Source organism: Heptranchias perlo, unplaced genomic scaffold (assembly GCF_035084215.1).
Source record: "Heptranchias perlo isolate sHepPer1 unplaced genomic scaffold, sHepPer1.hap1 HAP1_SCAFFOLD_43, whole genome shotgun sequence".
Lineage (NCBI taxonomy): Eukaryota > Metazoa > Chordata > Chondrichthyes > Hexanchiformes > Hexanchidae > Heptranchias > Heptranchias perlo.
In genome coordinates, this window is record NW_027139442.1 from 10,985,005 (window position 1) to 11,107,684 (window position 122,680).

A 122,680-nucleotide genomic window follows, 5' to 3' on the forward strand; every position below is an offset into this window, starting at 1 on the left:
GGTTACATAACAGAAGGACAGTCAGAAGGCATTTTGTTGAGGTCAATCAAAGCGACCCACTGATGCGGTGAAGTGCTGCATATACTTTATTTGCTATTGACAGCTACAGTTAAGTCGAACTGATTTAATTGGTGAAGCCGATAATACCGATTGGTTTGTGAGTTTATTGGTGTGAAATGAAGCAGTTTATCGATTGGGATCAGCGTCATCTTAACAAATGTTTCCTGTGTCCGAATATTGAAAGATTGATGAGACATGTGGCAGAAACACGAATATCTAGTCCAGATTTTAAGGGTGAACTATTATTACACCTCGGGGTTACACTATTACATTGTTAGATATTGGATAGAGCAGAAACAATTATATCACGTTCAGATTATCAGGGGGGAACTATTGTTACATCCTTGTGTTGCACTGTCGTATTGATTGATATTGGACAGTGCAGAAACATATATACACTGTTCAGATTATAATGGAAATTATTGTCACATCCCTGGTTTACACTGTCCTATTTTTAGAAAGGGCAGCCCAGAAACACGAATATCGAGTTCAGTTTAGAACGGGAACCATTGATGCATCCCTGGGGTACAGTGTTGTATCGATAGACACGGGGCAGTGAATAAACATGAATATTCAGTTCAGATTATCCAGGAAATATTGTCAGAACCTTGGGTTACACTATCGTATTATTAGATATTGGGCAATGCAGGCACATGAATATCCAGTTCCGATTAGAAGGGGGAACAATTGTTAGATCCTTCGGTTACAGTATCGTATTATTAGATATTGGACAGTGAAGAAACAGTTCAGATGCGAAGGGGGAACTTTAGTTATATCCTTGAGTTACAGTACCGTATTGTTAGATAAGGGGCAGCACATCGGCCTCTCGGATCATTCAAGCAATTCAAAACGTATTCCATGGCAATTACCTTTATCTTCTTCTATTTCAAATACGAATTCGATTTTCTCTGAAACGAGGCAATGGTAAAAGTTGCAATTGTCTCTTTTCTGCCTTTTCCATTCCTTTTGGTGAAACGTTTCATGCTCCAAAAAATCTCTGCGTGAAGAATTTACATTTAAACTCTTCCATGATGAGCTGAATTGATGTACATGGGGAAGATGGGTATCGAGGGATATGGGCCAAGTGCAGGCAATTGGGACTAGCTTAGTGGTATAAACTGGGCGACATGGACATGTTGGGCCGAAGGGCCTGTTTCCATGTTGTAACTTCTATGATTCTTCTATGATTCTATGACCCCTTGTCACTGATCCTCACAACCAGAGGATACAGTAATTCTCTATTACTCTATCACTGATCCTCACAACCAGAGGATGCAGTAATTCTCTATTACTCTATCACTGTTCCTCACAACCAGAGGATACAGTAATTCTGTATTACTCCGTCACTGATCGTCACAACCAGAGGATACAGTCATTCTCTATTACTCCGTCACTGATCGTCACAACCAGAGGGTACAGTAATTCTCTATTACTCCGTCACTGATCGTCACAACCAGAGGATACAGTAATTCTCTATTACTCCGTCACTGATCGTCACAACCAGAGGATACAGTAATTCTCTATTACTCCGTCACTGATCGTCACAACCAGAGGGTACAGTAATTCTCTATTACTCCGTCACTGATCCTCACAACTAGAGGATACAGTAATTCTCCATTACTCCATCACTGATCCTCACAACCAGAGGGTACAGTAACTCTCTATTAGTCTATCAAACACCTTCATATTTAAAATTTACGTCTCCTGCCTATTTCTGTGGAAATAATCCCGGCATTTCAAATCTTTCCTTATGTAGATTCCCTTCCCGGGCCTCATTCGAGAGAATCTACATTGTGCTCTTTGTGGGTTTAATGTTGTTTCTATAAAGGGGCGTCGAAACTGCAGTCTGTCCGCTGGAACTACCGGCTTTAACCAATGAAAATAAATACTTAAGCTTCATCCTAGTTTTCAGCCCGATAGAGCGGTAAAACGGGATATAAACAAAGAGAAAAAAAGACAAATAACTAATAAACATTCATCCTATTCACTGTAACTGGTCTCATCTTAGATAGAGGACTTCCTAAAGGCTACCCCCGAAGTCCATCTGCCCCACTTTTGGCAGCCGTGCCTACAGCCATATCCACGCTCCAGAATGCCCTCTATTTGAATGTGATGTCTGTAGATAAACCGAGTTATGTTGCTCAAACAAAACAGTGTTCATGAGTAGTTGCCAATGTTCATTTATCTCAACAAGTCCACCTATTATATAAATCTCTTTCTGGGACACGAATATTAGCCCAGAAATTATTTTTGCTCATACAATGGACAACTAACGAACACATTCAATGAAAGTCAACAACTTGCATTCACAGACCGCCTTTACTGTAATAAAAATTCCAAAGGGGCTTCACGGAAGAGTGGGTAAAAACGGGCACTAAAGAAATAAGAAGATATCAGGACGACTGGCGGAAACCTTGGTCAATGAGTGGGTTTAAGCAGAGTGTAAAAGGAGGAGAAGCAAATGGAGGGACGGAGGGGACAAGGTTGGTTTTCGAGAGTAAAATTTAGATGTCTGAGGAACGGCCACCAATGGTGGGATGAAGAGAGCGGAGGATGGTAAAATATAACAATAACTACTTCTATTTATAAAGTGGATTTAACATAGATAAATATCCTAAGCGGATTTACTGAGGTATAATCAGATAACAATGGACCCCCAGCCATAGAAGGAGATTTTAAGGGGATGACAAAAGCATGAAGCAAGAGGTGGCTTTCATGGAGGGTCTGAAAGAAGGAATGAACTTGCCTTTATATAGCGCCTTGAAATATCTCAGGACGTCCCAAAACGCTTTCCAATCAGTGAAGCACAAATCGAAGTGCAGCGACTGTGGTAGTGCAGGAAAATGTCTCCTGCCAATTTGCACATAGCAATCTCCCACAAACTGCAGTGAGATAAATGACCACAAAATCGGTATTAGCAATGTTGGTTGAGGGATAAACATTGCCCAGGGCATCAGGGAGAACTCCCCTGCTGTTTTGCGAATATTGCCGTGGGATTTTTTACACCTCCCCCAGAGGGCAGATTGGCCCTCAGCTTAACGTGTGCTATGAAAGTCGGCACCTCCGACAGTACAGTTCACCCTCAGTACTGCACTGCAGTGTCAGCCTGGATTATGTGTTCAAGTCTCTGAGGTGACACTTGAACTCAACACTTTCTAATTCAGAAGCTGAGACTGCTACCTCAGAGCTGCGGCTGACGCCTGAAAGGGGGAAAGGGAGATGGAGGTGCATTGGAAGGGAATTCTGAAGCGTGGATATGGCTGACTGCATGGCTATCAAAAGTAGCGCAAATGGACTGAGGAGGCACAAGCGGCCAGAGTGCTTGGCAGGGGCTTCAGGGCCGGAGGGGGTTACAGGGATATCGAGGGGTGAGGCCCTGGTGGAATTAAATGTAAGAAAGAAAAAAACTAAACTACAGGTTTTGGATACTGGAAGCCACTGCAGGTCAATAAGGGCTTGGGTGATTGGTGAGGGACTCAACAATCAAAAAGAAAGGGGTGAGGATGGACCATGTCAAGGATGTGGAGATTGTGGGCTCAAAGATCATGATTTCCCAATTCTTAACTGGATGAAATCGTGGCTAAACTTAAACAATATCGCTCGGACAACACAAAGACATTGGAAGGTTGAAGAGAGGCGGTGGTTTTGTCAGCGTACAGCTGAAAGCTGGTCCATGTCTGCGGACAATGTCACCAAAGGGAAACATGTAAATGAGGAAGAGGAGGGAGCCAAGGATTGAACCTTTAGAGACAGCAGAAATAAAGGTGATAGGGTGGGAAGAGAATCTTCTCCTGGCTATGATCAGATAGTTGAGTGGAACCAAGCGAGGGTAGTCCAACCGAAAGAGGCCAGTGATCGATGATTGAGGAGGTAGGTGTGGAGGAAAGGCCGGAGATGGGGAGGGGAGGGGAGGGCCATGGAGGGATTTTCAAACCGGGATGAACAATTTAAATATTAGGTGATGGGGAACTGGGAGTCAGTGAGGGTCAATGAGTCCGGCCAGGACCTGGTGCTGGTTGGAAGGTCGAGGATGAGTGGCCGGCCAGGAGTGCATTGGAGGAATGGAGTCTGGAGGTGACAGAGGCATTGATGAGGGTTTCAATGACAATGGGCTGAGGAAGGAATGGAGGCTGGTGAGGGAAGCAAGGGCCCTTTGTGGTGGAGGTCAAATCGGTCCATGAGCTCAGCTCCGGGTTACAGCGGGTCAGTTTTACTGGAGCCGTCAACTTCTGTAAAATAAACGGGGAAACATCTGCAGTAAAATAACGGAGAGTGGAATGGCAATGAGGCTCATTCAGTGTCCGACCCCTAATATCACCCACAGATATTTATCGGCTGCCATTGACTGTTCCCGTGTCAGATAATCAAAATTCATATTGTAAGTGGGAAACTGCAGGAACAGAGTGAACCGGGTCTGCTTGTGTCCGTGGATTCAGTGTACACACGGAGAATTCGGTTAAATTTATAAATGAATCGGCAGGAGTGAACAGGGTCAATACAATTATATGAAAACTGTAAATGAAGGCGCTCATTGTTGTTGGACCAGTCCTTTCTGAGCACAGCTTTTAACTTTATTCCTGAGAGAGGTCTCATTAAGACAAGGTTCTGACCTTTGAGATGTTTGTGATATATCCACGTCATTATTTACATTGGAGACAAAGCCGCTGATGTAATGTGTTTGTTCAGGTGACTGTAAATAATAACAATGATCAGGGGTATAACCGTGTCAGTGGAGATTTATCCCCGATATAAATCAGGGCTGGTTGCAATGCTTCAGCTCGGAGTCCCTACTCGAGCTGCGGTTTTCAGATCAACAGAAGTCACTGCTTCTCACAGAAATGGGGTATTCAGTAATGTTTCAGATAGAACGCGTTTACTATCCCGTTATTTCAGCCATTGGAGTTCCTGGTAAGCCGTTAACTCATCTGTGAATACTATTAATCGGTGTTAACTCTGCTGCTGTACTTGGCTAATTAGTTTTACTGCCATATGTTTTACTCAGCCGCATGTTCTGTTCTACCAGTTGGATGATGGATTGTCGACATTTTCGGTCTTGTAGAGCTGCATTATATCTGTAATGAACTTTGTATATTTAACCCTTCCATTGTTAATGGATTATTCACTGTACTGAATGTATTGGAATCAGGTGTCTGGGCGAAGAGCTGGTATCAGACAATCAGGAGCTGTTAACAGTTTCATGTTGTGCAACCAACCTGTCCTGGAATATTTTTTCATCAATGCGTTTTCAGTGATTGATCATGAGACAGCTCACGGTCTCATTGTTACAAGGAGGCAGCGCAATGTCCTCCCTCCACAATAACATGGTTCAGTGTAACTGGGATTTCAATGTATTTATTGATTATCACTGTTATGAACGATTATTTCATTATGTGTGGATCGGATGCAGCTCCAGAGGTCTGGTTACTGAACTGAGTTTGCTGCTGATTCTTTCACATCTCATTCTCTGCTTTACAGTGGATGAATTCACTGTAAAATGCAATATTTTGTGGTTATGTTGTGTCAATTTGCAACTTACCTGTCGGAATCAGGAGCCCTTCGATTCATCTGTCGATTTTCAGTTGCAGCGGTGATGTTGGTGTTTTGTTAATTGAACAATGCCGCCATCTAACGCTGTACTTTGTAATTACAGGAGAAGGAATTTCAATTATTGTGAGGTGTGTCTGGAAGAGGCATTCGATTCTGGTTTATCCATGCATTGTAAATGAAGCGAACAGTGTAGGGTGAACAGGTGGAGGCTTGGATGATCTGTAGAAACATTAAACTGTTCACAGAGGCTTCAACATTTAAGAAACTGACACTGAGAATAGGATCGATGCAACACGGGGCTGGTGAAGAGAAAGCAGGCGCAGGATGTTAGGATTTACTCGGATGTGAAAAGGGTCATTGAGAAAGAGAGTAGAGACAGCGCGGAGAGATAGAGAGGAGCGATAGGGAACGCGACTGAGAAGGAAAACGAGACGGAGACTGCAGGAGGAACGCGAGAAGAGAGAGAGGGAGAGAGGAAGGTTGTGGTGTGAATAATTCATTGGAATGAAATGCTGAAACTTTCAGTACAATTAGGAAGAGGAAATGAGACTTGAAGGTGTTATTAGGATGTTGTCAGATTGTGAGAGTTTTATTGTACTTTCACTGGGTGTGTTTATCACTATCAGGTCCGCAGTCTGTTTATGTGAATGTTCCTTTTATTTATTTATTGACTGAAAATATAAACATAATTGAAGTGTGTTGAAAGAATAGACTCAGTCATTTCGTGATGGTAATGAATTATTCGGATATTGTATTTGAAAAGCTATGTGTCAGCTTAATTTATTAAAGTACGAGGTTGATTAATCGATACATATTAATTTAATTGTAATTGAATGTACAAAGTAAATTTATTGAACACATTTCATACCCAACACAGGATATCAAACTTCAATAACCACAGAAATGAAATTTTGAATTTATTAATTGTTACTGTGATTTATAAATTTGATTTTCTCGAACAACCTCCTACAGTCACTCCATTGTGAATCCCAGACTCTCCTTCCATTGCATTGAATCCTCTGCCTCCTCATCCGTTGTTTCAGTTTATCCGCTTTCCCAAACCATCTGCTCCTGAATCCCCGCCAGCTCATACATATCCTTTTGGTTTCTCCCTCCCAATCTCACAGATTGACTTGGCCTCCAGCTGCCTCTTCCAATCCGATCCGAAGCCTCAATCTCATCGCCGTGGAACTCGATCTTTCCCGTTTTGTGCCGGCCCCTGTCGGCTCTCTTAATCGAGAGCAACAAATCCAGCAGCATCTCCCCCTGTCCCCTCACCTTCCCTGCCCTCGCTCACTGTCCCGTCCATCTGGAGCCCAAAACAGGATTTAATCCGTTGCATTCCAGCTCAGTAACACGCCTTATCCCGTCCCCACCGGCACTGCGCCCTCACTTGGCCCTTCCAGTAGATCCGGTGCTCACTTTATTCACTTTCTGTATCAATTTCCCAATTCATTATTGATAATTGTGTTTGAAAACATTTCTCTGCTCGAAAGCGCTGCTCAGGTCAGTGAATCAGTTGCCAACGTTTGATGGAGCAACAAAGCTGGTAATTTCACCCAAGATCCTGTCAATCTGCTGCTTTGGCTCCAGGTCTTATCTGCAATTTCTCTGCTTCCTTTTCTCTCTCTTACAGTTAACTTGGTGGCGATTGTGATCCTGTCCCGAGGGAAGTGCGGACTCTCCAAATGTATCACTCGCTACCTTATGGGAATGGCGGCGGCCGATCTCCTGGTCGTTATCACTGATGTCATAATGTGGCGCATGGTTGACATTTATTTCCCAGTTTCATTCTTGACCATTACCCCCGTGTGCCGTCTCATTGCCATCCTGAGATTTGCAGCCATAGCGGCCTCTGTCTGGTTCACAGTGGTTTTCACCTTTGATCGATTTGTGGCCATTTGTTGTCAGAAGCTGAAAACAAAATATTGCACCGAGAAAACGGCGGCTGTTGTTATCGGGGTGGTGAGTGCGCTGAGCTGTTTACTAAACATTCCCTGGTACTTTGTATTTGACCCGGAATATATAATGGACAATGTACCCCGGGGTTGTGTCTGGAAACTGAGCCTTTTCACTTCATCCGCATGGGCAGCGTTTGACTTGTTTAGTCTTGTGTTAATGCCTTGTTTCCCATTCATTCTGATTTTGCTGTTCAATGTTCTCACCGCCAGGCACATTTTAGTGGCCAGTCGAGTCCGTCGGGGATTTCGGGGTCGCAACGATGGGGAGAATCACAAAGATCCAGAGATGGAGAACCGAAGGAAATCCATCATTTTACTCTTCAGTATATCAGGCAGTTTTATATTGTTATGGAGCACAGAAGTTATTTATGTTATCTCTCTGTACATAATAAATGCCGAGTACTATACGAAGAGTGACATTGAGTCAGCCGGATTCATGCTTCAACTTCTCAGTTCCTGCACCAACACGTGTATTTATGCTGTGACCCAGACTAAATTCAGAGATGATCTGAAGAACGGGTTGAAATATCCACTAAATATAATTGTTACATTAGTGAAATCATAGAAACATGTGAAGAACTTTCATCCGAAATTAAATAAAAAGTCAATTCGAGTAGATTTTCACGTTTGGCGGTGGCGTAAGACGCGCGGTAACGGATCGGGTGCCTATTATTCAGCGCTTCTGATTTTACTATCCATTGACATCAATGAGTTCACGAAAGTAACTGATAACAATCCAATACCTCAGATAAATTTGGAAATACCAGACAGGAATTATATTTCACCCAACAAATGAGATGTTGTGAAATGATACAAAATGTGATTTTAACATGAAATGGTTTGCTGTTATTCGTCTGGAAATAATATGATTTCAATATTCAATGTTTATTCCTGAAATGAATAAAATCAAATCCTCCTTTTCGATTGATGATTATTTCCTATCACACACACTGCCCGGTGGGATGGACTGAGGGTGAGCTGTCAGGGTCTGACATCGTCCTGTTCATTGGAATTTTTGTTTTGACCAGAACAGATTATTAATGAACCAACACCCGGACCGTTACTAACTGGTGAAATATTAATGTAATTTCAAACTCCAGTGGGAAGTTCCGGAGATCGTTTCCTCTCTGAGCTGCTGTGCAACAATGTTTACTCACTGCAAGCAGTTTAATTGGACATGAGGCTAGGTCTGGTTACACAGATCTATAATGAAACCTTCTGATACATTTCTGAGACGATTGGGGGCCAGGAGATTTCGTACGGCCGTAGCAGGCCAAGGGAAAACTCTCCTGCTCCTCCTTGCCCCACAAAATATAAGTTAAAAAGAAACTTCTCAGAGTTCTGGACCACTCAATGCCCATCGAAAGGGCGGCTCCCCCACCCACTTGTACCCAATATTAAATGATGTTCCGTGTACGTCATAATGTTCTGATTTACATAATACACGTGGCCTGACTGGAAACCGGTAGCTGTTGCTCCGGCCGCTCTTCTCAGGACCTTACCCACGATGGCGGAGGCAGGAACACCAGCGCGAATTGGGCGGAAAGTGACCTGACATCATTAATTAGCCACGACCACCCTATTTCCGCCAGGCGTGCCAAAACTTTCCTGACACGTGGAGAGAAATTTTCACCATCGCTGAGGGCTGAACTGGTAGAGGGGATCACCCACCCCTTATAGAACCGTTCCGATTTTAATTTCTACTCCATCAGGAAATTAACCCCTACGTCTCTGACCCCAAGGTTCGACAGGTGTTTGAACGACATTCAGACAGTGTTTGCCAAACACTAACAACGAATGTGGTCGAATTGATGCACGTATTCAGGTAAAGCTGATAACCCCCCTCCATAGAGACAGGATCCCTATGCGATGGAGTCGAAGAGGGGTTCAACCCCCAGCAGCTGTGGGACACACAGAAGCGAGGTGCGGCTTCCACAAAGGATGTATGGGGAAATGCCACTGTGTAAGACCATTTCACCTTCTATTGTGCATCATGTCTTAGAAAATATATACTGTGTGCTGAATTGTTAAAATTGAATCGTAGTGTGAACGATCTGTATTGCATTCTTTTGAATTGTAATTGTGACATTTACACTGAACAGTGTGTATCCATAAATTTTATGAAATCAACTATATTTTGAAATACAAAAAAAATGTTCCATTCTCACCGTCTCTCTTGTTATTGGACAGTGAAGAGAGTAAATACGGACAGATTGTAAAGATGTGGGGAGTAATACAAAGAGCATCTATGGGGACTGTAGAGGAGCTAAGGGGTTTTGGTGTCCAGGTACATCAACCAATAAAAGTCTGTTATTTTTGGATGGCAAAGAGTGGAAAGCACATGTACCAAAAATAACATTCAAGATCCCAATTTCCGTCATATCCCAAGTAATAGAAAGATATGCTGATGGGCTTAGATGAAGAAAGGTGACAGGAGGCTTATATAGAGCATAAACCCCGTCATGGACCTTCTGTACATTCTATGTAATTCTATTGCTGACACCAGGTGATGAATAGGAGAATTTTCTTAATGGTGAGAAATTGGAGACGGTAGAGGAGCAAAGGGGCTTCGGTGTCTAGGTCCAGCAATCACTAAAAACTAGTGCACATGTCCCAGAAATAATTTTAAATTTCTAGGCTGTCATATTCCAAGGTATCACTATCAGGTATTTAGCCAACTCTCGGGAACTTGCGGATATAATCAGGCCCCACTGCCTCCCATGCTGGTCCATTCCATACACCCAGCACCCTCTCCATTAAAAAAGTTACATTCAAGCATTATGCTCAGCCTGTGCCCGAGGTAGGGAAGGCGAATAGTGGCAGTAGGACCGAGACCATCAGACTTACGTGAGTTTAGACGGTTCTGTTTTTCATTCTGATTATTGTATTTGCAGTTTTTTCCTTTTTTTGCACATTTCTATTTTTGTTTCATTCTTGCACATTTTGCATTTTACATAAGTTCTCCAAACCCTGTGCGCAGTGAGGGCTGAATCCTGGCCCTTTGATTGACAGCTCCCAACTGCCCCGCCACTCCTCCCATCACGTGACACGCGGCCGCGTCTCTTCCCTTTGTGCGCTGACGTCACGACGCGTACGTGCCGATCGGCCCGAGGGACGCCGCGCATCCGCGGCGCCGTCCCAGTGTCGCGTTCCCATGGCAACATACCGGCGCCGGGAGGATGATGATGGTGGGCGAGGGGCGGTGGGGGCGGGTAAGGCCGAAAGAGGGAGGGCCCGTACCCGGGAGTGGCCTGAGAGAGGAGTGCGGTGGGAGGGGGTCGGTGGTGGAGACGGGGGGTGTTACTCGGGGCCTCCTGCGGACCCCGTGAATCTCCACTCTGGCAGCGACCGGTGTCGAGCTGCGCACGGGGCGGAGACACTCTGCCGCCTTCCAGTCAAACGGGCAGTGGTTCGGAGCCCAAAAGTGAGCGAGAATCAAACAACATAGAAAGAGGCCGCTCGGCCCATCGCGCCCGTGCCGGCCCTGTGAAAGAGCGATTGATTAGTCCCACTCCCCTGCTTTTTCCCCACAGTCCCGCAAATTTCCCCCCTTCAAGGACTGACCCGATTCCCTTTTGAAAGTTATTATTGAATCTGCTCCCACCGCCCTTTTCGGCAGTGAATTCAAGATCAGATCAACTCGCAGCCTAAAAACATTCTCCTCATCTCCCTCTGGCTCTTTTCTCAATTCCTTTCAATCTATGTCCTCTGGTTACCGAACCTCCCTACAGTTTCTCCCCATCGACTCCATTAAAACTCCTCCTCATTTTGAACACCTCGATTCAATCTCCCCTAAAATGTCTCTGCTCTCAGGAGAACAATCCCAGCTTCTCCATTCTCTCCACGTAACTGAATTCCTTCATTCCCGGTACCCTTCTGCTAAATTTTCCCTGAACTTCCACCTTCCAACCAGCACCAGGTCCTGCTCGGCCTCACTGACCCTCGCTGACTCCCAGTTATCGATCGTCTAATGTTTAAAATGTTCATCCTTGGGTTTAAATCCCTCCTTGGCCCACCCCTCCCCATCTCCACCCGATCCTCCACACCTACAAGAAACCCACCTGTGACCACCTCATTCATCGATCATTGGCCTCTTTTGGTGGGACTACCCTGGCTTGGTTCCACTCACCAATCTGATCATAACCAGGAGAAGCTTCTCTCCCCACCCAATTACCGTTTATCTGATGTCTCTTAAGGTTCAATCCTTGGCTCCCTCCTCTTCCTCATCGACATGATGCCCTCTGGTGACATTGTCCGCAGACATGGACCAACTTTCAGATGGTCGCTGACAAAACCACTGCCTCTCTTCATCCTTCCAATGCATGTGTTTTGTCTGAGCGACATTCTGTTTTAGTTGAGTCACAATTTCAGTCCAGATTAAAATTGGGAAGTCATGAACTTTGGCAACACAGTCTCCACAACCTGGCCGCAGAGTCCATCCCCACGCTTCTCTTTTTGATTGGAGAGTCTCTCACCAATCACCCAAGTCCTTACTGATCTGCTTTGGCTTCCAGTCTCCTAAGCCGGTAGTTTATTTTTATTCTTTCTTACATTTAAATCCACCACACCTATTTCTGTAAACTCCTGCCGTCCAAGAGCCCCTGCCAAGCACAACGCTCCTCCAAATCGAGCCGTTTGTGCAACTGCAGTCCATTTGCTCCACTTTTGACAGCCGTGCCTTCTGCCACATCCACGCTCCAGAATTCCCTCCTTAAGGCTCTCACACTTCCCTCTCCCCCTTTCAGGTGTCGGACGTGGTTAGAATGTTCTGAGTTCAAATTCCACTCCAGAGACTTGAACTCGTGATCCAAGCTGATATTGCAGTGCAGTCCTGAGGGAGCGGTGTACTGTCGGAGTTGCCTACATGCACAGGACACGTTACACCGAGGGCCTATCTGCCCTCTCAAGTACATGTAAAATATCTCACAGCAATATTCGAAAAAGAGCATTGCAATTCTCCCCAGTGTCCTCGGCAACATTTATCCCTCAACCAACATTACTAAAAACGATTACCTGGTCATTTATCTCATTGCAGTTTGTATGAGCTTGTTGTGTGCAAATTGGCTGGTACCTTTCCGACATTACCACAGTGACTACAATTTAAATTGCACTTCTTTGCTTTAAAGTATTTTGGGGCGTCCTGAGGTCTTGAAAGGCGCTATATAAAGGCAAGTTCTTTCCTTCTTTCAGACCTTCCATGAAAGCCATCTCTTGCTTTATGATTTTGTCATCCCTCCGAATATCTCCTTCATTAGCCGGGGGTCCATTTTTTCCTAATTATACCTCAGTAAATGGGTTTACGATATTTATCTGTGTTAAATGCGCTATATAAATACAAGTAGTTATTCTTATATTGTACCATCCTCCAATCTCTTCATCCCACCATTGGTGGCCATTCCTTCAGACATCTAAATTCTACTCTCGAAAAGCAACCTTATCACCTCCTCTCCCCGTTTGCTTCTCCTCCTTTTACACCCTCCTTAAACCCACTCGTTGACCAAGGTTTTCGCCAGTCCTCCTGGTATCTTATTAATTTCGTGCTCGATTTTACCCACTCCTCTTTGAAACCCCTTCGGAATGTCTGGTACATTAAAGGCGGTCTGTGAATGCGAGTTGTTGTTGACTTTCATTGGAATGTGTTCATTCGTTGTCCACTGTATGAACAAAAGTAATTTCTGGGCTAATATTCTTGTACCACAAATAGATTTATACAATAGACGGAGCTGTTGAGATAAATTAACTACTCGTGGAGACTGTTTTTTCGAACAACATAACTCCGATTATCTAAGGACATCGCATTGAAAATGAGGGCATTCTGGAGCTTGGATATGGGTGAAGGCACGGCTTCCAAAAATGGGGCAAATGGACAGTGGAGGCCGACTTTAGTGAGCCCTCTGTCTAAGATGAGACCAGCTACAGAGACCAGGGTGAAGATTTATTCGTTATTTGTCTTCTTTCTCTTTGATAACAAACCGTGTTGCTGCTCTCTGGGGCTGATGACAAGGATGTAGCTTCATTATATTTTCTCTTTGGTTAAACCCGGTATGTCCAGAGTATAATGAGCAGATTGAACACCCCAGAGTAGAAACAACATTAAACCCATAGAGAGCACAACGTAGATTCTCTCAAATGAGGCCAGACAAGGGAAACTGTCTGTGGACGGATTTGTTACTCGATTATTTCCACGGATATACAGCAGAGGAGACTAAAATTTTAAATCATGAAGTTTGACAGAGTCATGTGGAAGGTTTGTTAGTGCGGTCGGGGATGATTTAAACTAACTTGGAGGGGGGGTGGGGCGGGGGGGTGGTGGCTGTGGTGGGAAACTGAGAGGAGATTCAGAAAGGAGAGTAACAAAGATAGAAATGGAAGGCAGAAAAGTAGCAAGTGAAATTGGAAGGCAGCGGAAACAAAGGCCAGCAGCAAATAAGGTCAAAATAGGAAAAAATGTTGAAAATGCAAAATTAAAGGCATTTTATCTGAATGCACGCAGCATTCACAACAAGGTAGATGAATTGACCGCACAACTAGAAGGAAATGGGTATGATCTAATTGCCATGAAGGAGACGTGGCTGCAGGATGACCAAGGCTGGGAACTGAATATTCAAGGATTTTCGACCTTTAGGAACGACAGGCAAAAAGGAAAAGGAGGTGCGATAGCGCTGTTAATAAAGGATGAGATCAGTACGATAGTGCTGATGGCACAGAGGGTCAAGATGTAGAATCAGTTTTGGTGGAGCTAAGAAGCACCAAGGGTCAGATCACATTGGTGGGAGTTGTTTCTCGGCCACCGAAAAGTTGTGGTAATGTAGAGCAGGGTATAAAGCAGCACCTTGGAAACACATGTAACAAGGGTAATACAGTAATGCTGGGGGACTTTAATCTACATATAGATTAGGTAAACCAAATTAGCACTAATAATTTGGAGGACGAATTCCTGGAATATATATGAGATGGTTTTCGAAATCAGTATTTTGAGGAACAAACTAGGGAATAGACTATTTTAGATCTAGTATTGTTGAATGAGAAATGGTTAATCAATAATCTTGTTGTAAAGGAGACCTTAGGGAAAAGTAACCATAATATGAGAGAATTCTTCGTTAAGTTTGAAAGTGATGTCGTTCAATCAAAAACTAGGGTCTTAAATCTAAACAAATGAATCTACGAAGCTATGAGGCGCAAGTGGGATGTGGTTGATTGTGGAACTACATTAAAAGGTATGACAGCAGACAGGCATTTAATGAATTAATGCATAATTTGCAACCTTCACTCCATCATAATGTCAGAAATGGGGTTGTTCGCTGATGATTGTTCAGTCTTTAGTTCCATTCGCAACCCCTCAGATAATGAAGCAGTCCGTGCCCGCATGCAACAAGATCTGTACAACATCCAGGCTTGGGCTCACAAGTGGCAAGTAACATTCGCGCCAGACAAGTGCCAGGCAATGACCATCTCCAAAAAGAGATATTCTAAACACCTCGACTTGACATTCAAAGGCATTAACATCGCCGAAACCCCCAGCATCAACATCCTGGGGGTCACCATTGACCAAAAACTTTATGGACCAGCCACATTATTACTGTGGCTACAATAGCAGGTCAGAGACTGGTATTCTGCGGCGAGTGACTCACTTCCTGTCTCCCAAAGCCTTTCAACCATCTACGATGCACAAGTCTGGAGGGTGATGGAATACTCTCCACTTGCCTGGATGAGTGCAGCTCCAAAAACACTCAAGAAGTTCGACACTACCCAGGACAAAGCAGCCCGCTTGATTGGCACCCCATCCACCACCATAAACATTCACTCCCTTCACCACCGGCGCCACGTGGCTGCAGTGTGTATCATCCACAGGATGCAATGCAACAGCTCGCCAAGGAGTCTTCAAGAGCACCTCCCAAACCCGTGACCTCTACCACCTAGAAGGACAAGGGGAGCAGGCACATGGGAACAACACCACCTGCGCGTTCCCCTCCAAGTCACACACCATCCAGACTTAGAAATATATCGCGGTTCCTTCATCGTCACTTTGTGAAATTCGTGAAATTCCCTACCTAACAGCACTGTGGCAGAACCCTCACCGCACGGACTGCAGCGGTTTAAGAAGGCGGCTCACCACCACCTTCTCAAGGACAATTATGGATGGGCAATAATTGCTGGCCTTGCCAGCGACGTCCACATCCCACGAACGAATACAAAAATCAATTATATATTACTTTAAGGCACATAAAACCCAACAGGAAAAGTGGTCAACTGTAGCTAACAAGGGAAATTAAATGTAAGGAATCTTACAACACCAGGATATAGTCCAACAAATTTATTTTAAAATCACAAGCTTTCGGAGATTATCCCCTTCGTCAGATGAATGAGCCTGGTGTTGTAAGATTCCTTACATTTGTCCACCCCAGTCCATCACCGGCATCTCCACATTAAGCGAAATTAAAGGTAGTAATAAATCAAAGAAAGAGGCACATCAAGTTGCCAGAAAAAGCAGTAAGCCTGTGGATTGGGAACATTTTGGAATTGAGCAAAGGAGGACTAAGAAATTGATAAAGAAAGGGAAAATAGAATATGAGAGTAAACTAGTGAGAAATATAAAAACGGACTGTAAAAGCATCTATAGGAATGGAAAAAAACAAAAGACTGGCGAAGGCAAATTTGGTTCCCTTACAGACAGAGACGGGATAATTTATAATGGGGAAGATGGAAATGGCAGAGAAATTAAACAAATATTTTGTGCCTGTCTTCACGGAAGATGACACAAAAAAACCTCCCAGAAATACTGGAGAACCAAGGGTCTGGCGAGACTGAGGAACTGAAAGAAATTAGTATTAGTAAAAAAATACTACAGAAATTAACGGGACAGAAAGTTGAGAAATCCCACGGACCTGATGATCTACATCCCAGGACTTTGAAAGAGGTGGCTATAGAAATAGTGGATGCATTGGTTTTCACCTTCCAAAAATTCTATGGATTTTGGAACGGTTCCTGCAGATTGGAGGGTAGCAAATGTATCCCCACTATTTAAGAAAGGATAGAAATAGAAAACAGGGAACTACAGAGCTGTTAGCCTGACATCACTATTAGGGAAATGCTGGAAGCTATTATAAAGGATGCAATAACCGGGCACGTCGAAAATAATAATCTGATTTTGCAGAGTTATCATGGATTTATGAAGGGGAAATCATGTTTGACAAAACTAATGGAGTTCTTTGAGGATGTAAATATTAGAATAGATAAGGGGGAACCAGTGGATGTGGTGTATTTGGATTTTCAGAGTGCTTTCGATAAAATCCCACACAGGAGGATGGTGAAAAATTTAAAGCACATTGAATTGGGGTTGATATACTGGCGTGGATTGAGAATTGGTTAAAAGACAGAGATCAGAGTGTAGGAATAAAGGGGTCTTTTTCAGGTTGGCAGGCTGTGACTAGTGGGGTACTGCAGGGATCGGTGCTTGGGCTCCAGCTATTCACAATCTGTATCAAAGATTTGGATGAGAGGACCAAATGTATTATTTCCAAGTTTGCTGATGATGCAAAACGAGGTGGGAATGTGAGTTGTGAGGAGCATGCAAAGAAGCTTGAAGGGGATATAGACAGGCTAAGTGAGTGGGAAGAACATGGCAGATCGAATATAATGTGAAAAAATCTGACGTTATCCTCTTTGGAAGTAAGAACAGAAATGCAGAGCATTTTTAAATGTAGTGAGTTTGGCAAATGTTTATGTTCAAAAGAACTTTGGTGTCATTGTACATGAGTCACTGAAAGCTAACTTGAAGGTGAAGCAAGCAATTACAAAGGGAAATGGTATGTTGGCCTTTATTATAACAGAATTTGAGTACAGGGGTAAAGATGTCTTACTGCAATTATATAGGGCCTTGGTGAGACCGCACCTGGATTATTGTGTACAATTTTGTTCTACTTATCTAAGAATTGATATACTTGCCATAAAGGGAGTGCAACGAAGGTTCACCAGACTGATTCCTGGGATGGCGGGATTGTCGTTTAAGGAGAAATTGATTTGATGAAGTATCTGTTCTATGGAGTTGAGAAGAATGAGTGGTGATCTCATTGAAATTTGCAAAAATTCTTCCAGGGCTCGACAGGGTAGATGCAGGGAGGATGTTTGCCTGGCTGGGGAGTCTAGAACCATGGGTCACAGTTTCAGAATAAAGGGTAGGCCATTTCGGACTGAGATGAGGAGAAATTTCTTCATCAGAGGTTGGTGACTCTTTCGATTTCTCTACCCCAGAGGGCTGTGGAGGCTCCGTCATTTATTACATTCAAAACAGAGATTGATAGATTTCTAGATTTTAAAAGCATCAAGTGATATGGGGACGGTGCAGGAAAATGGCGTTGAGGTAGAAGATCAACCATGGTCTTTTTGAATGACGGAGCAGGCTCGAGTGGCCGGATGGCCTACGCCTGCTACTACTTCTTATGTTCTTATGTAAATGAGAAATACTATATCCCCTGGTTGTGAGAATCAGCGAAAGAGTAATAGAGAATTATAGTCTGCCCTCGTTGTGAGGATCAGTGAAAAAGTAATAGAGAATTACTGCATCCTCTGGCTGTGAGGATCAGTGATGGAATAATAGAGAATTACTGTGTCCTCTGGTTGTGAGAATCATTGATAGAGTAATAGAGAATTACTGTATCCCCTGGTTGTGAGGATCAGTGATAGATTAATAGAGAATTATAGTATCATCTGGTTGTGAGGATCAGTGATGGAGTAACAGAGAATTACTGTATCCTCTGGCTGTGAGGATCAGTGCTAGATTAATAGAGAATTATAGTATCATCTGGTTGTGAGGATCAGTCATAGAGTAATAGAGAATTACTGTATCCCCTGGTTGTGAGGATCAGTGATAGATAATAGAGAATTACTGTATCCTCTGGTTGTGACGAACATTGATAGAGTAATAGAGAATTACCTTATTCTCTGGTAGTGAGGATCAGTGACACGGGATCATTAATTCCAAATCATCATGAAAAATTTGATTTGAGGTTGGGATAAGATCAGCCATGATCTTGTTGAATGGCGGAGCAGGCTCGAGGGGCCGATTGGCCTACTCCTGCTCATATTTCTTATGCTCTTATGTTAGTTTAAGTGTAAACTCTTCTCGTAGAGAAATGCTGGAAACTAATCGAGGGGTTCGGGTGGTTTTTATATCGATAAACGGATACCAAGGAGTGCGATATCGACTGGAATCTAATCCAAGGGTTCCCGTTGTTTACATGTGGAATAACGGATATCCAGGAGTAGGTTACAGATTGGAATTTCATCAAGGGGTTCGGGTGTTTTTTTTATATATAATCGGATACCCAGAAGTGAGTTACAGACTGGATTCTAATCAAGGGGTTCGGGTGGTTTATAGATAAAATAATGGATACCCACGAGTGAGTTACAGACTGGAATCTAATCAAGGGGTTCGGGAGGTTTTTAAATAGTATAACGGACACACGGGAGTGAGTAACATACAGGATGGATTTCAATGTAGGCAAGTGTGAGGTCATCCACTTTGGACCCAAAAACGATAGATCAAAATACTTTCTAAATGGTGAAATTCTCGAAACAGTGATGGTCCAAAGAAACTGAGGGGTCAATGTACCTCGTTTATTAAAATGTAATGGACAGGTACAGAAAATAATCAAAATGATTAATGGAATGCTGGCCTTTGTATCTAGAAGACTAGAATACAAGGTGGTAGATGTTATGCTGCAGCTATTCAATGCAGTTGTTGGACCATACATGGAATACTGTGTTTAGTTTTGGGGACTGCACCATCTGAATGATTTATTGGCCTTGGAGGGAGAGCAGCACACATTTACTGGAATGATACCTGCACTCCAAGGGTTAAATTACAAGGATAGATTACACAGACTGGGGCTGGATTCACTTGAAATTAGAAGCTTAAGGGATGATTTGGTCGAAGTTTTCAAAATATTAAGGGGAACTGATAGGGTAGCTGGAGAGAAACTATTTCCGCTGTTTGGGGAGTCCAGGACCAGGGGACATAGCCTCATAATTAGAGCCAGGACTTTCAGGAGTGAAGTTAGGAAACATTTCCACATGCAAATAGTGGTAGCAACTTGGAACTCTCTTCTGCCAACGGCAGTTGATGCTAGCTCAATTGTGAATTTTAAATCTGAGATTGATAGATTTTTGTTAACCAAGGGTATGAAGGGATATGGGGCTAAGGCAGGTTTATGGAGTTAGGTCACAGATCAGTAATCATCTTATTGAATGGCGGAACAGGCTGGAGGGACTAAATGCCACTGCCACTCGCTATCTCCTGTGATGCGTCACTTTCTCCTGCAGGAAATCGGGGCGTGTGTCGGTGAGTGTCCTGCTCTTTGGGTGCAGTACCTGTCATGGTTGAATAGCTGCCAGTGTCTGTGACCTGTGAGTTGTGGGTGTGCGGCTTGCAACAGTTGTAATGTGCGAGGGTGAGATGAAGCATCTAATTGGAACAGTTGAGTATTGATTGGAAGAGTTTGTTGGGATGTGGGTGATGAGGATTGTAGTGTGTGGAGCAGTGGATACGGCTTGTGGTGCAGTTGGTAGGAGACGCCACTTGACATTTGACCTCACTCACCTTGATCACTCGTGTCAAAGCATTGAACTTCTTCCTGCACTGCAACCATGTATGTGGTGCTCTGCTCTTGGCATGACCTCGTCCGCTACGGCCTCCCCCTGCCTCTTGATCTATGTCTGGAGGTCCTCTTGCTCCCCTACGGATATAGGATGCCCTTCCTTCTGTTCACCTCTTGCACCAAGGCCTGTCGTGCATCAGCAGAGAACCTTGGTGCACGCACTCTCGCAGGCCCTGCACAAACTCATATCGGCAGATTGGTGAGGTCTGCTGTGCTGATTGGAGGATGTGGGATTTAGTAGTGCGCAACCTCTATTCAATGTTTTAACCTAAATCAACAGTTTATAAACATAGGGACGAGATCTGCAATTGTGTTTTACGTGTGCAACGTCTGATCCGGGTTCAGAACCCCTCCGGACCCGTACCTTTTTGTTTTCAGATAAGAGGTGCAGGCTGCTTTTAAGAAGTGGGAACAACTCACCCGAGATTCCCCAGGCCCTTGCTTATCAAAAGTGCAGCAAAGGAAGAAAATGTAGAGACGAACTCAGCCGGGGCTGCACGCTGCGCATCAAACAGATAAATGATCTTGCAGCACCAATCTAACGTGCTGGCTGCGTCGGTACCACCGGGCTTTGAATAATCGCGCACTGCCATACCCGCGCCCGGATTCGGTGGTTAACCAATTTAACCCCCCAGGAATCCCATTGGACTTCTGAGTTATCTCATTAATGTACGGAGAAATCACTCCAGGTCACGCTCCTGTTTTGCGTCTCGCCCATGTCCAAGCTCACCCCCAGAATATCTTCGATAGAAGTGGGTTAAAATTGGTCTTCGGCAGTAACATTCATTGCGAATCGCAGCCCATTTTACATCGCTCCCCATTTTCATTTGCCCACAGGATACATTCCTACCACGTGCTGTGAATGTAACGTTGCCTTAAAGAACCGAATGTACAAAATATGCGAAACCTCAAATTTCTTTAGCTTAAATCGTGCATTATCAACAAAACTTTGTCTGTATTATTGCCATCTCTACATTGTCCCCTTAATTTATGAAGGAGACGCATCACTGAGCTCAGACGCTGTTTGCCCGCGAACAGTTTGATGCAGAAGGTGTGAGCACGAACCCTGATCGTGTCCTCAGCGGACATCCACCAATCAACACTTTACAACGGGGCCACGAGGTAACGGTCAGCAGCAGGCACTCTCTCTCTCTCTGCCTTAATCGCTCACCTTTCCTGAAAATTAAGACCAGTTGCACTCCCTCACCGCTACCCATTGAGAATTCAGGACAAGGAAATGACTGCTCCTATAGCTTTCCAATCGAAAGGGCTCCACAACAAACCACGAGTTGCTTTTATTCACTGAGCTTCGGGGGATTGGACACCGCCGGGCTCAGTCACACTCTCCCGCTTCCATTTGCCCACTCAGTTGCATCACAGACCGGGAATCCAATAATTTTCTCATAAAATTATTTAACAACTTACTAAACAGAAGGATAACAGCGACTTGATCCATTTTCCAACAGGAACTACCTTGAGATTGAGAACTGTAACGAATGGCGACTGAATCACTTGATCCACCTCGCAGCAGGCGGACCCTGGAAATGTTTAAAGCAGTGAGGCTGTGAGAAAGTGAGTTGGTCGCCACAATTAAAGCAACAGCTCTGAGTTTTGTACAACCTGGAACATCGCATGGATTGGAAAGTTGCAAGGGTCATGACAACCTTTGAATATTCTACCGTGATCACAGGCTGAACGGAGCTAGAATGGACCCACGTCAACACCGTAAATCATTTATGCTTGATTAAAAATGTAACTCTTGTCATGGTCAGGAACTCTAGTGCTATGAAAGGACCTTTTCCCACTTCAGGTTCTCCTGCCAGCGCCCAAACATCAGGCCCCGCACAGCAAAATGCAACAGTAATGTTCCTCAACCCAAACCCTATTTCCCAAGAATGCCATTCTGTGGGCTCTTTCAATGAGATACTGTTGTCAATTCTCTGTCCCCGCCGATTAAAAAAAAAAACTGGATCATGCAAAATCGGTAGCACTTTAGTTACCCGGAAGTCCGGTATAATGAACGTACCATGGGTTTGTTCAATCTGACACCGAGTTGTTTCACAGTTGTTTCAAATGATCTGAATTCCACGCTCTTTAATTCGGCCATGGATGTGTGAGCTAATCGCCGCATTCAGGAGACGCTTCTGGTTGTGCAGCGTTCGAATTAGGTTAAATTCATTTGGATGAGAAGCAGGTGTTCTTTTGTGGGAAAATTAAAGCTTCTCGAGATAATAAGGAAATTTCGATAAACAGATGTCCTTTGTTGAAGAAATCGAAGCTAAATTACAGCTCAGTCGAGAGAGTCGAGGAATGTGGGAGTGGCTCCAGGGTTCCCTTGAGCAGAGATAATCAATAATGACATTGGCAAGAGTTAATTATAAATGTGGCTGAGCGAGTCTCATTGTTTTATAACAAACGTGGGGAAAAGGAGCTCCAACACAACACATCTGCTCTCAAGGTCAATTGCAGAGATAAACAAATACAATTTTCTAGACATATTCTAAACAGCTCACTGGGTGTATCAACTGAAAAGACACTCTGTAAAGGTTTGAGAAATAAACCTGCACTAAATTCACGAATAATGCAATGCGTGTTATTTGTTAGTGATGAGAATATGAGCTCTATTCATCTGCAGTGAATACGTATTAATAGTTGTTACAATTGTTCAACTATTTTGGCGATAAGATAGCGATTGGATACATCGCTAAATCAAACTACACAGAAAGCCTCAGCCTTGAAAGTAACTGACCGATTCCACTCCTAATCATCAGTTGAAACATACTGCTCTTCGTTTTCCATTGACAGATTTCATCTTATGACTCAATACAAATATTCCCCGTTTGTGAAGACGCTTATTTAAAGAGATTACATCATATGTAGACGGGTGGCGGTTGTGCAAATTATGTTGAACCCAGTTAGTTGAAGGAATGTGGTAGAATCAACCGAAACATGACTGTCTATCAAAACTGCAACATCGACAGAACATTCAGCATTACAGAGAAGTGACGTTGGATCTGCCCGTCACAGCCTTTCGTTTCAGAACATAACTCGTGTCAGAAATGCAAAATTCTGCTCCAGCTTTTCATATTGGAATAGGAAACAACAACAACTTGTATTTATGTATCACCTTGAACGGAGGAAAACGCCCCAAGACACGTCACAGGTGCGTAATTAGACAAACATTCGCGCAGAGCAATTGTCGGAGATATTAGGACGGGTGACTAAAAACTTGGCCAAAGAGGTAGTTTTTCAGGAGGTTCTTGAAGGAGCAGAGTGAGGTGGAGACACGGAGATGTTTCCCAATGGAATTCCAGAGCTTCGGCCCCAGATCGCTAAAGACACGGCTGCCAATGGTGGGTCGAAGGGAGAAGGAGATTCACGAAAGGGGAGATTTATTGGACGTTTGTGCTGCTGGAGGAGATTACAGGGTGAGGGAGGGCTTGGCGATGGAGGGATGTGTGGTGCTGGAGGAGATTACAGGGTAAGGGTGGGCTTGGCTATGGAGGGATTTGGAACATGAGGAAGAGAATTTCAAAATCGAAGCGTTGGTGGACCGGGAGAAACTGTAGGTCAAGAAAGACACAGAGGTGATGATGGGTTAGGATACGGACCACAGAGGTTTGGGTGCATTAGTGTGCATGGTCGTTATTTTGCAAACAAGAATTAAAATAAAACTAATTTGGAGGAAATACCCTGCAGTGGTTGTATTCAGCGTGAGTTATCCAGCACGCCACCCGCTTTAACACGTGTGGAAGGATCAATAATACGGAAAATGAGGAGGACTTTGAATATGAGACAATTCAAGGAAATCACTAATAATTAGTTGATGAACTCGTGTGAACAAAACCGAATAAAAGAGGCTGGAATCCAAATAATTGTTATCAACTGTAAACCAACTCAATATCAGAGCTGAATTAAAAATACCCGGGTCCATCCATTATACCAGACTTTCATGTAACTGAACTGTTACCAGGTTATGAATGTTACAATTTACTTCATAATGGAATGGAACATAAATCTGACAACAAACTCGGCGCGAACAGCATCTCACTGAGAGCGCACAGGACGGCTGTTTTGTGAAATTGAATAACAATAGGGGGCGCTCTTCCGAGGTTTGTGCTTGGCACTTTTCGCATTTTGATTTGCTGCTCATGAAGTTTGAGTGCTTGATGATTGCACTGAGTGCCTGAAGTGGGAAAACATCCTTTCCCAGCACTGGAGTTCCTGGCAATGACGAAAGCGGAATTTCGAACCAAACGCAAATTATTTAGGCTGTTGACATGGTTACACAGTCCATTCGAGCCCCTTCGTCCTGTGATCACCGTATAATATTCAAACTTTACCATTTTGGAAACTTGTAACGTTGCAATCCATAATTTATTCTGTGTTGTACAAATCTCAGTGTTGTTGCTTTAACTGTGGGAACACCTCACTTCCTCCCAGCCTCTGTTTCCATTCTCATTCGGTAAATACTTCCGGGTTCCTCCTCCTGCGAGTCGGAGCAAGTGACTCAGTCGCTGTTCCTTCCAGTTCTCAAGTCTCAAAGTAGCTCTTCTTAGAAAATGGATGGAGCCGCCTTTTTATTGCTGTTTGGTGAGTCGTGAAACAATTTTATACCAAAAGTACAGGATTCACGGACTGTGATGCAGCTGAGTGGTCAAATGTAAGCGGGAGAGTGGGACTGAGCCTGGCGGTGTCCGATCTCCTGGAGCTCAGTGTGTTAAAGCAACTCATAGTTTCATGTGGAGCCGATTATATTGGAAAGCTATGGGATCGGTTACTTGTTTGTGATGCATTGTCAGTGGGTAACGGTGAGACTGTACAACTGGGATTATTTTTCGGGAAAGTTGGACGATTTGGGGCGGAGAGAGATGCAGAGAGAGTGGCCTTTGATGATGGTTACCTCCTGGCCCCGTTGTAAAGTGTTGATTAGTGGATTTTCGCTGAGGACGCCATCAGGTTCCGTGTTCACACCTTCTGGAGTCAAACTGTTCGAGGACAAGCATCGTCTGAGCTCAGACATGAATAGTGTCCAACATGCGGGGGGTAAAACCGATAAGCGCTGCCCTTAGAACCATGTTACAGGGTGAATCGCCTCCTTCACAAAAGAAAGGGGAAAGATTGGAGCAATGGAAATAAAACACCCAGGTTTTTTTTCCTGATCATGCGAGAGTTAAGTTAATGAGGTTTGAGGTTTCGCATATTTTGTACTGTCGTCTCTATAACGCAATGTTAAATTAGCAGCACGGTGCCGGAATGTATCCTGTGCGAAAAAGAAAATTGGGCGAGGTGTAAAAGTGGCTGTGGTTTGCTATGAGCCCGTTTTGACAAAGACTGATATCACCCCAGTTCTATCGACGACATTTTTTGGGCGACATTGGATATAGGTGGGGTCGCAAAACAAGCGGGATTGCCTCGGTCGCCTGTTAGACGCTCCTCCAGATACTCAGTTCGATGAAAACTGAAAACGTCTTTCGAAGTGTGGCAGAACTATCGCGCAACAGAGCGTGAGTTCCCCCTACATTAATGACACAATTCTGCTCAACTTCCAGTTGCAAAATGAATGGAGAAATGAAATAGTATGGGTGGAGATAAGAAATGACAAGGGGCAAAAAACACTGGTGACAGTAGTTTAGGCCCCATAACAGTAGTTATAATGTTGGACAGATTATTGATCAAGAAATATTAGGGCCTTGTACGAAAGCTAATGCAATAATCGTGGAGATTTTAATCTTCATATAGACTGGGGGAAACAAATTGGCAAAGGTAGTTTGGAAGATGAGTTCATGGAATACATTCCAGACAGTTTCCGAGAACAATATGTTGTGGAACCAAGCAGGGAAAAGGCTGTTTTAGGTCTCGTCTTGTGTAATCAGACAGGCTTAATTAATAATCTCATTGTAAAGGATCCTCTGAGGAAGAGTGATCATATGATCCAATTTCACAATGAGTTCGAGAGCGAGGTACTTAAGATGAAATCTAGAATCTTAAACTTAAACAAAGCCAATTATATAGGAATGAGGGTCGAGTTGGCGAAGGGAGACTGGGAAATTCGATTAAAAGATATGACAATACATAAGCAATGGCGCACATTTAAATAAATAGTTCATAATTCTCAATAAATATACATTCCAATGAGAAATTAAAACTCACGGGAAAAGTGATCCATCCGTGGCGAACTAAAAAAGTTAAGGATAGTATTAGATTAAAAGAAGAGGCCTGTAGTGTTACCATGAAGAGCAGAAAGCCTGAGGATTGGAAGGGTTTCGGAAACTAGCAAACGATGACCAACAAATTGATAAAGAGGGAGAACAAATAATGTGAGAGTAAACTAGCACGAAATATAAAAACAGATTTTAAGATCTTCTACAAGTATGTACAAAGGAAGAGAGTAGCGAAAGTAAACATGGGTCCCTTAGAGGCTGAGACAGCAGATATTATAATGGGGAATAAGGAAACGTCAGAGACGTTAAACGTATATTTTGTATCTGTCTTCACAGCAGACGACAAATAAACATACCAGAAATAATGGTGAACCAAGGGTCTAATGAGAGTGAGGAAGTTAAAATCACTAAGATTAGTAAAGAAAAAAGTACAGGAGAAATTAATTGGACTAAAAGCCGACAAATCTCCTGGACCTGATGGCCTGCATCCTAGCGTTCTAAAAGAGTTGGCTGCAGAGATAGTGGATGCATTGGTTGTGATCTTCCAAAATTCCCTCGATCCTGGAATGGTCCCAGTGGATTGGAAGGTAGAAAATTTAACCCCGCTATTCAAGAAGGGATGGAGAGATAAAAACAGGGAACTACAGGCCAGTTAACCTGAGTCGCCGAGGTAATGGTGGGATCCAATATTAAGGATGTGGTAACAGGGCACTTAGAAAATCATAATATAATTATGCAGACTCAACATGGTTTTATGAAAGGGAAATCGTGTTTCACAAATCTATTGGAGTTTTTTTGAAGATGTACCAAGCAGGTTAGCGAAAGGGGAACCAGTGTATGCAGTATATTTGGATTTCCAAAAGGCATTCGATAAGGTGCCACACGAAAGGTTGTTACACAAGATAAGGGCTTGTGGGGTTGGGCATTAGCATGGGTAGAGAATTGGACAAAGGACAGAAAACAGAGAGTAGGAATAAGCGGGTCATTTTCAGGTTGACAGGCTGTTACTGGTGGGGTCCCGGAAGAATCAGTGCTGGGGCCTCAGTTATTGAAAATCTATATTAATGACTTAGATGAAGGGACCGAGTGTAATGTAACCAAATTTGTTGATGATACAAATGTAGATGGGAAAATAAGCTGTGAGGAGGACACAAAGAGTCTGAAAAACGGATATAGACGGTTTAAGTGAGTGAGCAAGAAGTTAGTAAATGGAGTATAATGTGGGGAAATGTGAGGCTAATCACTTTGGTTTGAAGAATAAAAAAACAGAATATTTTTAAATGGTGAGAATCTATTAAATGTTGGTATTCAGAGGTATTTGGATGTCCTTGTACACAAAACACAAAGGTAACGTACAGGTACAACAAGCAATTTGAAAGTCAAATTGTACATTAGCTTTTATTGTATGGGGTAGTAGTACAAGAGTAAGGAAGTCTTGCTACAATTGTGCGGGCTTTGGTGAGACCGCACCTGGAGTACTGTGTACAGTTTTGGTTTCCTTAGAGGCGGTGTATCAAAAGTTCACGAGATTGATTCCTGGGATGAGAAGGCTGTCCTATGAGGAGAGATAGAGGAAAATAAGCCTATACTCTCTGGAGGTCAGAAAAATGAGAGGTGATCTCATTGAAACATATAGGATTCTGAGAGGGCTTGACAGGATCGATGCTGAGAGGCCGACTCCTGCTCCTATTTTCTATGTTTCTATGTTTCTCGGCTGTTTTCCCAGGCTGGAGTTTCCAGAACTGGGGATATAGTCTTTCAATAAGGTATCGGCCATTTAGGGCTGAGATGAGAAGTTTCTTCACTCAGAGGGTTGTGAATCTTTAGAATTCTCTACCCTAGAGAGCTGTGGATGATCAGTCGTTGAATATGTTCAAGGCTGTGATCGATAGATTTTTGGACTCTCGGCGAATCAAGGGATATGGAGATCGGGTGGGAAAGTGGAGTTGAGATCAAAGATGAGCCATGATCTTACTGAATGGCGGAGCAGGCTCGAGGGGCCGTATGGCCTGCTCCTGCTCCGACTTCTTTTGTTCTTATGGGTTACCTACTTTCCACATCAACAGCCCGACGGGGCCTTTGGTAAATGTTTAATTGGGAAAGCGGGACCTCCGGCAACGTGACACTCCTTCAGGACTTCATTTAGCGTCTGCCGACATTATCAGTTCAACACCTGGAGCGGGAGATGAACAAAAAAGGTCCAGAATACCACCAACTCAATTGTACTGAGACATCCGCATAAACCAATGCACGAAAGTCAATCTGCATAATCTAAAGGCGTTACTGTTCATATAATTGATTCATATTTTCTCCTTTTAGTGATTCATGGGGCTTGGCGGAGCTATTCTCACGGTTAGTGTCGACGTTTTTCCTCTGACGTAATAAAATTGGACAGCTAATGTTCGACATTGCGAAATTACTGAGTCCGTTGATTGTTGTAACCAATCGTGCTGTGATATTGGTAGCGGTAATGTCGGTCGGCATCTCAGCAGCTGTCATTCCGAAGGCATCGTGGGATAATGTCCTTGTTTTCTGACCGTTCCCACATAACTTTTCTCTGGTGTAAGTTACAAAACCGCACCCCACTCCAGGTGGACCCGGACCAATGCTCTATAGAATGTTAACATTACTTCTTTAGATCTACTCTATATTTCGCTTTGTTTGCAACAAAAATCCCATCATTTGGCACAAGTCAGACATTGGTTGGTTGAGTTGAAGCATCAATCTATCATTAACCCCAGAACTCTTTCCATCGTGTGGTCTGAATTTCCTTCGTGAGGATTTCCCGCTCCTCGCCATTAACCCAAAGCATCACTATGCCTCGGCCTTCTCCCTCGTCTTCTATGGTCCCAGGCTTTAATACACTGAACATCCCCGCAGCCGTCCTTTGTACCTCTCTTTGTAATCTCCAAAGGGCCCATCAAAGGCCCTTATGAGCAGCAACAGGAACAGCCCCATCCCCTCTGTGGCTGAACTTCCCATCCAGTGGGACTGCTGACGCCTAATCTCACCAGCCTCCTTCCCGCCCCAATCAAATCGCACCCCCCCCCCTGCCCCCACCGCCCCCCCCCCTACCCCCCCCCCCCCCACCGGGCCCTAGGCTCCTCATTTCCTTCCAGAAGGACGGACCACTCAATAACAAGACCCTTACCATCGGTTTGGAATATTGCCGGATTAAGTTGACCTCATGGATTTTACTGAGACTTGGCTCACAATGGCGGCGCCTTGATCCTTAATGAAGCCTCCCACCTGCATGTACATTCCACCATCTACCCACGAACAACAACTTGCATTGACATAGCGCCTTTAAAGTAGCAAAGCGACCCAAGCCGCTTCACTGGAGCGATTATCAGACAACAGATGACACAAATCTATCTTAGTGGATATTCGGACATTCGCAATCCCTCAAATAATGAAGTAGTAGGAGCCCGCATGCAGCAAGACCTGGACAACATCCAGGCTTGGGATCATAAGTGGCAAGTAACATTCGCGCCAGATAAGTGCCAGGCAATGAACATCTCCAACAAGAGAGATTCTAACCAAATCCACTTGACATTCAACGGCATTACCATCGCCGAATCCCGCACCAACAACATTCTGGCGGTCACCATTGACCAGAAACTAAACTGGACCAGCCAAATTAGTAGTGTAGCTACAAGAGCAGGTCAGAGGCTGTGCATTGTGTGACGAGTGACTCACCTTCTGACTCCCCAATGACTTTCCACCATCTACAAGGCACAAGTCAGGAGTATGATGGCGTAGTCTCCACTTGCCTGGATGAGTGCAGCTCCAACAACACTCAAGGAGCTCGACACCATCCAGGACAAAGCAACCCGCTTGACTGGCACCCCATCCACCACCCTAAACATTCACTCCCTTCACCACCGGCTCACTGGGGCTGCAGTGTGTACCATCCACAGGATGCACTGCAGCAACTCGCCAAGGCTTCTTCGCCAGCACCTCCCAAACCCGCGAGCTCTACACCCAGAAGGACAAGAGCAGCAGGCACTTGAGAACAACACCACCTGCACGTTCTCCTCCAAGTCACAAACCATCCCGACTTGGAAATATATCGCCGTTCCTTCATCGTCGCTGGGTCAAAATCGTGGAACTCCCTTCCTAACAGGCCTGTGGGAGAAACTTCACCACACGCACTGCAGCGGTTTAAGAAGGCTGCTCACCACCACCTTCTCAAGGGCAATTAGGGATGGGCAATAAATGCGGGCCTCGCCAGCGACGCCCACATCCCGGGAACGAATAAATAAAAAGGTGATCAGGCCCTTGGTCAAATAGGTAGGTTTTAAAGTGCACCTTAAAAGCGGGAGAGAGGTTGAGAGGTGGAGTGGCTTATTGAGGAAATGTCACAGCTCAGGACCTCGACAGGTTGAGGCACGGCCGCCAATGGTGGGCATAAAGATAACAGGAATGCACAAGATGCCAGAATTGGAGTAATGCAGATTTAGCGGAAGGTTGTAGGGCTGGACGAGGTTACAGAGACAGGGAGGAGCAAAGCCATGGAGAAATTTGATCACAAGGAAGAAAATTTTAAATTGGAAGCGTTGCTGAACTGGGAGTCAATGCAGGTCAGTGAGCATAGGAGGTTATGGGTGAAGGTGCCTTGGTGCGAGTTGGGAGGATACGGGCAGCAGAGTTTTGGATGAGCTCAAGTTTATGGAGGTTGGAAAGTGGGAGGCCGGCCGAGAGAGCATTGGAATGGTCAAGTCTGGAGGTAACAAAGGCATGAACCGTCGTGGTACCAGTGTAGACACGGAGGGCTGAATCACACACCCCTGTTCCTATATTCCAACGTTCCTAACCCTGAAATCTCCCCTGTTACAAAGAAAACCACCCCAATGTTTGAACAGACAGAAAGCCAGAACCGGACGGTTGTCAGTCACACTGCCCATCGCAGGGGATTAGCATGTATTGTATATATCCGTAGCGTGCCAGAAAAGAAATAATAGGGATTAATGTTCATCTTCATAATGTCTGTAATTCTATTAAAGTGTATTGAAAGTAAAAGGCTTTGTTTCAGATCCTCCGGTGACTCCAAGAATTGCATTGGACCAACATTCCGGCGTGTATATAAGAGGAGAGCCGGTCACTCTAACATGTACCAGTCTCGGGGATTATAGCGGTGGCCCGTTCACCTTCCACAGAAACGGCCAGTTATTGATCCGTACACATCAAGATCAGAGATTTCATTGGCTCCGCATCGATCACATCACAGATGGAGACAGAGGATCGTACACTTGCCGGGATATGGAAAATATTTCAGGAAGAGAGGTGCAATCACAGCCAAGCAACGCTGTTGAAATAACTGTAACAGGTAAATGATGTGTGCCTTCCATTTCCATCAAGTTAACAATTATTTGTTTGAAGTAATGAATCGCCAATGCTGTTGGTAAACAGCCAATGCCCTCCGATTCTGGATACCCAGTCCTCAAAAGCAACATTTTGATCTTGGAATAGAAAATTCTGAATCAGAACGGTGTCACCAATTAAAAAGCAGAATGATTAGATAGTTGCAAAAAGTGCCTTGGGAAGTGCGGGTTATAAAATGTACCGACACGGCAGTTTGCTGTAATGTGGATTTAACTCACTCTCACTTCTTGTGCAAGCTTGCAGGAAATGCTTACATTCCACCAAGCTCTTGTGTCCGGGAGCTGAAGAGGAAAATCCTCTGGGTGATACAAGCATTAGTGATGGCTCACCATCACTGAAAGGGTCTAATTTTAACTTCGGGCGATGGTGCAAAATGAGCGTCATTGAACTTTCCGCCTTATTAACCCTCCCATTGGCTTCAGAGGCAATGAAAATGACGCGATTAAATCGATATGACCTCATTTTAACCAGTGCCCAAATTTAAAATTGCCCCCAAAATGTTTCTCCTGAATTTACTTCTGTGACACAGGTGGCAGTGTCCTTGTTACAACACAGATTCCTCATCAGTGACACAGGTGGCAAGTGCCCTTGTTACAAAATAGATTCTTCTGCAGTGAGTATAAAAGTTCTCCTCGTCAATCATTAACGAAGATCACAGTATCAATAAATCTTCCGCTCAAATAACTGAATAGAAGATTAATGTTTCATGTGAAATATCAAAGGGCATAGATTAGCCGAGAAAATAAATTTAAGGATGGACTGCGGCTAATTTTAACTTGTGGTGATGGAGTAAAACGGATGATATCGGATCCGCCCCCATTATACACCCCGTCTGGTTTTAATTTCTTTGACGTAAGTGGATAGAAAATGGAGCGAGGTGTAAAACTGGCGGTCGATCCGATATCGCCCGTTTTAATAACCGGCCGCCCATCCGATATCGCCCGTTTTAATACCGGCAGCTAATCCGTGATCGCCCGTTTTAATAACCGGCCACCCATCCGATATCGCCCGTTTTAATAACCGGCCGCCCATCCGATATCGCTCGTTTTAATACAGGCAGCTGATCCGTTATAGCCCGTTTCTTTTTCTCAAGCCTGTGATACCATTTCATATACTGAGGAGCGATATTGTACAATGAATGGAAGACGCTCCGGCCAGTCCAAATTTAAAGCCAATACTTGATTTTGGAATTTTTATCCGCAGTTGATTCTGTTTTTTCTTTGGCATTTCTGTTTGATTCTCCTGATCAGGTAACAAATTCCACTTTTGTTGAATCTCAGCTCCTGACGCAAACACTTACCTTCAAAACAGCCGAACCATAATGAGTTCCCAATCTGCCACTGCACAAGGAAACGCCACACAACCATTTGTCATTGATTTTTCTCTTTATTTTACCACAGATCCGCTGCCATCACCAGGGATATCTCTTGATCAATGGACTGGGATGTATTTAGAAGGGGAGACGGTCACCATTAACTGCATCGTTGCCAGTAAATATCAGAGTAAAACCTTTATATTTTACCGTAATATGGAGCCGCTGCCCTCTAGTCAAATCTCCATAAAGGACAATATTGGAACATTCACGGCAACCAGTAGAAACCAAGGAGGGCGGTACCAATGTCAATATGGATACTTCATATCTGGAAGGTGGATAGAATCCCCACACAGCGTGGCTGTGTTGGTCACTATTGCAGGTGAGTGGTGGGGCTCAGAGATTGTTAATATGTCTGTTCAAGTTCTTTGTATTATGAAAAAATCATACTTCATTCACTGGAACAAAATGGAACGTATACTATTAGGAGAGAGGAAAATAACAATACATTTTAGTCTCAATGCTCAACTCTTGACACGATCCCTGTGAACATGAGCTCCGAATTGCCCCGCTGGGCATCTACTGCCAGTAAAAACATTAGTAGAGATAACGGTGTGAAATTCATCTCGAGCGGTAGTGGAAAGCTGGCAATAGAAAATTAATGGCAAAGGAGATTCAGCGGGCTGTGAAATGTTTGGCCTTGTTTCCACCTGGCAGTGTATGTTAGAATTTGCACTTTAACACAGTAATGAGGGAATGCTGCATTCTGGAGGTGAATCTTCCCTTCAGTCCTTCACATCTCCCCATCCCCACCCACCACGAGAGACACGATGAGATGAGATGCATTGTGGGACAACCTACACTACATTGCATTGGTTCAAGATGAAGGCCCACCAGTACCTTCTCAAAACTGTTCCCATCAACACTTAACTCATTCATTTGAAATGCGAATCTCCAGGGTTTAGCGGAGATGTTCACTCTTTTTAATCGAGTTTGCACCTCGGTTAATTTAGCAGGAATGGGAAGTTTTACATCAACGCATTTTCCTTGTTCCACTCCTATCTCTCAGTGGAATTTCAAGTTTAAACCTGATTTTGGGAAGAGAATCCCCGTCTGATTTCATTTTGGTCTCTTTTTCGTTTGATTCCGCTAATAAAATCATCAATTGCCAATTTGTGGACTCTCAGCCCTTGATGTAAACACTTCAATTCAACACAGTGCAATCGACGAGTTACCAACCTTCCGCTACATGAAAATCCAAAGATCCATTTCTCATTGTTCTTGCCATTTATTTTCCCATAGATTCAGTAACAACTCCAAGGATATCTCTTGATCAACAGACTGGGGTGTATTTAAAAGCAGAGACGGTCATTATTACCTGTACCGTGAACAGAGAGTATCGAGGTGGAAAATTCTACTTTTACAGAAATAATCGACGGCTTTACTCTGATCGAATCTTCACAAAGAACAACATTGGAACATTCCCGGTCACCAATAGAAATCAAGGAGGCCGGTACGAATGCCAATATGAAACCTTCATCAAAACAAGGCGGTTATGGTCCCAGCTCAGCGAGGCTGTGAAGATCACCATAACAGGTGGGTGAAGGGGAACAGAGATTGGTAATATGTCTGTTCAAAGTTCTTCATATTTTTTAAAAAGCCATACTTGTTCAAACATAACAGTGTTTAATATTCACAGCGAGGTCCTCTGCGCACAGGTCTTTACATGGTCTCTGTAATAATGGGCATGAAACACACAGACTGCCAGAGAAAACATTAAGAGACAAGAATACTCTTTGACCCCGACGTTAACATATCCAAGTGTGGCGTAAATATGTCATAGGAGGAATCGCAAAAGGAATGATAAGGTATCAGCAGTCCATTACACACACTGACCTATTCAGCAGTCCATTATATACTCCGCCCGATTCAGCAGTCCATTATATACTCCACCCGATTCAATAGTCCATTGGACACTCCACCCGATTCAATAGTCCATTATACATTCTAACCGATTCAGCAGTCCATTTTACATTCTACCCGATTCAGCAGTCCATTTTACATTCTACCCGATTCAACAGTCCATTTTACACTCCGCCCGATTCAGCAGTCCAATATACACTCCGCCCGATTCAGCAGTCCAATATACACTCCGCCCGATTCTGAAGTCTATTAAATACACTGCCAGATTCAGCAGTCCAAAATAGACTCCACTCGATTCATTATCTGAAGGGTTGCGAATGGAACTGAACACTGTGCAATCATCAGGGAACATCCCCATTACTGACGTTATGATGGAAGGAAGGTCATTGATGAAGCTACTGAAGATAGTTGGGCCTCGGATACTGCCCTGTGGAACTCCTGCAGCAATATCCTGTGGCTAAGATGATTGGCCTCTAATGACCATTATCATCTTCCTTTGTGCCAGGCATGACTCCAGTCACTGGTGAGTTTTCCCCCTGATTCCCATTTACTTCAATTTGACTAGGGCTCCTTGGTGCCACACTCGGTCAAATGCTGCCTTGATGTCAAGGGCAGTCACTCTCACCTCACCTCTTGAATTCAGCCCTTTTGTCCATGTTTGGACCAAGGCTGTAATGTGGTCTGGAGCCGAGTGGTCCTGGCAGAACCCATACTGAGCTTCGGTAAGCAGGTTATTGGTGAGTAATTGCCGCTTGATAGCACTGTCGACGACATCATCCATCACTTTGCTGATGATTGAGAGGAGGCTGATGGGGTAATTGGCCGGATTGGATTTGTCCATTTCGTGGACAGAACATACCTTTTCGACATTGCCGGGTGGATGCCAGTGTTGTAGCTGTACTGGAACAGTTTGACTCGAAGCTCAGCTACTTCTGGGGCACAAGACTTCAGCACGACAGCCGGGATGTTGTCGGGGCCCATCGCCTTTGTTGAAGCCAGTGCACTCAGCCGTTTCTTGATGCAAGGTGGAGTGAATAGAATTGGCTTCTGTGATGAAGTGGATATCGGGAGGATGCCGAGATGGATCATCCTCTGGGCACTTCTGGCTGAAGATGGTTGCAAACGCTTCAGCCTTGTCTTTTGCTCTCACGTGCTGGGCTCTTCCATCATTGAGGATGGGGATGTTGACAGAGCCTCCTCCTCCCATTAGTTGTTTAATTTTCCACCACCATTCACGACTGGATGTGGCAGGACTGCAGAGTTTTGCTCTCATCCGTTGGTTGGCACCATATTCAGGTCGATTGCCGTCAATGGGACTGCATATCAGGCGGGGCGTATAACGGGCGGCCAATGCTCACAGCACAAGTTGACAAGTGGAGGGCAATTTTAATCTGATATGACGGGATGCATAGAGGCGGGATGGAGTCGGCCGCCTGTTGCACACTCCGCTCGATGTTGCCCTCCACTGATTTTAACAGAGTACCTTGTCAAGCAGTTTATAAAATGGGCACCGTTTCAACCGTGCTTATTGGGCAAAACGTGTTCCCTTTATCTCAGTCCGGATTGAAAACTGCCTTCCGGAGGTAAATGTCCCTTTCAACCCTCGGTATGAGAGATCCAATGAGGCGTGATGTGAACGCAAGACTGTCTCACACAGTAAATGCAGAATGTGTAATATTATTACGCGATTATGTTCCTGATTTCCAATTTTACCTCCTATATGACTGAACTGACAGAGTGCAAAGTTTAATACCACAATGAAAGCATCTTTAATGCCAGGCTTTTAACCCCAACATGTGCAGCGTCAAAATCACAAGGCCCCTCCTTGTCACATTAACGATTTCTCAGTCAGATAACCGGAACTGCGTGCCGGTATTTTCACAACGGTCATGTTATTTGGAATGCGTTAACTCAATGACATTGTGGTTTTTCATATCTCAAAATGGATTGCATTTCGGCAGCACCTCCCAAATGCTCGTCCTTCGCCACCGGGAAGGACAAGGGCAGAAGGTGCAGGAAAACACTATCACCTGCATGTTCCCCTCCAGGTCAAACACCATCCTGACTGGGACCTATGTCGCCGGTCATTCATGTTCGCTGAGTCAAAATCGTGGAACTCCTGAGGTAACAAGGCCCACCATTACCTTCACAAGGGGAACGAGAGGTGGCCAATAAATCCGGCCTTTTCAGGGATGCCCACATCCCGAAGAATTGCTTGAAACAGCAATTTAGAGATCCCCAGAAATTAACTCTTTTCTTTTAAAATCGAGGTTCCACTGGCTAACGGAGACATTGGTGCAGATCTTGACTTTGTGCGACAGTACAAAATGATAACGAATCTCTCCACATTTTTATTTAAATTGAACTCGAATCGGGAGACATGTCAATGGGCTGTCGACTCGCAATCATCCATTTTACATCATCACAACAAATCAAAATCTATCCCATTCGCACTCGTTTTAAACCGGTTTGTGCCTCACCTAAATTAGCAGAAACGGAAATTTCAAATCAATGCCTTTTCCTTGTTCCGCTCGTATCCAAGGGGACAATTTCAAGGGTGAAATCTGATTTCGGTAAAAGACCCTCCGCTGATTTATTTTCTTTCACACTTCAGTTTGATTTCACTAATGAAATAACGAATTCACTATTTGTGGAAATTCATTCCCCGACTCCCTTCAACTCGCTATTCAGTCACCAAACTTCCACTTTATATGCAGATCCACAATTGAATTTCTAATTGTTCTTTCCATTGATTTTATCACAGATCCGCTAACAAAGCCAGGGATATCTCTTAATCAACCGACTGGGGTGTATTTAGAAGGAGAGACTGTCGCTATTACCTGCATAGTGAAAGGAGAATATCGCAGTCAAATCTATTTTTACAGAGATAATCAACCACTGTCCTCTCGTCAACTCTTCACAAAGGACAATATTGGTACATTGCTGGTTACCAATACAAACCAAGGAGGCCAGTACCAATGCCAATATGGAACCTTCATCAAAAAAAGGTGGTTAGAATCCCAGCTCAGTGAAGATGTGACGGTCACTATTGAAGGTGAGTGACGGGGAAGAGAGATGGTTAATATGTCTATTCAGCGCACTTGTTATTTATTTTTTTAAAGTTGATTCAATGTAAAATTGTTCAATATTCACAGAGAGTCTCTGAACTCAGCTCTTGACAAGATCTCTGTAACAATGGGTCCTGAACACATAGGCTGACCGTTTAATACCTGCGAAAGAATTAATAGAGACAAGCATCCACTTTGAGCCGTCTGTTAATATATCCAAGTGTGGGGGTGAAATTTGTGCTCATCCAGCACAGGATGTCGGAAAAGCAGTGTGACAAATAAGATAGAGTGGAGGGGTCGAGAGATGTGGTGGTGAGGTGGAGCTGGGTGTCGTCAGTGTACCTGTGGAACCCGACGTTGTGCTTTTTGTATGATGTCACGAAGGGGCAGCATGTAGATGATAAGTAGGAGGGGGCCAAGAATAGATCCACGAGGGACTCTATAAATACCGGTGCGGGAGCGGGAAGATAACCCATTGCAGGTGATTCTCTGGCTATGACTGGAGAGATAAGAATGGAACTAGGCGAGCATAGTGCCACCCAGCTAGGCGTCGGAGGAAAGGCCTTGGAGGAGGATGTTGTGGTCAAATGTGTCAACAGCTGCAGGCAGGTCGAGAAGGATGAGGGGGATAGTTTACCATCGTCACAGTCACATAGGATGTAACTTGTGACATTGATAATGGCCGTGACAGTAATGTGGCAGGGGTGGAAACCTGATTGGAGGGATGCAAACATTGCGTTGCAGGAAAGATGGACACGGATTTGAGAGGCGACAACGAGTTCGAACAAAGTGGACAGAAAAGGGAGCTTGGAGATGGGACGGTACTTTGCAAGGATAGATGGGTCATGGGTGTTTTTTGAGAAGGTGTGTGATGACGGCAGATTTAAAGTGGAGGGGGACAATAGCTGAGGAGAGGGAACCTTTAACAATACCAGCTAACGTGTGGGCCAGAAAGAGAAGTTGGCTGTTCGGCGATTCAGTGGGAATAGGGCCGAGGGAGCAAGAGTTGGGTCTCATAGTCAAGGTGAGCGTGGAGAGGGCATGAGGGGAGATAAGTGAGAAACTCGAGAAAGATGCGAGTTCAGGTTTAGGGCAGTGGGCAAACTTAGGGGAAATTTGATTTTGTGGGCTAGCGGAAAGGAGGGAAGCGGCAGAGGCAGCTGAACAGATGGTCTCCATTTTAGCGACAATGACGTCCATGTGCTCCTCACACCTTTCGTTGGAGGTGGGGGGTGGGGGGAGAGGGATTTAAGAGCACAGTTTGCAGTGAAGAGAAGCCGGGTTTAACTTTGCATTCAGGATGATGCTGGAATTGTGAATAGTTTTGGCAGAGGAAACCAGGGCCCGATACAATTTTTTGTGGTCCAGCCATTACTGGCGATGAATGGCTAAACCAGTTGCACGCCATAAATTTTCATGTCTTTGTCCCTTGGACTTAAGGGAGCGGAGATGAGTGCCTGACCAGGGGGACGACCAGGTTTAGAGAGAATGTTTTCAATGGGGGCAAGGGAATCAAAGGGGGAGGTGAGGGTGTGAATGAGCTGATCGGGAGCTGCACAAATGTTGTGGTGAATGGAGGGCCAAAGGATAGACAGCTGCGAATTTGAAAGTGCCGTTGTAAGTGACTTGGGGAAGGGTATTTTCAGGGGGAGACACCGAATGAAGCGTGTTTGGGAGGAATAAGTGAGATGTGGGTGGAGAGGGATATCAGGAAGTGGTCAGCGATGGCCTTATCCACAATTGACATGATGGGAGTCGAGGGGCCACTTGAAATGTCAAGGCCTAGGCCGTAGCCGTGTTTATGGGTTGGGGTGTTTATATGGAGGAAGAGTTTAAGGGAGGATGGGAGGACAGGGAACTCAGACGAGAGGGAGCTTGATGAGTTGAGATGGAGATTGAAAACTCAGAGTCTCTGATCCCATTCACTGTTGCCAATAAGATTTGCATATCGCCAAAATTAGAATAAATGGGAATCACAAAAACCCACTTTCCTTGTTCCTCTGGTATCCCTGAGTGCAAATTCTGGGCTAAATACTGAATATGGAAGTAGAACTCCTGGCTGAATTCTTTCATTTCCCAATTCTGCTGATTGCAGTAATGAAATCGCGAATTCCCCACTTGTGGAATTTGAATCCCGGATGAAAACATCTTTTTTCAATACAGAGCAATCTTTTTTGAGTTATCAAACTTCCACGGTACATGAAGCTCCACGATTCCATTTCTAATTGTGCTTTCATTTTATTTCACCAAAGAACGGTTAGCACCGCCAGGGATTTCTCTTGATCAATCGACTGGGGTGTATTTAGAAGGAGAGACTGTCGCTATTACCTGCATAGTGAAAGGAGAATATCGCAGTCAAATCTACTTTTACAGAGATAATCAACTACTTTCCTCTCGTCAACTCTTCACAAAGGACAATATTGGTACATTGCTGGTTCCCAATACAAACCAAGGAGGCCAGTACCAATGCCAATATGGAACCTTCATCAAAAAAAGGTGGTTAGAATCCCAGCTCAGTGAAGATGTGACGGTCACTATTGAAGGTGAGTGACGGGGAAGAGAGATGGTTAATATGTCTATTCAGCGCACTTGTTATTTATTTTTTTAAAGTTGATTCAATGTAAAATTGTTCAATATTCACAGAGAGTCTCTGAACTCAGCTCTTGACAAAATCTCTGTAACAATGGGTCCTGAACACATAGGCTGACCGTTTAATACCTGCGAAAGAATTAATAGAGACAAGCATCCACTTTGAGCCGTCTGTTAATATATCCAAGTGTGGGGGTGAAATTTGTGCTCATCCAGCACAGGATGTCGGTAAAGCAGTGTGACAAATCAAATAGAGTGGAGGGGTCGAGAGATGTGGTGGTGAGGTGGAGCTGGGTGTCGTCAGTGTACCTGTAGAACCCGACGTTGTGCTTTTTGTATGATGTCACGAAGGGGCAGCATGTAGATGATAAGTAGGAGGGGGCCAAGAATAGATCCACGAGGGACTCTATAAATACCGGTGCGGGAGCGGGAAGATAACCCATTGCAGGTGATTCTCTGGCTATGACTGGAGAGATAAGAATGGAACTAGGCGAGCATAGTGCCACCCAGCTAGGCGTCGGAGGAAAGGCCTTGGAGGAGGATGTTGTGGTCAAATGTGTCAACAGCTGCAGGCAGGTCGAGAAGGATGAGGGGGATAGTTTACCATCGTCACAGTCACATAGGATGTAACTTGTGACTTTGATAATGGCCGTGACAGTAATGTGGCAGGGGTGGAAACCTGATTGGAGGGATGCAAACATTGCGTTGCAGGAAAGATGGACACGGATTTGAGAGGCGACAACGAGTTCGAACAAATTGGACAGAAAAGGGAGCTTGGAGATGGGACGGTACTTTGCAAGGACAGATGGGTCAAGGGTGTTTTTTGCGAAGGTGTGTGATGACGGCAGATTTAAAGTGGAGGGGGACAATAGCTGAGGAGAGGGAACCGTTAACAATACCAGCTAACGTGAGGGCCAGAAAGAGAAGTTGGCTGTTCGGCGATTCAGTGGGAATCGGGCCGAGGGAGCAAGAGTTGGGTCTCATAGTCAAGGTGAGCGTGGAGAGGGCATGAGGGGAGATAAGTGAGAAACTCGAGAAAGATGCGAGTTCAGGTTTAGGGCAGTGGGCAAACTTAGGGGAAATTTGATTTTGTGGGCTAGCGGAAAGGAGGGAAGCGGCAGAGGCAGCTGAACAGATGGTCTCCATTTTAGCGACAATGACGTCCATGTGCTCCTCACACCTTTCGTTGGAGGTGGGGAGTGGGGGGAGAGGGATTTAAGAGCACAGTTTGCAGTGAAGAGAAGCCGGGGTTAACTTTGCATTCAGGATGATCCTGGAATTGTGAATAGTTTTGGCAGAGGAAACCAGGGCCCGATACAATTTTTTGTGGTCCAGCCATTCCTGGCGATGAATGGCTAAACCAGTTGCACGCCATAAATTTTCATGTCTTTGTCCCTTGGACTTAAGGGAGCGGAGATGAGGGCCTGACCAGGGGGACGACCAGGTTTAGAGAGAATGTTTTCAATGGGGGCAAGGTAATCAAAGGGGGAGGTGAGGGTGTGAATGAGCTGATCGGGAGCTGCACAAATGTTGTGGTAAATGGAGGGCCAAAGGATAGACAGCTGCGAATTTGAAAGTGCCGTTGTAAGTGACTTGGGGAAGGGTATTTTCAGGGGGAGACACAGAATGAAGCGTGTTTGGGAGGAGTAAGTTAGATGTGGGTGGAGAGGGATATCAGGAAGTGGTCAGCGATGGCCTTATCCACAATTGACATGATGGGAGTCGAGGGGCCACTTGAAATGTCAAGGCCTAGGCCGTAGCCGTGTTTATGGGTTGGGGTGTTTATATGGAGGAAGAGTTTAAGGGACGATGGGAGGGCAGTGAACTCAGACGAGAGGGAGCTTGATGAGTTGAGATGGAGATTGAAAACTCCGAGTCTCTGATCCCATTCACTGTTGCCAATAAGATTTGCATATCGCCAAAATTAGAATAAATTGGAATCACAAAAACCCACTTTCCTTGTTCCTCTGGTATCCCTGAGTGCAAATTCTGGGCTAAATACTGAATATGGAAGTAGAACTCCTGGCTGAATTCTTTCATTTCCCAATTCTGCTGATTGCAGTAATGAAATCGCGAATTCCCCACTTGTGGAATTTGAATCCCGGATGAAAACATCTTTTTTCAATACAGAGCAATCTTTTTTGAGTTATCAAACTTCCACGGTACATGAAGCTCCACGATTCCATTTGTAATTGTTCTTTCATTTTATTTCACCAAAGAACGGTTAGCACCGCCAGGGATTTCTCTTGATCAATCGACTGGGGTGTATTTAGAAGGAGAGACAGTCACCATTACCTGCCCCGTGAATAGAAAGTACCGTGGGAATATTTACTATTACCGAGAAAATCAACTGCTGTCCTCTCGTCAAATCTTCACAAAAGACAACATTGGAACATTCACGGTTACCGGGACAAACCAAGGAGGACGGTACCAATGCAAATATGGAACCAACGTTAAAAAAAGGAGATTCTGGTCCCAGCTCAGCGATACTGTGACGGTCACTATAACGGGTGAGTGAAGGGGGACAGAGATCGTTAATGAGGGGAAAAAAAATCATCATGAGCGCTCGCTCAAAATAGGCGGCATCGCATTGGGGACTGGCCCAAGGTGACACTGAGGTTTTTTTTGTGCAACCCATAAAGGCGGGAAACAGGCGGGGTCGGGTCAGCCACCCGTTTTGCACTCAGCCCGATTTTAACCTCCAATGACTTTAATAGAGCATAAAGTTCTGCAGGGTGTAAAATGGACGACTGACTGAAACTGTACCGTAACCGTTTAAAATTGCCTCATTTAACGCCGTACTGAGCGAATCCTGCATTCCAGAGTCGGATCTTCATTTCAGTTGTTGGTCCGACACACCCAATAGGATGCAGTGTCAACGTGAAACCTTCATAAAGGGTGAATTCAGACTGTGTGATACTTTTACACATCTATCTTCCTGATTCCGAATTTTACCCTTATATATCTGAAGCAGCAGATTGTACTCCACAATGGCAGTACATCGCCTGGCTTTTAACTCCACCGAGTGTAGCGTCGCCTCATGAGGAACCGCCAGACTGGATGGCCTTTTCACATTACAAATTTCTCTATCAGATACCAAAACTGTTTGCCTAGATATTCAAAATGATGCCGTAATGCAGAATCATTTAATTTAATTACAATGTGGTTTCCGTATCTCTCACTGGATTGTATTTTGACAGCACCTCCTAAACTTGCGACCTCCGCCACCTAGAAGGACAAGGGAAACAGGTGCATGGGAACACCGTCGTCTGCAAGTTCCCCTCCAAGTCACACACCATCCAGACTTGGACCTGCAGTACGGTTCCTTCATAGTCATTGTGTCAAAATCCTGGAACTCACCATCTAACAGTGCTGTGGGAGCACCTTCACCACAGGAACTGCAGTGGTTCAAGAAGGCGGCTCGCCATCGCCTTCTCAAGCGGAACTAATGATGGGAAATACAATGTGGCCTTTCTCGCGATTCACGCACCCCAATACATGAGAACAAAACTGATGCCACCAACACATAATTCACTAACTTAAAATGCGAATCTCCATGGTTCAGAGGAGATCTTCACTTTTTAATCGTGTTAGTACCCAGTCTAAATTAGCAGAAATCTGAATGTCCTTGTTTCGTTCGTGTTGCAAAGAACAATACCAGTGTTAAACCTGAGTTTGTAAATAGAACCCCCAGCTGATTGCCTTTTAGTCGCATTTCCATTGGATTCCTCAAATTAAATCACCGGTTCCCATTTCGTGGAATCTCAGTCCCCGATGTAAACACTTAGAATCATAGAATCATAGAAGTTTACAACATGGAAACAGGCCCTTCGGCCCAACATGTCCATGTAGCCCAGTTGATACCAATAAGCTAGTCCCAATTGCCTGCACTTGGCCCATATCCCTCAATACCCATCTTACCCATGTAACTGTCCAAATGCTTTTTAAAAGACAAAATTGTACCCGCCTCTACTACTGCATCTGGCAGCTCGTTCCAGACACTCACCACCCTTTGAGTGAAAAAATTGCCCCTCTGGAACCTTTTGCATCTCGCCTCTCTCACCTTAAATCGATGTCCCTTCGTTATGGACTCACCTGCCTTTGGGAAAAGAATTTGACTATCTACCTTATCTATGCCCCTCATGCCCCACTTCCCTTCAACACAGCGCAATCGTTAATGAGTTCCCAACCTTCCACCACACATGGAAATCCACAGATCAATTTCTCATTGTTATTTCCATTTATTTTACCGCAGGCCCGCTAACACCACCAAGAATTTCTCTTAATCGATCAACTGGGGTGTATTTAGATGGAGAGACGGTCACCATTACCTGCACAGTGACCGGGGAATATCGCGGTAAAATTTACTTTTACAGAGACAATCAACTGCTGTCCTCTCATGAACTTTTCACAAAGAACAACACTGGAACATTCACGGTTACCGGTGCAAACCAAGAAGGGCGGTACCAATGCAAATATGGAACTTCCGTCAAAAGAAGGCGATTAAAATCGGAGCTCAGCGAGGCTGTGACGGTCACTATACCGGGTTAGTGAATTGGAACAGAGATTCTTCAGATCTATTTAACGCCCTTTGAATTTGTCCAAAATCACCCTGGTTTTAATGTAGCAGTGATTAATATTCACAGAGGGTCTCTGCGCTCAGCTCTTGTCTGGGTCTCTTCAACAATGTGTCCTGAACACACAGGTTAACTGTTTACTGTCAGAGAAGCATTCACTTTGACCCCGATGGTAATGTATATCCAAGTGAGGAGTAAAATTAGTCTCATTAATAGAGACCTGCATTCACTGTGACCCCGATGATAATGTATATCCCAGTGAGGAGTAAAATTAGTCTCATTAATAGAGACCTGCATTCACTGTGACCCCGATGTTAATATATATCCGAGTGTGAGGTGAAATTTGCCTTATTAATAGAGACGAGCATTCACTGTAACCCCTATGTTAATATATCCCAGTGAGAGGTGCAATATTTCTCAGGCAGGAGTGCAAAACGGCCCCATTTTGCAACCCATTGAAGTGAGTGGAAAGGAAAATTGGCGGAGCGTAAAATGGGCGGCCCATTTACTGTAACTCCAATCATTGTCTAACCAATAGTCCGGGGCGCAAAATAGAAGGATAATACTTTTAGATAGCGCCTTTGCCTTCAGCAGAATGTGGAGAAGCATTTCACAGCCGGTGAAGTTTTGTCACTGTTGATATCTCGGCAAACGTGGTAACCAGTTAGCACGAACAGCATTGAGAGAATGATCAGTTCATACATTTTGATGGTTTCAGTTGAGGGCTGAATGTTGGCCAGAAAAGCTTTCACTCCCGGCTAAATGAGCAGGCGTTGCCTCGGAGGCCATGCAAGTGGGAGCGGGGAGCGAAAAGGGATGTGGTCGTGATGGGAGATGGTATAGTCGGGGATAGATATTGTTTTCTTCAACCGTGACCGGGAGTCCTGAAGGCTGTGTTGCCTGCCCGGTGCCAAGTTTAAGGGCATCTTCTCCCTGCTGGAGAAGAACTTGGAGGAGAAGGGTGAGGATCTCATTGTCGTGGTGCACGTAGGAACCAACGGCATCGGGAGAACGAGGAATGAGGTTCTGCTGAGTGAGTTTGAGGAGCAGAACCTCAAAGGCAATATTCTCTTCATTACCACCTGAGCCATACGCAAATTGACATAGGGACAAAGAGATTAGATGCTTAAATGCGTGGCTGGAAGAGTGGTGTGGGAAGCAGTGTTTTCAATTCATGGGACACTGGCACTGGTAGAGGGGAAAGAGGGAGATGTTCCGTTGGGATGGACTCCACTTAAATCGGGCTGGGACAATTTTCCTGGCAACTCGAATAACTAGGGCAATAGATAGGGCTTTAAAGTAATGTGAAGTGGGGGAGAGGGGTTCAGGTAAGGGTAAATGTATCAGTCTAAAGAGAAAAGTCAAGGCTATAGAGCAGAGTAGCGATTTTTGTAAAAACAAGCAGAGTGTGTCAGGGAGGAAAAGAGAGATTCACAAAGGTAATAGAGCATTAGTGACGAAGGTCACATCAGGGAAAAAAGTAAAATGTTAAAATTAAAGGTGCTATATCTGAATGCATGAAGCATTCGGAACAAGATAGATGAATTAATGGCACAAATAGAGATAAATAGGTTTGATCCAAAAGTCATTACTGAGATGTGCTTACAGGGTTTACAAAAGATAGGCAAAATGTGAAAGCAGGAGGGGATGGAGTTGGGGGGCGGTGGCAGTGGTTGGCCCAGGCAATAAAGGATGAGATAAAGGCAGTGGTGAGAAACGATCTTCGGTCAGAAAATCAGTAAGTAGAATCAGTCTGGATGGGGCTAAGAAATAACAAGCGGCAGAAAACACTTGTGGGAGAAGTTCATAGCCACCGCCCCCGCCCCCCCCCCCCCAAACAATAGTTAGAGTGTTGGACAGAATATAAATCAGGAAAGTAGTGGAGCATGTAACAAGGCCAATGCAATAATCGTGGGGGAGTTTAATCGTCATATAGTCTCGACAAATCAAGTGGAAAAATGAAGTTTGGAAGATGAGTTCATGGAATGGATTCGAGACAGTTTTCTCGATCAATACGCCAAGGAACTAAGTCGAGGACAGGTTACTTTAGATCTAGCGGTTTTTTTATTCGTTCATTTGATGTGTGCGGCGTTGGCAAGGCCAGCATTTATTGTCCATCCCTAATTGCCCTTGAGAAGGTGGTGGTGAGCCGCCATCTTGAACCGCTTCAGTCCGTGTGGTGAAGGTTCTTCCACGGTGCTGTTCGGTAGGGAGTTCCAGGATTTTGACCCAGCGACGATGAAGGAACGGCGATATATTTACAAGCCGTGTTGGCGTGTGACTTGGAGGAGAACGTGCAGGTGGTGTTGTTCCCATGTGCCTGCTGCTCTTGCCATTCCAGGTTATAGAGGTCACGAGTTTGCGAGGTGCTGTGGAAGAAGCCTTCGCGAGTTGCTGCTGTGCATCCTGTGGATGGTACACACTGCAGCCACGGTGCGTCGGTGGTGAAGGGAATGAATATTTAGGGTGGTGGATGGGGTGCCATTCAAGCGGGCTGCTTTGTCCTGGATGGTGTCGAGCTTCTTGAGTGTCGTTGGAGCTGCACTCATCCAGGTAAGTGGAGGGTATTCCATCACACTCCTGACTTGTGCCTTATAGATTGCATAAGAAGACAGGTTTAAGTAACAATCTTATAGTTAGGATCATAATATGATGGAATTTTGTGTGGATTTTGAGAATGATGTAGTTAAGTCGGAAACTAGTGTCTAAAATTTAAACAAGGCCAATTATGAAGGTATGAGGGGCAAGTTGGATAAGGTAGATTGGAAAATTGGTTAAAAGATATGATGGTAATAAGCAATGGTGAGCATTTAAAGAAATAATTCGTAATTCTCCACATTATATTGAGGAATAAAAATCAACTGGAAAAGGTAACCAACCGTGGCTAACGAGAGAGTTTCAGGATAGTGTTAGATTTTTAAAAAGAGGCTTAAAATGTTGCCAGAAAGATTAGTAAGCCTGAGGTTTGGGACGGTTTTAGAAATCAGCAAAGAATGACCAAGAAATTAATAAAGAGTGAGAAAATTGAATGTGAGAGCAAGCAAGCAAGAAATATAAAAAACAGATTTTAAGAGCTTTTAGAAATATTTAAAAAGGAAGCGATTAGCGAAAGTAAACGTGTGTCCCCTTGAGGCAGAGAAAGGAGAAATTATAACGGGGAATAAGGAAATAGCAAAGACGTTAAACAAATATGTTGTATCTGCCTTCAGAGCAGAAGACACAAAAACATATCGGAAACAATGTGGAACCAAGGGGCTAATGAGAGTGGGGAACTTAAAGTAATTAAGATTAGTAAAGAAAAAGTGCTGGAGAAATTAATGGTAATAAAATCTGACAAATCTCCAAGACCTGTTGGCCCATATCCTGGAGTTTCAAAAGAGGTGGCTCCTGGGATAGTGGGTGCACTGGTTTGGTTCATCCAGGATTCCCCAGAATCCAGAACGGTCCCCGTGGATTAGAAGGCAGCAAATGTTATTCAAGAAAGGAGGGAAGGTAGAAAACACGGAACTGCAGGCCTATTAGCTTGACATCAGTAGTCGGGAAAATGCTCACATCTCTTATTAATGCCGTACTAACAGGGCACTTAGAGAATCATAATGTGATTAACCGGAATCAACACGGTTTTATGAAATCATAGAATCATAGAATCATAGAAGTTACAACATGGAAACAGGCCCTTCGGCTCAACATGTCCATGTCGCCAAGTTTATACCACTAAGCTAGTCCCAATTTCCTGCACTTGGGCATATCCCTCTATACCCATCTTACCCATGTAACTGTCCAAATGCTTTGTAAAAGACAAAATTGTACTCGCCTCCACTACTGCCTCTGGCAGCTCGTTCCTTGACATTCACCACCCTTTGAGTGAAAAAATTGCCCCTCTGGACCCTTTTGTATCTCTCACCTCTCACCTTAAATGTGTGCCCCCTCGTTATAGACTCCCCTACCTTTGGGAAAAGATTTTGACTATCTACCTTATCTATGCCCCTCATTACTTTATAGACTTCTATAAGATCACCCCTTAATCTCCTACTCTCCAGGGAAAAAAGTCCCAGTCCGTCTAACCTCTCCCTATAAGTCAAACCATCAAGTTCCGGTAGCATCCTTGTAAATCTTTTCTGCACTCTTTCTAGTTTAATGATATCCTTTCTATAATAGTGTGACCAGAACTGTACACAGTACTCCAAGTGTGGACTCACCAATGCCCTGTACAACTTCAACAAGACATCCCAACTCCTGCATTCAATGTTCTGACCAATGAAACCAAGCATGCCGAATGCCTGCTTCACCACTCTATCCACCTGTTACTCCACTTTCAAGGAGCTATGAACCTGTACTCCGAGATCTCTTTGTTCTATAACTCGCCCCAACGCCCTACCATTAACGGAGTAGGTCCTGGCCAGATTCGATCTACCAAAATGCATCACCTCACATTTTTCTAAATTAAACTCCATCTGCCATTCATCGGCCCACTGGCCCAATTTATCAAGATCCCGTTGCAATCCCAGATAACCTTCTTCACTGTCCACAATGCCACCAATCTTGGTGTTATCTGCAAACTTACTAACCATGCCTCCTAAATTCTCATCCAAATCATTAATATAAATAACAAATAACAGCGGACCCAGCACCGATCCCTGAGGCACACCGCTGGATACAGGCCTCCAGTTTGAAAAACAACCCTCTGCAACCACACTCTGTCTTCTGTCGTCAAGCCAATTTTGTATCCAATTGGCTACCTCACCTTGGATCCAATGAGATTTAACCTTAGCTAACAACCTAACATGCGGTACCTTCTCAAAGGCTTTGCTGAAGTCCATGTATACCACGTCTTTTGCACAGCCCTCATCTATCTTCTTGGTGACCCCTTCAAAAAACTCAATCAAATTCGTGAGACATGATTTTCCTCTCACAAAACCATGCTGACTGTTCCTAATTAGTCCCTGCCTCTCCAAATGCCTGTAGATCCTGTCCCTCAGAATAACCTCCAAAAACTTACCCACTACAGATGTCAGGCTCACCGGTCTGCAGTTCCCAGGCTTTTCCCTGCCGCCCTTCTTAAACAAGGGCACAACATTTGCTGCCCTCCAATCTTCAGGCACCTCACCTGTAGCGGTGGATGATTAACATATCTCTGCTAGGGGACCCGCAATTTCCTCCCTAACCTCCCATAACATCCTGGGATACATTTCATCAGGTCCCGGAGAGTTATCTACCTTGATGCGCGTTTAGACTTCCAGCACCTCCCTCTCTATAAAATGTACACTCCTCAAGACATCACTATTTATTTCCCAAAGTTCCCTAACATCCATGCCTTTCTCAACCGTAAATACCGATGTGAAATATTCATTCAGGATCTCACCCATCTCTTGTGGTTCCGCAAGGGAAATCATGTTTAACAATCTCCTGGTTATTTGAGGGCGTAACTAGCAAGGTACATGAAGGGAACCAGTGGATTCAGGATATTTGGATTTTCAAAAAGCCTACGATGAGATGCCAGATAAATGGTTGTTACACAAGATTAAGGCTCATGGGATTGGGAGTAACATATGCATGGACTGAGGATTGGATAACGGACAGGAAACAGAGATTAGGAATAAAAGATTCATTTTCCGGTTGGCATGCCACATGTATCTAGTGGGATGCCACAAGGATCAATGCGAGGGACTCATTTCTTACACCCTGTAAGTGGTGGAGAGGCTTTGGGGAATCAGGAGGTGAGTCACTCGCCGCAGAGTACGCAGCCTCTGATCTGCTCTCGTCGCCATAGCATCTATGTTGCTGGCCCAGTTGAGTGTCTGGTAAATGTCGATCCCAAAGACGTTGATGGTCGGGGATTCGGCAAAGGTAATCGGGTGGAATGTTAAAGAGATGGTTGATCCGCTCTTGTTGGAGCTCTTGTGCCATATTTTTATTGCGAAAATCTCCACAATCGAAAAAAAATCAGTGAATGAAAGTTGTCTGTTTTACAAAAGTCCTTTCTGCTCACCCACTACTCCCCGTTGTTCGTTTATTGAACAGTGCCTGAGACAACTGCCAGGGTACTCGGATACTGAATATGAAGCTTACCCAAGTGTTGAAAAGTTGGTTAACCTCATCCATGAAATGTTCAGCCGCAGGACTGGCCGCAATGTGTGGAGTTTGGTGGCATTACTCTGGACTGTTGTACCCAGTTGTCTGACAGTTTGTTGCATTGAAATCGATCGTCACTGCTTGTTCCTTTCGAATTACAGGTCTATCCAAACCAAATATATCAGTGGATTCTAGTCTTGTTGTGAAGGGTGCAAACGTCACCTTTATCTGTACAAACCCCCGGGACCTTCCTGGCTTCACATTTCACTTGTAAAGATTCGGAGAAGCGAATTACTCGGATATCCAAACTGCTGCTGCACGGAACAATTCTGTCAACTTCACCATCACGATGATGGATCACGCCGATGGAGGAAAATACACCTGTCTCTATAAAGGGGATGTGAGGGGAAGGCTGCTCACGTCGGCTCAGAGTGACCCTGTACATATAACTGTAAAAGGTGAGTGAGATTCACACTGTGACTCTGTTCATCCGACCACAGGAAAAAAAGTGTTTGTTTTTCATTTTTAATCTGCTTCAGGTGTTGCATTTAACGCTTAAAATGGCGTGTAAATTACCCCCAAAAGGCCCTCTAACGCTTATTTCATTAAATATTCGCTATTTATCATGTTACTGAAGAAGGAACTAAAGCACCAACGTTCATTGGTTTTATTTCTCTCATTCCGATGAACAGTTTAATTCTCTAGTTGTGTTCTGTAGTGCCTTACCGATCATGTAATAGTCCAGGTTCACTCCCAGGCAAGCTGAGAAAAGAATAACGTCCACGCTACGATCTGTAACAAAAGGTAATTTAACCTTGTAAGATAAAGACAAACAAACTGCAGATGCTGCAAACATACAGTACGTCAGTCAGCGTCTGTGGAGAGAGCAGGTGAGTTCTGACCAAGGTCAGCGCCTGAAACGTCACCTCATATGTTCTCTCCGCAGTTTTGCAGGTTTGACCAATTGATTTACTAGAATGATTCCAGGGATGAGTGACCTTAGTTACTTGGATAACTGGGGTTGTTCTCCTTCGTTCAGAGACGGTTGCGAGAATATTTGATACAGGTATTCAAAATCATGAAGGGTCTAGGCAGAGTTGATGGACAGAAACTGTTCCCTTTGGCGGAAGGGTCAAAATCCAGAGGACATAAATTTAAGGTTATTGGCAAAAGAAACAAAGGTGACATGAGGAAAAACTTTTTCACACAGCGATTGTTTGGGATCTGGAATGCACTGCCCGAAGGGGTGGTGGAGGCAGATTCAATCATGGCCGTCAAAAGGGAACTGGATAAGTACATGAAAGGAAAAAGAAATGCAGTGCTGCTGGGGTAGGGCGGGGGAGTGGGACTAGCTGGATTGCTCTTGCATAGAGCCAGCACGGATTCGATGGGTCGAATGGCCTCTTTCCGTGCTGTAATCTTTCTAATATTCTATGATTCGATGATCATTTCAAAGTTTACAGAATTAAACTTATTAATTTCCATCCCACCAGTGTTTATTTTTGTTGTTAGCTGGAAATAATTAAATACTTACCTGTTCACAGTTCCAGTTATTATCGAAGGAAGGAATCAATGAATAAATCAGGCAATTAATTAATCGAGCAATGAAAATTGAGCGTTGAGCAGTGTCACGTTTTCCAGGTGGATAATGATTTCACCATGTGACAAAACATTGCCGACCTCATTTCGGATTCCTTGATTTTGTGGCATTGCTTTTATACGTAACATTTATCAGAATTAAAGACAAGTGAAGAGACAGACTTGGAGTATCAGAGACTTAGGCACGAAACGGTGCAAACCAAGAAATCACTAAAATAAAATGATCACTCGGGTTGGAAACACTGCGTCATCTCAACCTTTTATCTTTTCCATCTATTTTGAACTCACCCCGGATTCCACAGCAACCCTGTGCCTATGTTTTGTTTCATTATGCCGCAGATTATTTATTTCGTGTAGAAGCTATTGGTTAACTATGTTGCACTCTGTTCCTTTTTATCATTTAGATAAATCCTCTGGGTTGGAGGCAGCTGTTGGCTCTGTTGTGGTTCTGATTTTCATCCTTACTCTGTTGGGTGTTTGCTTCTGGAAAAAAAGAAAGGTAAGTTAAACATGTATTATCTGTTCATTCATCTAGCACTGGACAACTAATCTCGGACTGTAACTGTAAGGAGATCATGGACAGAAAGGCGAAGTTGGAAATGACCGAAATCTTCGCAGACCTGATGCTCATCCTGTCCAGCCAGTGCAGAACATCATCATTAAAGCCCACAGAATGTTGAACGACACAACCTAAAACAGTAGAATACAAGTCAGAGAAGGTGCTGATCAAACTGTACTGTACAGTACCGTTCCCTCTGCGACACCCGAGTCCACTCTTCCATCGCCCCTAACACCCACTCTCCTCCCCACGGCACCTGCCCGTGTGAGCGCAGGAGATGCAACACCTGTCCCTTCACCTCCTCCCTTCCCACCATCCAAGGTCCCAAACACACCTTCCAGGTTAAACAGTGGTTTCCTTGTAATTCTCCCAAGTTAGTATACCGTATCCGCTGCACACAACGCGGTCTCATCTCCACTGGGGAGATCAAACACATGCTGTATGATCGCTTTTCTGAACACCTCCGCTCTTTCTGCAAGCGTGACCCTGACCTGCTGGTCGCTTGCCATTTTAGTTCCCCTTCCCACTCTGACCTCTCTGTCCTCGGCCTCTTACACTGTTCCAAGGAAGCTCAGCGTGAGCTTGAGGAACAGCACCTCATTTTTCATTTAGGCACTTTACAATCTTCCGGACTCAACATTGATTTCAATAACTTCAGATCATAACCAATGTTCCCATTTTTGGTCAGCTAGTGCTGGGAATGATTCTTCTGATGCAATTTTCAGCTACTCCTGATTAGTCTGTTGTTTCTTAACATGTCCCATTACCACCTTCCTTACCTTACACCATCATCCCCTTTGTCATTTAATCACTGCTGCCCTCCACCCGATCACAGACCTTCCTTTTTGTTCTTTCCTCCCCCGCACCCACCTTCCTGCACCCCTTTCCCTGGCTCAGTACTTGCTCAAAAACTTAAATCTTTTAACATCTTCCAGTTCTGACGAAAGGTCTCCGACCGGAAACGTTAATTTTGTTTCTTTCTCCACAGTTGCTGCCTGATTTGCTGAGCTTCTCCTGACTTTTCTGTTTTTATTGCAGATTTCCAGCATCAGCATTATTTTGCTTTTAATGTACTGTCGTCTGCTCTGACATCACTCTGAGCACTAATGCCAAGCTCTAACATTGACAAACTCCTTCCTACCCCAGTCTTCCCTCCCACCGCTAACCCTGTGAACTCTGCCAGCGGATCAACGATTACCGTCCCTCCAGAATTTCCGTTCACTTGCAAACAAGGCCTTTGCCATCCCTGATCTTATTAAGGATGTTGTATCGATACCATGGACTTGCCGGTAACTTCGATCATGGCTGATGACAACTTCCCCCTTACTGAAGCCTCCCCGTCTGTCTATACCTTCTACCAGCTGCCCCACCCAAACCGCTGCGGTGGCGGTGTGACACTTATAACCAAATAACACCTTAGTCTGTGCCGCGACTCCTCGGTCAACTTCTCCTCATTTGAGCACATATGCCCCAGGTTAAATTTCCTTGACAGTTTTCGTCCCTCAGCTTCTACACTGAACGACTTCTCCTCCTCGGTGACTTCAACCCGCATCTCAGCTCACCCTGCCGTCTCTTCTCTGAGTTATGTGACCAACTGTTCTCACTTAACCTTTCCCTAATATAAATTATTTATGGGATTTGGGCGTCGCTGTCAAGGCCAGCATTTATTGCCTGTTTGCCCTTGAGAAGGTGGTGGTGAGCCGCCTTCTTGAACCGCTGAAGTCAGTGTAGTGGAGGTTCTCCCACGGTGCTGTTAGGTCGGGAGTTCCAGGATTTTGACCCAGTAAGGTTGAAGGAATGGCGATATATTTCCAAGTCGGGATGGTGTGTGACTCAGAGGAGAAAGTGCAGGTGGTGTTATTCCCATGTGCCTGCTGCCCTTATCCTTCTAGGTGATCGAGGTCGCGGATTTGGGAGGTGCTGTCGAAGAAATCTTGGCGAGTTGCTGCACTTGTATGTAGAATTACATCGTATTTACAGCACCGGAAAAGGCCATTCGGTCCACCAGGTATATGCCGCTAATTTTGCTCAACACATACCACTCACTAGTCACACCCCCTGCCGCCTTCCAACCCACTTCCTCCTGTGTCCGCCTCTGCAAAAAAACTATGCCCTCAGTCACTTATAACGGCACTTTCAAACTCCCAACTGTGTATCCTTTGGCCCTCCAGTCGCCACCATACTTCTGCAGCTTCAATCATACGCTGGCCTCCACCTTTTATGCCCTATTCCCCAGTAAAACTCCTAACTCCTCACACCCTGGTCGATTCCCGTGGTAGGGCCCCTATCTTTGTTTCCATAAATGCAAGGGACACAGATTAAAACGTTTATGGCGAACAACCGTTCTCGCCATTGATCACAGACCTGGGTGGATCACAGAAAGCATTATCGGGCCCTGCAATCCTCTGCCAAAACTGCTCATTACTCCTGGGAAGTCCTGGAGTGCAAAAATAATCCTCAGCTCTTTTTGTCCACGAAACCGTCCCCTTAACCCCTCTCACTGTCCCCTCCACTCAAGTGCCAACAACAAGTGAAAGTGGCTCATGGACTTTCTGTCTCCTTAAAACCCTCTTCCCTGCCCGCTCCGCTCTCACCGCCAACAACAAGTGAGATGGGCTCATGTACTTCCTGCCTCCTTAAACCCCTCTCCCTGTCACCTCCATTCTCACCAGCAACAATTTGAGGGACTCCTGGACTTCCTGTCTCCTTAAACTCCTCTCCCCTGCCCTCTGCACTCTCACCGCCAACAACAAGCGTGAGGGACTCATGGACTTCCTGTCTCCTTAAACCCGACTCTCTTTCTCCCTCTACTCTCACCACCAATTACAAGGGAGAGGGGCTCATGGACTTCCTGTCTCCTTAAACACTTCTCCTCTGCCCCCTTCACTCTCACCACCAACAAGAAGTAAGAGGGGCTCATGGACTTCCTGTCTCCTTAAACCCTTCTCCTCTGCCCCCTTCACTCTCACCACCAACAAGAAGTAAGAGGGGCTCATGGACTTCCTGTCTCCTTAAACCCTTCTCCTCTGTCCCCTTCACTCTCACCACCAACAAGAAGTAAGAGGGGCTCATGGACTTCCTGTCTCCTTAAACCCTTCTCCTCTGCCCCCTCCACTCTCACCACCAACAAGAAGTGAGAGGGGCTCATGGACTTCCTGCTTCCTTAAACCCCTCTCCTCTGTCCCCTCCACTCTCATCATCAACAAGAAGTGAGAGGGACTCATGGACTTCCTGTTTCCTTGAACCCCTCTCCCCTGTCCCCTCCACTCTCATCATCAACAAGAAGTAAGAGGGGCTCATGGACTTCCTGTTTCCTTAAACCCCTCTCCTCTGCCCCCTCCACTCTCATCATCAACAAGTGAGAGGAGCTCATGGACTTTCTGTCTCCTTGAACCATTCTCTTCTGCCCCCTCCACTTTCACACCCAACAACAAGTGAGAGGGGCTTATGGATTTTCTATCTCCTTAAACCCCTCTTCTCCACCCCAACACTCTCAACACCAACAACAAGTGAGTGGAGCTCGAGGAGTACCTTGTCTGCAAGACTGAGACCATCCGTTCAGCTGCTTCTGTCGAGTCTCTCCTTCCCCTTGTCCCACAAGCCAAACTGCCCCCAAAGCTCCACCTGCTATAGCACTGAACTTTCATCTTCATCTATTGTCTGCTCTCTCCTCTTGTCCCCTTTCTGAGCTCCTCTTTTCCATCAGACCCACTCCTGATCTCTCGACCCAATTCCCAATAAACTGCTGACCACACAACTTTCCTTCCTGGCCTCTATGCCAGATGATACTGTAAACGTTTCACTTTCCTCAGATTTTGTCTCCTCCCTTTCAAATCTGCTGTCATCACCCCTCCTCAATGCTCACCCTTGACCCCACTACCCTTGCAAACTACCGCCCAATTTCCAACCTTTCTTTCCTCTCCGAAATCCTTAAACGTGTTGTTGCCTCCCTAATGCGGGCCCATCTTGCCTGCAACTCAATATTTGAACCTTTCCAATCTGGTTTCCACTCCTGACACAGTATTGAAACGGCCATAAAACATGTCACAAATAACATTCAACCTGACTGTGACGGTGATGCACTGATCGTTCCTCATCCTCCTCGACCTCTCTGCAGCCTTTGACACGATTGACCACAACACCCTTTTCCAACGCCTCTCTTCCGCTGTCCAGCTGGGCGGGACTGCCCTCGTCTGGTTCCACTCTAATCAATTCAGTCGTTGACCGGAGAATAGCCTGCAATGGCTGCTCTTCATGCCCCTGCACCATTACGTCTGGACACCCCAAGCATATATCCTTCGTCACCTCCTATTTCTCATCTGCATGCTGCCCCTCGATGACATCATCCAAAACAACTGCGTCAGATTCTACAAGTATGCTGGCGAAAAACAGCTCTCCCTCACAACCACCTCTCTCAACCACTCCATTACCTCTGTGTTGTCAAACTTTTTGTTTGGATGAGCCATTGTCCTTGGCCCCCTGCACAAACTTCGTTCCCTACAAACCGATTCCATCCCTTCCCTCGCCTCTGTCTCTCGCTGGTTTGCAAGCAACCATGCCGCGCTCTTTGACCCTGAGCTGAGCATCTCACCCAATGGCAGCTCCATACAATGACTGCCTATTTCCATCTCCGTAATATTGCCTGTCTTATCCCCTACCTCCGCGCATCTGCTGTTAAAAACCTGGTCCATGCTTTTGTTATCTTCAGAATCAATTATTTCAATGCTCTCCTGGCCAGCCTCCCGCCTTCCACCCTCCATAAAGTTAAACTTAATGTCTCTGCGCTCCTAACAGTTGCATCTTGTGCACTCCCCACTTCCTTCGAACCACCACTGGCGGCCGGAATTCCCTCCCTAAACCTGACCGCCTCCACCGGTCATTGGAGAGCAATATCGGGTGGCGAGTAAACCAGCCATCCTATCCGAACCCGCCCGGCGGCTTAGGTTAAAATTATACTGTTTGGGTTTGTTCATAATACAGTTGAATGTTGTGACGGGACAGTTATGGTACTGGAGGGAATCATTTCCGTGGCCCGAAGACCATTTTTGCTCCTTGACTTTTCTCGTGTTCCTATTTTGTAAGCCAGTAATGAGGTCCAAATTTCTAAAAGTTCGTCTTTCCTCTCAGGGAAGTGGAGAAGCAGCGGAGAAATGAGGTGAGAATATTAGCAGTTGATTTGTCAATTTTATCATTCATTATTTTGCTAAATTGGACCACAAACCCAACTGAAATAACATCCAGACGCAAACTGTTAGACGAGGGGTTTTCTTACTGATCATCTGCTCCTCAAAATAATAGAGTCCGTAGCATTCAATGTTCGGTGCTACTGATTTAGTCAGCATTCAATAATTACTATTAACAATAATTAAACATCCACTTAACAACAGCATTTACGGCAAAACCTTGTGAGCTTTTAGCCGGAGAATCCGAACTAAACACGTTAAAGTTTCAAGCTCGGGATTTTCAGGGTTGCTCAGACCTTAATCGAATTCCAAAGTATCTGTTCCATCATCCACATTTTATAGGCCTTTTCCAACCATTCTATGTGACAATTGTCATGTTTTATAGTTACATTACATAGTTATCATTCAACACTGATTTGATTGTCCTGTACTTGCAGCCATAGATCCAAACCCCCTAACTTGGTGCACTGCCTAACTTTCCTGGTCTAGGATTTGCTCAGGCAGGTTTTCAATTTCAAGTGAAGCGTCGATGCCTTCATAATAAAGCCGGGGGTGGGGGAAGGTTCTCCCTGTTCTGTGTCTGTGCAATAACTTTAGTTTTAAAGCGGTATCTTAACATAGACCGGTAAAACCCCCAACCTGTTCCCTTTCCCATTCAATAACAATCGACTGAAATACTCACACAGGCACACACGAATACACAAATGCACAAATACACACAAACACACACACACACACACAGATACACATGTATACAAAGACACACAGACAACACACACATAGACATAAACGCACCAAAACACCCACACACACAGATACACAAACACACATTCACGCTCAAACACTCACACTCAAACTCACGCTCATACACACAGACACAAATACGCACTAGAACACATAAACACATATTTACACGATCAAATACTCTCACACACACACTCACCCATTCACAATAAAGCACATACACCATAACACAAGCACTCACACACGGAAAAAGCACTCTCTCTCACACACACAGACACACACACACAAGCGCTCTCACACAAACACACACACAAATATTCTCACACTCAAACACTCTCTCACACAGACACACACCCACCAACACTCTCACATTCTCATACAAGCACACACAATAACACAAGACACACACATAGAATCACTCATACACAAAAACATCGACACACGTCGACACACACATAGACATATACACACCCAATCACACAGACACACAGGCACACATCCAAACAAAATGCACACGCGCAGTTGCACAGACACAACACCCAAATAAGCAGAAGCCAATTTGAACAAAGCAATGTCTTACAAACAACAACGAGATAAGGAACCAAACATTCAGTTTCAGCAATAAATGTCGGCCAGCATCTCGGGTAACCTCTATTGCCTATTTCAAATAGTATCTTGAAATATTTTACGTCTAATTGAGAGGTCAGAGAGGGCAACAGTTTAAAGTCTCATCCTGAACATAGCATTTCAAACAGTGCAGCATTCCCTCTACTAAAGTGTCAGCCTAAATGTTATGCTCCAGTTTCTGGACTGGAGTTAAAACCCACGACTTCCGGATTTCGAACCAAGATTGGTTCTGATTTAGTCGGGGTAACCTCTTCCTGAGGGACAACTGCATTGTGGGAACTTCCGACCTCCAGAAGTGTCATTCAAACTTCTCCCCTGTGCTCCTGATAATGTAAAGGATCCCATTGGCACCATTCATTGAAAAACAGGGGAGCTGTCCCAGTGTCCTGGGCAATGTTTATTCCGCAACCAACAACAGTAAAACAGATTAGTTGGGCATTTGTCTCATTGCTGACTATGGGATCTTGCTGTGGGCAAATTGTCTCATGCATCTCCTTACATTACTACAGCGGCTCCGCTGCAAAAATACTTCATTGGTTGTAAAGTGCTTTGGGACGCCATGGGGTTGTGAAAGTCGCTATATCAATGCAAATTCTTTCTTTCTTTCCGTCATAAAACTATCATCATGGATGAATATATATTAATATTCAAAAGTGAACGGTGATACAGTGAAGCAATCATTGTGACCATACAGCAACTCTGCACTTGACACATTACCGCTACCTTTGTGATATTCCTAAAATATCAAGCCGCACATCTACTCCTCTTCCTTATGGACACCTTGGCCATTCCATCCATTTCCTGGAAGAAGGGAGCAATTGGGAAGGGAAGCCCTGCGAAGGAGGCTCATTCACTTCCTAGTGGACAGTGAAAGATCCATTGCTGGTTGCCAAGGACCAGATACTCCCCATTCTTGGCGGCGGAGATTGTATCCCATTCATATGGTGATTTCATAAAACTTCCTCTGGAGGAGAGACCAACCATAGAAAGAAAACTCTTTAATAAAAGAGGAAACGGTTTTAAGTAATAAAAGGCAGTGCATTATTTTCTTTGCTTTGTTTCATTTAGACGCTGGCCTTAACCTACTAACACAGCAAAAGAAAGACGTAAGTTAGAAATCGCCCTGGCGGTTTATTTCTTGCTTTTGATGTTGTCTTTCTTCGTGCTCTTTGCTCCTCCTGGAAAGATGTATCGAAATATTTTGTCGCATTCTCTCAGGATCTTCTTGTGCTTTTTAACATCACAATTATCTTGTCCTGTAAGTTAATATCTATCGCACCAAATCTATTTTCAATCATATCTCAATGTGTCCTAAAACGGCAAACAAAAAGTATGTAATGAGAGCGCATTAAACGGATCTGAGTTTGCCTCAGCGGGCTGAACGATTAATTCCCATTCGAACAGGAATCTTTGAGCTGTGCGCTTTAGGGTTACGTCCCTATAGGAAATGAAGCAAAATAACAGAGATTAGTTGGGAGGATTGTGGCTGCACATGTGCAAACATACTACTATTTAGACAGTATACAGCAGTGACGGATTAGCTTTAGGTTTAAGTGTGGAACACGGAGAACATTATTGTGTATACAAGACAATATTCTATTTCCCCACTGACCCAGTGTCCGGTTTGCAAGTCTTGCACCAGACATCTGTTTATCCCGTCTGGAATGTCAATTTGCCCTTTTTCTTTGCTGTGCCTATCGGAAAATGCTACTGGCTTTTTTGATTTTGCAGAGGCATAAAACGCGCGATATGGATTCGGCCGCCCATTGTACACCCCTCCCGATTTTCCTCTCCATCGATGTAATTCCAGCATCTCCTATTTCTATACTGCAGCTCACGAATCTCTCCTTGTTTTAAAAAAAAACAGCATTAACTTGAGCTGATAACTTCATCTGAAAATATAACAGTTAGCAGGCAGTCAAAATCATTTAGATTGGCGCAATATTTCCCATTAACGATCGCCCACTGGAAAAAAAACATTTTGGAATTTTGCCCGTCTGCTGCCGTTCATCTGCCAATAGAATTTCGCCGATCTCTCACCAAATTTTAAGCCGATCGATTGAATGCCTGACCAATTGCACTGTTCATTTCAGGGCCAGCGAGACACCTTCCAAACCGTAGATGAGGACTCCAGTATCGACACAATGGTGAAGGTTTAGAACATTTATCTGTCTCCCGGGCATAATGCACCGTCCCCAACCCATGAACAAGAGTGCCAGTGCCGAACAACGCAATGTTCTTGAGCATTTCACCAATTTCTATATTATCAAGAGAGATTTTGTGTTTCTATATCGCCATCGAGAGAAATGTAACCTCGGGGAGATATGCTATCTCCCTCCTGGTATTTAGTTTACTTCAAATGTCATTTAAACGACACTTTTGGTGGATGAATTGTTTTTTTCTGCACAGCCCGGTCCTGAATCACAAACTTGGTCCCCAGTCGATGAATTAGAAAAAATGAGGCGCCACACTGGTGAAGGTACAACACAGGACGACATGCATTCTGAACAGCAGGAGCAACATGTTATAGACAGAGCGAATCGATCCCACAAAAAAACGGATCAGATCAAAGCTCTGCAGTCCTGCCACATCCAGTCATGAATGGTGGTGGACAATTAAACAACGAACGGGAAGAGAAGCCTTCGTGAGCATCCCATCCTCAATGATGGGGGAGTCCAGCAAATGAGTGCAAAAGACAAGGCTGAAGCGTTTGCAACCATCTTCAGACAGAAGTGCCGAGTGGATGATCCATCTTGGCCTCCTCCGGAGATCTCCACCATGACAGAAGCCAGCCTTAGTCAATTCGATTCACTCCACGTGATATCAAGAAACGGCTCAGTGCACTGGAAACAGCAAAGGCTATGGGACCCGAAAACATACCAGCTGTAGTGCTGAGGACTTGTGCTCCACAACGAGCTGCGCCTCTAGCCAAACTCTTCCAGTACAGCTACAACACTGGCATCTACACGACAATGTGGAAAATTGCCCAGGTATGTCGTGTCCACAAAAAGCAGGACAAATCAAATCCAGCCTATTACCGCCCTGTGAGTCCACTCCCAATCATCAACATGGTGATGGAAGGTGTCGTCGACAGTGCTATCAAGCGGCTCTTACTCACCAATATCATTCTCACTGACGCTCAGTTTGGGTTCTGCCAGGACCAGTCGGCTCCAGGCCTAATTATAGTCTTGGCCCAAACATGGACAAAAGAGATGATTTCCAGAGGCGAGGTGAGAGTGACTGCACTTTACATCAAGGCAGCATTTGACCAAGTGTGGCATCAAGGAGCCCGAGTGAAATTTGCGGCAATGAGAATCGGGGGAAACATCTCCAGTTGCTGGAGTCATACCTCGCTCAAAGGAAGATGGCAGTGGTTTTTGGAGGCCAATCATCTCAGCCCCAGGACATTGCGGCAGGCATTCCTCAGGGCAGTGTCCTAGGCCCAACGATCTTCAGCTGCTTCATCAATCACTTTCCGTCCATCGTATGGTCAGAAGTGGGGATGTTCGCTGATGATTGTACACTGTTCAGTTCCATTCGCAGCACCACATATAATGAAGTAGTCCGTGCCTGCAAGCAGCAAGACTTGGACAACATCCAGGCTTGGGCTGAAAAGATGCAAATAACATTCACGTCAGTCAAGTGCCTGTCAAAAAGAGAGAGACTAATAACCTCCACTTGACCATCAACATCCTGGGGTCACCAGTGACGAGAAACATAACTAGACCAGCCACATAAGTACAGTGGCTATAAGAGCAGGTCGGAGGCTGGGTATTCTGCGACGAGTGACTCACCTCCTGACTCCCCAAAGACTTTAGAACATCTACAAGGCACATGTCAGAAGTGTGATGGAATACTCTCCACTTGCCTGGATGAGTGCAGCTCAAAGAACACTCAAGAAGCTCAACATCATCCAGAACAAAGCTGCGCGCTTGATTGGCACCCCAACCACCACCCTAAACATTCACTCCCTCCAACACTGGTGCACCATGGCTGCATTGTGTACCATCTCGAAGATGCACTGCAGCAACTCGCCAAGGCTTCTTCAAAAACGCCACCCAAACCCACAATCTCTACCACCTAGAAGGACAAGGAGAGCAGGCGCATGGGAACAATACCGCCTGCACTTTCTCCTCAAAGTCACACACCATCCCGACTTGGAAATATATCGCCGTTCCTTCATCGTCGCTGGGTCAAAATCCTGGAACTCCCTTCCTAACAACAATGTGGGAGAACCTTCACCGCACAGACTGCTGAGGTTCAAGAAGGTGGCTCATCGCCATCTTCTCAAGGTCAATTCGGAATGGGCAATAAATGCTGGCCTTGCCATCGACGCCCACATCCCATGAATGAATAAAGAAACCTTCATGACTTAAAATCGAAGCCTTCTCGACTCTATTTCAGTGGAAATAATCCCGGTATTTCAAATCTTTCCCCACCCAGTTTCCCTTCCTTGGCTTCATTCCAGAGAATCCATATTGTATTCTCTATGGGTTTAATGTTGCTTCTTTAATGGGGCGTCCAAACTGCTCACTGTGCTCTTGTCAGCAGCCCGAGAAAGCAGTAAAACGGGATGTAAACAAAGCGAAAAAGGGCAAATAACTAATAAACATTCATCCTATTCACTGTAGCTGGTTTCATCTTCGATAGATCACTCCGTAAAGGCAGGCTCCGCTGTCCATTTGCCCCACTTTTCACAGCCGTGCCTTCACCCATATCCACGCTCCAGAATGCGGTCTATTTCAATGCGATGGCTGTAGGTAAGCCGAGTTATGTTCTTCGAACAAAACAGTGTCCACGAGTAGTTACCAATGTTGATTTATCTTAACAATTCCTTCTATTACATAAATCACTTTCCGGTACAAGTATATTGAGCCCAGAAATTACTTTTGCTCATCCAGTGGACAAACAATGAACACATTCCAATGAACGTCAACAAAGACTCGCATTCACTTACCGACTTTAATGTAATAAACATTCCCAAGGGGTTGCAATGAGCAGCGGGTAAAAACGGGCACTAAAGCATTATAAAGATATCAGGAGGACTGGCGAAAACCTTGGACAAATAATGGGTATAGGGAGGGTGTAAAAGGAGGATCAGTAAATGGAGAGACTGAGGGGAAAGGGTTGGTTTAAAGAGAGTAGAATTGAGATGTCTGAAGGAATGGCCACCAATGGTGGGATGAAAATAATAAAGGATGGCAAAATATAACAATAACTACTTGTGTTTATGTAGCGGATTTAACATAGATAATTATCCTAAGGCGATTTACTGAGGTATAATCAGACAATCATGGAATCCCGGCCACAGAAGGAGATATTTGGAGAGATGACAAAACCATAAAGCAAAAGATGGCGCTCATAGAAGGTCTGAACTTGCCTTTATGTAGCGCCTTTCTTGACCACAGGACGTCCCAAAACGCTTTACAATCAATGAAGTGCATTTTGAAGTGGATTCACTTTGGCAATCTAGGAAAAACGCAAGCAAATTCCCACAATCTGGAATTAGATAAATGACGAGGAGATCGGTTTTTGTAATGTTGGTTGTGGGCTAAATATTGCCCAAGAAACTGGGGAGAAAGCCCTTGCTTTTACTCGAATATTGCCATCAGATCTTTCACATCTACTTGAAAGGACAGATGCTCCCTCGGTTTAACGTGCCCTACAAAACACAATCCTTCCGACAGCACAGTGCTTACTCATTACTGCACTGTAGTGTCAGCCTGGATTATGTGCTCAAGTCTCTGGAGTAAGAATTGAACTCACAACCTTCTAACATCTGAAGCGAGACTGCTACCACTGAACCACGACTGAGGCCTGGAAGGCATAGAGGGTGATGGAGGGGCATAGGGAGAACATTCTGGAGCGTGGATATGGCTGAAGGCACGGTTGTCAGAAGTGGAGCAAATGGACCAACGTTGCACAAGCGGCCAGAGGTGGAGGAGGGGAGTGTTTGGCCTGGGCTGTAGTGGCTGCAGGTTTGGCGGAGGCTACAGGGATAGCAAGGGGTTAGGCCCTGGTGGATTTGAGTGTAAGAAAGAATAAAAATATAACACAGGCTCTGGAGGCTGGGAGCCACTATAGGTCATTCAGGACTTGGATGATTGGTGAGGGACTCACCAACCAAAAAGAGAGGAGTGGAGATGGAATCGGTGGCCAGGATGCGGAGATTGTGGAGTCATAGATTATGACTTCCCAATTTTTAACTGGATGAAATTGTGACTCATCTAAAATAGAATGTTGCTCTGACAACACAAATATATTGGAAGGGTCAAGAGAGGCGGTGATTTTGTAAGCGTACATCTGAAAATTGATCCATATCTGCACACAATTTCACCAAAGGGCAGCATGTGGATGAGGAAGAGGATTGAACCTTAAGATACATCAGATATAAGGGAGGAGAAGCTTCTCCTGGCTATGATCAGATAGATGAGTGCAACCAAGCGAGGGTAGTCCCACCAAAAGAGGCCAATGATCGATGAATGAGGAGGTCACGGGTGGGTTTCCTATAGCTGTGGAGGAGAGGGCGGAGATGTGGAGGGTTGGGCCATGGAGGGATTAAAAGCCCAGTCTGAAAATATTAAACGCTAGGCGATCGGGAACTGGGAGTCAGTGAGGGTGAGTGAGGCCAAGCAGGACCTGGTGCTGGTTGGAGGGCGGCCAGGAGTGAACTGGAGGAATGGAGTCTGGAGGGGTGAGAGGCAATCATGAGGGTTTCAATGGCAATGGGCTGAGGAAAAAATGTAGCCGGGTGAGGGAAGCACGGGGCCTTTGTAATTGAGGTCAAATCGGGTCATGAGCTCAGCTCGAGGCGAAACGGGAACAAATTTACTGGAGCCGTCAAACAATGTGAAATAAACGCGTAAATATCTGCAGTAAATTAACGGAGAGAGGAATGGCAATGAAGCTCATTCAGTGTCCGACCCCGAATATCACTCACCGTCCTGAACGTGGCCCTGAACTGTCCCTTTGTCAGAGCCTCAAATTACATATTTTAACTGGGAAACTGCAGGAACAGAGTGAAACGGGTCTGCTTGTGTCCCTTGATTCAGTGTACATTCGGAAAAATCGTTAAAAATTATAAATGAAACGGCAGGAGTGAACATGGTCAATGCAATTATATGAAAACTGTAAATGAAGCCGTTCATTATTGTTGGACCAGTCCTTTCTGAGCACAGCTTTTAACTTTATTCCTGAGAGAGGTCTCATTAAGACAAGATTCTGAACTTTGAGATGTTTGTGATATATCCACGTCATTATTTACACTGAAGACAAAGCTGCTGATGTAATGTGTTTGTTCAGGTGACTGTAACTAATAGCAATGATCAGGGGTATGGAGATTTATCCTCTGTATAAATCAGAGTTCGTTGCAATGTACCAGCTCAGAGTGCCTGCCGGAGCGGCGGTTGTCAGATCAACAGAAGTCACTGCTTCTAACCGAAATGGGATATCCAGTAATCTTTCTGATAGAAGACGTTTATTATCCTATTCTTGCAGCCGTTGGAGTTTCGGGTAAGCCGTTGTCTCAGCTGTTAATGGTGTAAATCCATGTTAACTGTGCCGCTGTACTTGGCACTTTTTTTCTCCCATCATGTTTTGTACAGCCACCTGTTCTTTTTTTTTATTCGTTCACTGGATGTGGGCGTCGCTGGCGAGGCCAGCATTTATTGCCCATCCCCAATTGCCCTCGAGAAGGTGGTGGTGAGCCGCCTTCTTGAAGCGCTGCAGTCCGTGTGGTGAAGGTTCTCCCACAGTGCTGTTAGGAAGGGAGTTCCAGGATTTTGACCCAGCGACAATGAAGGAACGGCGATATATTTCCAAGTCGGGATGGTGTGTGACTTGGAGGGGAACGTGCAGTTGGTGTTGTTCCCATGTGCCTGCTGCTCTTGTCCTTCTAGGTGGTAGAGGTCGCGGGTTTGGGAGGTGCTGTCGAAGAAGCCTTGGCGAGTTGCTGCAGGGCATCCTGTGGATGGTACACACTGCAGCCACAGTGCGCCGCTGGTGAAGGGAATGAATGTTTAGTGTGGTGGATGGGGTGCCAATCAAGCGGGCTGCTTTATCTTGGATGGTGTCCAGCTTCTTGAGTGTTGTTGGAGCTGCACTCATCCAAGCAAGTGGAGAGTATTCCATCACACTCCTGACTTGTGCCTTGAAGATGGTGGAAAGGCTTTGGGGAGTCAGGAGGTGAGTCACTCGCCGCAGAATACCCAGCCTCTGACCTGCTCTCGTAGCCACAGTATTTATATGGATGGTCCAGTTCAGTTTCTGGTCAATGGTGACCCCCAGGATGTTGATGGTGGGGGATTCGGTCATGGTAATGCCGTTGAATATCAGGGGGATGTGGTTAGACTGTCTCTTGTTGGAGATGGTCATTGCCTGGCACTTATCTGGCGCAAATGTTTCTTGCCACTTATGAGCCCAAGCCTGGATGTTGTCCAGGTCTTGCTGCATGCGGGCTCGGACTGCTTCATTATTTGAGAGGTTGCGAATGGAACTGAACACTGTGCAGTCATCAGAGAACATCCCCGTTTCTGACCTTATGATGGAGGGAAGGTCATTGATGAAGCAGCTGAAGATGTTTGAGCCTAGGACACTACCCTGAGGAACTCCTGCAGCAATGCCCTGGGGCTGAGATGATTGGCCTCCAACAACCACTACCATCTTCCTTCGTGCTAGGTATGACTCCAGCCACTGGAGAGTTTTCCCCCTGATTCCCATTGACTTCAATTTTACTAGGGCTCCTTAGTGCCACACTCGGTCAAATGCTGCATTGATGTCAAGGGCAGTCACTCTCACCTCACCTCTGGAATTCAGCTCTTTTGTCCATGTTTGGACCAAGGCTGTAATGAGGTCTGGAGCCGAGTGGTCCTGGCGGAACCCAAACTGAGCATCGGTGAGCAGGTTATTGGTGAGTAAGTGCCGCTTGATAGCACTGTTGATGACACCTTCCATCACTTTGCTGATGATTGAGAGTGGACTGATGGGGCGGTAATTGGCCGGATTGGATTTGTCCTGCTTTTTGTGGACAGGACATACCTGGGCAATTTTCCACATTGTCGGGTAGATGCAAGTGTTGTAGCTGTACTGGAACAGCTTGGCTAGAGGCGCAGCTAGTTCTGAAGCACAAGTCTTCAGCACTACAGCTGGGATGTTGTCGGGCCCCATAGCCTTTGCTGTATCCAGTGCACTCAGCCGTTTCTTGAATTCACGTGGAGTGAATCGAATTGCTCGAAGACTGGCTTCTGTGATGGTGGGGATATCGGGAGGAGGCCGAGATGGATCATCCACTCTGTTCTATCAGTTGATGGAATGTCCTAATTCTCTGCTCTTTCAGTCCTGTAGCATCTGCATGATAACTATAATGTACCTTGTATGTCCAACATTGGCATTGTTACTAAATTATTCTCTGTACTGAATGTATTGGAATCAGTTGCCTGGGCTAAGAGCTGGTCTCAGAGCTGTTCACAGTTTCATGTTGTTGAACTAAGCCGCCCTGGAATATTTTTTCATCAATGTGTTTTCAGTGATTGATAATGAGACAGCTCGCGGTCTCAGTGTTGCAAGGAGGCAGCGGAAAGTCCTCCCTCCACAATAACATTGTTCAGTTTAATTGGGATTTCAATGTATTGATTGGTTATCACTGTTATGCAATATTGCTTCATTGTGTGTGGATCTGACGCCGCTTCAGAATTCTGGCCACTGAAATGAGTTTCCTGCTGATTCATTCACATCTCATTCTCTGATTCACTGTGGATGAATTCACTGTAAAATGCAATGTTTTATGGTTATGTTGTACCAGTTTGCACTTTATCGTTTGGAATGATGAATCCTGTTTATCTCCAGATTATAAATAGCAGCGGTGATGTTCGCGTTTTGTTAATTGAACAATGCCGCCATCCAACGCTGTACTTTCTAATTACAGGAGAAGGAATTTCAATTATTGTGAGATGTGTCTGGAAGAGTTATTCGATTCTGTTTATTCCATGCATTGTAGATGAAGTGAACAGTGTAGGTGAACAGGTGGAGACTTGGGTGATCAGTAGAAACATTAAACTGTTCACAGAGGCTTCATCATTTAAAGAACTGACACTGAGAATAGGAACGCTGGAACACGGGGCTGGTGAAGAGAAAGCAGGCGCAGGATGTTAGGATTGACCCGGATGTGAAAAGCGGCATTGAGAAAGAGAGACGAGAGAGCGCGGAGTGATAAAGACGAGCGATAGAGAACGCGATTGAGAAGGAAAACCAGAGGGAGATGGGAGAAGGAACGGGAAAGGAGAAAGCTGGAGACAGAGAGGGAGAGTGAGAGAGAGAGAGAGAGATAGGGAGCGGCAGCGGGGTGAACAATTCATCGGAAGGAGCTGCTAAAACTTCCAGAGCAATTATGAAGAGGAAATGTGACTTGAAGGTGTTATTAGGGTGTTGTCAGATTGTGAGAGTTTTATTGTACTCTCTCGGGGTGTGTTTATCACCATCAGGTCCTCAGTCTGTTTATGTGAATGTTCCATTCACTTATTTACTGATGAAATAAATAAACATAATTTAAATGTATTTGAAGAAAAGACTCAGTCATTTTTTGATCATATTGATTTATTAGGGTATTTTATTTCAAAAGCGATGTGACAGTTTAATTCAATAAAGAATGAGGCTAATTCAATTAATACATTTTAATTTAATTTGAATTGAATGTGCAAACTAAATTTATTGAAAACATTTTATACCCAACGACCAGAAAATACAATAGAAAGGAACTGTTAAATTTATTAATTGCGTTGCGTGACTGGGACCTATAGATTAGGTTTCCTCGAACACCCTCCAACAGTCTCTCCCTGTGATTCCCAGCCTCTCCTACCATTGCATTGAATCCTCTGCTTCTCATCCGTTGCTTCAGTTTATCCGCTTCCGCAAACCATCTGCTCCTGACTCTCCTCCAGCTCCGACATGTCCTTATTCCTTGTTTCCCTCCCAACCTCACTCAATGGCTCGGTCTCCAGCTGTCTCTTGCAATCCGATGCGAAGTCTGAAACTCACCGCCACAGATCTCGATCTTTCCCGTCTTGTGCCAGCCCTTGTCGGCTCTCTTAACCCACAGCAACCAGCTGCACCTTCCCTTGTCCGATTTTCCCGAACTTCTCGCACTTTCGCGTCGGTCTGGAGCTCAAACCCGGATTTAACTAGAATCATAGAATCATAGAAGTTTACAACATGGAAACAGGCCCTTCGGCCCAACATGTCCATGTCGCCCAGTTTATACCACTAAGCTAGTCCCAATTGCCTGCACTTGGCCCATATCCCTCTATACCCATCGTACCCATGTAACTGTCCAAATGCTTTTTAAAAGACAAAATTGTACCCGCCTCTACTACTGCCTCTGGCAGCTCGTTCCAGACACTCACCACCCTTTGAGTGAAAAAATTGCCTCTCTGGACCCTTTTGTATCTTGCCCCTCTCACCTTAAATCTATGTCCCCTCGTTATAGACTCCCCTACCTTTGGGAAAAGATTTTGACTATCTACCTTATCTCTGGCCCTCATTATTTTATAGACTTGTATAAGATCACCCCTCAACCTCCTACTCTCCAGGGAAAAAAGTCCGAGTCTATATAACCTCTCCCTATAAGTCAAACCATCAAGTCCCGGCAGTATCCTCGTAAATCTTTTCTGCACTCTTTCTAGTTTAATAATATCCTTTCTATAATAGGGTGACCAGAACTGTACACAGTATTCCAAGTGTGGCCTAACTAATGTCTTGTACAACTTCAACAAGACATCCGAACTCCTGTATTCAATGTTCTGACCAATGAAACCAAGCAAGCTGAATGCCTTCTTCACCACCCTATCCACCTGTGACTCCACTTTCAAGGAGCTATGAACCTGTACTCCTAGATCTCTTTGTTCTATAACTCTCCCCAACGCCCTACCATTAACGGAGTAGGTCCTGGCCCGATTCGATCTCCCAAAATGCATCACCTCACATTTATCTGAATTAAACTCCATCTGCCATTCATCGGCCCACTGGCCCAATTTATCAAGATCCCGTTGCAATCCTAGATAACCTTCTTCACTGTCCACGATGCCACCAATCTTGGTGTCATCTGCAAACTTACTAACCATGCCTCCTAAATTCTCATCCAAATCATTAATATAAATAACAAATAACAGCGGACCCAGCACCGATCCCTGAGGCACACCGCTGGTCACATGCCTCCAATTTGAAAAACAACCCTCTACACCCACCCTCTGTCTTCTGTCGTAAAGCCAATGTTGTATCCAATTGGCTACCTCACCTTGGATCCCGTGAGATTTAACCTTATGTAACAACCTACCATGCGGTACCTTGTCAAAGGCTTTGCGAAAGTCCATGTCGACCACGTCTACTGCACAGCCCTCATCTATCTTCTTGGTTACCCCTTCAAAAAACTCAATCAAATTCGTGAGACATGATTTTCCTCTCACAAAACCATGCTGACTGTTCCTAATCTGTCCCTGCCTCTCCAAATGCCCGTAGATCCTGTCTCTCAGAATAACCTCTAACAACTTACCCACTACAGATGTCAGGCTCACCGGTCTGTAGTTCCCAGGCTTTTCCCTGCCGCCCTTCTTAAACAAAGGCACAACATTTGCTACCCTCCAATCTTCAGGCACCTCACCTGTAGCGGTGGATGATTCAAATATCTCTGCTAGGGGACCCGCAATTTCCTCCCTAACCTCCCATAACGTCCTGGGATACATTTCATCAGGTCCCGGAGATTTATCTACCTTGATGCGCGTTAAGACTTCCAGCACCTCCCTCTCTGTAATATGTACGCTCCTCAAGACATCACTATTTATTTCCCCAAGTTCCCTAACATCCAAGCCTTTCTCAACCGTAAATACCGATGCGAAATATTCATTTAGGATCTCACCCATCTCTTTTGGTTCCGCACATTGGATTCCCGGTCCGGAATGCCCCGCCTCCCTTCCCCACCGGCACTGCGCCCTCACTCGGCCCTTCCAGTGGATGCCGTGCTCACTTTATTCACTTTCTATATCAATTTCCCAATTCATTATTGGTTATTGTCTTTGGAAACATTTCTCTGCCCGAAAACGCTGCCCAGTTCAGTGAATCAGTTTCCACTGCTTGATGCATCAACAAAGCTGGAAATTTCACCCCAGATCCTGTCAAACTGCTGCATTGGCTCCTGGTCTGACCAGTAATTTATCTGCTTCCATTTCTCTCTCTTACAGTTAACTTAGTGGCGATTGTGATCCTGTCCCGAGGAAAGTGCGGACTCTCCAAATGTATCACCCGTTACCTGGTGGGAATGGCAGTGGCCGATCTCTTAGTCGTTATCACTGATGTTATATTGAGGTCCATTAGGTGGACTTATTTCCCGGTTTCGTTCCTGGACATTACTCCCGTGTGTTGTCTCATTTACTTCCTGATTTTTGCAGCCACCGAGATTTCTGTCTGGCTCACTGTCGCTTTCACCTTTGATCGATTTGTGGTCATTTGTTGTGAGAAGCTGAAAACAAAATATTGCACCGAGAGAACGGCGGCTGTGGTTCTGGGAACAGTGAGTGTGTTGAGCTGTTTCGAGAGTCTCCCTTGGTACTTTACACTTAAACCCGCGTTTATAATTGATAATGTTCACTGGTTTTGTGTGACTAAACAGGGCTTCCATACTTCCCCCGCATGGACAGCATATGACATGTTTCATCGCATTTTAACCCCTTGTCTCCCGTTCTGTCTGATTTTGCTGCTCAATGTTCTGACGGTCAGACGTATTTTAGTGTCCAGTCGGGTCCGCAGGGAACTCAGGGTCCGCAGCAATGGAGAGAATCACAAGGATCCAGAGATGGAGAAACGAAAGAAATCCATCATTTTACTCTTCAGTATTTCGGGCAGTTTCATATTGTTATGGGTGACACAGGTTGTATTTTACATCCATAAGCGAATTACAAACATTTATTCTTACTCCGCCTCTGACCTTGGTTATGTCACAGAATCCACAGCAGGAATGCTGCAGGTTCTTAGTTCCTGCACAAACACGTGTATTTATGTCCTGACCCAGACCAAATTCAGAGAGGAGCTGAAGAATGCGATGAAATACCCACTGATTCTAATTGTTAAATTAGTTAATTTTTTGAAAGAACTGCAGGGTTTGAAGCACTAGAACTAAATTCCATTTCATATTCTATCCCCTACACTTCCACTGACCGGAAAATACATTTTATATTAGCAGCTCCGAGCCGGGAAATGATCTTAAATCTGATCCATTGAGGGCAGGGATTGTTCTGAAGGCGACACATGAATTGTTGCTCAAATTGGCGGCACTAAAGAGCTCAGCTGGACTTCAACTAAATGGTCATCCTGCACCGGCGGGAAAAAGGGCAAACCTGCCAATCACAGTCACTGCTGTGCGCCGGATCAGAATGAGTGCACTCCACATAAATGCAGAGACAGAATGGCATAGATATATAGACAGGCAGACAGGCAGGCAAACAGACGACAGAAACAACAACAACTTGCATTTATATAGCGCCTTTAACTTAGTAAAGCTTCCCAAGGTTCTTCAGAGGAGCGATTGTCAAACAAAATTTGACACCGAGCCACATAAGGAGACCATAAAACCATAAGAGATAGGAGCAGGAGAAGGCCGTTCGGCCCCTCGAGCCTGCTCCGACATTTAATGAGATCATGGCTGATCTGATTTTTAACTCAAATCCACTTTCCCGCCTTTTCCCCATATCCTTTGACTCCCTTGCTGATCAAAAATATGTCTAACTCAGCCTTGAATGTATTCAATGAGTCAGCCTCCACAGCTTTTTGGGGTAAAGAATTCTAAAGATCCACAGCCCTCTGAGAGAAGAAATTCCTCCTCATGTCCGTCTTAAACGGGCGACCCCTTATTCTGTGACTATGCCCCCTAGTTTTAGATTGCCCCATGAGGGGTATCATCCTCTCAGCATCTATACTATCGAGTCCTCTCAGAATCTTGCATGTTTCAATAAGGTCTCCTCTCATTCTTCTAAACTCCAATGAGTATAGACCCAACCTGTTCAATCTTTCCTCATAAGGCAACCCTTCCATACCCGGAATCAACCTAGTGAACCTTCTCTGAACTGCCTCCATTGCAAATATGTCCTTCCTTAAATAAGGGTACCAGAACTGTATGCTGTACTCCAGGTCTGGTCTCACCAGCACCCTGTACAGTTGTAGCATGACTTCCCTGCTTTTATACTCCATCCCCCTAGAAATAAAGGCCAATATTCTGTTTGCCTTCTGGGTTACCTGCTGCACCTGTATGTTGACTTTTTGTGTTTCATGTACGAGGATACACAGAATCTTCTGTATCGCAGAATTTTGTAGTATTTCTCCATTCAAATAATATTTTGTTTTTTTATTTTTCCTCCCAAAGTGGATGACTCCACCTTTTCCCACATTGTATTCCATCTGCCATTTTTTTTTCCCGTTCACTGAACCTGTCAATATCCCTTTGCAGACACGTTGTGTCCTCATCGCAACTTGCTTTTCCACCTATCTTTGTATCATCATCAAATTTGGCTGCAAGACACACTTTTCCTTCATCCAAGTCATTGGTATATATTGTAAATATTTGATGGCCCCAGCACTGATCCCTGTGGCACCCCACTAGTTAGAGATTGCCATTTTGAAAATGACTCTTTTATCCCGACTCTTTGTTTTCTGTTAATTAGCCAATCCTCCTCTATCCATGACAGTATATTACCCGCAAAACCACGAGCTCTTATCTTGTGCAGTAATCTTTTATGTGGCACCTTATCGAATGCCTTTTGGAAATCTAAATATACTGCATCCATTGGTTCCCCTTTATCCACCCTGTCCGTTACTTCCTCACAGAACTCAAATAAATTTGTCAGACACGATTTCCCCTTCATTAAACCATGTTGACTCTCCTTGATTGTATTTTGAGTCTCCAAATGTCCTGCTACTACTTCCTTAATAATGTATTCCAGCATTTTCACAATGACAGATGGTAGACTAATTGGTCTATAGTTTCCTGTTTCTGTCTTACTCCCTTCTTGAATAGGGGTGTTACGTTTGTGGTTTTCCAATGCGTTGGGACCTTTCCAGAATCTAGTGAATTCTGGAAGATTACAACCAATGCATTCACTATCTCTGCAGTCACTTCCTTTAAGACCCTCGGATGCAAGCAATCAGGTCCAGGAGACTGGTCAGCCTTTAGACCCATTAATTTACCTGGTACTTTTTCTCTAGTGATAGTGATTGTTTTTAGTTCCTCCCTCCCCTTTGTCCCTTGATTTTCTACTATTATTGGTATATTATTATTGACTTCTGCTGTGAAGACAGATACAAAATATCTGTTCAATTCCTCTGTCATTTCCTTGTTTTCCATTATTATTACCCCAGTTTCATCCTCTAAGGTAACACTATTTACTTTAGCTACCCTCATCCTTTTTATATACTTGTAGAACCTTTTATTGTTAGTTTTTATGTTACTTGCTAGTTCACTCTCATAAATTATTTTCTCCCTCTTTATTATTCTTTTAGTCATGCTTTGCGAGTATTTAAAGTTTCCCAATCTTCGGGCTTACCAGTAATCTTTGCCATGTTGTATGCTTTTACTTTTAACCTGATACCATCCTTGACTTCCTGAGTTAGCCATGGTTGGTTCACCCTTTTTGTGGAGTATTTCCTCCCAACAGGGAAAAATCTTGGTGCGAGTCATAAAATATGTTATTAAATGTTTGCCACTGCGTATCCACCATCATACCATCTAATCTGTTTACCAAGTCCACTTTTGCCAATTCCGCCCTCATTCCTTTATAATTGTCCTTATTTAAGTTTAATGAAGTAGTTTCGGACCCAAGATCCTCGGTCTCAAATTGGATGTGAAATTCTATCATATTATGATCACTGCTTTCCAAGGGATCTTTTATTTTGGGATCATTAATTAATCCTGTTTTTTTACCCAGATCCAAAATGGCCTGTTCCCCGTTTGGTTCCCCGACGTATTGGTGTAAGGAACAATCCCTAGCACATTCTATGAACGCCTCCTCAGAGCTATTATTGCCAACTTGATTTCTCCAATCTATTTGAAAGTTAAAATCGCCCATGATTATTTTACAAAAGTTATGACGCATTTCATTTCATTCTCTTTTTCTTCATTGATGCTGTTCTCCTCAATGTGCTGTAACAGTGTTGCGAACATGGAAAAGCTCGGGTAATTACTTTTCAGTCAGGCTTGCCACAGTTCTAATGACTTTTGGAATGCTTGCATCTGTTCACAAGGTCGAAACAAATCATTGCCTCTTTCTTGCAACTTCAAATTCAGTTCGTTCAAAATTAAGAACATGTCAGCCAGGTATGACAACTTCATTAACCAACTTTCATATTCAAATAATATTGCCAAGTTAGACTGTTTCTCCACCAGAAAAATGTGAATCTCTTTCCTGAGGTCATGCACCCTTGTAAGCACCCTGCCCCGTTACAGCCATCGTACCTCAGTGTGAAACAGTAAATGAGTAAGCTCATCTCCCATTTCTGAGCATAACGCTTCAAAAAGTCCGCATTTCAGTGAGCTTCCTTTAATGAAATTAACAATTTTCACTCCTTCCTTCAGTACTGCCATAAAATCAGGGGGCATACACTTGGACACCAAAACTTTGCGGTGAATGAAACAGTGATTCTAACCATCATTACCAGCTGCCTCAGGTATTCTTCTCACAACTCTGCTAATTCTACCTATCATATTTGCTGCACCGTCACTGCTAATTCCTTTGCAATTAGCCCAGACCAATTTGTGTTTTCCATCTACACAGTCATGCAGTGCTTCGAATATCTGTGCTCATGTATTTGTTGGCAAAGTTAGACAACACAGCAAACATTCTATAAAGTCATCTTGCCCGACATATCTCAAAGAAACTAACAGTGTTGCACAATTTGAAATATCAGCACTCTCGTCAAGTTGGATAGCAAAATCCACGGCTGCAACCGAGTAATCAGCGAGGCTTCTAAATGCTCAGCAACAGAACGGATTCGCCGAGACATTGTGTTATCACTGAGAGAAATGCTTCTCAATTTTTCAGCAGGCTTCTTATCGAAGATTGTCCGCACCATATCCAGAGATGGTGGAAGAATAAGTTTTTCGACAACTGTATGGGGCATCTTCTCTTTTGCCACACGGTATGGGACCAAATATGACGCCAGTTGTGCCTTATCATTCAGAGCAGTTGTCCGACTAAGAACTTGTGCTGATAACTTTAATTCCTGTTGCTTCCTTTGAAAATATTCAAGCGGGTGATCAACGAGTTCGCCATGTTTTGTTTCTAAATGTCTTTTTAATTTTGACGGTTTTGAACACTTGTTTCCAAGCACCTCGCTGCAAATAACACACTGGCGCTTTGGATCTTGGTTTGCCTTTGCACAATTGATCAAACCACATTTCAAAAAAGCCTCACTATGCTGCCTCGTCCAAGATTTAGTTTTCTTCTTTGTCGGTGGTTCAGACCAGGTCGACATGGCAGAATTAAGTCCGTCATTACTTGAACGTTCTGTTGCAGATGACGGAATTACTCATGTTTTTTTCATTTTCGGATGTAGATGGGTTTGGTAACTGTATTTCCGAACTTCTTTCTCTTATTACAAAACGATCCATTTTTGGGAATTGAAGTTTGAAGATTAAGCCGCCCCTGACTCCTTTCCCCGTGTTAATGGGCCGAGACCAGCACCACTCACCGTGGCTTTGGCGGTGAGGAAGAACACGTCCCGGTTGATGCTCGGAAGCACTAAACATAACAGGAAGACTATTCCACTGGAACAAGACCATCGCTCCACAGAATGAAATGACTGCCTGCCATCTGCCCAACGGAAGTTACCTAATAAAAACGTGAATATAAACTTCAGCCCAACATTCAACCAATCAATGTCACGCAATCACAATTTCTGACTACAAAACTGACTGTGACATATCATCTCTTTATTAAATAAATGTTTGCCCTTTTCTTATTTGATGTCCAGTTACGCTTCATTTGATTTTCCTGGGTTTGTGCTTTGACTGTACCCATTTAATGACAGTGAGCTGATATTGCCAATCGGGTTCAGCATTCTCTGGCGAGCAGCTACCTGCTCTATAAGCTCCGCTGGTAACCTGATATCTGACGAATTTCCTTTCCATGTTCCACTACATTTATACTTTTCTTTTTAGGGTTCAAAGGAAGGTGCACAAATTGAAGCACAAGGCAATTTGGCAACATGCAGGTCTCCCCAGTAAACGCAAGAGCACTCAAAAGGAATCCCAATGGAACAAGTCCCTTCTCATTCACTCCCACTGGAAAAAAATCCTTAAAGACCAAATCCTATTCCCTCCCATTGCATAGAATCCCAAAGAGAATAAAACCCTTTCCCCTTCCAAGCCATTACAGAGAGTGCGGTGTCCAGAACTGAACAAAGTACTCCAAATGAGGTCTACCCAGAGCTCTGTATAACTGTGACAAAACTTCCACTCCTTTTTATTCCAGTTCCCTTGAGATGAAGATCAAAATTTCATCTCCATTTTAACTTTTGTTTAGTGATTTAGTAATCACTGTACTTGGACCCCTAAATCTCTCTCCTCCCCCACAGTTCCTAGCTTCTTGCCATTCAGAAAATACTCTGATCTTTCTTTTTAAGTTCCAAACTGGATAACCTCACGCTTTCACACCTTGACTTCCATCTGTCACAGTTTTGCCCACTCACTTAATCTGTCAGTGTCCCTTTGCAACTTTCTGCTCCCATCTATAACGCTTACTGTACCACCTAACCAAGTGTCGTCAGCACACTGGGATATAAGGTTCTCTCCATAAGATGAGAAGAAATAGGAGCAGGAGTCGGCCATAAGGGCCCTCGAGCCTGCTCCACCATTCAAGAGATCATGTCTGATCTTCAACCTCAACTCCACTATCCCGCCCCATCCCCATATCCCTCGATTTCCCTGGAGTCCAAAAATCTATCGATCTCAGCTTTGAATATAACTCAACGACTGAGCATCCACTGTCCTCTGGGGTAGAGAATTCCAAATATTCTCAACCGTTTGAGTTCAGAAATTTTTCCTCATATCGGTCCTAAATGTCCGACCCCTTATCTTGAGACTATGACCTCTAGTTCTTGACTCTCCAGCCAGGGGAAACAGCCTCTCAGCGTTTAGCCTGTCAAGCCGTCTAAGAATTTTATTCGTTTCAATGCGATCAGCTTTCATTCTTCTGAATTCCACAGAATATCGGCCAATTTTAGACAATATCGCCTCATCGTACAATTGCACAAAGACCCCCTTACTCTTATATTACAACACCCTTGCGATAAAGGCTAACATATCATTTGCATTCCTCACTCTCATGAGACTCTTGGTAACTCACTATTTCGAGTATGTTTTTCCTCTACTCGTTCTATAGGGACAAGAAATGAACGTTGAAAACATTTTACTCTAATTATACCCGTTTATGTTTTGGAAACAATATCCAGTTAACTGCATCAAAATCGATTCCAAACTTAGAGTTTCAGAAGGGAGTGGATTAATGCGAATACTGAATTGCGATGGCCTGGAAACAAACCCGGGTCAACTACTTGGAAGACAGCTATGCTCGGCACTATACCAGCTTTAGTGATAAACAATAATGATAAAATATTTCCCAAACATCCGACCTTGAACGGAAATAGCAGGCGGTTGGATTTTGTTCCATTCCCCACCACTCAGATAATGAAGCAGTCCGTGCCAGCATGCAGCAAGACCTGGACAACATCCAGACTTGGGCTGATAAATGGCAAGCAATATTGACGCCAGAAAAGTGGCAGCCAATGACGATCACCACCAAGACAGAGTGTAACCACCTAACGATGAAATTCAACGGCATTACCATCGCCGAATCCCCCACCATCAACATCCTGGAGGTCATCATTGACCAGAAACTGAACTGGACCAGCCACCTAAAATACTGTGGCTACAAGAGCAGGCCAGAGGCTCGGTATTCTGCGGCGAGTGACTCAACTCGTGACTCCCCAAAGCCTTTCCACCATCTACAAGGCACAAGTCAGGAGTGCGATGTAATAATCTCCACTTGTTTGGATGAGTGCAGCTCCAAAAACACTCAAGAAGCTCGACACCATCCAGGACAAAGCAGCCCGCTTGATTGGCACCCCATCCACCACCCTAAACATTCACTCCCTTCACCACCGGCGCAATGTGGCTGCAGTGTGTACCATCCACAGGATGCACTGCAGCAACTCGCCAAGGCATCTTCGACAGCACCTCCCAAACCCACGAACTCCACCATCCAGAAGGATAAGGGCAGCTGGCACATGGAAACAACACCACCTGCACGTTTCCCTCCAAGTCACACACCATCCCGACTTGGAAATATATCGCCGTTCCTTCATCGTCGCTGGCTCGAAATCCTGGAACTCCCTTCCTAACAGTACTGTGGGAGAACCTTCACCACACGGACTGCAGCGGTTCATGAAGGCGGCTCAACACCACCTTCTCGAGCGCAATTAGAGATGGGCAATAAATGCTGGCCTCGCCAGCTACACCCACCTCCACCTCCCAAAAAAGAATTTTAAACAATCCGTAGAAATTCCCCTGTCCACTATATTAGTCCCCTGTTCAAAAAATTCGATCAGGTTCATCAGGCAAATCCTTTACCCTTTAGTAATCCACGCTGGCTCTCTCTGATCAGCAGGAAATTTTCACGGTGTTGAGACACTCTATTCTTAATTGTAGACTCTCGTAAATTCCCGACAACTATGTAATTCCGCTGTAGACCCTCTCCCTGTGTAATTCCACTGTAGTCCCTCTCCCTATGTAATTCCGATGTAGTCCCCCTCCCTATGTAATTCCAATGTAGTCCCCCTCCCTATGTAATTCCACTGCAGTCCCTCTCCCTATGTCATTCCAATGTAGTCCCCCTCCCTATGTAATTCCACTGCAGTCCCTCTCCCGATGTAATTCCAATGTAGTCCCCCTCCCTATGTAATTCCACTGTAATCCCTCTCCCTCTGTAATTCCAATGTTGCCCCCCTCCCTATGTAATTCCACTGTAGTCCCTCTCTCTATGTATTTCCACTGTAGCCCCTCTCCCTATATAATTCCAATTTAGAAATTCCCCTGTCCACTATATTAGTCCCCTGTTCAAAAAATTCGATCAGGTTCATCAGGCAAATCCTTTACCCTTTAATAATCCACGCTGGCTCTCTCTGATCAGCAGGAAATTTTCACGGTGTTGAGATATTCTATTCTTAATTGTAGACTCTCGTAAATTCCCGACAAATGATGCTGATAGCCCTTTTCCCGATGTAGTTACAATATAAGCCTTCTCCCTGTGTAGTTCCAATGTAGCCCCTCCCCACACATATGTAGTTCAAAGGTAGTCCCTCTGCCAATGTAATTCCTATGTCGCCACTCCCCTTAAGTAGGTCCACTGTAGCTTCTCTCCCTATGTAATTCCACTGTAGTCCCTCTCCCTGTGTAATTCCACTGTAGTCCCTCTCCCTATGTAATTCCGCTGTAGTCCCCCTCCCTATGTAATTCCGCTGTAGCTCCTCTCCCGATGTAATTCCAGTGTAGTCCCCCTCCCTATGTAATTCCACTGTAATCCCTCTCCCTATGTAATTCCAATGTTGTCCCCCTCCCTATGTAATTCCACTGTAGTCCCTCTCTCTATGTATTTCCACTGTAGCCCCTCTCCCTATATAATTCCAATTTAGTCCCTCTTCCTATGTAGTTCCACTGTAACCCCTCTCCCCATCTAATTCCACGGTAGCCCCTCACTCCATGTAATTCAAATTTAGTCCCTCTCCCTATGCAGTTCCACGATAGCCCCTCTCCCTATGTAGTTCCATGGTAGCCCCTCTCCCGATGCCTTCCACAGTAGCTCCTTTCCCTATGTAATTCCACTGTAGCCCCTCCCCTTATGTAGTTCCACTGTATCTCCTCTCTCTATGTAGTTCCACTGTAGCCCCTCTCCATATGTAATTCCACTGTAGCCGCTCTCCGTATGTACTTCACCTGTAGCCCGTCACCCTATGTAGTTCCTATGTACACCCTCTCCGTATATAGTTCAACTGCAACCCCTCTCTCTGTGTAGTTCCACAGGAGCGTCTCGCCTCATGTAGTTGTGCTGTAACCCCTCTCTCTATGTAATTCCACTGTAGCCCCTTTCCATATGTAGTTCCACTGCACCCCCTCTCCATGTGTGGTTCCACTGTAGCCCCTCACCATATGTAGTTTCAGTGCAGCCCCTCTTCCTGTATAGTTCGTATGTAGCCTGAGCTGAAGACCTCCTCTTTGGTATCCCATTTTCCCTTATGTTCCCTGCAGCATTTGCCTCTGGCACACGGGGCTAGGAAGCCCAGTTACTGTTGTACAGAAGCCGATACATCCACAGGACTCTCTGACCCCTGGCTGAGGCAGTGCTACACCAGGGACAATGTTGCTCAAGTGCGGGATGTATCTCAAGGACGTACGTTGAAACACGTCATTCGAACCTTCGATAGATCTCTCGTGAAGAAGTATTTGGAACATTGTCTCCACTTCTGGCCACTGGTGTTTCCAATGGACAAGGTTGAGGAGGAGTCCAAGAATGATTCCAGGGTTTAGGGCTCTAATTTATGATGAGCAGGAACACAGGAGCTGAACTGATTGTCACTGAAAAGTAAAGACTGTATGGAACAGACTCCCAGACAAATTACCCGAGTATCTCCTTCAAAAAAAAATCGAGCAAAATTCGAGTGAGTTGATGAGGTAATGAAGGAGACACGGATGTGACTGAGCTGCAGAGAGGTCGCAAAGCACCACCTATAGATGGGATGACCAGGGATGATCGCTGATGGAGTTTTTTACATATAGTAAGCAGAGGTCAGAGCTGATAACAACTTCCCCCAATGAGCAGATATACATGAAGTGACTATTGATGGAATGGAACACCGCCACTGAGCCATCTCAACCCAGTATAGCACAGGAAGTACTGGATGTCCCAGTGCAGGACACCAAGTGAATGGAGGTCACCATCCCAAGGAATCCTCCTAACCCGCAGACCAGCTTATACATCTCATCCCAATGTCACAGTAGGAGGGAACATGTCAGGGTGTTGCAATCTGACGAGACTGTGACCAGTTAAAACGGGAGGCAATGCTCAGTGGGAGCTACTGGCGAGAATTTTTTGGCAGCCTCAGGTAATAATTACTGAAAAAGGTTCAACATCACTGAGGAGCACTGAGAATTTGTGAAGTAAGTTTTCTAGCTCCATTTGTAAATTTTTCGGTAGCAGTAGCCTTTGCTGCTTCCGCTCACTGTATTGCTTTCTCCTTAGAGCTGCTACATTGGCTTTGTAAAGCCCGAGGTTGAATTTTCTGCTCGTCATGAAGCAGTTTTCTTTAGAAATATGAAGGATTATAATGCAGATTTTGAAGGCAAAGTTCTGTTTAATTTTAAATCAATTTCTTGTTCAGTGACAGAATTTGGGCTGCTGCGTGTTACAAATGGCAAATCTGGGTTTGAACCACACCCTCAGAGCTGTTTTAGTTCCGTCGCTGTAACTTTGTCAAAAGTGCACTTATATTTACATAGGTAAATGGGGTTTTGTCCGCTCTCACGCTGAAGTTACGGTGGTGGAGCGGGAGCAGCGCCGAGGAAACGATAGGTTCACTCATGTTCATTCCCTCTTTATGATTGATTGGTCGTCTCCTATTCTCTCTCCGTCTCCTTTATCACTCGGTTCTCCTTTCATTCTTTCTCACTCCCCTTTATCACTCGGTTTTCCTTTCATTCTCTCTCTCCGTTATCCCTCGGTTCTGCTCTTATTCTCTCTCTCCCCCTTTATCCTTCTCGACCTCCTCTCCCATTCTCCCTCTCACTTTTATATGCCTGGTTCCCCTCTTTCATTCTCTCTATCATTCTCTCTCTCCCCATTATCCTCCTGTACTCCTCTGGTATTCTCCCTCTCACCTTCATTCATCTAGTTCCCCTCTCGTCTTTCCTCTCTCGCCTTTATCGATTCGGTTCCCCTCTCTAATTCTCTGCCTCCCTTTTATATGGCTAGTTCCCGTCTCTCATTCTCTCTCTCTCATCCTCCCGGTTCTCTTCTCTCAATCTCATTCTCTTCTTAATCCACCACTTCTCCCTCTAATTCCCCTCACTCCTCCTCTATCCTTTAGTTTTCATTCTCGTTGGCTCTCTCCTTTATTACTCTCTTCCCTATCTCTCCCTCTCTCTGTTTCTTCCAGGTAGAAAATTTCTCGAGAGTGTTCAGCACAGCTTTCGGCAACAATATCTCTTAGAACCAACAAGGGGGCAGGCCATATTAGATTTAATAATGAGTCATGAGCCAGGTTTATTTAACTGCCTAATAATGTGTGAATATTTCGGTAATAACGATCATAACATGATCGAGTTCAACGTTGTGTTTGAAAGGGAGAAACCCTCGTGAGCTGCTAAGATTCTAAATTTCGGTAAGGCCGACTTCAACGGGATGAGTCAGAGACTGTACACTAAACTGGGTAAATCTGTTCATGAGTAAAACGACAGAAGATCAGTGGGAGGTGTTAAAAAAGAATTTAATGTGATACAGAACCAGTTCATGCATCCAAAGGGCAAGAGCTCGACTTGCCAAAAAGAAAAACAGCCATGGACGAAAAAAGAGGGAAGGGACAACATAAAACTAAAAGATAAAGCATACAAAATGCATAGATCCTGATGAATGGGAGAGATACAAAGAACGGCAAAGGGCGAAAAAACAGAGCGTAAGAGCTACAAAATGGGAGTATGAAAAGAAACTTGCAGCAGATTTCAAAACGAACACAATTTTTCTTACAATTGTACAAGGAAAAAAAGGTTGATCAAGAGCAATTTGGGCCCCTTAAAAACTGATAATGATGATATTGTAATTGAAAATAAAGAAATCGCAGAAATGTTAAATATTTACTTTGCATCAGTATTTACAGTAGAGAAAGAGGATCGCATGCCGGACGTTCCAAGGAAACTAATTGTGAATCAGGGACGGGACTTACTATATTAACACAAGCAAATTAACAGTAATAAAGAAAATAATGGCACTCGGGAGTAACAAATCCCCAGAACCAGATGGTTTCCACTTAAGGGATTAAAGAAAGTAGTTGAGAACATTGCAGAAGCCCTAACTATTATCTTCCAAATTTTTCTCCGTTCAGGAACTGTTCCTTTGGATTAGAAAGTTGCACATGCAACTCCGTTATTTAAGAAAGGTGAGAGACGGAAACCAGGGAATTATAGACCAGTTCGCCTAACATCTGTTGTCGGGAAATTACTAGAGTCTATAATTAAGGATAGAGTGACTGAACACCTTGAAAATTTTCAGCTGATCAGGGAGAGCCAACGGTGATTTGTAAAGGGCAGGTCATGCCTGACGAAGCTGATTGAATTTTTTGAAGAGGTTACTAATGTAGAGGACAGCGGAATGTCTATGGATGTTGATTATATGGACTTCCAGAAGGCATTCGATAAAGTCGCTCACAAGAGACTATTAACTAAATTTGAAGATCATGGAATTGAAGGCAAATTATTGACCTGGTTAGGAAATTGGCTGAGCGGGACGAAACAGAGAGTCGGGATAATGGCTCAAATTGGCAGGATGTGACTAGTGGTGTCCCACAGGGATCTGTTTTTGGGCCTCAACTATTCACTGCATTTGTTAATGACTTAGATAAACGGGATAGAGTTCCATATATCCAAGTTTGCCAATGACAAAAGATAGGCAGCATTTTAAGCAGTGTAGATGGAAGCATAACATTCCAGAAAGATAGTAACAGACTAAGTGAATGGGCAAAACTGTGGCAAGTGGATTTCATTGTAGGCACGTGTGAGGTAATCCACTTTGGACCTAAACAGGGTATATCAGTGTACTTTCTAAATGGTGAAAAGTTCTGAACAGTGGAGGTCCAAAGAGATTTAGGGGTCAATGTGCATTGATCATTAAAATGTCATGGACAGGTAAAGAAAATAATCAAAAAGTCTAATGGAATACTGGCCTTTATATCTAGAGCACGATAATACAAGGGGGTAGAATTTATTCTATTGCTACACAAAGCACTGGTTACATCACACCTGGAGAACTGTGTTCAGTTCTGGGCACAGCACCTCAGGAAGTATATATTGGCCTTCGAGGGAGTGCATCGCAGATATGCTAGAATGAGTTCGGGCGAAATGTCTTCGACCTCAAACGTTAACACTTGTTCTTTCTCCACAGATATGGCCTGACTTGCTGAGCTTCTCCAGCACTTTTTATTCCTATTTCAGATTTCCAGCTTTCGCAGTATTTTGCTTTTGATTTACCGGAATGATATCTGGACTCCAAGTGTTATATTACGAGGAGAGATTACACAAACTAGGGTTGCATTCCTCGCAATTTAGAAGATTACGGGGTGATCTAATCGAAGTTTTCAAGATATTAATGGGAACTGATAGAGTAGATAGAGAGAAACGATTTCCGCTGGGTGGGTTTGGGTTATGGTTAGACATAGACTAAAATTAAAGCCAAAACTTCCAGGAGTGAGATTAGGAAGCACTTCTGCACGCAAAGGGTGGTGGAAGTTTGGAACTCTCTTCAACAAAGGCAATAGATGGAAGCTCAATTGTTAATTTTATTTCTAAGACTGATAGATTTTTGTTTACCAAGAGTATTATTGGATATGGGGCTAAGGCGGGTATATGGAGTGAGGTTACTGATCAGCCATGATCTCATTGAATGGCAGAACAGGCTCGAGGAGCTAAATGGCCTCCTCCTGCTCTAATGTGCCTTCAGTCTGTGCATTGCCACTTCTCAATCCAAGAATGAATCTTTTCAATTGCTAAATTACCTGATATTTAGGGATCTTCTTACGACATAAATGAGGGTGACGATCGACAGGCTCCCGAAGCACAAAGAAGCATTGCCCCATCCTCCAGGTGGTGCTTTGTTAAACCAGGGATTTCCAAGCACTCCGACAGGGCACAGTTTGGAAACAGTTTTCCGACTGGTAGAAAGTAACCCGAAGGCGGATAATTGAATATTTGAAGTTAGTTGTTGGGAAATAAGTTGATTTCCATGTTCATTTTTAAATAAAAAACAATTAAACAATTCGGGTCAAAGGCATTCGTTTTTGGTGCTCTGTGCTGATGATAATTTGAAATGTTGCTGAACTTAAAACAGTGCAGCATTTGGGCCGCGCAATTACACGGAGCCCTGAGCAGATCCAGTGACGGTAATTAACTGATCACTGAGCGCCTGCCGGTACCCTGTGAAACAATCCAAACTCTGAGCTGGAAACACAGTAAACTTTAATTAATTAGTCTCCCTTCGCTCGCCTCTTGCCCAACAAATTTGATAATAACACATTAACACAATACTCAAAAGTGTTTGGAATCTGGACTGTTCCCCACCGATTCGTTGTAACTCGAGTCGGATAAGAAATGAATAAAGACACTGCTCAACAAAGCGCCGAGAGTCAGCGGCCTATCACATCGTCCCGCTGGCAGTCAGCAGCATGGAGCAGTGACTGTCATCACCACAGTGGGAAAAGGCAGTTACTGATCGGAGCAGCTTGTGGGGCAGGTGAAGAACATGAAACTGGTAAAGAGTGGGCGGCAGTGAAAGGCTGCTCACCAACCCGGCCGAGGTTGGGTAGATGATACCACGATTCGCAACAAAAGTTCTTCTGTTAGGATTGCAAGCTGAGCAGCTCTGGATCGAAGGGAGTAACTTTACTAAAACAACAGTCGCAGTGTAAGGCAAACACCGTCCCTGCCTTCAGATAAAGGCCCACAGTTTCGGCTCTCTGCATACTGACTTTATTTGTTCACTTTTGGAATTAGGACCTTTCAGAAACTTTTGAATATTATGTTAATGTGTTATTGTCAAATTTGTTGGGGAAGAGGTGAGAGAAGGGAGACTAATTAATTAAAGTTTAGTGTGTTTGCAGATCAGAGGTTGTATTGTTTCATCCACTGTAGGACAAGCGGACAGCACGCACCGAAAGCTGAAACCGAGACAGGCTCACATCCAGAACGCTGGGCAAAACCGACCTGGAGATTGCAGAGGTTTAACCAGGATCAAAGCAGTACAGAGTGAGCTCAGAGAGGATAATGGAAACACAGCAGGAAAAGAAGTATTTCAGCAGCTCCGACTCCAAGGAGAACAGCAACAAACTCGAAAGTCGCTATCAGTTTTGCGGGCACACTTTGAGAATCACTGGGGACTCCAGCAATAACCTTGTGATACCAGCAATTATCTGGGAAGCTGTAAGTCCAATGTTTGGTGTAAATGCTTGGATCTGATAGAGAGAAACCAAACCCAGAGCCTCTTCCTTCCACTACAGCAACCGCCAACACCCCCACCCCCGCCATGTTGAGGAAGCCCTATTTGATGCATTGGTTTTGCAGACGAACATGCATAAGAACATCGGAATTACTAGAAGAAAGATTATTGTTCGCCGTCTCCTTTCCTGGTAGTCACATGACACAGTGAGAACCGAGTTGTCGACTAATAAAAGCAACCAAACCCCATCAATTAGTCTCCATCAGACCCAGACATGAGGCGAGGAAAACCCTCCAGTGTTGGAGAGCTTTGCGAATCACAGGTCCAAAGTTATCTGTTCCTCTCAAACCTGCTCCACTCACCACATGTCATGTCTCCAGTTAATCATCTACTTGCCCACTCACTTCACCTGTCTATATCCCTTAGCAGACTCTTTGTATCCTCCTCACAGTTCACTTTCCCACGTACCTTTGTATCGTCAGCAAACTTGGATACATTACACTCGGTCCTTTCATCTAATTCATTAATATAGAGTGTAAAAAGCTGAGCCCCAAGCAGGGATCCTTGCGGCACCGCACTAGTTACAGCCTGCCAACCTGAATATGACCCGTTTATCACGACTCTCTGTTTTCTGCCCGTTAACCAATCATCTATCTCTGCTAATATATTACCCCCAATCCCATGAACCCCTTTTTACTCATTTACTCTATCATAACCGTTCGTGAATTTGAACACATCTTTTAAATCTCATCTTAACCTTCTCTTGTCGAACAGAACAACCCCAGCTTCGCCAGTCTCCCCACTTAACTGAAGTCCCGCACCCCTGGTACCATTCTACCAAATCTACACTGCACTGTCCCTAAAGCTTTGACATTCTTCCGAACGTGGTGCTCAGGATTGGACACAATACTACAGCTGGGGCCTTACCAGTGATTTATCAAGATTTAGCGACATTCCTTCCTTTTGTATTCTGCGCTTATTCTGATAAATCAAGGGTCCCGTATGCTTTTTGAACAGCCTTCCCAACTTGTCTTGCCACCTTCAAATATTTGCGTACGTACACCCTGAGTTCTCTCTGTTCCTGTACCCCCTTCAAAATGGTAACTTCTTGTTTATATTGCCTCTCCTTATTCTTCCAATCAAAATGTATCATTTCACAGTTCTCTGCGTTAAATTTCATCTTCCATTTGTCTGCCCATTTTGCTTGTGTGTCTGGTCTCCTGAAGTCTGTTCTTGGCCTCCACATTGTTTACTACATTTCCGAATTTCGTGTCATCTGCAAACTTTGTAATTATACCCTCTATACCCAAGTCCAGTTCATTAATATATATCAAAAAGACCAATGGTGCTAATACCGACCCCTGGGGAACACCTCTGTATACTTCCCTCCAGCCTGAAAAATAACCGTTCACAACTACACTCTGCTTTCTGTCTCTTTGCCAATTTCATATCCACGCTGCCCCTGTCCTGTTAATCCCATGGGCATCAATGTTGCTAACTCATCTATAACGTGGTACTTTGAAAATTCATGTCAACAAACATAACTGCACGAACATCATCAACCCTTTTAATTACTTCATCAAATAACTCAATCAAGTTTATCAAACACGATTTGCATTTAAGAAATCCGTGCTGACAGTAATTTATTAAAACATGTTTTTCGAAGTGACAATTAATTTTGTCCCAGATTATTGTCTCCAAAAGTTTCCCCACCTCCGACTTTAGGCTGACTGGCCTGTAGTTACCAGGTTTATCCTTCTCCCCTTTTTTAAACAGGAATATAACATTTGCAACCGGTCAGTCCTTGGCACCATCCCCATATCCAAGGAGGATTGAAAGATTGTGCCTATAACCTCTGTTATTTCCACCCTTACTTCCCACAACAATCTAGGATGCATCCCACCTGGACCGCGTGGCTTCTTACTTTGAGTACTGCCAACCTTTTTAGTGCATCCTCCACTATCTCTTCCTTTACTGGGACATTGGCAGCATCCTCTTTTTTTGTGAATGTAGATGCAAAGTATTAATTTAGTACCCCAGCCGTGACTCCACAATGAGTTCGTTCTTTTGTCGCTAATCGGCCCCGCCCTTCCTTTGACTATCCTTTTGCTATTTGTCTGTTTATAAAAGACTTTACTGTTCCCTTTTATTTTATCTGCCACCATTTTCTCATACACTTTCTTCGCCCGTATTATTTCCTTTTTCAGTTCTCCTCTGTACTTTCTGTATTCTGCGTCATTTTCTAATATATTATGGTCCTGACATTGGTCATAAGCCTCCTTTCTCTGTTTCGTTTTAGTCTCTATATTTTCAGTTATCCAGTGAGCTCCAGCTTTGTATGCCCTTCCTATCTCCCTCATAGGAATGTGTTTCGTTTGCGCCCGAATTAGCTTCTCCTTGAAGGCCTCCGATTGCTTATTCACCGTTTTTACAGCCAGCCTTTGCTTGCATTCAACATGGACCGGATCCCTTTTCAACTCACTGAAATTACCCCTCAGCATCTTCACCTTTGATTGATCAATGTCTCTTTCCATAACTACTCTACACCGAATATATAACATCCATGGCACCATGTTCTGTCTTCATACATGGCACCATTAAATTGTTTGTACCCTCCAGGCCACATTTACCTGGTTTGACTCCTCCCTGACACAATGTAATGGGTATATAACCTTCTTGTATCATGTCTTGGGTTTATACGTTCCAAGTCACCATACCCTGGGTTTGTGCCATCGTTATCGCCATGTACTCGGTTCATACCCGAGCTGGCACAAAGTACTGAATGATGTATCCTCCTTGCAATCAATATGGGGTTAATACTCCACCAGCACCATGTATTATGGTTACACCCTCCTTGAATCCCTCCACTGGGAATCCACCATCCCTGATGCCCTACGCGGTGTATTCACCATCCTTGACAGCCTACACTGGGTATCCACCATCCTTGATCCCCTACACTGGATACCCACCATCCTTGATCCCCGACACTGGGTATCCACCATCCTTGATATCCTACACTGGGTATCCACCATCCTTGATACCCGACACTGGGTCTCAACCATCCTTGGCACCTTGTGCGTTATATATACGATTGTTAGCACCATGCAGGATGTATTTTTAAAAAATGTCTTCATGGGATGTGGGCGTCGCTGACCAGGCCAGTATTTATTGCCCATCATTAATTGCCCTTGAGTATACACAATCCTTAGCACCATGCGCGGTGTATCCACTATCTTTGACACCATTCCCGGTGTATACACAATCATTGACACCGTGCGCGGCGTATACGCCATCCTTGACACCAAATTACTTACTGGCTTGCACCCTCCCTTGCTCCCTCCCTTGCACCTTCCCTTGCACCTTCCCTTGCACTGATCCCTGCACCCTCCCATGCTCCCACCCTTGCATCCACGCTTGCACTCTGCCTTGCACCCTTCCTTGCACCCACCCTTGCTCCCTCCCTTGCACCTTCCCTTACACTGATCCCTGCACACTCCCATGCTTCCACCCATGTATCCACGCTTGCACTCTCCCTTGCACCCTCCCTTGTTCCCTATCTTGCACCTTCACTTGCACCTATCCTTGCACCCTCTCTTGCTCCGACACTTGCTCCCTCCCTTGCACCCTCCCTTGCAACCTCCCTTGCAGTGTGAAGTTGGATTCAGAAAGTTGCAGGTGAACGAATTCTAACGTCAATCCCATATTTTGCTTCAGGGCCTCGTTCTCTGCCGGTTCTTTGAGGAAGAGAATATCAGTTTTTATGGGAAGAAGATGATTGAATTGGGGTCCGGCACTGGGATCGTCGGGATTCTTGCCATCCTGCTGGGTGAGTTAAAGGATCCAAGCGATAGCACTTTGCATGTGTGAGGGAGAGCGATGAACTTTAATGGAATAGGACGGCTATCTAGTGAGAAGGACCATGACAGTGACTGGTCACTGGGGTGATTAAACCCCCAGTAATATGCACGTTTTGTGAACGCTGCAGTCTGTTCTTCTTTTGAGATCCTTACTGTTAGGAACATAGGAACATAGGAACAGGAGTAGGCCATTCAGCCCCTCGTGCCTGCTCCACCATTTGATAAGATCATGGCTGATCTGTGATCTAACTCCATATACCTGCCTTTGGCCCATATCCCACAACACCTTTGGTTGCCAAACAGCTATCTATCTCACATTTAAATTTAGCAATTGAGCGAGTATCAATTGCCGTTTGCGGAAGAGAGTTCGAAACTTCTACCACCCTTTGTGTGTAGAAATGTTTTCTAATCTCGATCCTGAAAGGACTGTCTCTAATTTTTGGACTGCGCCTCCGACTCCTAAAGTCCCCAACCAGCGGAAATAGTTTCTCTCTATCTGTTCCCCTTAATATCTCAGAAACTTCGATCAGATCACCCCTTAACCTTCTAAACTCGATAGAATACTACCCCAATTTGTGTAATCTCTCCTCGTAACATAATCCTTGAAGTCCAGGTATCATTCTAGTAAAGCTACGCTGCACTCCCTTCAAGGCCAATATGTCCTTCCGAAGGTGCGGTGGCCTGAACTGCTCAGTGTACTCCAGGTGCGGTCTAACCAGGTTTGACAGTTCTTCATCTCCAGTTTTGTTCTGTTTGATAGAGAATGCTTTCAAAGCACAGGACCCTTACCTCAGGTAATATGAATGATGCCTCAGAAACGTCGCAGCTTTCTAGACTCAGCCACTCCACCTGCCATTTTTGAGCAAGTCCCTCCTCCCATCGGGGAGCAGGATCTCAATTGAACTGCTGTTGATCTGTGAAAATCCAGTGAACGTAAAATTCCAGTAAATGAAAAAGTGAAACATTTGAACAAGTTTCTCCTTGAGCTGATGAGCTGAGAACTAAATACCTATCAGAATGGCCTGGTTATATTCAATGCAATATTTGCACAACATCCTGAACATCTCGACTCTGATCAGATATTAAACGGGGAAGCTGCAGCTTTTGATCATATTTTGGAGTCCTTGTGAGCTCCAGTCACGTGTCCAGCACCCAACTGATGGCCAAATTATATACCATAAAACAGTAAACATGCTTTAGAATTAAATCATGAAGCAGTCTGTGACCGCATACAGCACAATCTGGACAATATCCAGGCTTGGCTGTTATGTAGCAAGTAACATTTGCGCCAGACAAGAGCCAGGCAATGACCATCTCCAACAAGACAGAGTCGAACCAACTCCCCTTGACATCAAACGGCATTACCATCGCCGAATCCCCCACAATCATCATCCTGGGGGTCACCGTTGACCAGAAACTTAACTGGGCAAGCCACAGACATAGTGTGGCTACAAGTACAGGCCGGAGGCCGTGTATTCTGCGGCATTATCTGAGGAATTGCTAAAGGAAATAAACATTATGTCCTTATCATTATCATTAGCGAACAGCCTCACTTGTGACCTTCTGATGGTGGGATGGTCATTAATGTAGCAGCTGAAGATAGGTGGGGCTAGGTCACTGCCCTGCGATGTCCTGCGGCTGAGATGATTGGCCTCCAACAACCATTACCATATACCTTTGCGCCAGGTATGACTCCAGCCACTGGAGAGTTTCCCCCCTGATTCCAATTGACGGCAGTTTTACTCCGACTCCTTCGTGCCACACTCGGACAAATGCTGCCTTGATGTGAAGGGCAGTCACTCTCACATCACCTCTGGAATTCAGGATTGTTTTCCATGTTTGGACCAAGGCTGTAATGAGGTCTGGAGACGAGTGGTCATGGCGGAACCCAAACTGAGCATCTGTGAGCAGGTTATTGGTGAGTAAGTGCCGCTTGATAGCACTGTCCACATCTTGCATCACTTTGGCGATGATTGAGAGTAGGCTGATGGCGCGTTAATTGGCTGGATTGGATTTGTCCCGCTTTTTGTGGACAGGACATACCTGGGCAAATTTCCAATGTTTAGTCGGATAGATGACAGTGTTGTAGCTGTGCTGGAACAGCTCAGGTCGGGGCACAGCTTGTTCTGGAGCACAGGTCTTCAACACTACTGCCGGGATGTTGTCGTGACACATAGCCTTTGCCATGTCCAGTGCACTCAGACATTTATTGTTATCACGTGGAGTGAATGTAATTGGCTGAAGACTGGTATCTGTGAGGATGGGGACCTCAGGAAGAGGCTGAGAATGATTATCCACTTGGCACTTCTGGCTGCAGATTGTTGCAAGGGCATCAATTTTTTTTTTGCACTCAGGGAATCAAGGGATATTGGAATCGGGCGGGAAAGTGGAGTGGAGTTCGAAGAGCAGCCATGATCTTATCGAATGAGGGAGCCGGCTCGAGGGGCTGTGTGGCCTACTCCTGCTCCTATTTCTTATCTTCTTTTGCTCCCATGTGCTGGGCTGCGCTCTTGTTGAGGATGAGAATGTTCACCGAGCCTCCTTCTCCTGTTAGTTGCTTAATTTGCGACCACCATTTGCGACTGGATGTGTGCGGATTTCAGAGCTTTTTTGGGGGATTGCTGAACTCTGTGCACAGCATGATGCTCTCACTGTTTATAATGCATGGTGCTCTCACTGTTTATAATGCATGGCGCTCTCACTGTTGAAAATGCATGGTGCTCTCAATTTTTATAATGCCTGTTGCTCTCACTGTTTATAATGCAGAGTACTCTCACTTTTAATGATGCCAGGTGCTCTCACTGTTTATAATGCATAGTGCTCTGGCTGTTAATAATGCATGGTGCTCTCGCTATTTTTAATGCATGCTGCTCTCGCTTTTTATAATGCATGGTGCTCTCACTGTTTAGAATGCATGGTTTTTTCAGTGTTTATCATGCATGGTGCTCTCACTGTTTATAATGCATGGTGCTCTCACTGTTTATAATGCATGGTGCTCTAACTGTTTATAATGCAAGGTAATCCTTTGCTGTAGCTTCACCAAGTTGGCAACGGATTTCCGGATACGCTCGGTGCCGCTCCAGGCATGCTCTTCTACATTCCTCATTGAAACAGATTTGGTCACCCAGCTTGATGGCGATGGAGTAGTGAGGGATAAGTCGGGCCCTGCGGTGACAAGATTGTTGTGGCATTCCATTATGCTGCTGCTCAGGGCCCACGGCGACTCATGAGTGCCTGCATTTGAGCTGCTAGATTTGTTATTAATCTATCCCGCTCAGCAGGGTGGTAGTGCCACACGACACGATGGACGGTTTCCTCAGTGTGAGGGCAGGTCTGATTCTCAGAGTACGTCAGACCGTTGCTTGACTAGTTTGTGAGGCAGCTCTCCCGACTTTGACAACAGTCCCCAATTGATAGCGAGGAGGACCTTGCAACGTCAACTGGGCTGGGTGTGCCTTTTTCTGTCCCAATTCGATGCCGAGGTCGCAGCTTTATCCTTATTTTGATACCGCGGCGTGGCTCACGGCCACACGAGAGGGCAGTGATGCACCAACCACATTGGTGTTGGACTGGAGTCACACACAAACCAGATTGGTTAAGGACGGCAGGTTTCCTTCCCAGAGGGCATTAGTGAACCTATTGGGTTTTTGCGACAATTGGATACTTTCATGGTCACTTTGGGGCGGATATTGACTTTGAGCGGCAGTTTAAAACGTGTGATAGCTAAAAATAAAAATCGGGAGGAATGTTCAACTGGCGACAAACTCGTTGTCACCGGTTTTACGCTGTGCTAGAAAGTCAACATCTCTCCTTACACTGATACCAGCTTTTTATGTTGACATTTTTGAATTAAAATCAAAATCTCAAACTGCCGTGGTTAGATTTGAACTCAAGTTGCTGGGTTTTTATTCCGCAGTTTTGAATTACTAAATCCAGTGAAATAACCGCTGTGCTAATGGAATCACTGATCAATGTTGTGACACTGCACAAGTTCATCATTATATTTCACAGCCTTTGCTGTGTTAATCTGCTTTGCGCCGAATCCCTTTTGCCCACATTTACCATTTACATGTTGGTGTCATCGGGAAGCAATAAGTGAAGATACGTCATTGCACATTCACATTCTTCTGGCAGGTGGTGATGTGACCTTGTCAGAAAAACCAGATGTTCTGAATCAAATAGAACTTAACGTGGCCAACAATGTCCCCTCTTCAATTATCCAGCGGTCAAAAGTCTCTGCTCTCTCGTGGGGTGTAAACCATGATCAATTTCCGACAGACTACGATATCATCCTGGGATCCGATATCGTCTACAAGAAACGTGAATACCACTTACTGCTCAAGACCCTACACCATCTGAGCAACCAAAACACTATCATTTACATCTGCTCGAGGATGCGTGAGGTCATGGGAGCCATGAATTTTCACGAGAAGCTCATTCCACAGCATTTTAACTCCGAAATTGTTCACAGTGTCCCAGAAAATGAAATCAACCTGTACAAAGTGACCAAAAAAGTTCCTGGCGCTTATTAAGGAGGAAATTCCATAGAATCGGGTGGAGGCAGTTCAAGGTCTCATAATGGGAAGAAGCGAGGGGGAGAAGGGCACAACAGGCAAGAGTCAGTGGACTGAATGATGTTGGAGGAGGTTGCAGAGATAGAGGGATTGGGATTTCCATTTACTCAAACACCTTAACCCTGACACACTTACCCTAAACCCTAACCCTAAACCTGAAAACCTAACCCTAATCCTGACGTTATAGCCCGAGCCAATCCCTAACCCGAGCCCTAGTCCGAGCCCTAACCAAAACCCGAATCCTATTAATTCCATTATAACCTGACTGGAGTAAGGTTGGCAGGGAGGGTTAGAGTTTAGGTTTAGGAACCCTCCACAGAGTCAGCTTCACCCTGTATCTAACGTCAGTCTAGCACTGCAGAACACAGCACAAGACCGACACGATTACCCTGCTTACTGTTGCTCTCCCACGACATTCACGTTTGTGTGGTGATTGCATCAACCAAAGCACGTTTGAATTGAACCAGTTGAAGACTGCGGTGATGTTGTGCAGCAGAGAATATATTACGAGATCAAAACTTTGGCCCTCCCTACCTAACAGCTTAGTGGGATAAACGGACTGCAGCCGTTCAAGAAGAAGGCTCACCACCACTTTCTCAAGGGCATCCAGGGAGGGGCAACAGATTCTGGCCTTTTCAGCAACGCCCACATCCTGATAATGAATATATAAAAAAAGAAATCGTGTGATATTCTCTGGTTCGAATTATTCCCTTTGCCGCATTTTGCAGTGAACTTCAATATGTGAAGAACGAACGCTTTTACAAAAAGATTCATTCATGAGGACTTAGCTTAGTGTTAGCGGGGTAACAGCAAGACACACGTAACTGACATAGCTCCCTACCACCAACCGATTTGAACCCGGGAGCGGGAGGGTATCTGACACACTGTGACACCTGGTCCTCCTTTGGCTGGAGGCAAGATAGTACAGCTGGAGGCAGTACAGCTAGAAATATGATAGTGCAGCTGGAGGCAATACAGCTAGGCAAAGGCTAGTACAGCTGGAGGCAGTACAGCTAGATACAGGATAGTACAGCTGGAGGCAGTAAAGCTAGTACAGGATAGTACAGCTAGGGGCAATACAGCTAGGTATAGAATAGTACAGCTGGAGGCTGTACGGCTAGGGACAGGATAGTAAATCTGGGGGAAGTACAGCTAGGTACCGGATAGTACAGCCGGGGGCAGTAAAGCTAGTACAGGATAGTACAGCTGGAGGCAGTACGGCTAGGTACAGGATAGTACATCTGGGGGCAGTGCAGCTAGGTACAGGATAGTACAGCTGGGGGCAGTCCAGCTAGGTACAGGATAGTACAGCTGGGGGCAGTCCAGCTAGGTACAGGATAGTACAGCTGGGGGCAGTACAGCTAGGTGGAGGATAGTACATCTGTGGGAAGTACAGCTAGGTACAGAATAGTACAGCTGGGGGCAGTACAGCTAGGTCCAGGATAGTACAGCTGGGGTAACTACAGCTAGGTACAGGATAGTACAGATGGGGGCAGTACAGCTTGGTACAGGATAGTACAGCTGGGGGAAGTACATCTAGATACAGGATTGTACAGCTGGGGGCAGTACAGCTCGGTACAGGATAGTACAGCTGGGGGCAGTACAGCTCGGTACAGGATAGTACTTCTGGGTGAAGTACAGCTAGGTACAGGATAGTACATCTGGGGGCAGTACAGCGAGGTACAGGATAGTACATCTGGGGGAAGTACAGCTCGGTACAGGATAGTACATCTGGGGGAAGTACAGCTAGGTACAGGATAGTACAGCTGGGGGCAGTACAGCTAGGTACAGGATAGTACATCTGGGGGAAGTACAGCTCGGTACAGGATAGTACATCTGGGGGAAGTACAGCTAGGTACAGGATAGTACAGCTGGGGGCAGTACAGCTCGGTACAGGATAGTACATCTGGGGGAAGTACAGCTGGTTAGAGGATAGTGCAGCTGGTGGCAGACAATACAAAAGCAAGGAAGTTATCCTAGTCCTTTATCAATCATTGGTTAGGCCTCAGCTTGAATATTGTTTTCTATTCGGGGCACGGTACCTCAGAAAGGATGTCAAGGCCTTAGAGAAGTTGCAGAAGAGGTTTACTAGAATTGTAATAGGAATGAGGGAGTCTCGTTATGTGGAGAGACTGGAGAAGCTGGGTTTGTTCTCCTTAGAACTGACAGGATCGAATGGTGATTTGTTAGAAGTGTTCAAGATCATGAATGGTTTTGATTAAGTAAATAAAGAGAAACTGCTTAAAGTGGTAGAAGGGTCGGTCATCAGAGGACAAAGATTTAAGCTGATCGGCAAAAGAGCCAGAGGCGACATGAGGAAACAATTTTGTGCAGCGAGTTGTAATGATCTGGAATGCACGGTTTGACACGGTGGTGGGTGCATATTCAATATTAACTTTTTTAAGGGACTTAGATAAATAATTGAAGGGAAAAAATACAGGACTATGTGGGAAGAGCAGGGGAATTGGAATAATTTGATAGCTCTTTCAAAAAGCCGCAACGGCACGTTGGGCCAAATAGCTTCTTCCTGTGCTGTACCTACTATGATACTGTGATACTATGTGAAAGAGTCAGCAGGAATCTCAGTTCAGTGGCCAGACATCTAAAGCTGTGGCAGGTACACACACAATGAAATAATATTTCATAACAGTGATAACCAATAAATACTTTGAAATCCCAGTTCAACTGAACGATATTATTGGGGAGAAAGGGCACTGCACTGACTCCTTGTAATACTGAGACGGTGAGCTGTGTCGGTATCAATCACTGAAAACACATTCATGAAAATATATTCCAGGACAGGTTAGTTCCACAAGCTTGTGGTATGATGTCACGCCTCAGCACAATCATCTGATTTCAATATATTTAGAACAGAGAATTAGCCAGTAACATTCTCAGGGGTGGATACACCTAGTTTATTGCAGATATAATGCAGCTGGTACAAGACCAGAAGCGTTTACACACTCCATCAACTGATAGAACAGAACAGGCGGCTTTGTAAAAGATGATGGAAGAATAAAATTGCAAAGTTCAGCAGCAGAGTTAAAACCGATTTACACCATTAACGGATGAGATAATTCCTTATTCGGAGCATCAACGGATGCAAGAACAGGGTAGTTAATGCGTTTTATCCAAAACATTACTAGATATTGGGTCAAGTAGTTCAAGCATCAACAGGGGAACATTTAGGGAACAGTGATCATAATATCATAAGGTTTAGATTAGTTACGGAAAAGGACGAGGAGCAATCCAGAATAAAAATACTTAATTGGAGATCGGCCAAATTCAGTGGGTTGAGAACGGATATGGCCCGGGTAAATTGGAATCAAAGATTAGCAGGCAAAACTGTGATCGAACAATGGGGGGCCTTTAGGGAGGATATGGTTCGAGTATAGTGGAGGTTCATTCTCATGCGGGGAAAGGGAGGGCAACAAAAGCCAGAGCTCCCTGGATGAAGAAATAGATAGAGAGTAAGATGAAGCAGCAAAAGGGGGTGTATGACAGATGTCTGGTTGATAACACAAGTGAGAACTAGGCTGAATCTAGAAAGTAGGGAGGGGAATTGAAAAAGGAAATAAAAGGGGTAAAGATAGAGTATGAGAATTGACTGGCGGGCAACATAAAAGGGAATCCAAAAGTCTTCCATAGGCAGATAAATAGTAAACGGGTAGGAAGAGGAGTGGTGGGGCCGATTAAAGACCCAAAAGAAGATCTATGCATGGAGGCAGAGGGCACGGCTGAGATACTAAATGAGTACTTTAGATCTGTCTGCAACAAGGAAGAAGATGCAACAAAAATCAGAGTAAAAGAGGAGGTCGTTGAGATACTGGATGGGTTAAAAATTGATAAAGAGAAGGTACTAGAAAGGCTGGCTGTACTTAGAGTAGAAAAGACACCCGGTTCGGATGGGATCTACCGTAGGTTGCTGAGGGAAGTAAGGGTGGAAATTCTAGAGGTACTGGCCATAATCTTCCAAACCTCCTTCGATACGGTGGTGGTGCGTGAGGACTGGAGAATTGCAAATGTTACACCCTCGTTCAAAGAAGGTTTTGAGGATAAACCCGGCAACTACAGACCAGTCAGTTTAACCTCAGTGGTGGGAAAACTGTTAGAAGTGAAAATCCGGGATAACATTAATAGTCACTTGTACAAGCATGGATTAATAAAGAAAAGACAGCACGGATTTGTTAAAGGAAAATCGGCCACACTATCTTCATTGAGTTTTTTAACGAGTTAACAGGGAGGGTCGATGAGGGTAATGATGTTGATGTTGTTTATATGGACTTTCAAAACGTGCTTGAAAAAGTGCCACAAAATAGGTTTAGCAGCAAAATTGAAGTCCATGGAATAAAAGGGGCAATAGCAGCATCGATATGAAATTGACTAAATGACAGGAAAAAGAGAGTCGTGGTGAACAGTTGTTTTTTCGGACTAGTGGAAGGCACACAGTGGTGTTCCACGGGGATCGGTGCTCGGACCACTGCTTTTCTTGGTTTCAATTAATGACTTGGAGTTGCGTGTATAGGGCACAATTACAAACTTTGCAGATGACACAAAGCTTGGAAGTGTACTGAGCAGTCAGGAGGATAGTGATAGACTTTAAGAGGACACAATCAGGCTGGTGGAATGGGCGGATACGTTGCAGATGAAATTTAATGCAGAGAAGTGAGAAATGATACATTTTGGAAGGAAGAACGAGAAGGGGCAATATAAACTAAAGGGTACAATTCTAAAGGGGGTGCAGGAACAGAGAGATCTGGGGGGTATATGTGCACAAATCTTTGAAGGTGGCAGGACAGGTTGAGAAAGCCGTTAATAAAGCATATGGAATCTTGGGCTTGAAAATAGAGGCATAGAGTACAAAAGTATGGAAGTTATGTTGAACTTTTATAAAACACTGATTTGGCTAAAACTGGAGTACTGTGTCCAACTCTGGGCACCACACTTTAGGACGGATGTGAAGGCCTCAGAAAAGATTTACTGGAATGGTTTCAGGGATGAGGGACTTGAGTGACGTGGATAGACTGGAAAAGCTGGAGTTGTTCTCCTTGGAGCAGAGAGGGCTGAGAGAAGATTTGATAGCGGTGCTCAAAATCATGATGGGTGTAGACAGAGTAGATAGAGATAAAATGTTTCCATTGGCAGAAGGGTCGAGAAACGAAGGACACAGATTTCAGGTGATTGGCAAAAGAACCAACACATTCTCAACATATTCTCAACACATTCTCTATATATTCTCAACATATTCTCAACGTAGCCTATTATCTCCTGTAAAATGCTTGAACCCTGCAGCGTGAAGAGCTTCCAGCATCACCTCGCTCAGTCTGACCAACTGTATTCTGGGTAAGTTTTAACTCGGCCATTTCATGATCCTCAGCGACTCTCCTCCGATTCCCAGCGATCTTATGTTTATAAGCGGGTGCTTTTTATGCATTATGGTGCCGAATGTAAACGTGAGTGGTTTCTATGATTTATATTTTGAAATCACCTCATCTAAATGTACGCTTTATATGTTAAAAATGCCTAATCTTACACCAAGGAGTCTCTTGACTCTCTCCCAGTCGTCGCCCATGGAAAGATGAATCTTCTGAAGCTCCATATTGGAAAATGTGAGGTTATGCACTTTGGCAGGAAAAATCAGAGAGCAAGTTATTTTCTTAATGGCGAGAGACTGGAAAGTACTGCAGTACAAAGGGATCTGGGGGACCTAGTGCAAGAAAATCAAAAAGTTGGTATGCAGGTGCAGCAGGTGATCAAGAAAGCCAACGGAATGTTGGCTTTTATTGCTAGGGGGATAGAATATAAAAACAAGGAGGTATTGCTGCAGTTATATAAGGTATTGGTGAGACCGCACCTGGAATACTGCATACAGTTTTGGTCTCCATACTTAAGAAAAGACATACTTGCTCTCGAGGCAGTACAAAGAAGGTTCACTCGGTTAATCCCGGGGATGAGGGGGCGGACATATGAGGAGAGGTTGAGTAGATTGGGACTCTACTCATTGGAGTTCAGAAGAATGAGAGGCGATCTTATTGAAACATATAAGATTGTGAAGGGTCTTGATCGGGTGGATGCAGTAAGGATGTTCCCAAAGATGGGTGAAACTAGAACTAGGGGGCATAATCTTAGAATAAGGGGCTGCTCTTTCAAAACTGAGATGAGGAGAAACTTCTTCACTCAGAGGGTGGTAGGTCTGTGGAATTTGCTGCCCCAGGAAGCTGTGGAAGCTACATCATTAGATAAATTTAAAACAGAAATAGACAGTTTCCTAGAAGTAGAGGGAATTAGGGGTTATGGGGAGCGGGCAGGAAATTGGACATGAAGCTGAGTTCGGATCGGTCAATGCCCTGTGGGTGGCGGAGAGGGCCCAGGGGCTATGTGGCCGGGTCCTGCTCCGACTTCTTGTGTTCTTTAGATTTGTGGTTGGGATCAGATCAGCCATGATCTTATTGAATGGCGGAGCAGGCTCGAGGGGCCGATTGGCCTACTCCTGCTCCAATTTCTTATGTTCTTATGTTCTTATGTTCCACAGCATTAAATTTTCCCGGAGCGGGACTTCATCACAAGGTGTCCTCAACAGCTCAGCTCATAGCAGCCCCCGACTGATCGGAATGTGTGACGGTGCAACGTCGAGCGAGCAGTCACAGCTCTTGTTCCTGTTTGATCCTCTGTCATTCAGACAACTCGCTTTATGATTCAAAGGTTAGAATTTAGCGGACAGGCGTTTCGACAACACAGAGTTAAGAATAATCTGCATATTTAGCGGTTCTTCGTTTGCCAGAGAGTATTGAGCCTCTGGAGTGCATTGCTGGCAGGTGTGGTGGGTGCTGACTCTCTCTCTCTGTGCCTTCTCCAGGGATCTGGATCGGTTCTTGACTGGGGCAGAGATCGCATAATATAGAAGGTGAGTGGTTTTACAGTTCACCTAAACATGGTCAATGTCGTGTCCTGGACTGGTTTCGATCGCCTGAAAGTGTCGGGGAGCAATTTTTCACAATTCGCCCTCCTTATCGGCCTTTGATGTTTTTTCAGGTTTGTAACCGGTCCCAGGAGATTACATGTTTCCGGTGGGTGGGGCGGGTGGTGTCAGTAGGAAGTGTCCAGTCACGATGCTCCGCGCATGTGGGACAGGATTGATGAACCAGCTGGTCTTTTCCTAACCATCATGTCTGTCTGTAACCTCAGCTCGTCAAGGTGTTTTTAGTGAAGTGATTTTAAACACAAAACCGCACCTGGGGCAATTCCTGCGTCCGTCCATCGTGAAATGAGGCTCAATGCTCTCACGTTGTCCTCCTCTGAAGCTGGAGGACTCGAAATATTCTTGCCGGCCTCTGCTTCAATGTGCCTGAGCATTTCTGGTGCCGTCCAATCGTAAGCAAAGTGACTGTTAACGGGGGCGTTCGAAAAATGCGCCCTGAAATAGGAAGCATGGTTACAGCACAGTTCAAGGCGCCTAACATCCAAAATATTCTTACCTCTGTGTAGTCTAAACGCCTGTTCCCTTCTCCTCCCCAATCTGTGAAACTGGAAATAATCTTTCACGGGGCACACCCACCTTGGGTGGCCTCATAAAATGAGGACAATCAGTTCTTCTTTCCTTGGTTCAAGCTCCATGTTTTATGGGGTGTAGCTCAGTGGTCGAGCGCATGTTTCGCATGTATGAGGTCCTGGGTTGCATCCCCAAAAATATTTTTTCATCAGAATTATGCACGGAAAGGCAAATCGCGCTTTCTGAGAGCAGCGAGTTCCAACCTCTGAGGTTCCACGAGCTTTAAATTGTCCCCGAGCAGGACTTCATCTCACGGTCCCCTCAACAACTCAGCTCAAAGCAGCCGCCGACTGACCGGAACGTGTGACGGTGCAATGTCGAGCGCGCAGTCCCAGCTCTTGTTCCTGTTTGTCGCTCTGTCATTCTTCCATCTCACTTTATGATTCATGGTTGGATTTCAGCCTAGTCACTGACTATTGGCAATTGTATGATTCATTTCCGCAGACTTTTTTTGGGAAAGTTTAGAGTAATTTTAAAGCAAAGAGAAACAGAAACCCCGTGAACTGAAGCAGAGGTTGAACATTGTGAGCACGTGGAACGACTGGGCATCTCGTTGTCCGGGAGAGACAGAGCGGAAAAGCCACTTATTAATGTCGGGATGTAGCTCAGTGTTAGAGCGCATGCTTTGTATATATGAGGCCCTGGGTTCAATCCCCGGCATCTCCACGCATTTTATGTTTCGAATTTTGAATCGCCCCTCTTGTCCTCACCTCACCTTGACACACAAGGACAGGAAAGAGTTCATTTCCCTCGAGAAAAACCGAACGCTCTGCACACGATACAATTCAATGGAAGCACGCACGCGCCTTTGAAATGGCTCCCATCCTGGGGCTGGATATCGTGCCCAGTGATAGAAACATCGAAAATAGGAGCAGGAGCAGGCCATTCAGCCCTTCGAGCCTGCTTCGCCATTGAATATGATCATGGCTGATCCTCTATCTTATTACCATATTCCCGCTCTCTCCCCATACCCCTCGATGCCTACTGTGTGTACACATCTGTTTATCTCCTTCTTAAATATATTCAGTGCCTTGGCCTCCAGAGCCTTGTGTGGTAGAGAATTCCACAGGTTCACCACCCTCTGAGCGAAGAATTAAATTGTTTCCAGTTTCACAGATTGGGGAGGAGCAGCGGACAGGCGTTTAGACCACACAGAGGTAAGAATAGTCGAGATGTTAGGCGGTTCTTCATTTGCCAGAGAGTAGTGACCCTCTGGAATGCATTGCCGGCTGGAGTGGTGGGTGCTGACTCTCTTTCTGCCGTCTCGATGATCTGGATCGGTTCTTAACTGAGGCAGAGATCGCATCATATAGAAGGTGAGTTGTTTTACAGTTAAAGTACACATGGTCAGTGTGATGCACTGAACTCGATTCGATTGCCTGAGGGATTCGCGGAGGAATTACATAGAATTTCCATTCCTTATTGGTCCTGGATTTTTTTCTGGTTTGTAATCGCTCCCAGGAGATTACATGTTTTCGGTGGGTGGGGCGGGTGGTGGGACACTCAATCCTGTTATACACACCCTCAGTGCTGGGACACTCAGTGCTGTTATACATACAGTTAGTGCTGGGACACTCAGTCCTGTTATAAACACTGTCAGTGCTGGGACAGTCAGTCCTCTTATACACACAGTCAGTGCTGGGACACTCAGTCCTGTTATACACACAGTCAGTGCTGGGACACTCAGTCCTGTTATACACACAGTCAGTGCTGGAACACTCAGTCCTGTCATACACACAGTCAGTGGTGGGACACTCAGTCCTGTCATACACACAGTAAGTGCTGGGACACTCAGTCCTCTAATAGACACAGTCAGTGGTGGGACACTCAGTCCTGTTATACACACAGTCAGTGCTGGGACAGTCAGTCCTGTTATACACACAGTCAGTGCTGGGACACTCAGTCCTGTTATACACACAGTCAGTGCTGGGACAGTCAGTCCTCTTATAGACACAGTCAGTGCTGGGACAGTCAATCCTGTTATACACACAGTCAGTGGTGGGACACTCAGTCCTGTTATACACACAGTCAGTGCTGGGACACTCAGTCCTGTTATACACACAGTCAGTACTGGGACACTCAGTCCTGTTATACACACAGTCAGTGCTGGGACAGTCAGTCCTGTTATACACACAGTCAGTGCTGGGACAGTCAGTCCTGTTATACACACAGTCAGTGCTGGGACACTCAGTCCTGTTATACACACAGTCAGTGCTGGGACAGTCAGTCCTCTTATAGACACAGTCAGTGCTGGGACAGTCAATCCTGTTATACACACAGTCAGTAGTGTGACACTCAGTCCTGTTATACACACAGTCAGTGCTGGGACACTCAGTCCTGTTATACACACAGTCAGTACTGGGACACTCAGTCCTGTTATACACACAGTCAGTACTGGGACACTCAGTCCTGTTATACACACAGTCAGTGCTGGGACAGTCAGTCCTGTTATACACACAGTCAGTGCTGGGACACTCAGTTCTGTTATATACAGTCAGATCAATAAATAACTGCAAACTAAGAATGAAATCTCCAGGATCTGACGGTTTCCACCCCAGAGTATTAAAGGAAACAGGTGGGGAAATTGCAGATGCATTAGTCATAATTTCCAAAGCTCTCCAGACTCAGGAATTGTGCGTTTGGATATGAATATTGAAAATGTCACTCCGTTATTTAAGAAAGGAGGGAGGGAGAAACCAGGAAAATACAGACCTGTCATTTTAACGTCGTTTGTGGGGAGCTTACTTAAATCTATCACGAGAGACAAAATGAGCTGGTCAAAGAGAGTCAACTTGGATTTGTGAAGGGCAGGTCTTGTCTGACTAATTTAGTTGGATTTGTTGAGGAAACTAACAAGGTGGACAGGGGCGTGTCTATGAAGGTTTTCTATATGGACTTACAGAATGCATTTGATAAGGTTCAGCACAAGAGATTAATAGAATAAATAAAATGCACATAATTGAAAGTGACATTGTGACTTGGGTTATAATTGGTTGGGAGGTCGGAGAAAAGAGTAGGGAGAAAGGGAATGTTCTTTGATTGGCGGGATATGACAAGTGGTCTCCCCAGGGATCTGTACTGGGGCCTCAGCTTTTCACCATCTTTATCAATAACTTGGATGAAGCAATAGAGAGTTATAGGTCAGTACGATGGGATCAGGAAGTTACAAAGGGAAAGCTTAAGTGAATGGGAAAACTGTGGCAGATGGAGTTCAATTGTATCAGGTCCGCATACCTCAGGTATAGTTGTCTGCTTGGAGTCCAAAAGGAGATGCCTTTCAGCCCAGTGAATCCTCGTGTGTCCTTCGGAAAGTGAGGCTCTCAGACCTTTTGTACTTGGTTAGAGGTCTTCAGTATCTAGGTGATGTCGCTCAGAGATAGACCGCATGCTTCGCGTATATGAGGTCTCGGTTTCAATCTACACGTCCTTCATGTTTCGAATTTTGAATATATTAATGAGAAGACCATTTTGAACTAGCCTCACATTTACACACAAGGACGGGCAAGACTTTCTTTATCTCGAGCCAAACCTAACAATCTGCGCAGGATTAAATTCAATGGAAAAGCGCATGCGCCATTTCAATGACTCCCGAAACCAGGGCAGGATTGCTTGCCTCGTGATTGATATTTCCAGTTTCATAAATTGGGGAAGACCAGAAGGCAGGCGTTTAGACAGCACGGAAGTAATCGAGGCTACATGGTGGGCGATTCTTCTTTACCCAGAAAGTAGTGAGCCTCTGGAATGGTTTGTCGGCTGGTGTGGTGGGTGTTGACTCTCTGCATGCCTTCTCGAGGAAGATAGTACCATAGCAGGATACAGCACAGTAGGAGGCCATTCAACCCATCGTGCCTGTGCCAGCTCTTTGGTAGAGCTATCCAAATAGTCGCACTCCCCTGTTCTTTCCCCATAGCCCTGGAAATGTTTTCCCTTCAAGGATTGATCCAATTCCCTTTTGAAAGTTATTATTGAATTTACTTCCTTTCCCTTTCAGTCAGTGTATTCCAGATCAGAACAACTCACTGCCCGAGCAACTCACTGCTTCCACAGGTCGCCTCTGGTTCCTTTCCCAATTACAGTATTTTTTTTCCCCCTGGTTACCGATCCTTCTGCCACTGGTAACAATTTCGCCTTATTTACTGAATCAAAACCGTTCATGATTTTGAACACCTCTATCAAATCTCCCCTTAAGCTTCTCTGCTCTAAGAAGAAAAATCCCAGCTTCTCCAGTCTCTCCACATATTTGAAGTCACTCGTCCCTGATACCATTCTGGTAAATATTCCATTCACCTTCTCTGCTCTGAGGAGAACAACCCGAGCTTTTCCAGTCTCTCCACATAACTGAAGTCACTCATCCCAGGTACCATTCTAGTAAATCTCTTCTGCACGCTCTCCAATGCCTTGACATCCTTCCTAGTGTTTGGTGCCCAGAATTGAGCACAATCCTCCAGCTGAGGACCAACCAGTGTTTTATAAAGTTTCACCATAACTTCTTTGTTTTAGTATTCTATGCCTCTATGTATAAAGCCAAGAATCACATATGCCTTTGTAACAGCCTTCTCAACTTCAAGGAATTGTGCACATATACCCCCGGGTCTCTCTCTTCCTCCCTTTAAAATCATACCATTCAATTTATAATGCCTCTCCTCGTTCTTTCTACCAAAATGAATCACTTCACACTTCTCAGCATTAAATTTCATCTGCCATGTGTCTGCCCATTTCACCAGTGTGTCGATGTCCTCCTGTAGTCTGTTACTATCCTTCACATTGTTTACTACATATCCAAGTTTCGTGCAATCTGAAATCTTTGAAATTATACCCTGTATACTCACGTCCATATCATTAATATATATCAAAAAGAGAAATGGTCCTAATACTGACCCCTGGGAAACACCATTGAAGAGTCCCCTCCAGTCTGAAAAACAACCGTTCACCACTACTCTCTGCTTTCTGTCCCAGAGCCGATTTTTTATCCACGCTGCCACTGTCCCTTTAATCCCATGGGCTTTAATTTTGCTCAAAAGTCTATTATGTGATGCTTTATAAAATGCCTTTTGAAAGTCTATATACACAACATCAACCGCACTGCCCTCATCAACCCTCTCCGTTACTTCATCAAAGAGTTCAATCAAGTTAGTCAAACGCGATATTCTTTTAACAAATTCATGCTGACTTTCATTTATTATGTGTGTTGATACTTAGTCACATTCAATAAAGGATTAATTGCAATCTATTGGTGTCAAGTCCCACTCGATCTTGCAAACTGGCGACTTCAGCATAGGACCTTGACATGCAATAGTCTGGATTGTGTGAAACTAATTGCCTCGGATGGACAAGGTGCTCAACCCAGTCTGATAAAGTAGGAAACCAATTTCGGCGAGAGCATGACTTTTCCCTCCAGTACTGACATTAACAATAGAGGCTATCAGGCATTTGTTTGTGATTAATGTCGCTGTCCTCACAATTCCATGGAATTATATATTTGAGTACTTTTAATCTTTCTTTTATTCCACATCCTCCAGCGTCTTTTCATTAACGGTGTATTAAAATTCATTGTGTTCTTCCAATGTCTGTCACTTTACATTAAAATGCAGCTACCTGGTGTCTGCCCAATGCAGCCAAGGTGCCTGTATCATTCTTGAATTTCTTTTATCATTTTCCTCACAGTTTAAAAAACCCTGCTTTTGTTTTGGAGCATATTTGGAGATTGGGCTCTGTCACCGTAAGTCCAAATCATCTCTACTTACTGGTTATAAGAGTTTCTCCACAAATGAACATAGAGCCACTGGTCTTTAAGTGTCCAATTGATTCCCCTCTCCCTCCCACAGCAAAAACAACATACTGATTTCATGCCAGGACACCACAATGTCAGAACACAGGGGCTTTTTATCAATCAGCCCGAGGGAGCAGAGATTTCACAGACCGGATGGCAAGAAGTGAAACAGGACCTAGCCATCGATAATATCTAATAAAGCTTCATCCTAGTCATTAGCCCCAGAGAACAATAAAATGGATTATAATCAAAGAGATAAAAGAGACATAACTAATAAAACGTTGTCATAATCACTGCAGCTGGTCTCATCTTTGAGACTGGCTAAAGACTGCCTCACAGTTGTACCAACCTATTGCAATGCCTCTCGATAAACGCAGTTAAGTTTTTCCAACAAAATTGATTTCCAAGAGTATTTGCCAAGTCTGTCAATTATATAAATCTCTTTCTGGTACAAGAATTTTAGCCCATAAATTACATTTGTTCCCACAGTGGACAACTAATGAACACATTTCAATAAAAGTCAACAACAACTCGCATTCACAGTCCGCCTTTAATTTAATAAACATTCCCAAGGGGCTTCACAGAGGCATGAGGAACAACAGGCACAAGAAGAATAAGAAGATATCAGGAGAAGTGATGAAAACCTCGGTCAAAGAGTGGGTTTAAGGGGGCTGTAAGAAATGGAAATGGAGAGACGGAGGAGATAAAGAAGGATTTCCGAGAGCAGAGTTTAGTTGTCTGAAGGAATGGCCACCAATGGTGGAATGAAGAGAGTGCAGGATGGTAAAATATAACAATAATTACTTGTATTTATATAACGCATTTAACATAGATAAATATCCAAAGGCGCTTCACAGAGGTATTAACAGACAAATATGGACCCTCGGCCAAAGAAGGGGATATTAGGAGGGAATAGAAAAGGTTGTCGCAAGAGATGGGTTTCATGGAATGTCTGAAAGAAAGAAATAACTTGGAATCACATAGCGCCTTTTCCGACCTCAGGACGTTCCAAAGCGCTTTACAGACAATGAATTATATTTGAAATGTAGCCATTGTTGTAATGTAGGTAACGTGGCAATTTACTCACAGAAAGCTCCCACCAACAGGAATGAGATAATGACAAAATAATCTGTTTCAGTGAAGTTTGTTGAGGAATGGGTATTGGCCAGGACACCAGGGAGTACTCTCCTGCTCTTCTTTAAATATTGCCCTGGGATCTTTTACATCCACCTGAGAAGGCAGAATTGTTCTCAGTTTAACATCTCATTGGAAAGACGGCATCTCCGACAGTACAGCGCTTCCTCAGTACTGAACTGTAGTATCAGCCTGGATTATATGTTCAAGTCTGTGGAATGTGACTCAAACTCACAACCTTCCGAGTCAGAGGCGAACTGCTACCACTGAACTGCGTCTGACAATTGAGAGGGGGAGAGGGAGATGGAGGGGCTTAGGGAGGGCATTTTGGAGCATGCATATGGCGGTCAAAAGTAGGGCCAATGGACTATAGATGCACATGCGGCCAAAGGTGGAGGAGCTGAGTGTTTGGGAAGGGCAGTAAGGCTAGAAGAGGTTACAGAGATCAGGAGGGATGATGAGCTAAGGATTTAATTTCAAGGAAGAATAAAAAGGCTTCGGAGACTGGAAGCCGATGCAGGTCTGTAATGCAATCGTTGGCCAGGATATGGAGGTCGTGGGTCAAAGTTCATGACTTCTCAATTTGAAACTGGAGGAAATTGATGCACAACTACCACAGCATATTGCTCTGACAGCACAAAGACATTGGAAGGGTCAAGAGAGGCGGTGCTTTTGTCAGCGAACATCTGAAAGCTGGTCCATGTCTGCGGACAATGTCACCAAAGGGCAGCATGTATATGAGGAAGAGGAGGGAGCAAAGGATTGAACCTTTAGAGACAACCGATATAAAAGTGATAGGGTGGGAAGAGAAGTTTCTCCTGGCTATGATCAGATAGGTGAATGGAACCAAGTGAGGGTAGTCCCACCAAAAGAGGTCAGTGATCGATGAATGAGGAGGTCACGGATGGGTTTACTGTAAGTGTAAAGGAGAAGGCGGAGATTGGGAGTGGTCGGCCATGGAGGGATTTAAACCACAGGAAGAACATTTTAAATATTAGGCGATGGGGAATTGGGCGTCAGTGAGTGTCAGTGAGGCCGAACAGGACCTGGTGCCGGTTGGAAGGGAGACGTTGGGTGGTCGACCAGGAGTTTATTTAAGGAATGGAGTCTGGAGGGGACAGAGGCATTGATGAGGGTTCCAATGGCAATGGGGTGAGGAAGGAATGGAGGCGAGTGAGGGAAGCACGAGGTCTTTGAGATGGAGATCAAATTGGGTCATGAGCTCAGCTCGGGGTTACACGCGAGCAATTTTACTGAAGCCGTCAAACAGTGTAGAATAAATGGGTAAACATCTGCAGAAAAAAACGGAGAGGTGAATGGCAATGAAGCTCGTTCAGTGTCCGACCCCTGATATCACACACAGTCATTTCTCGGCTGCAATCCTCAACGTGGCATTTAACTGTCCCCGTGTCAGAGACACAAAATTCATATTAAAACTGGGAAACTGCAGGAACAGAGTGAAACGGGTTTGCTTGCGTCCCTGGATTCAATGCACAATGTGGAGAAATCTGTAACATTGATAAATGAATCGGCAGGAGAGAACAAGGTCAATACAATTATATGAAAACTGTAAATGAAGCCGCTCATTGTTGTTGGACCAGTCCTTTCTGAGCACAGCTTTTAACTTTATTCCTGAGAGAGGTCTCATTAAGACAAGGTTCTGAACTTTGAGATGTTTGTGATATATCCATGTCATTATTTACATTGGAGAAAAAGCTGCTGATGTAATGTGTTTGTTCAGGTGACTGTAACTAATAGCAATGATCAGGGGTCTTACCGTGTCAGTGGAGATTTATCCCCTGTATAAATCAGGCTTGTTGCAATGTATCGGCGCAGAGTTCCTGCCGGAGCTGCGGTTTTCAGTTCAACAGAAATCGCTGCTTCTCACAGGAATGGGATATCCAGTGATGTATCAGATAGAACGCATTTACTATCCTGCTCTTGCAGTCATTGGAGTTCCGGGTAAGCCGTTAACTCATCTGTGAATAATGTAAATCGGTGTTAACTGTGCTGCTGTACTTGGCAAATTATTTTTCTCCCACCATATTTTACGCAGCCAGCCGTTATCTTATATCAGTTGAATGATGGAATGTTTAAAGTCTCTGCTCTTTCGGTCTAGTAGGAGCTGCATTATATCGGTAATGAACTTTGTCTATCCAACCCTGGCACGGTTACTCGACTGTCCTTTGTACTGTTGAATAATGGTGTGTCCTTAACTTCAAAACGTCCAGTCTTGTAGCAGCTGCATTATATCTGTTATTATCTTTACATATCCAACACAAGCATTGTTACTGGATTGTTCTCTGCACTGAATTTATTGTGGAATAATGGTCTATCCTTCGGTCCTGCAGCAATTGCCTTATTTCTGCCGTGAACATTGTTTATCCAACCCTGGCATTGTTACGTGATTATTCTCTGTACTGAATGCATTGGAATCAGGTGTGTGGGTTAAGAGCTGGCGTCAGACCAACAGGAACCGTAACAGTTTCATGTTGTGAAATATATTTCCATAAATGTGTTTTCAGTGATTGATAATGAGACAACTCACGATCTCAGTATTGCAAAGAAGCAGCGCAATGACCTCCCTCCACAATAACATGGTTCATTTTAACTGGGATTTCAATGTACTTATTGGTTATCACTGCTATTAAATATTTCAAATTCACAAGCTTTCGGAGATTTTCTCCTTCCTCAGGTAAATGTTTCATATAAAATTGCTGGACTATAACTTGGTGTTGTAAAATTGTTTACAATTGTCAACCCCAGTCCATCACCGGCATCTCCACATCATTAAATATTTCGTTATGTGTGTGACTGTTGCAGCTCCAGGTGTCTGTTTACTGAACTGAGTTTGTTGCTGATTCTTTCACATCTCATTCTCTGCTTCACTGAGGATGAATTCACTGTAAATTACAATGTTTTGTGGTTATGTTGTCTCAGTTTGTACTTTATCTGTTGGAATCAGGAGCCCTTCCATTTATCTGTAGATTATAAGCAGCAGCGGTGATGTTGGCGTTTTGTTAATTGAACAATGCCGCCATCTAACGCTGTGCTTTGTAATTACAGGAGAAGGAATTTCAATTATTGTGAGGTGTGTTTGGAAGAGGAATTCGATTCTGTTTATTCCATGCATTGTTGATTAAGTGAACAGTGTAGGTGAACAGATGGAGACTTGGATGATCTGAAGAAGCCATTAAACTATCACAGAGGCTTCACCATTTAACAAACTGACACTAAGAATAGGATCGTTGGAACACGGCGCTGGTGAAAAGAAAGCAGGCGCACGAAGTTAGGATTTACTCGGATGTGAAAAGTGGCATTGAGAAAGAGAGCAGAGACAGTACGGAGAGTTGGAGAGGAGAGTTAGAGTGCGCGACTTAGATGGAAAACGAAAGGGAGGGGGAGAAGGAACGAGAGGAATAGAGAGAGACAGAGAGAGATACATAGTCAATGAGGGAGAGAGAGATCGAGCGAGACACACACACAATGGGACAAAGGGGGAGAGAGACAGAGAGACAGCGATGTGAATAATTCACCGGAATGAATTACTGAAACTTCCAGTACAATTATGAAGAGGAAATGTGATTTGAAGGTGTTATTAGGATGTTGTCAGATTGTGAGAGTTTTATTGTACTCGGGTGTGTTTATCACTATCAGGTCCTCAGTCTGTTTATGTGAATATTCCTTTTACTTGCTTACTGACTGAATAAATAAACAAAACTGAAATGTATTTGAAGAATAAAATCAGTGATTTCTTGATCGCATTGAATTATTAGGATGCTATATTCTAGAAGCCATGTGCCAGCTTCAAAGGACGAGGTTAATTTAATAATTGCATTTTAATTTAATTTTAATTGAATGTGCAAAGTAAATTTATTGGAAACATTGTGTAACTAACGAGCTGCTCTCTGACACAAAAACACAAAAATTAAAATTTGAATTCATTAATTTCATTCTGTTGCTGGGACCTATAGATTCGATTGCCTCTAACACTCTGCTGCAGTCTCTCCCGATGAATCCCAGCCTCTCCTCCCACTTCATTGAATTTTCTGCCTCCTTATTCATTCCTTCATTACATCCGCTTTCCAAAACCATGTGATCCTGGCTCCCCTCCAGTTCTGATGCCATTTTCCTTGTTTCCCTCCCAATCTCACTCACTGGCTCGGCCTCCAGCAGCCTCTTCCAATCCGATCCGAAGCCTCAAACTCACCGTCTTGTGCCAGCCCCTGTCGGCTCTCTTCAACCAGAGCAACAAACCAGAAGCAAATCCCCCTGTCCCCTCACCTTCCCGGCTCTCGTTCAAGTTACCGTCCATCTGGAGACCAAATTCGGATTTAACCTGTCGGATTCACGGTCCGTAAAATCCCTTCTCCCTTCACGACCGGCTCTGCGCCCTCTCTCGTCTCTTCCAGTGGCTCCGGTGCTCACTTTATTCACTTTCTGTATTAATTTCCGAATTCATTGTTTATAATTGTGTTTGAAAACATTTATCTGTCCGAAAGCGCTGCCCAGGTGAAGGAATCAGTTCCCACCGTTTGATGCAGCAAAAAAGCTGGAAATTTTACCCTAGACCCTGTCAAACTGATGCTTTGACTCCAGGTCTGATGAGTAATTTCTCTGCTTCCGTTTCTCTCTCTTACAGTTAACTTGGTGGCGATTGTGATCCTGTCCCGAGGAAAGTGCGGACTCACCAAATGTATCACTCGCTACCTGGTGGGAATGGCGGCGGCCGATCTCCTGGTCGTTATCACTGATGTTATATTGAGGGCAATTGTTAGCATTTATTTCCCAGTTTCATTCTTGACCATTACCCCCGTGTGCCGTCTCATTGTCACCCTGACTTGTTCAGCTGCAGCGGCCTCTGTCTGGTTCACAGTGGTTTTCACCTTTGATCGATTTGTGGCCATTTCTTGTCAGAAGCTGAAAACAAAATATTGCACCGAGAAAACGGCGGCTGTTGTTATCGGGGTGGTGAGTGCGCTTAGCTGTTTACTAAACATTCCCTGGTACTTTGTGTTTGACCCGGAATATATAATGGACAATGTGACCCGGGGTTGTGTCGTGAAGCCGACCTTATTCACTTCACCCGCTTGGGCAGCTTTTGACTTGTGTAATCTTGTGTTAATGCCTTGTCTCCCATTCATTCTGATTTTGCTGTTCAATGTTCTCACTGCCAGGCACATTTTAGCGGCCAGTAGAGTCCGCAGGGGACTCCGGGGCCGCAGCAATGGAGAGAATCACAGGGATCCAGAGATGGAGAACCGAAGGAAATCCATCATTTTACTCTTCAGTGTATCAGGCAGTTTTATATTATTATGGAGCACATTCGTTTTCTTTGTTATCTCTGTGCGTGCAACAAACGTCCAGTACTATATGGTCAGTGACATTGAGTCAGCCGCATTCATGCTTCAGCTTCTCAGTTCCTGCACCAACACATGTATTTATGCTGTGACCCAGACTAAATTCAGAGAGGAGCTGAAGAACGGGGTGAATTACCCACTGAATCTGATTGTTACATTAGTTAAATCGTAGAAACGTCTCAAGACTTTTCATCCGAAATTACATAAAAAGTCAATGAGAGTGGATTTTCCGGTTTGGCGGTGGAGTAAGTCGGCGGTAGCCGATCGTGCGCCCGTTGTTCATTGTGCCTGATTTTACTATCCATTGACATCAATGAGTTCACTAAAGTAACTGATATCAATCCAATACTTCAAATAAATTTGGAAATACCAGGAAGGAATTATATTTTACCCGACAAATGCGGTGTTGTGAAATGATACAAGATGTGATTCTGACATGAAATGGTTTGCTATTATTAATCTGGAAATAATATGATTTCAATATTAAATGTTTAATCCTGTAATGAATAAAATCAAATCCTCCTTTTCGGTTGATGATTATTTCCCATCACACACACTGCCCGGTGCGATGGACTGAGGGTGAGCTGTCAGGGTCAGACAGCGTCCTGTTCATTGGGACATTTGTTTTGACCAGAACAGAATAATAATGGACCAACACCCGGACCGTTACTAACTGGTGAAATATTAATGTAATTTCAAACTCCAGTGGGGAGTTCCGGAGATCGTTTCCTCTCTGAACTGCTGTGCAGCAATGTTTACTCACTGCAGGGCTGGGCCTGGTTACACAGATCTATAAGGAAACCTCCTGATACATTTATGAGACGATCAGGGGCCGGGAGATTTCTCACGACAGAAGCAGGCCAAGGGAAAGCTCTCCTGCTCCTCCTTGTCCCACAAAATATGAGTTAAAAAGAAACTTCTCGGTGTTCTGGATCACTCAATGCCCATCGAAAGGGCGGCTCCTCCATCCATTTGTGCCCAACATTAAATGGTGTCCCGTGTACGTCATCATACTCAGATTTACATATTACACGTGGCCTGACCGGAAACAGGTGGGTGTTGCTCTGGCCGCTCTTCTCATGACCCTACCCACGATGGTGGAGGCAGGAACGCCAGCGTTAAAGGGGCGGTAAGTCACCTGACACCATTTACTAGCCTCATCCACCCCATTTCCGCCATGTGGGATACTTAAAATCGGCCACACCTTTCCTGACCTACGCTCTAGAATCAATCTTCGAAGCCCACAAGCTGGTTCATTTTCTCAAACTGCATCGGTTCATAACACGTGGAGGGAAATTTTCACCATCGCTGGGGACTGAACTGGAAGAGCGGATCACTCGCCCATTATAGAACCGGCCGATTTTAATTTCTACTCCGTCAGTTTACCGCCCAAGCAGTGAAGGTGAAATTATCCCCAACGTCTCTGACCCCAAGGTTCGGCAGATGTGTTGAAGACATCAGACAGTGTTTGCCAAACACGAACATGAATGTGGGCTAATGGATCCGTGTATTCGGGTAAATGGTGATAATCCCCCTCTACGGAGACTGGACCCCTAAACCGTGGATTCAAAGCGGACTTCATCTCCAACAGCTCGGTAACACAGGACGCTGTGCTCTATGGGCATTTGTCCAAGATGCACAACGAGATAGATATCAACTGCTGCTGGAAGACCATCAATTCGGTCATGGAGGCCCTTTGTTCCCCCGAAACCTGCTGGTCTTCCAGTCGAGGGAACTGTCCGCGGCCAATTGTTGGCCACTGGCACACTCCAAGGTCCAGTATTTCATGCTGAGGTGCACACTGAAGCGAGGTGTGGCCTACACAAAGGCTTTATGGGGAAAGGCAACCGTGTAAGGCTATCCCACCTTGTATTGTACAGCATGTGCTAGAAGATATGTACTGTGTTTTGAATTCTAATAATGGAATCGTATGATGTGTATTGTATTTGTTTTGAATTGTAATTGCAATATTTACATTGAACTGTGTGTATCCATGAATTTTATGAAATAAAGTATATTTTAAAATATTTTTTAAAAGTTCCAGTCTCACTATGTCTCTTCTTATTGGATACTGAAGAGTGGAAACAGACAGGAATCGGAAAGATGTGGGAATTTATACAAATATCATTTATTGCAGGCATCAGGTGAGAAAAAGGGAGTATTTTCTTAATGGTGAGAAAATAGGGACTGTGGAGGAGCGGGGGGGGGGGGGGGGGTTGGGTCTCCAGGTACACCAAGCAATAAAATTAAGTGCACAAGTGTAAAAAATGAATGAAAGATTCCAATTTCTAGGCTGTCATATCCCAAGGTAGCGCTATCAGGTACTTAGCCAACTCTGTGGAATTTGCTGCTACAATCAGGCCCCACTGCCTCCCTCGCTGGTCCATTCCATACATCCAGCAACTTCTGCATTAAAAAAATTACGTTCAATCATTCTGCTCATCCAGTGCCCCAGGTAGAGAAGTCTAATGGTGGCGGGAGGACCCAGACCATTCGCCTTATGTGACTTTGGACATTTCTATTTTTAATTCAGGTTATTGAATTTGCAATTTTTTCACTTTTTTGTACATTTCTATTTTTATTTTTGAACAAATTATCCAAACCCTGTGCGCAGTGAGTGCTGACTCCGGGCCCTTTGACAGCTCTCACCTCAGCCCGTCTGCGTCGTGGGCTGACTCCTCCTCTCACGTGACACGCGGTACCGTCTCTCACCTTTGCGCGCTGACATCGCGATGCGAATATGCATCTCCGGCCCGAGGGACGCCGCGCTTGCACCGCACCGTCCCTGTGCCGCGTTCCCTTAGCAACAGGCGCCTGCCGGGAGGATGATGATGGCGGCCTCGGGTCGGCTGGCGAACGGCCGCTGCTGTGGGCGGTGCGAGACCGACAGAGGGAGGGTCCTCACCTGGAAGTGGCCTGGGCCCCGGGGCCTTCGAATGGCGCAGTGAGGGCGGCCCGAGCTACAGCTCCTCCGACTTCAGGCCCGAGCGGCGTTAATGGGGTCGCAATCCCGGGGACGGAGAGACCGACACCCCGGGCCGGTGGGACCGAGACCCCGGGATGGAGGGACCGCGATCCTGGTACAGCGGGGCGTCGACTCCGGGATCGAGAAACCGCGACCCCAGGGATGGAGGGACTGCGACCCGGGGATGGTGGGACCGTCACCACGGAAGGAAGGGACCGTGACCCTGGGACAGATGGACCATGACCCCAGGATGCAGGGGCCGTGACCCCGGGATGGATGGACCGCGACCCCAGGAGGGAGGTGGTCTTTGAAACCGTCCATGCTCTGTTGTGAGATCTCTGTGTGTGTCTTGTTCTGTTCGTGTTCTATTACATTAGCTCCCGCCATGGCAATGCATCGATTTTAAAATTCTCATCCTCGTGTTCAAGTCCCTCCATGGCCCTCACTCTCTCCCTATCTCTGTAACCTCTTCCAGCCCTACAATTCTCATGTTCAAATCCCTCCATGACCCTAACCTCCTCCAACTGATTTAATCTCCACCGACAACCACAAGTCTCGCCACCCTGTCATGGATTCGACCCCTCCCATATACTTCCTCCTGCACCAATGTGCACACTGCTCTCGGTGCTCGGACACTCAGTCCTGTAAAGCACAATCAGTGCTGGGACATTCAATCCTGTTATACACACACTCAGTGCTGGGACACTCAGTCCTGTTATATACAGAATCAGTGCTGGGACAGTCAGTCCTCTTATAGACATAGTCAGTGCTCGGACACTCAGTCCTGTTATACACACAGTCAGTGCTGGGACACTCAGTCCTGTTATATACAGTCAGATAAATAAATAACTGCAAAAGAAGAATGAAATCTCCAGGATCTGCCGGTTTCCACCCCAGGGAATTGAAGGAAACAGGTGGGGAAATTGCAGATGCATTAGTCAGAATTTCCAAAGCTCTCCAGACTCAGGAATTGTGCGTTTGAAAATGTCACTACGTTATTTAAGAAAGGAAGGAGGGAGAAACCAGGAAAATACAGACCTGTCATTTTAACGTCGGTTGTGGGGAACTTACTTAAATCTATCATGAGAGACAAAATGAGCTGGTTAAAGAGAGTCAACTTGGATTTGTGAAGGGCAGGTCATGTCTGACTAATTTAGTTGGATTTGTTGAGGAAACTAACAAGGTGGACATGGGAGTGTCTATGAAGGTTTTCTATATGGACTTATATAATACATTTGAAAAGGTTCAGCACAAGACATTAATAGAATAAATAAAAGGCACAAAATTGAAAGTGACTTTGTGACTTGGGTTGGAATTGGTTGGGAGGTCGGCGAAAAGAGTAGGGAGAAAGTGAATTTTCTTTGATTGGCGGGATATGACAAGTGGTGTCCCCAGGGATCTGTGCTGGGGCCTCAGCTTTTCACCATATTTATCAATAACTTGGATGAAACAATAGAGAGTTATAGGTCCAATTTCCAGATGACACTATGTTAGGAGGCACAGTACGTCGTGTAGATCGGAGCAGGAATTTACAAGGGGAAAGTTTAAGTGAATGTGAAAACTGTGGCAGATGGAGTTCAATGTGTGGAAGTGTGAGATCATTCAATGTGGATGCAAAAAGGAAACATTGGAGTATTTTCTTGAAGTGAGAGACTGGAAATGGTGGAGGAGCAAAGGGATTTGGGTGTCCATTTACACAAATCACTAAAGGCTAGTGCACAGATACAAAAAGCAATCACATACTAATGGCCTTTATCTTCGGGGCTGGAATACAAAGGGAAGGAAGTGATGCTTCTGTTCGACAGAGCCTTGGTCAGAGCCCATCTGGAGTACTGATCCTCACCAAGGATATATTGGCCTTGGAGGGGGGACAGTGCAGATCCACCAGAATGACACTGGGGCTTGAAGGGTTAGATTATGAGGACCGGTTGCATAAACTTGGTTTTGCATTCCCCTGAGTTTATAAGTTTGAGGGGTGATCTGAACCAGGGATTTAAAGTAATAAAGGGATTCGATAGGGTAGAAATAGAAACTACTTTCTCTAGTGGGAGAATCCAGAGCAAGAGGACATAACCTTAAATTTAGAGCTAGGGTCTCTCGGATTGAAATCATTAAGCTCTTTTTCACACAAGGATAGTGGAAACCTGCTCAGGCTGATTGAAGTGG

At 44.7% G+C, this 122,680-nt stretch overlaps 2 protein-coding genes across 2 annotated transcripts; both read left to right on the forward strand.

Moving 5' to 3' along the window:
- The first annotated feature begins 63,094 nt into the window (after positions 1 to 63,094).
- On the forward strand, positions 63,095 to 74,181 carry LOC137312598 (probable G-protein coupled receptor 139). Its single transcript, XM_067979124.1, has 3 exons — positions 63,095 to 63,256; positions 67,388 to 67,538; positions 73,253 to 74,181. Exons 1-3 carry the CDS (start codon positions 63,095 to 63,097, stop codon positions 74,179 to 74,181), a joined length of 1,242 nt encoding a protein of 413 aa, XP_067835225.1.
- A 14,952-nt stretch (positions 74,182 to 89,133) lies between these two features.
- LOC137312599 (EEF1A lysine methyltransferase 3-like) lies at positions 89,134 to 97,694 on the forward strand. The gene is made up of 3 exons (XM_067979125.1): positions 89,134 to 89,289; positions 93,020 to 93,131; positions 97,297 to 97,694. Exons 1-3 carry the CDS (start codon positions 89,134 to 89,136, stop codon positions 97,692 to 97,694), a joined length of 666 nt encoding a protein of 221 aa, XP_067835226.1.
- The last annotated feature ends 24,986 nt before the right edge of the window (positions 97,695 to 122,680 follow it).

What these genes read in the sequence shown, in the direction of transcription:
- LOC137312598 (XM_067979124.1), top strand. Translation starts at nt 63,095, where the DNA reads ATGGTGATGGAAGGTGTCGTCGACAGTGCTATCAAGCGGCTCTTACTC. An exon ending in AGATGATTTCCAGAGGCGAG is followed by an intron (nt 63,257 to 67,387) that starts GTGAGAGTGACT and finishes TGTATAAATCAG; the next exon opens with AGTTCGTTGCAATGTACCAG. An exon ending in TGCAGCCGTTGGAGTTTCGG is followed by an intron (nt 67,539 to 73,252) that starts GTAAGCCGTTGT and finishes TCTCTCTTACAG; the next exon opens with TTAACTTAGTGGCGATTGTG.
- LOC137312599 (XM_067979125.1), top strand. Translation starts at nt 89,134, where the DNA reads ATGGAAACACAGCAGGAAAAGAAGTATTTCAGCAGCTCCGACTCCAAG. An exon ending in CAGCAATTATCTGGGAAGCT is followed by an intron (nt 89,290 to 93,019) that starts GTAAGTCCAATG and finishes ATTTTGCTTCAG; the next exon opens with GGCCTCGTTCTCTGCCGGTT. An exon ending in GATTCTTGCCATCCTGCTGG is followed by an intron (nt 93,132 to 97,296) that starts GTGAGTTAAAGG and finishes TTCTTCTGGCAG; the next exon opens with GTGGTGATGTGACCTTGTCA.